Source organism: Sus scrofa, chromosome 15 (assembly GCF_054392235.1).
Source record: "Sus scrofa isolate SSC_HxYL_T2T_F1_AM1 chromosome 15, Sscrofa_HxYL_maternal_Yorkshire_Landrace_v2.0, whole genome shotgun sequence".
NCBI lineage: Eukaryota > Metazoa > Chordata > Mammalia > Artiodactyla > Suidae > Sus > Sus scrofa.
In genome coordinates, this window is record NC_139397.1 from 53,184,282 (window position 1) to 53,328,460 (window position 144,179).

At 36.9% G+C, this 144,179-nt stretch overlaps 1 protein-coding gene and 2 long non-coding RNA genes across 3 annotated transcripts; 1 reads left to right on the top strand and 2 right to left on the bottom strand.

The window, feature by feature from the left end:
• The first annotated feature begins 398 nt into the window (after positions 1–398).
• Positions 399–3,039, top strand: LOC146395852 (uncharacterized). The gene is made up of 3 exons (XR_014829786.1): positions 399–605; positions 1,403–1,727; positions 2,993–3,039. It is a non-coding gene; the product is annotated as an uncharacterized LOC146395852 (long non-coding RNA).
• A 14,371-nt stretch (positions 3,040–17,410) lies between these two features.
• Positions 17,411–21,589, bottom strand: LOC102162142 (uncharacterized). Its single transcript, NR_201382.1, is given in 3 exon segments — positions 17,411–17,778; positions 21,062–21,332; positions 21,493–21,589. It is a non-coding gene; the product is annotated as an uncharacterized LOC102162142 (long non-coding RNA).
• A 3,450-nt stretch (positions 21,590–25,039) lies between these two features.
• Positions 25,040–118,993, bottom strand: VEGFC (vascular endothelial growth factor C). Its single transcript, NM_001445462.1, is given in 7 exon segments — positions 25,040–25,540; positions 29,001–29,334; positions 29,646–29,752; positions 42,977–43,128; positions 53,029–53,219; positions 54,946–55,159; positions 118,467–118,993. Coding segments are annotated over 7 exon segments (1,257 nt in total). The 5' UTR covers positions 118,611–118,993; the 3' UTR covers positions 25,040–25,425.
• Positions 118,994–144,179: the final 25,186 nt, after the last annotated feature.

Below are 144,179 nucleotides of genomic sequence, written 5' to 3' on the forward strand. Positions count from 1 at the left end.
CAAGCAAGGCATGTTTTTCTAAGCATTAAAAAAAAAAGTATTAGTAAAAAATAAAAATAAAAATAAATAAATAAATAAACCCAGAAACATCTGTTTTCCTTCAAATCTCTGTGACTTTCCATGTCCATTCCTCAGTTATTACCAACAACTGATTGTAAAGTGGGTGATTTTTCTAGGATGCTCTGTACAGAAAAACAGGAATAAATAAACTTGGGAAGATGATATGTCTGAACTCATAAGATATGCACTTTGAATTGGCAAGCAGGTCTCAGTTCTTAAACCAAACCATGACCTGGGTTAACATGCTATTTGAATTTGGTTCATTCTTAACTCATTTCAGCAAGCTGTCTCCATGCATTTGAGGTAAGAAATTTTGACCAAGGTGGGAATAACACTGAAGGTGGATTATGGCCTGTGCATTTGTGCAGGACTTGAGGCCTGCTCTGCAGTAGGAAATGACTATTCTTGAATCTTCCAGATCCTGCCATTAACTTATTTAACGATCTTGGAGGAGCTACTTAAATTATTCTCAGATGTCATCAGCAAAATGGGAGTAAGCATATTTGTCTACATCCTTGGAATTTTCTGAACCATGACAAATACAGGTATTAGTAACTTACTTTAATACATAATAGATGTTATTACTTTTATAAATTAATAGAGAGAAAGATATGATTAATACCAGATTCTACTCTCCAAAAAATAGGATTGTTCTATTAATAGAACATTTCCATGGTGTGTTGGCATTACACTTGAAATCAAATGTACCAGATGTTTACTTTTTCTTTTACACATATCAAATTCTCCCACTAAATATCATTGGTGTTAATTGGTGTTGGCCCAACTCCATAAATATTAGTATACTCAAAATTAATTTTAAATATTCACCTGATGATTTATTGCTCTGCCTTCATCTGAGTATAACATGAAGCAAAAGACTGACACATAATGGATGCTTATAAAAGGATACTAATAAAAATGCTTAATACCTGACGTGATGGCGGTAGACAGTGTGTTCACAGCTCACCTGTAATTTTAGAGAAGGGCAGGCAGAGCTTGGAGATTTCATTTGGGTGCTCTCTATGTAGGATAAGCTCTTTTTTACACTTAGCTCACATAATTCTCACAAAACCCTATGGAATGTATATTATTTCCTTCTTTTTCCCCCAAATGTCATGTGATAAATGGATATGTCTGTCATTACAGTGTTGGTCAGAGGCAGAAGTGGGGCTCAAAGTATGCTTTGTGATTTTGTGACCCCATCGTTAGGCCACAGTGGCTAAGAGTTGAAATTGGCCATCGATATAGGGAGGGATGAAAGTAAATTAGTGCATTTTTTTTTTCCCTTTAAAACACTATTTCCTTTGATGTTGGGACGACTAATCAGTTCAGCTTAAAATAGGGAGAAGATGAAGATGGGCCTGACCTCATCACATGAGCCTTTTAAGACCTTGCTTCAGCTGGTTGTGGACGAGAAATCACAGAGAATTTGAAGGATTCTGTGTGAGGGATGTTGACCGCTGCTGCGATGGAAGGTCCTCTAGGAGCAACTGAACTTTGCCAGCAACATGAATGGGCTTAGAAACAGATTCTCCCCAGACCCCTAAAGAAGTCCTTCCCTGCCAGCATCAAGCATCCAGCCTCACCAGACTCTGAGCAGAGGAGTCGGCCTCTCCCTGATCCCTGCCCACCCACCCCTAACCCCCCAGACTTCCAATCTTCGGAAGGTAAGTTAATAAACAGGGATTGTTTGAAGCTACTCAGGTTCTATAGTTTGTCTTGTGGTAATAGTGACCTAATGCATTGAGTGAATGGTCAAATTCCCATTGTTTGCACTTACTGACACCTACCAGTGTTCTCTTGACACAATTCTTTTTTTTAAATTGAAGTACCTATTGATTTACAATGTTGTGTTCATTTCTGCTATACAGCAGAGTGATTCAGTTATACATATATATATAGACTTTTTTTTCGTTTTACATTCTTTTCCATTACAGTTTGTCATAGAACATTGAATATAGTTCTCTGTGCCATACAATAGGACCTGGTTTATTCCCTCCACGTATAATAGCTTACATCTGCTATCCCCAACCTCCCACTCCATCCCTCTCCACCCCCACCTTGGCAACCACACCACTTTTTTTTTTCCTGGCCACACCCAAGGCAAATGGAAGTTCCTGGCCTGGGATCAAATCCACACCTCAGCTGCAACCTACACCATAGCTGCAGCAATGCCAGATCTTTAACCCACTGTGCCACAGTGGGAGTTCCCAACCACGCCTCTTGACACAGTTCTTAACCAAACCTGGTTGCCTCCTTGGATAATTACATCCATTTGTTACTATTTTTGAGGATAAGGAGACTTGTTCACCCAGACGTTTTGTTACCCTTTCTTTGAATTGGTTGACATGTGCCAAATCAGAATAATAAATTGATTCTGTCACCTTTTAAACCGTTGTTTATAAAGAGAATATAATTTCGTCTAAACCTAATATTTCTTATATGTATGAATAGTGAGCCATGTTTTCAACAAGAGATGCAAAGACCTACCTGGTAGTAGCATGCTGCCTGCAAAATGCATACGGTTTTCGTGAAGGAAACATTTATTGCAGAAAAAATCATCTTGTGTGCTGTTAAAAACTAAAAATGCTTTGAATCCACTAGAATATCTGGCAACTTTGCCATCGAGTCTTGTTTTCATTAAAATGGTTTGGGCTGAACCTCTTTTTGATAATTTAAAATTCCTTTCCACTCTCCCTACTCCCTGCCTCCACCCCCTTGTTTAAAACATCACTGGTATTTTGGCAAATCAGGCAGACTTAAAAACAAAGTGCTTGCTTAACATTTTCTCAGGCATCTAATAATCACAGAAACCCATACTGATGGGCATGCGTTCTCATGCTGCTACTGTGCATATATTTGATTTTTGCTTATTACTCATGAGCTGTGTATATTGCATGGAGCACTAAGTGATCTCATCATCCATTTCCAGAACCTTTATATTCTGTGAGAAGTGCAACTTCTGACATTTTTCAAGGTATGTAAACAAAATCAGTTGTAGTATTACTGTTGGTTTACTTCTTCAACATTTCTTTAGTCCCTTCGTCCTTTACTTTTGTACTCTTTGATCTAGCCTTGTTTTGGTTTACTAGTGCTATGTAGCAAACTATCCATATTTATTACTGTAAAACCGCAACAATTATATTACATTCACTGATTCTACCAGTCAGGAATTCACATAGGGCACAGCAGGGATGGCTGTGACTGTCACATAATGTCTGGGGTTTCTGCTGAGGGAGTTTCAAATATCTGCAGCCTGGAATTATCTGGAGGGTTCATCACTCACACATCTAGCATCTGGCCTGGAGTGACTCAAAGGCTGGACTCAGCTGGGACTTTTGAGGAGAGCATCTCCCATGGCCCCTCCATGTTAGTTAGGAGACTCGCTCGGGACACAGGGAAGAGGTTCTGGGAGAGAACATCCTAGAGGTGGTGTATCTCAAATCACATGGACCATAAAAGCACCAGGGTGTTAATGACCCCACCTAAGGGTTGTGAGGCAGCATTGGCCCTGTACTCTGTTGACAAAAACAGTACCCATTCACCCAGATTGAAGGGGAGAATAGACTTCATTTCTTAATGGGAGAGTCACAAAGCGCATTTCAGAAAAGCATTTTGCGTGGGATATATCTGGTGGTCATCTTCAGGAAATACGGTATCCCAAATTCACCCTTTGGACATAGCAGCTGAAATCTCACAGCCTTAGTCACTCTCTCTTGAGGCCCCAAAAGTCTTATTCTAGTTTGGCTTCCATTTTGGGCTCAAAGTCCAGAATCTTGTCATCTAAATCAGGTGACATGTAAATAAGACACCTCGAATGCAATTCCTCAAGTGTGGTTTCTCTCAGTCTGATCTGAAAATGAAAGAGACAGGTTATCTGTCCCCCAAATAGCAAGTAAGAAATGGTCGAACGGATATAGGATAACCATAGTAGACTCCTGTATTCAAAAATAGAATCACTGTTCCATAGCAGTTCTGAAATCCAGCAGGACCATGCTACCAATTCATGATTAAGGCTCAAATTACAACCTGAGAGATGTTTTCTGTGGCTTTTTTATCCATCCTGGCCTCTTTGTTTTTACCCCTAAGACATTCTTCTTTTTCATAAGCTGTAGCCCATTATTTATAGCTAAGCAGATTTTTGTTTCTTTATTTTTGTTTTTATCCTCTATCTTGTCTGTAGAATTCAGGGATTCAAAGACTTTTCATTTTTCACTATCTCTGTTCCTTTTAATTTCAGTAAATACATTTCCTTAAAATCTTTGTGAATATGTTATATGTCATCTTATGAACCTAACCTTTTAGAAAAAATCTATATTCACAAATCTCTTAGAAATAAACCTACTTCTACACTGGGCCACTTGTGCAAATTTGTGGAATAACATTCTTAAGATTTTTAAAAATCTTAATTTTTTCCTTAACAGAAGTAGATCCTGAAGAGCTGTAGAAAGCTGAACATCTATCTTTCTGAGGTCTTCATGAGGCATTTCATAGTCATATATAAGCTTTCATCTTTACTCTGAGATAGTGTTTTCCTGCTAGCATTCTGGGTTTAATATTTGAACCAAATATCCTTTCTTATTTAAGATTTTTCTGTCTTGAATTGCTTTCCTAAGCCCTCTACAGTTGCTCTTAAAAACTGAATAGTTTGTTTTTTAGTTCATCTCTCTGCCCTTGTCGTCTACCATAACCAGCTAGGGAAGCCATGTGCACCCAGCTCCTCCTCCCCCAGAGCCTCCTTACCCAGCTTGTTGAATTCATTATTGCATTTCTGATTTTCCTCAGGAGGGAGGGTCTCCCTTCCACTCACTTTCAGTAACAATCTGTTCAGTCTCTTTCAGCCTTCACAGACTGTCTTTTTGAGGGCTACTGCTTTCCGATGACTACTCTAACAAATTACCACAAGCTGAGTGGTTGAAAACAATAGATCCATCCTCTCACGGTTCAAGAGAACCAGTCTAAAATTTACTGGGCAAAATCAAGGTGTTGGTAGAGCTGTTCCTTCTGGAAACTCCAGTGAAGAATCCATTCTTTGTCTCTTCCTTCTTCTATGACTTGTGGCTGCATCTTTCCAATCTCTGTCTCTTTTTTTCCCATGGTCTTCTCCTGTCCCTGTGTGTTAAACCTCCCTCTGCCTCTCTCTTCTAAGCCATTGTGATGGCATTTAAGGCCCACCTGGATAATCTGTAATCTCCCCATCACAAGATCTTTAATTTTATCATGTCTGCAAAGAACTTTAAATTAGGTAATAGTCACAGGTTCCAAGAATGAGGATATGTGAGTATTTTCTGGGGGGGGGGGGGATTTTTCAGCTTACCACAGGCTTTTAGACTTCCAGATCATACACAGTCTAAAAACAAATTTGTCCTGGTTAAATTTCGTTTTGGCAGCGCCATCATTTCATGACACCTAGTTCTATTTAACTTACTATTATTGCAGCATAAACAAAGCATCTGGGACTTTGTAAAAACCAATCCCAATCATTTTATTTTCCTCATAGATTCTGTGGTTCAGGAACTCAGGGTAAAGCAAGATGTCTTATCTCAGCTCTGTAAAATTGAGGGCCTCCACTGAGTTGACATGAAGGATAGCAATTTGGAATCATGTGGAGACTTCTTCACACACATGTGTGCACCTGGGCTGAGATTTGCTGGAGGCTGGGCTCAACAGGGAGAGTTGACAGAGAATACACATGGCTCCTCCATGATGCTCAGGTTGTCACTGTGAGAGCTTTGGAGATCCCAGGGCTCTGCTGTGCTTGGTGGATTGAACAGTCACAGCCCACGAAGACTCAAGGGGATGGGACCTTCATGCGGTGATTGCACAGAACATTGTAAAGCATGTGAAATGAGAATTATTACTGTGGCCATTGGTACAAAATGCATACAGGATGATACAAGAAATAGCACATAGTAAGTAAATAGTTTATATGATTAACTCAATTTTAAACTCATCATTCCTACTCCACAGCTGAGAAGAGACACACACAAACACAGGTGTCTGCCCTCCCAACATACACACCCAGGTAAAAACCTTGAATTACTGTCCAACAGTTCCTATGCATCTAAGAGCTGAGGAAAGACTTGGTACTGTCGTGTGTGAATGTGTGGGGACTGAGCATTCATAAGATGATTATTTGCAATAAAATTTGAAAAGCCACTGAGGAAGAAAAAAATATTTAAAAAATACCTCCGTCACATGCTCTTTTTTATTTTTGTTGTTTGTCTTATTGATTCTCTAAAAGTCAGACTGTTCAGAAGGCCTAAATGACTCCCCACAATGCCTAGAAGAACTTCCCCCACATGATTTGTTCCTTAGAGTCAGCTTTTACATGACTTTGACTCATAGTATTACCTCAGCTTCATGTTTTTGCACTCTGACATTTAAAGAGGGTTTGAATAGTGAATTATGCAGTTATTTCCCAGTGTGTGCCTGTTGGAAGTATGTGGAGAGTTGACAATGGAGACAAGAGGGGATTCACTCATGAATAGATGATAATTATTTACTTGGCAAGTTGTCTTTCATTGCAAATTTGAGGGAATACTCTTCTATGGAGTCAAATTAGAACCATTTTAACAAAGTCTACAACCATTCTGAAAATAGAGAATGGAAATTATGGCACTGGAATGTTGTATTAGTGGAATTGAGGAAAAGAATTGCAGGGTGGAAAATATGAAAAAAGGCAAGACCCAGAATTTCCAAAAACAAGGCCTAACTCTCTTTAAAGACTTAGATCAAATTCTTCATTTCAGAGGAAGCTGGCCTCAAACTTTCTCTGGTGTAGTTTTGGACTGTCAAGACCAGGGTGGATAATTTTTGGTTTTCTCATGACTTTTGACCTGTGGCAGCATGGGCAGACAGAGACTCCAGCACCTCCAAGATGATGTGTCAGTGTCACCCATGTTCTTTCCTGGGGAAATGACCCTCCCTTCCTTGACTCCTTTCTGCTACTGACTTTAATATGTAAGCATTTTTCAGCTTGGAAGTCTTCCAGTTATCTAAGCATTCAACTTGTCACCTTGTAAAGATATGGCGGTCACACTCAGAGTGAAATAGTTAAGAAAGAGATTTATGACCAGAGGTAAATTGGAAGCTTCCTATCATCACTCTCACCATCATCATCATCATCATCATCATTAGCAGCAGCAGCATCGCCATTGTTATCTTTGTCTGGTCCAGGATGGCAGCAGTTCTATAGCAGCCACGGGTCTAGCACCTTTATTTTAGCTGGTGATGCTTTCTCAGTGGGTCCCTTGATTGTATTCTTAATTTGTAGGCTCACGCTACCAACTTTGTGGTTTATTTTCTTGCACTGACATGTAGAGTATCCTGATCGCCCTAGTTTTGTTTGGTGCTTTGTGACCCTTGAAATGTTGTGTGCTTGGTGGTCACAACTCTGTAGAGCTTAAACTGAACATTGTTTTCTGTGATTTATAACAACATGGGGAGAAGATTAGATCTCTCACATAAATTATTTATGATTTGTAAGATTCCTGAACTGGGTTTTAAATTATTAGAGAAAAAAAAAGCCCCCCCCCACCCCTGCCTTTTAAGGGCCACACCCTTGGCATATGGAGGTTCCCAGGACAGGAGTTGAATTGGAGCTATAGCTGCCGGTCTACGCCAGAGCTACAGCAACTCCAGATCCGAGCCACGCCTGCGACCCACACCACAGCTTATGGCAATTAGCTTGATCCTTAACCCACTGGGCAAGGCCAGGGATTGAACCTGTGTCCTCATGGATGCTAGTAAGATTTGTTTCCACTAAGCCATGTTGAAAACTCCAAAAAAAAAAAAAAAAGCCCTTTTTGAGCAAAATACTTTTGCACTCAGAGCAGCTAAAATATGTATGTAAATGTATCAAGGAATCAATATTTCTGAGCTTTTAGAAATCACTTCTTATTTCTCTTCAGCTTTTGAATAAGAGTGTTCCAAAGGGTACTTGACGTGATGCCTGGACACACAACTCTAATCCTTAAAATATTTTATGCACTCCAACAATATTCTCTTTTATCACCATGAACAACTTTGATTTCCTTGGCCTCCACTTTGAAATTTTACAACCCTAGATGCAAGCGCAGTTGGTATCCATCTAATTGATGAAAAAAGTAAGACTCAGAAGGTGAAATAATCAGTCATTTTTGTCTGCAGAACATACGCTTTTAACTACTAGCATCTCTTACTCCAATCTCTAAATGGGTACAGTTATAACTAAAATGCTAAGAACTGGAAGTTTTTGTTTTTGTTTCTTTTTGTTTTTTGTTTTGCTTTTTAGGGCTGCACCTGCAGCATATGGATGTTCCCAGGCTAGGGTCGAATCAGAGCTACAGCTGCTGGCCTATACCACAGCCACAGCAACACAGGATCCGAGCCTCGTCTGTGACGTATACCACAGCTCACGGCAACGCCGGATTGTTAACCCACTGAGCGAGGCCAGGGATTGAACCCGCAACCCCATGGTGTCTAGTCAGATTCGTTTCCAATGTGCCACAACAGGAACTCCAAGAACTGGAAGTTTTAAAAAAAATTTGTAAAGCACCTAGTGTAATGCCTCTGATATAGTAGGTACCTCATCAAAAAATAGCCATAAAGATCTTTATTGATATGAAAAGTTCTCTGGATTGAGTATGTTTCCATAGCACTTAAAATGAAATAATTGATTGGCCCCTTACGTATTAGGTTTTGAAAAGCCAACACAATTCTGGTTTTAGTCTCTTTAAATCAGAGTTACATTCAGCAGGAATTAGGCTGTTAGCCTTTATGATGTGACTATGTGATGCCAATAGGCTAGAGCCTTTTACTGAGCAATATTTTACTTATTTTATAGCTTCCTATTTCCAAGATTGAAGATTCAGTGGTCAAATATATTTTTTCTGCTAAGATTTGGCTGTAAAATTGGTGACCTAAAATCATTCTTTTTTTTTGACTATTTCTAACTCCAAGATTTTTTGCCTCTACTGAGCTAAAAACATTGCAGTCTACATGAAATGGAGTGGAAAAAAGGCTTTGGCTCTTTGGGGGATCCTGGCAGAGAGACAGTGGGGGGTTTCTCACTTGGCTACTCAAGAGACTGGACAGGAGCTTCTCAGTTTGGGGACAGATACTGAAAAGCAGAGTGTGTTGAGAATGGCTTGGATTTCTGAGATCCATGGAGACCTGTGAGAAGGTCTGTCTCAGTCCCACATTACCAACCTGCCCCCACCAAAATCAAAACAGGAGCTGACTCTTCCTTGTCTTGAGTCCAGGGAGGTAGAATCCTTTCAGGTGTTTCTGCAAAAACAGACAACTTCTTACCCACCAGTAATGAGCCATAGGAATTAAAACAAGAACATTATTTCCTAATTAAAGAGCTCAGTAGATAAACTGCGAGAGAAGCTGATCACCTTTGAAGCTTAAATTATCGACTAGGTCTTCGACTTGAAGATCAAGGGTAAATACATCTCAAAACCCAGAATAAAAATATTAAAAAGTTGAAAAGTATGATGGAAGAGAAAACCTACTTGGGAGTACAGATTTATGAAGCCAGGTGAAGTTAACAGTCAACATTTAAAATGGATTTTGTTGATCATACCAAGAAAAATAAGACAAAAGGAAATAGTATAAACTAAGTAATAAAGTAAGATGGAAAGTAAAATCAATTATATAGGACATTAAATGGGAACAAATCAAACTCTTATATTAGAAGACAAAACCTATATGCTATTTTTAACAAATGACCTTAGAACAAGTGGGTCAAGAAATATTGAAAATAAAGAGTGGATACAGGTAATTGCAAACTAAATAAAAAGAGTGGAGATAGAAATACCAGAGAATGTAGTGCTTTAAGAAGAAAAATACTGGATAGAACAGAGGGATAGTGCATAAAACATTTCTATTCAAGTTTGACATAAAAGCACATCCCTCTAATGGCAAATATATATATTAGGGCTGCACCCAGAGCATATGGAAGTTCCCAGGCTAGGGGTCAAATCAGAGCTGTAGCTGTTGGCCTGCACCACAGCCACAGCAATGCAGGATCCAAGCCATGTCTGCAACCTACACCACAGCTTACGGCAACACCAGATTCTTAACCCACTGAGTTAGGCCAGGGATCGAACCCAAGTCCTCATGGATATTAGTTGGATTCGTTTCCACTGCACCATAATGGGAACTCCCCCCAAATATATTCTTTATATTTAAACAAGTAGTCGAAATCAGCATATGCTGACCATGTGTGCAAATAAGTGTTAGATGCTTCTGTTCATATTATGTTTGTTTGGGAAATGTTCTGATCCTGCGGGGTCTGATATCCTGGTGTCACTGGTAGCTGGCTCTGGGTATAATATTTCCAGTTTAAAAAACCATGAGTTTATGACCAACATTTCAGTGTATTTACTACAGTCAGTGATTAAAAAAATACACAAATACCCTGAGTTTCTCCATTCACCAATTGTTTGGCTGTTGAACAGCGCCTTAAACTAATTTGTTGCTCTAGTGACAAAGATCCTGTACATCAGTCAAGACATCTGCACCTCCCAAATAAGAATGGCATCCACCCTCTTTTCCAGTAGCTGAACTTTCTTCTACCTCTGCTGTGGCTTGAGCTGCAATTCAATTGTGACAAGTCCATTTCTAGCTGAATTAGACTGTGTTACACACAATAGTTCTATCAGGCACTGTACTGAAAACAGGAAACATTTCAATGAAACCCATTCCTTTAGTCTGAAGCAGCTGAGATTTTCTTTTTAGAAATTAGCTCAGAAGTTAACTTGTTGAATTTGCTTGGCTATGGAGAAAACATTGCAGAGAATATGAAATTACATGGAAATGCCTGGTTTAATACAGATAGAGCTACATGGCGCAGAAGCTCACAAGACTGATGGGTGGGGGCATTTAACACTATTTTGTTCTAGAAAAGCAGGCTTGGTCAACAGGCTGCACGTATGAAAGAACAAAGTCAGCTAGGAAAATGTGAGGGTTGACAACCTGGAAATAGCCTTGCCAGGCTTGATGGGACACACGAGTGAAAAGGTGCTGTCTGAAATATTGAAATTGCATTTCATTCACAATAAATTTAATGGGCAGAAAGAATAATCAGATTCCTTTGGTGATGAAGAAAAAAAGACTGCACTAGGAGTTCCTGTCGTGGCTCAGCAATGACGAACCTGACTAGTATCCATGAGGACACAGGTTTGATCCCTGGCCTTACTCAGTGGGTTAAGGATCCAGAGTCACCATGAGCTATGGTTGGGTTGCAAACTTGGATCCAGTGTGCTTTTGCTGTGACGGAATGTAGGCTGACAGCTTCACCTCCGATTCGACCCCTCACCTGGGAACTTCCATATGCCACAGACATGGCCCTGAAAGAAAGAAAAGAAAAGAAAGAAAGAAAGAGGACTGCTCTAATTAGTGTTAAAATGAAAAGATAAAATTAACCTTTGAATGTTTTAGTCTACTGCACAAACACAAAAAAATAAAATAATGATGAGAAATTTATTAAAATTTTTATCTAAAATCACGCTTGCAGCTTAAGACTACTTCAAACAATGGCTCCTCAGCAAATGGGCACATGCTGAGGGTCTCAGAAGTTTTCTCAAAAAGTTAAAGTAAAAAAAGAGGAAGACAATAGGGTAAGAAAGTTAAGCAGAATTTAAGATGATTTCTCCTATGGTTCATCCTTCCAAGTATGACTGTTGTTCATAACATTATGTGAAGAAATATGCATAGAGGGCTACTAGGAACAGTATTTTAAACTTACTAGGTTTCCTACAATTTCACTTCTGTTTGGAAAAGGTAAATGCGTTGTAACTAGAAAAACCATTTCATGGTTAAAAGAGGTCAGAGTTTACATTTCTGTTCCTTTATTATTTTTTATCCTGAGTAAAAATAGACATCACTTGGCTTTTAATCAGACACGTTATTTTGAAGTCTTCTAGGTTTGATAAGCTTAAAGCTGCCACTTAAGGTGAGGGTGTGTGGCTGCAGGAAATAGATGACTAGGGAATTAAAAGTTTCAGAGAAAGTAAGCATGTAAATCAAGAACAAGTAGATGGCCTTGAAAGCAACCAAGAATACGTAGAAAATAATACATACCAGATACGTAGAACAAGGACACACATATGCATGCACACACACACACACATAAATACATGTACACACACACACATACACATGGCGCACACACACATGCATCCAAACTCCACAGGAGGAAATAATTACTCAAAAATATTGGTGGGGTAATCGATTAAATAATTGGGACAAAAGTTAAATTAGGCCATACACTAAAAGAAGTTTCAGATGGTTTAAAAAGTTAAATTTTATAAATGCTGTCATTAAAGAGCCATCTATTTTTTTATAGTAAGTTTTTTTTTTTTTTTTTTTTTTTTTTTTTGAAGATGAAGCAATTTTCATTTTCTGTCCTAGATTCTCTGGCAAACTTATGTGTGTGTGTTTTCTCCTCTGGGTAGCTTTACTTCCTTCTACCAGATATTCTATTCAAGGAATTTTATATTCTAGTAACAGAGACTGTCCAGTGACATCATCACTGGGGTTCTGGTTCAAAGCACAGCGTCCAAATGTGCCTTCCAGAACAACCAAATGCCATTCTTGTAGAAAGGTGGGAAGAAAAGAGACTTATAATCAGTCTTGCCTGTCCCCTCTCTGAGGAGTACAGATTTAGTTCATATTCCAGCCTCATTCTTCTGATGCCTTGTAGATGTTCCTCTTTGATTAAGAATACCATTTTCTGGAGTTCCCGACGTGGCGCAGTGGTTAACGAATCCGACTAGGAACCATGAGGTTGCGGGTTCGGTCCCTGCCCTTGCTCAGTGGGTTAAGGATCTGGCGTTGCCGTGAGCTGTGGTGTTGGCTGCAGACGCGGCTCGGATCCCGAGTTGCTATGGCTCTGGCGTAGGCCAGTGGCTACAGCTCCGATTAGACCCCTAGCCTGGGAACCTCCATATGCCGCGGGAGCGGCCCAAGAAATAGCAAAAAAGACCAAAAAAAAAAAAAAAAAAAAAAAGAATACCATTTTCTCCATCCTTTTCATAATCCTGAAATATCTTCTGACTACTGCAAAGGGAAGGAGGCTTAACATAAATGAAATGAAAAGAGTGATAGGAACAGAAGTGGTTTGCCTCCATAAAATTTTTGTACAGAGAGACAACATAAACTTCATGACCAGGGTAATCACAAAAAAGAAAATAAAATATGTGAACAAGTAGAAAGATCAAAATTTAAATAGCACCTCTGTTTAAAAAGATCATACAGTTTGTAAGTAGAGCAAGTCAAAAATTGACAAAGTCTGAAGAGGATTATAACAGAGAAATGATTGGTTATTACATGAAAGTATACTCTCCTCACTATTGATGGAAAGAATTACAAGTTAAAATTATTTAAGATATCCTTTTAAGCTAAAAATTAGCAGAAATTCTTTTGAAGATAATATTGAGTTGTGATGGAAATTTATTAAAGCTCTCTCAAAATGGTAGTGAGAGTTCCTAAGGTAAAAATCTTTCCAGAAGGTAATACTAGGACTGTGTATCAAGATTATGTATCAAGACTACATACCAAGATTAATACCTTCAACACCTATGTTTTACCCATACAAAGTAGTCCAAGGAAATAAAACTATGACAATAATGAATAAAGAATTATAGATAATTATAATAGTAAGGATGAAAATTATAAGCTAATTAAATAAATGTTTAAATGTAGTAGAATCATTAAAAATTTTGTTTAGATATAATACATGCTCTCATGCAAATGTGAAACATTGTAAAAGAAAAAAATATATACACATTGTATCATAACGATTATGTTATGGTTTAGCCTGATAGTTTAGCAGGCCACTTTAATTTTCTTCTTTATAAACATTTCTAAAGTTTCTATTATAAATATGTATTTTTTCCTGAAATACGGCTTTTTAAAAGAGACAGGAGATTAAATAATAGCTTATAATAGATATTCTTAGATGGATTCTTTTTTTTTTTTTTCTTTCTTTCTTTTTAGGCCCACACTTGCAGCATATGGAAATTTCCATCCTAGGGGTCAAATTAGAGCTGCAGCTGCTGGCCTACACCACAGCCACAGCAATGCCAGATCTGAGCCACATCTGTGATGTATGTCACAGCTTTTAGCAGTGTCGGATCCTTAACCCACTGAGTGAGGCCAGGGATCAAACCTGCATCCTCACAGATACTAGTTAGGTTCTTAAGCCATTGAGCCACAATGGGAACTCCCCAGATGGATTATTATTTCATGTTATCTGTAGTCTTGCACAGATAAGACTTGCTCCTCAAAATTTAGAATCTGTGATTCTCTTTCTCCTTCTTCTCCTGATCCTTCCTTACCCATCTTCTATCTACCCGAAGCAATAAACTGATTCTAGAAGGAAAGATTTTGTGGGATTTGACTATTGGAATCAATCTTTCTCCAAAGGAGTAAAAAAAAATTCAGGGAAAATGAAATAGACTGTCACCTTATGATATGCCTAACCCAAATCATATACACACAATGAATTATATTGAATGAGTGTTTATTGAACTTAGGTTGCATGCAAAATCTTCTGTTAGGGCCTTTATATTGCTGTTGCTTGGATTCTGAACAGCAACACTGGTACTGATACAGATTATGGAATTGAGGCTTTGTGAGGTCAAGTTGTCTTACAGCTTTTGCAGAGAGTCAGGATTCAAACTGTGCTCTTTCTACTTAAACCAAATGAACTTCCATTAGAATGGTTGATTTGGGTCAATCAATTTTTTTTTTTTTTTTTGCACTTTATGTTGACAAAATGAGAAATGTAGAATGTGACTTGGGATTATTTAGACGTAGTTTCCATACATGTAAGTCTTTTTCCAAAATGATAAGATCACTTTGAATTTTGGGTAACCAGCCATCTTCAAACTTTGAAATATAGTCTGCAACGTTTGTGGCTGTCTAATCAAAATTTGTATGGATATGTGTTTTATTTCAAGACCATTTTAGTTCCCTAATTTGTGCAGAGTGAGTCCTTATAGAAAAGCTTTATGTGGTTGTTGTAAAATAAAAGTATCACCTGAAAGTTGAATCTTATTGATAACATTTCAGTTTTCTTAGGATTTGTAGCATGGAGGATGGCCTATATTTTTATTAATATTTTAGTAGAGTCCTGTTTTACTGTGAATTTGCCTATTAGTATTTTGAAATTATATAGGCACATACACTTTGGTCTCATCATTTTTATAGTTGTATATTAAATTTATTACCTCTCTTCCTCCAAGCTATCATAATTCTACACTTTAGCCTTTTTCAGTAAACTCTGTTTTGAACCACCTTGATTAAGGGGTCTGTTGTTCATCTCTTTCGAAGAGGTGCTGTGAATTTCAGTAGGTATCTATACATTTATTTTCTGTTGAGAGAAAGAGTAATAAATTAAATTCATATCTGCTAGAAGCAGATGAAAATTCCCAACAAGCTATTTCTAAGTTATGGTATTTTTTTAATCCAACAGCTGTTTAATAGTTATATCTAATCTTACAAGCAAGTTATATATTAAAGACAGTTTTCCTTCTTTGTTCATTTTAAAGCACAGGAACATGATGCATTTTTCAATGAAATTTTCCAGATCATATTCCCTTTAAAAATGCAGTAAGAACACACTTCATAGTTAATGTTTAAGTGCTGATTTAAATTGAATTTCTAAGGTTTATGCTTAAAGTGCATTTTATTAAAATAAACTCCTATCAAAATGATATGAGAAATTCTTAATCAAATAGACATTTAAATAGAAAGTTTATTTCCAATGTAATATCATTAATATTCAGAGGCTTTTAAAATTATTTCTTCTCATTTGTTTCCTTTTCTTTCTGTATTTTTTTTTACCAAAAAATCCCCACGTTTTTTTATTGTTAGAAATGCCCCTCATTCTCAGAACATTTATCTTGATCTTTCTTTTTTTCTTTCTTTCTTTTTTTTTTTTGTCTTTTTGCCATTTCTGGGGCCGCTCCCACGGCATATGGAGGTTCCCAGGCTAGGTGTCTAATCGGAGTTGTAGCTGCCAGCCTATGCCAGAGCCACAGCAACACGGGATCCAAGCTGCGTCTGCCACCTACACCACAGCTCATGGCAACGCCGGATCCTTAACCCACTGAGCAAGGCCAGGGATCAAACCCTCAACCTCATGGTTCCTACTCGGATTTGTTAACCACTGCGCCACGACGGGAACTCCTATCTTGATCTTTCAAAGCTAGCCTCTAGTAAACTCTTTTACATATTAAGGAACAAAGGATTGGATTGATATATTTAAAGCACAAAGTTTCATGACCTAATTTGACAAAATGTATGATTGAATTCCAAAATGTATTACAACATTGTTTTGTTATAATCACGAGTGGTGATACATTCAGATTCTAAAATTTTATACTTGGCTGAGTCCTGACAATTTCTCAAGTTTTTGCTCTTCGGAACTTTGTTGCAATTTGTAAATGAGGCTAAAATTCTGTATACTTTAATGCTGGGTGAAAAAAGGATTTGGCATTGGAAACTACTAAAAATTATAGAAATTACTTACTGAGGGCTTATTGTGGATTAAGTGCTCTTCTAAACACGAACGTCTTTGCCAATTTTGCAACCAGCTGCAACCAAGGAATGAAAGAATTTCTCTTTGAAATCAACAAAAGGGGCTCTGATTCTTGGTTACCCATAGAATCCCCATGCTGAATGCAATCACCAGCTTATGTTTTGCTTGAAAAAAATCATTTCTAGATTTGCCACAGTTATCTCCAGATTTCCTTCTGACAAATTAAGAATGTGTGGTGATGCATGAAAGCATCAGATAATGGGATCAACACAGGCTTATTACAATACAGGGTATTCTGATATATATACACACACACACACACACACCCCAGAGAATCAGGTATAACTTGAGTTCCTGAATTAGGTATTTTCTCTACATATGCTCTCACACCAGCACCCAACATGATGCAGGCATTCTGCCAAACTTTCTTTGGAGTCCAAATGTTTGATTTGCATTCAACTTTTTCTTACCAATTAAAATTTGCACAGGCTGCAGTGTTCTGAACTGTGTCCCTTCCAGATTCCTACATGGAAGCCCTAACCCCCAAGGTTACTGCATTAGGAAATAGGACTGTTAGGGAGGTAATTACAGTTACATGAGGCCATACGGCTGGGGCTTTGGTCTGAGAGAGCAGTTGTCCTTATGAGAAGAGGACAAGATACCAGAGATACCATTCCCTCCCAGATGTCCTGAAGAAAGACCACATAGGAACACAGTGAGGATGCATGGCGCTGTTACAAGTGATGAAGAGAGATTTCACCAGGAATCCACCTGGCCAACTCCTTGATCTTGGATGTCCAGCCTCCAGAAATGTGAGGAAATAAATTCTGTTGAGTATGCCATCCAGTCTGTGGTATTCTGTTACGGCAGCTGATCAGACTGAGATAGGGCAAAGCATTTTTAAAAATGAGCTGAGTTCATACCAACCTGCTGACAGAAATTATGCATGTTCAGATGAGGGAGGCTCCCCTTTGTTCACAGATTCAAAGTCCTTGGTGGGACACCTCTTCATAAGGGATGAGAAAATCAAGACTATGTATGTGGCCCAAGAATAATGCCTTGTGGCTGAAGGGGAGCAGTTGATTATCCATCCAACCTAGAGGGTGCTCCAGCTCAGCTCATGTTGAGTTATATTTGTGTTTTGGTCAAAGGCTGTTCAATGAGCTTAATTTTTTTAAAGCCTGAATTAGAGAAAGAAAAATATCACATTAGATCACTCATATGTGCAAGCTAATAAAATTGATACAACAGAACTTACAAAACAGAAACATTCTCAAAGATTTTGAAACCAAACTTAATGGTTTGCAAAGGGGAAACATGATGGGAGGGATAAACTAGGAGGTTGGGATTTATTTATACAAACTACTATATATAGAATAGACAGGTAACAAGGACCTACTGTATAGCATAGGGAAATTGACTCAATACTCTGTAATAACCTATATGGGAAAAGAATCAGAAAGGGAATGGGTATATGCATATGCATAACGGATTTACTTTGCTGTACACCTGAAACTAACACAACTTTGTAAGCTATTTTCCAGTGATTTTTTTTTTTTAATAAAACTGAACCTACCTAGGTTTTCTCATAAATTCTCTGTTGTAAGCATCATTTCAGCTAGGGCATTTTGCACAGGACTTAAGAACTCTTTCTCTCTCCTGATAAGAGCATACTGCCCTTGCAGCCACATGATGGTTCTTTGGTCGAGGAGTGGCATTTTAGTCCTATAGGCTTTTGGCCAAACTTAGCCACAGCTGCTTCTATGGAGGTGATGGCTTTGACAGAGAGCAAGAGCTTGTTAAAGTAATTTAGTAAGGTAAATGTCATATTTTAGAGCAGTTATAAAAAGAGAATTGGCAAAGGACTTTTATTAAAAATAAAATCTGGAGTTCCCATTGTGGCTCACAAGGTTAAGGACCCATTGTGGTCTCCATGAGGACGTGGATTCAATCAATGGCCTCACTTATTGAATTAAGAATCCAGTATTGCAGCAAGCTGTGGCATAGGCCTGCAGCTGCAGCTCTGATTCAAGCCCAAGGTCAGGAACTTCCATATGCTGGAGGTGCAGCCATAAAAAAAATTTAAAAATAAAAATAAAAGAACCCCTCCCAATATCTAGACATAAAACAGATAAAAGCAGGGCTGCTCTGTAGAATGAGGTCTGGGGGTCTGGTGTCCAACCTAGGAATTGGTAGAACACACATTGGTTGTCATTGTAAACAGTTGCTTGCCCTGTGTTTTCATGTGCACTCTGTTCCTCCATTGTCTGTCATGGGAGAAACCTTTAGCAGTTCTCCTTTGTGAAAAATGAGAGGTTGACTTTTAGAATTGCTAAAAACCCCTTTGAGGTGCAACTCAAATCCCAGGAATTATCTCAGATGCAAAGAGTGGATTGTTCAAGATAACCCTGCAACCTCCAGTATCTCTTCAGCCTTTTGAAGCATCAGGTTCCCCAGAGCAAGGAATGTGGGTACGCTCTAGTAGGATCCAGGGGAAGTCACACTCCTCTTTACTGCATCCTGCAAGCCCGTCATTGCTCCCCAGACATGCTACAGGGGAATCAGAGCCTGTCATTTCCTCACACACAGTGTAAACCTGTCACATTACTTGTCAGGAAAAAAATATCACAACAAAATTCTCACGTGACCTGACATTACATGCAAAAACATCTGCTTTAAATTTAGAGATGAAGAAATTCTTTGTTTCCTTGTGATCTTCTCAAAAGCAATTCCCAACAATAGATGGTGAGTGATGTGAATTCAGTGTCCAGGCCCACAAGTAGAGAGGGAAGTTATTTCATGTCAAATATCTTATAGTAATTGTTTTATTTCACTTTTACCAGTTTTCAAAGAACTGTCATGGTGTTCACACCATTTGCTTAGTAAAACTATATTCCAATTCAAGAACTACTCAGCAGGTAGTACAATTTTACCTTTGTCTTCTTGTTCACAAACTGCTGAGTTTTTCTGGTGCATTTTGAGAGTCTGCCACACTTCCATCCCCTTCCTAACAGGTCATTCTAAAGCTTCATTCTTGTCTTAATATTCTCTTGTGCCTGCTTTGCCTGTCTTATTTTCCTTTCTGACCCTTCCTCACCTTTTTCTTGTCCCTCCTTCCTGTTTTCATCTTTTCATCTCCTCCCTCCCTCCTTCTTTCTCCCTCCCTTCCTTTGTCCTCCTTCTTAGTAGCAAATTCTAGTCTGTGACCTGTTCACTTTGTGCTCAAGGAGAAACAGAAGCTTCAAAAACATCAAAATTAAGAGACACCATCTGACGATGGATCACCAGTCCTTCAGTCACAAGCCTGGAGTAGAACTGGAGGAAGGTGGGGATGTTGGATTTGACATAACCCACATCCTGCCTCCTTCCTGTGAAACCATATCACTGAGAAACAATTGCGAAAAACACTGTGGAGTAGAAACATCAGAAGATGGGAATAAGAAGAGAAATGATCAGGAGTTAAAGCTTATTGTTTAGGCTAAGTAAGACATGGGGAGCACAAAGTAGTGCCATAAAAAACAAAAAACTGCCATAGAGAGGAAATAAGAAATATAAATAATGTGACATATGATATGATACATTTTTTTACACATTAGGAAGAGTGCAGTGGAATCTTGATGGCAAGTGTTTCAATATATGACTCAAACCGAAGACAGTCTTTTTTTTTTTTTTTTTTTTTTTTTTTTTTGTCTTTTTGTTGTTGTTGTTGTTGTTGTTGTTGTTGCTATTTCTTGGGCCGCTCCCGCGGCATATGGAGGTTCCCAGGCTAGGGGTCGAATCGGAGCTGTAGCCACTGGCCTACGCCAGAGCCACAGCAACGCGGGATCCGAGCCGCGTCTGCAACCTACACCACAGCTCACGGCAACGCCGGATCCTTAACCCACTGAGCAAGGGCAGGGACGGAACCCGCAACCTCATGGTTCCTAGTCGGATTCATTAACCACTGCGCCACGACGGGAACTCCTTCCTTTTTTTTTTTTTTTGTCTTTTTGTTGTTATTGTTGTTGTCGAAGACAGTCTTTTTAAAATTAAAGTTTAATGACAAAGTCAGCTACATAGTTACATGGTGGAGGTATAATTATATTCTCAAAAAAGAATTTCTACTGAATTTAAATATAATAATTTAAATATAAGGAAATTAATTTTTAAAAAGATTATGTGCAACTGCTTTAAAATGATGAGAAAATTCCACATTAACAAAATACTACAAATATTGTTATAAAGTCACATAAGGTAGTATGTGTTGAATATAAATATTTTTCTTCTTTTAAAACTATAAATTTATTTGAAAAATTAAGTATTTCAGATTGAGAGAGTTTCAAATTCTTATCTAGAGAGTTATTACTGGATTTAAAAGAAGTTGTTAATGATGTCTTAAAATCATTTTTATCAACTCAAAACCATTATGGTTAAGTCTGTGGACAGACTATGGTTACTACTAGATGGTTTGACCTCTGTACTTACAAATGTGTAGATGCCAGATCCTGATGGTGCAGGCCCAGTTCCTAATCAAGTCCTGTCATCAGAACTGCAGATCGTGTTGGAAGTCAGTTTCTGCTGCAGCAGCTTTGCCAGGGTGAGATATAGTACATGCGCCTCTGACTGAGGTTTGGAAACAGTGCATGGGAAGTTGCAATTTTTGCTTGTCTGTGAAAGGTGCTTGGTTTTGTTTCTTTGACATATTTACTTTTCCAACAGTTGAAAGAAAATTTCCAACGTCTCCATGTGTGACCACCTTTGATATAAACAAATCAGAAAAAAATGATGTTTTGAGTTATCTAAATTAGAATTTAAGAATTAGAATTATAGTATAAGGGAGATCAATTTTTTCATTTATAATTCTTCCACGAAACATTTTTAAAAGATTAATATTTCCTCTTAACAGGGTCACTAACCTCAGGAATGGGGCATCCCTGAAGTTCTTAGAAATGCTCTTTTTAAATGTAGTTTAGTACAAACTTTGTAAACTTCAGAGATGGGCATCACACACAGTTTAATTCAGCTCCTTCCTTTCACAGTTTAGGAAATTGAGACTTAGAAGATTTTGGTGATTTGCTCAAGGACAAAGCAGAAAAGTCAGGATTAAATGCTTGGCTTATAGTTCCCAGTCCAGTGTGTCTTCTGTTACAAGATGATTTTATAAAGTGATGAGTTGTTGGCCTTGGAATGAAGATAAAAGATTTGCGGAACTTGGGTTTAAGCATTTTTTTCAAACCATTAAACCCCATTTACACTTCCACAAGTTAACAGATAGCTTCTTCCCACTTAAAAAAGAGCCAATATATTAAAAAATCAAACATGAACAGATAAACTAGTACTTACTTTACAACGTACGTGTCAAGGACTTCCTTAAACAATTGCTTTTTAGGATACCATCATTGGATTTATTCAGAACTTTCTACAGTTCATCTAGATAAAGAAACATCAGACATGTCAATGCACTGTCTGCTACTGCAGCAGAGGGAAATACTCTTTTTCCTCTGTATTCTCATTTTCAGTTCAATAGGTAAAGTCCCAAAAAAGCATCCTTTGGAAAACCTGCTAAAGGAAGGTCAAGTGTGGATGAAGTGGAGCCAAGGGACCCTTTGCCCCAGCACTTCCTGGGTGGGTGAATATAGGAATGCAACCAGGTAAGGAGGGGTATAAACTTTGGCATTGTGCCATAAGTGCTCTCAAGTGACCTCTCTCACCTGTGGGGTCTGCTTCTTTTCTCTTGCTCATTGAATAAAATTCCTTCAGAGCAGGTGCCCCCAGAGGAAGTCTAGATGATGCGCAGGCTAGTGAGTGATCCTTTTCCCTTCTCTTAACGAAGTACATTCAGGGTATGCCACTGATGGTCACCCCTCAGACTTCTGCTTTTAGTACTATAGGTGTGGAGGATAGAGTCTATTTTTAAATGTCTAATAATGGAATCTGTTTCACTCAAGCAGTTAGCATAAACCCCTTCCAAAGGCGGGGGGCGGGGGTGGAAATAAGATCTGGAAGCTCTTGTTAACTGCATACCAAAATATTTTGTTCTTTGAGTTTTAAACAAGAGTATACAGTATTCGATTTCTAGACATAAAATTCTGTTTATAAACTTTCCAAGATTTGGCTAGATGAAGTGTTGCTGCATAGCTTCCAGTGTTTCCTCATCTTTCTATCCTTTAGAATCGACTGGATGGATAACTGGAGTCTTGCAGAGTTTATGAACACACTCACTGTATATTTTAGCTTCATGCTGAATCCTATTTGCTAATATTTTAAATGACTGTTTAGCTTGGTCTCTGCTCCGTCTCATTAACTGGCACCACAAAACCTCAATTACTATAATGTAGTGGAGTGAGATTTTTATGGTCCACGTAAAATTGCTTACAAAAATCTCTGGCAAAGTATTGTCTTTGTTGATGTTATTCTTGCTTTTCACCAAAATTATTACATCTCCAGGGATAAATTAAATGTTATTTTTTCTGGCATGCTTCACGTTTTAAATTTCGGTCAAGTGATTTTTTTTTTTTTTTTTTTTGCTTACCCATATATTCTGAGGAACTAATTGTCAACACATAGTTTAAATTTGTTTAAAGCTGATAACTTACAATGGTCATTGTACCAGGTTCTAATACTCTCTATGTGGCCTCTCAGGGGGCTCATTTGTAACCTAGAATAGATTTTTTTTTAAATTAACTAAAAAAACTAATATGTTTAAAATGTATCAAGACTAAAATGATTGACCAGATTGACATAACAGATTACATAATGTTTGTCTTACATTCTTGGCTTAAATGTGATGAAAATTATTAAATTGAATCTCAGGTGAATTTCACAGAAGGTCACCATTTTTGCACAAGGAATCATGCCTCTCCATCAGGTGGAAAGATGTTATTATGATTCCATTTTTTCTGTTTGTAATGACTCTTGAATTTGTTCTCTCGAAATTTTGATAAAACTGTAGTTGCTGTCAAATTTACTTGTATTTTTCTTTTGTTTTTATTATTGTTGTTGTTTGCTAATTTTCAAGTTTGAAAATTATCTAGACCTTAGCTGGTAGGTAGACTGTACAATGTATATATTTTCTTCTGCCTAAAAGCATCAGAGTCATCTTTACTAAAATATAGACAGTCCCTAAATGTATAATGAGAGAATTTTAGATGATGACTTCTTTTTCCCAATACATAAGAAATCTGATTTTATGAACTAGATGTTAAAGTTGTGTGGAGCATGTAACTGGAATTCAGTAATTGTTGCATGTAACATTGTTTTAGAAGTCAGTATTGAAAACAGTCAGTGTTGGAGTTGCCACTGTGATACAGTGGGTTCAGAATCTGACTGCAGTGGCTCGGGTCCCTACAAAGGTTGTGTTCCTGGTTCAGAGTAGTGGGTTAAAGGGTCCAGCGTTGCAATAGCTGTGGTGGGATTCAATCCCTAGCCGAGGAACTTCCATATGTTGCAATTGTGGCCTTAAAAAAAAAAAAGGCAAAAAAGAAAATACTCAGTGTTTCAATATTTTTAGGTCATCAACCTCTTAATCAAATCTTTTTAAAAAATAAATTATTTTATAGTAGAGCATATAGATACTAATATTTTGTGTTGTACTGAGATAGTCTCCTATACCATTTTAAAATGTTTTTGTTAAATTTGCAAGTTTCAAGAGACTTATTTTTATATAACTCTAGATTTTTTTCCTCCTTTCAGGATGACTTATTCTTATGTATTTGCTAGTGGCCATGTATTTTCATTTGCTAGTAGCCATGTCCAACCAGCAAATAATCAATTCTCTGTCAACAAGCAAACCACTCTTGTGGTTATATTTATGTAGGTAAACTATTTGTTCCCAGAGAAAAACATGCGTTTTTTTAGTGTGCTGCCTTTTTAAAAAAATGAAACAAGCACTTTGTGTGACTGAAATGTCTCCTTTTTTAAACACAAATGAGCATTTAAATGTCATTTCCAGTTTATTTTGTATGTGTTGGATAGGAGCACTTCAGCTTACAAAAAGTATTTTAGCTGGTCAGAAGCAAATAAATATTTGGAAAAGATTCTTTTGGAGTAAGATATTGTAAAACCATTTTAATATATACTGAGAGGTCTTATTCCAGGCTAAGAATCTGGATGCTCCTAGAACACTGAGTAACTTTCAATCACTCGGACATGCCAAGTAGACTATCTTATAAGATGATATGTTGATTCTTTTAAGACGATATGTCAAATCTCTATTTATTCCCTTGCCTATAAATTCAAAAGCATCATGTGCTAAAATGTTTATACTCATTAAATATACTAAGTTTAACTAAAACGTAATAGCAACTGCTGTCTCCCTGAAACTTCCTTCTACAGGATCAAACTTTTCCATAGCAATCAAAATCTGACATCTGGTGAGAGAAAAAGAGAAAGGGCAGGTGGAAATGAGTATTTTCATAATATTAGGTTTTGCCTGTAGCCTAAGATGGTACTGGACTGAACATCTTATAATACAATTTTCATTTTATTTGAAACATGTTTTGCTTGATATAAAAATATTGATCACAGTGAGCTTTACCAATTGTTATTGCTATAAAAATGAATGCAGAAACAATATTTTTAGTGGAAATAAATTATATAGTCATTATTCTTTCTTTTTTAAATCACAAGAGAAAAACCTCGGCTGTTTGGTCATTGACAGGAAACCAGTCTTTTAAAGAGGTCTTTTGCAGATGAACTCCAGTCCATTTCTGTTAATGTTCCACGTGGTTCCGGAAACTGACTTCTGTCTTTGTTACCAGGGTCCCACAAAGTCTCTGTGCTCAGAGTTCTAATGTGGCAACACAGTTTCCCATAAGAGAAAAAATTATGAACTAGAAAAGAGTACAGTCTTAGTTCATATGTGGTCTTTTCCAATATGAAGGGACGCAGCGACATACTTCTTCACTAAATGAAAGTCCCTGTTCACAATGCTTCATTCGATTTGTACACGGTCGTCTGTAACAACTAGGGGAACAAAGAAGGACAGACTTCTGTTAAAGACCATGGTGATGAATTTGTTAGGCTACAAAAGCACTTTTTTTTTTTTTCTAAGCACTGTTTTTTCTAAGTTTTCAAGCTAGAACAAAGTTACTCATTTTATCATAAAACTGTTCTCCAGTTTATAAATTGCTACAGTTTGTGCCCGGAATTACAAAATTTAAGAGGAATGGAAAAACTTAAAAAAAAACAACAAAAGCCCAGTCTTGATTGCAGATATAACAAGTGGGAGAATGAGGTATTATTAGTACTAGTTCTTTTGAAGTGCTCTGTGCTTCCTGGATGAAAGGAACATAAAATAAATTTTGAAAGTGAATATTTAAGGTCTGCCAATTTCACGTGATCACATAGGCCCAGCAGTCTTCATAAGAATCTGGGACTCGTTTGGAACCCAGACTTCTGAGAGATGGAGCCCAGCCCTTCTGGCAGGACCAGGGTCTGCAGCGAGGGCCCCGCCCTCACTCTTGTCTTGGCGCCGATGGCAGCAGGCTGGCTGCACCATGGTGGCTCACACTCCCTTTCATACCTGGGCTCTATGTGAAAACAGTATGGTCAGGGGGCAGGGGCAGGGTCAGCAAGGGACAATATTCATTATGGGGTCCCTCTTCTACCCTAGATGTCCAGTTTCTAGTAATGGTGAAAGGCCAAACCACCAAAAAGCCAATACCATTGGCAGCCCAATTGCTACACTGAATGGGAGTCATGTCTGAGGGGCTTTTTGGAAGGTGAGTCTAAGTAACATGGGGCAATGGGGATGGAGGCACAGAGGAAAGTGCAAGGTAGCCTGGACATCAAAAATGCACGACAGGAAAACTACAAGTGTGATTCGGAACTATCATTCCTTTTGCTCCAGAAAAGAAAGCACATCTAGTTAAAGTATTACTTATTTTCATTTCTAATACAAATGCATTATTATAAGGCCACTGGTATTCCTTTACTAAAAAGATGCAATTCTCAATAATCAATGGAAGTTGCTGACTAAAGCAGTGAACCAACCACAGAATGTATACCCTGCCTGCCATACTTTTGGAATAAGTATGAAGAGAAAATGAGGAGTATATATATTTTCAAAATATTAAACTATGGTTTTTTTTTTTTTTTTTTTTTTTTTTGCTTTAGTAGATGTACAAAACCTGGAATTATATACACTTAGGAAAATGAACATGGGGAGAGATTCAGCAAATAGAAAGCTATTGGGAAACAATGTATGCTACAAGGAGAAATACAATGACAGGAATCTTTCCTACTAAGTTAATACAAGAATTCTGTAGAAAAATATAATAGCTGGTCAGTTTTATGTAAACAAAACTTGTCACTGTAAACTGGGTTCACTCAGATTTAATATACAAAATGTTTTAATGAGCTTTCATAAGATGTAGCATTCTTATTCTTCATTTCTGGATCCTTTTGATAATTAGAGTAGGATATGCAAGTAAAACTGGAATATAGTTATGTTCAAAATATTCTAAGGAGGAAACAAAATGATTCCTGTAAGGTCTTCTGGAATGATAAAGGGAAAAAATGTTATCAGTGAGATACCTAGATTCATGGGAGTCTGTATGCAGAAGCTTATATGTTAGTGTGGGCAGATCATCAGAAACATAAAGTAATCCCCAGAAAAGTCAATTTAATATAATTTTAGGCAAATTTTAGAAAAGAATGTAGAATAGTACTTGGAGTTAATTTCGGGTTGTAAGTGTGCTATGTTATGAAGTAAAAGGAAAATTCTGAGGATTAAAAGATCTAAGAAATTCTGTATACAAAAGACAACTACCCAAAACCATCTGTGTGTATTTGCTATACAGCTATTTGGCATTTGGATTAGTATTTAGTGTCTTATGAACTTGATTTGTATTTTGTATGTAATTGTGTTTTGTAATGCAAAGGGTATAAAACATCTGCATTATTGATAGCACCTTATTACTACCTGGTTGAGTAAATTTGAGCAAGTAGTTTAATTTCTCAGGTCATCAGGTTCTTTTTCTGTAGAATGAAGTTTGGATACTCTGTTTTTTAAACTGAAATACTCCTAATAAGCATTTACACCAGTATATTTATTTGCCTTCATTTATAACATTAAGTGAAATAGATGCTCTAGGAGATTAAAAAAAGAGAAATATAAAGCGAAATGTGAGCACAAACTCTTGAGAATCATAAAGGACAATTTACTGAAGATAAAAGTAATGATGAACATCCATGCAGATACTAAATTGTAAATAAATGAAAAGGTAAGTTTAAAGTCCTGTGAATAATCATGTGGTGAAAGGGTGTTACCACCATCTGCAAAGAGTGGGTGGAAGAAGAGAGCGTGATGGAGAACAAAGGCTGAGAAAACAAAAAGGACAACCAGGAAAGCACAATGTTGTTTCAACCAGAAAAGAAGGCACCTGAAGAGAAACTACACAACTACAGAAAGGACAAGTTACAGAAAGACCACATTGTCCATTGGATGAGGCAGTGAAGGGTCTCATGGACTCCTAGGGCATACACTGGTAACAGTAGGATGAATACATGAGAGATGAGAGGTGAAGACAGAGATAAACCTCAGATGCCTGGTCTTAGAGCCATTCAGAAGACAAGAACAGGGCTTGGTTGCTAAAGAATGCTCAATATTGCAGTTAGATGCCAATAAAATAGAAGAACTTCAGAGCTTTTGTAAAGTGAGGGAGAAGGACAGTAGAGTTGAGGACATTAAAGGAATGGAAGAGAGGGCATAATTGGTGGAGCCAGGCTAAAGGAAAGTGGGAGGAAACGGCCAAAGCACAGGGCTGGCTTATTCTCAGACCAGAGAGGAAGAAGTTCAGTGGTTAACACTGAAAGTGTTTGAGTTCAAGAGACTCCTATTTTTCTGGGGAAGAAAGGAGGAAAATCAGGTCTAGGAATGTCTTGAGTAACCTTTAACAACGTACTGATTTTTTCCTCTAATTTCATTAAATACTTAGCTTAACTATTTTCATTTCTAGATGTGATTCCACAGTCAATGGTACTATCCTATCTTTTGTAAATTGTGCACCTTTTCTGCGCTTGGAACAGCTGTCCAAAATTACATCTCACAGTATTATCATCATTTTTGGTGGGGACACATGTGCACTGCCTGGATGTATTTTGCAAATGCTCCACAGGCGACGATCCTGTGCATCTGTTCTCCAACTCGTGTTGAGAACTACTACCTTAGTCTCTGGGACAAGGACTTAGAGTGCGTTCTGACCTTAGATCTGGTCTTGGTTCCCAGGGCTCCCATCTTGCTTTTTTGGGAGCAATCACAGTCCCACAAAAGTTTAGCATTGGTTATAAAACATCAGAATTCATTTTTTAGAACTAATCTAGTCCCATTCTAACAATCAATGTTTTGATTGAGAAAATTGCTTTGGGTTGAGAAAACTAGTTCCAGTAAGAGAAATAAATACTCTTTCTGAAGATTTCTTACCTGCATGTTTGATGCTGAAACTTCTTTCCCTTTAAGAAGCATTTCTGTGGGTTTTCTGTACATTCACAGACACATTTTCCAGGGTTTAAGGGTTGATTTCTTGGGCAGGTTTTTTTACATACGCATTGGCATGTGTTTTCATCAAATTCTCGGTTGGCCCCACACGAGTTGGGGAAAAGTTTGTTTTTACAGACACACTGGCATGAGTTTCTGTCTAGCTCCTTGTGGGGTCCACAGCTGGAAGGTCGAAGCCCCCCTCTGCACACACACTGACAGGTCTCTTCATCCAGCTCCTTGTTGGGGCCACAGATGTCATGGAAGCCATCCGCAGAGTCTAGACAAACACAGTCAGAACATCTTTTTTATAACCTTACTTGGATCTAGGTGTGGTGTGAAACAACAAAAAGCATTTAAAAGCTTATTCCTTTTCATGTGGTTCATTAAAGGGTTGTGCACAAAGACAGGCAGGTTCCTTTAAAAAGAAGTTCAAAACAATTCCAGTATGAAGCAGAAAATGTCCTGTGTTGCAGTGACTTAGGTCAAAGCATGAGAATGAATATTGAACATGTGATTTTAATATTATGGTATTTGTTAATCAAAATAGAGACCCTTGGCATTTAGTCTTTAGAACACCATTGGGCTTACCATCTCCGGCATTAGAGGAAAAAATAAAATCTTGCTGAGCCAGGCACCTGCAGAAGTGATTATTCCATATGTAGTCTGTGGGGCAAGTCTTGTTTGCAGCCTGGCACCTGTGGGAGAGACAGGTTAAACAAAAGTATAACTGGTACATGGAAAGGATCATCTCTTTTCTTACTGATGTATTGCAAGATCAATGCGCGCTTGCCAAAAAAAAAAAAAAAAATTAAAGTGATTTAAGAATATATGAAATGAAATGCACATGTTCCCTCTCAAACTATCCCATCCACAGGTGCTGTCAAATTCAAGTTCCAGAGGTGCCCACTGTTAGTGGTATGGTCTCATATCGAAGATGTATACCGAAGATGCCAGACTTCCATCTTTTTAAGGCAAATACATTTACTTGCATATCACATATTGTTTTAGTTCATGCAAAACTGGGATAAAGCCTTTTATACTATTCTGAAATTTACTTTTTCCATTAAACAATTTATTTTGGACAACTTTACATGTCATTTCATAAAATTTGTTCCATTATTTTTACTGGTTTCACAGTAGTCCATAAAATGGATGTACTATTATTTATTTTAGTAATCTATTAGTAGGAGATTGGTAGCCACTGGGGTTTCTTCCATTTTTTGGCTTTTTCAGCCAATTCTATAGGAACAGCCTTTCCTGACTTAACGTCTGAAGCCCAGATGCCCATAACTATAAAGGGTCCATTAATAAGAAATGTCATATTCCTCAGAAAGGAATCAAAGACCATGTTTTTTTGCTGTTGTTCTAGTTTTTCCTTTCTTTCTTTCTTCCATCTTTCTTATTTATTTTACTACAAACTCTGAACACATGGGCTTCAGTCAGGTAGACCAAATGTCCCTTTGATGTACCAGCCATCCCACTGTTTGCTAACTGGGACCTCTTTGTTAGTGCTGTATGTCATGGGCCCTTTAATTTTCCAACTTCTCTGCTTTCTGGGATAAACAGAGGCCATAAGCTCATCCTCCCATTTTTTCCTCCTCACCTGCAATCACCCACCCCCTCAGGAAGCACTAATTCTCTGTGCTGGAAAATTTGCAAATAAATTATTGGTCTTAAACAAAAGACACCTGTACATATTTTAGGGGAAAAAAAATTTCACAGTGCTATTTCCAAATCCAATTGAATATTACTGGGCTTTTCAATTTAGCCCTTTGACTTGAAACTAATCTGTTCCATTAAAATCTTGGTTTCTAACCATTTCAATATTTATATTTGCTTAAATATAAGTACATTGAGATATTTGTTTTATCCTGCATATATGATATGCTTTTTAATGTTTTTGAAAATGGAAAACATTGTGTGATTATCTGAGTTAAAATTATGAGAGAAAGTACACTTAAAAAAGTTTCTTTGGATTCAGATCCCCAGCATGTGTCTTCTTAGGTTTTTATATCATCAGTGTGTCTTTTAGCAAATAAAAGATGTAAAGTATGTGTATGTATTTTTTTATCATTTTGTTACATAGAAGATAGCACCCCATGTACACTGTTCTAATCCTTTTTTTTCACTTAACAATATTCCCTGGAGAACATTATACCTTCTTAATAATTGTAGGTATTCCCGAGAGCAAGTCTCTATGCATTACATAGTTTTGTTTTTATTTTCTTGGAAAGTCATAAACATATTTGTTCTACATGAACTCTATAAACAGTCTTTATCCATTTGCCAAAACAATATCATTTTTGAATTTACATCCTATCCAAAATTTGAGTGCCCTTCCATCAGATAAGAAGCATTGTGTGTAATTATATCTTAGCAGTGCAATTAATCCTGGCTCAGGAATCACTCTTCTGTCAATGACAGTGAAACCGTTTTGGCTGTGTTGCCCCAATATGGACCTATATGTGGTTTAAATAGTACACCCCCATGTGGGCATCAGGTGGGCACAGTGTGGTGGAGTCGTAGTAGAAAAGCATCTTCCATTTTGCCAACACATGATTTATACTGCTGTTACTTAAGCCCATGTTTTTCTGGCTGTTAGTTGCAACCCATTAGTGGATCATGAACTGAATTATATGAGGTGGGAAATGCATTTTCTTTCTTTCTTTCTTTCTTTCTTTTTTTTTTTTTTTTTTGTCTTTTTGTCTTTTCTAGGGCTGCACCCGTGGCATATGGAGGTTTTCAGGCCAGGGGTCTAATCGGAGCTACAGCTGCTGGCCTACGCCAGAGCCACAGCAACGCCAGATCTGAGCTGCGTCTGTGATCTACACCACAGCTCATGGCAAGGCTGGATCCTTAACCCACTGAGCAAGACCAGGAATTCAACCTGAAACCTCATAGTTCCTAGTCAGATTTGTTTCCACTGAACCATGATGGGAACTCCCTTAATGATTTCTTTAAAAAGCATATTCTTTCTGTTCATTTCTGTGGAAATGAACCATACTCTTAATTGATTAATCTCACTGGAAGCAAGATTTAAATTAAATTAAAATTGTGCTGACCATGGGGCCCCTATAGGCCACACTTGTGTTCTTCAAATAGCTACCTTATGCTGAGTCTTGTTAAAAGCAGGAAGTAATCCAGTAACATTAGTCCAAAAGCATATATTATGAGCTCTCATACACTCCTCCCAAATATCTTTAGATCCTTCAATGGGACATCCAATAAGATGCTCTGTACTCCATTAGGAAAATAGCACGGGGAACTCTGATCACATTAACAATGTTGGAAAAACATCAAAACAAGGTTTTGATTTCCTAATGGCCAACTGCTGATATTGTCTGAACTTCACCCACTATGATCAACATCAATCAAACCTGTGATATATTACAGAGGAATACCAATCCAGATCATCTGTGCCTAAGATTGCTGTCAGCATAGCAGGTAGAGGGGAAAATACCCTCTTTCATTATCAAAGCCACAGAGCCCTGGGTAAACTATTTCAACAGTTTATTCCAAAAGTCTTCGAATTGTTGTGTTCATCCTGAGTTCATCATTTGTGGTCCTTGAATACAATTTACAATCTATACATGTTGATTTGCTTATATTTTTGCAAGAGTGGTTAATATCAAATGGAAAATGATAAAGTAAAAATGGATTTGATATTCAATGTTATTAAGCAGATTTTTCAGTATATGAATAGAAATCAGAATTACATTCATTTTTAAGATTCTAAAATAAAAAGAACATATTTAACAGAGATATATCTAAAAATACATATGTTTATCTTCCCTTGTATTGGTTTTTATTGATTTCATGCTAATTTGTGCTTATGTCTGTTGATGTTACTTTTTTTGCTTGTGACTGGGAGAACGGGATCAAATGGGGATTTTGTTAAAAAGAATACATGGTGATTGATGAAAATTCCATGGTTTTAATAATCTTTCTAGACAATACTTGAAAGATTAATAAAATAGTTGCATTAGTATAAAAAATGGGCTTATAAATATAATCTTGCAGCCTTTGTGTGAATATAAATGATTGTTTTAAAGCAGTAACCTGCCATATATAAAAGCTCAGCTACCACCTGAAACTGAGATATAGTTACACCAAGTCATCACCAATTGGCTTGCTGAGTACAGGACAGCTTGTTTTAGAGCTGGATGATCACTAGGACTGAGGCATAGCAACATACGATGCTCAAGTAAGTCTAGAAGCCTGTGTGCCTCTTCTTTTAAACTTGCCATTTTTGTGGATTTGCTTGGGTATACAAGGTTGAGAGAAGTTGATAGGTTGAAACAATGCAAATCTAGTACTTAGTATATTTATCAGCTTGTAAGTTTTATTTCTATATTTAATGTGAACTAACAGATTTATTTAGATCAGAGAAACAATAAAAAGTAACCAGGAATTCAGTAAAAAATGTCCTTCAGTAGCTACTGGTCTATCTCATCCTAGCAACATTTCATTAACAATAACAACAACAAGAGAATGTGTTGAGGGCGTTGGACTATTGATAGGACATCAAAATGACTGGATGATGGCAGTGTTTCAGGGAAAGGGAGGCAGAGTTGAAGGGATGGTGCACAGAAGAATTCTAGGGCACTGAAACATTCTTTAAGATAATATAATGGTGGATACCTGTCATTATACATTTGTCAAAATCCATACAATGTTTGACAAAAAGATATTAACATAAACTATGGATGCTAGTTAATAATGTCTCAATATTGGTTCATCAATGGTAACACAGGTACCACACCAATGCAGGATGTTAATAACAGAGTAATTGCAGAGGCAGGAAGAGTGATGGGAACTCTCTGTACTTTCTGCTTAGTTTTTCTGTAAACCTAAAATTGCTAAAAAGAAAGTCTATTAAAATTTTTCAAAAATGACTGATAGATTTGGTCTAATAACATGGACATTTATTAAAAATTAAGCTTCACAAATTATTTGATCTAATAGTCCCCCTTTATGGGTAACATCACAGACTAAACCTTAGTATAGAGGATGTACTGATGAAAACGTCTCCATCATGTACATTTTGCTGTAATTTCTACTAGTCAATCAGCAAGCCATAGGAGTGCTGTGCTATCCATTATTATCCTTAAGCAAAAATTAGAGAGGACCAAAAGCAGGCACACTCCAGAATATTTGGCTTCCTTTTTGAAAAAATATGCTTCAGGGTCTGAAATCTCATACTTGAGTTCCACTGGTAAATCAGTTCATACCATAGGTGCTCATTTGAAGGTGTTAGACATATTTACATAATTAGCTTTGTAGGAAAGAGGATGAATGGACATATGAATTAAGATTTCAAAAATAACTGCATATGAACCAAGGAATTTGAACTTGCAAAGAGACTATTTTCAGGGCAGAATAAAAATACACGTTTTTAAAATGTTGAAAAAAAAAGGTAGTTTCTGATCAAGTGGTGGCAAGACTATGTCCCAATTTAACTGGCAGATATGTTATCTCTATCTTTCTGCTCTGATACAGTTTACTAAATTTATCATGCTACTCTGCTTATCTCTATTTTAGTAAAGCAACAATGTGCAATCTTGAAATTAAAAAGAATGAAAAATTAAAATGGAATAAAGAAAAACTCATAGTCAAGCTCCTAAGCATTGGGACAGGGGAATCTATTATAGATTAACTGTCCAAAGATGCTCAAGTTTTAAATCAGAAGATACCATGAATACTCAAAGCACACATGGGAACACCTCATTCTCTTTTTCAAGCCCGTTCTTGCCATGAACAGGCAGGTACCCCCATCCTTCTGAATATGGTCCAGTAGATTCATCCTCGGCCTCCCTCTCTATGTCCCACATATACCACCCCCGGTTACAGGCCTTCTTGTATTTCAAATGTCTTTCCACCCCTCCACCCCTTCCACTACTGCCAGGGTTCTCACTCTTAGGATATCTCTCTTGGCTTCTTTCAGAAGCTTCCTCTCCACTTTTTCCAACTTCTGTTTGGCTTTTCTAATCCACCCACTACATGGCCACCAGGCTGTTCTTTATATCACAGAAAATGTAAACATCACTTCCGGCCACATCCCTGTTAGTGGCTTCTGAGCAGCTTGAAGAGAAAGATAAAAAGCCTACCCTGGGATGGTATGTGTGATCCTGATGATCCCTCTGGACTCCCAGAGGTTTTCTCCATCATACCCCTGCTCAGTCATGATCCAGCGGGACCTGCCCCACCTCACCATCCAGTCTTATGTTTACATGTTGGACTCACTTATGGGATTTCTTCTGGAGTAGCAGTCCTATCTATCCCTCTATCTCTTTAGGCTAGTACAACAGTAGTACCTGGATGGCACACAACAACTGATTGGTGAGTGACTGAATGAAGCAGAGTACAGTGTATTATATACTTATTACACTAGATATATTTGTGCTTGTACTCTGGTGCATACGTTGCTTCAGTTAAGAAACTGTGTTATCCATTTTTAAAAGAGCCTACATTTCCTAGCAAAGTGCTATGCACATAGGAGACACAACACAAATATCTCATGAATAAACATCAAGGGAAATAAAACTAGGGCATCAGTTCTTAGTCACAAATGGCTCCCTCCATAGAAAGAGAGTCTCCATTATTAAAGGGGCCATAGAAATTCATGGAGTTCAATCTGAAGGAAAATATAAGAGGAAATAATTGAAAAAAGAGAAACAATATGAATATTGATATCTAACCATTTCTATTAGAGAAAAATCTTTCCTACCTCTGGAATTTATGATGAATTTTGGTGCTGCTGATATTGAGATTTGAAAAGTTTTTTGTAAATACTAGAAGTGCTATATGGTATAGGGGAAAGCATGAGGTTAGGAGAAAGAAACACTTTTTATCTCTTTCTGGCACTTTTTAAGAAGCTGTTTAGCTTTGTACATGTTAATTAATATTTCTAAGACTCATTTTTTTCATTTGTAAAATATTAGTAAAAATAGTAGCCAATGTTTACTGAATGCCTATTCTGTGTCAGGCACTGTGCTAATGTTTAACACAGAATACTAATTATAAACATCACTACATCCTGGGAGTTAGATGTTGTCCTCCTCATCATCTTTATTATGCTATTATAATATTAGACTAATATGTAATATAGTATCATGTTATTGAAAGATTGTGAGGATTAGGTTATAAATGTTACACTGCATTATGCTACATATAATTTTTAAATTTATATTTTGTTTTCAAGATGAGGAAATATGTCATCAAATGTTTACAAAACTTAGGCAAAATTCAAAGAGCTGGTGAGCAGAGAACGGATTTTCACACTGGAAAGCCACCTGCAGTGAGCACACTCTGTGCTCTGTGGTGGCTGTCATCAGGCAGGCACCTGGCAGCACTAGTTCTGAGCATGAGACCCTGGGAGGCAGATACCTGGTGCACAGTAATATCTGGTAAAATTAAAATAATAACAATATACATATAACACATGTTGTCTCTTGATTGTGAATGCTCAGAGGTTAGAAGCAGTCAAGCTCATCTCTGTCCTGTCTCATAGTACCTAGAAACAGTCTATCCATTTTAGAGACGCGATAAGTTTTTATTTTATTTTACTTTACTATTTATTTTATTTTATTTATTTTATTATTTGCTTTATAGGGCTATGCTTGTGGCATATGGAAGTTCCTGGGCTAGAGGTCAAATTGGAGCTACAGCTGCTGGGCTACTCCACAGCCATAACAACGTGGGATCCAAGCAGCATCTGCAACCTAAACCACAGCTCATGGCAACACCAAACCCTTAATCCACCGAGCAAGGCCAAGGATCGAATGCACATCCTCATGGATACTAGTTGGGCTCATAACTCACTGAGCCACAACGGGAATTTCTCAATGAGTATTTTATGAATGACTCATTTTGTGAGCCACTCATTCTTTTAATTACTTAGTTATACTTGTTTGCAAACAACACAAATCAAATGGTCTGCTACTTCATAATAATGTAAATATAACACTGTGCATTTGGAAAAGACATGCTTTGTCCTCCTCCTGACAGGGAGGATGAGAGCAGGGATGGAGCAGAACCGGGATACTGTTGCATCAGATCCACATCTCCATCTCTATATAAGGCAGTGCTGGGAAGCCCTCCCCCTGAAAGGAATCATTATAATCTTCACTTAAAATGTCACCATAAAGATTTTAAGACATCTACCATTTTGAACCTGTACCAATGTCAAAATTATAGTTAATAAAAGGGTCTTTTCTTGACATTTCCAAAATCAGTTTTACTGAGGAGTAATTTGCATACAATAAAAAGCTCCTATTTCAAATTCATTGCCTTTTTACAGATTTATGCACTTGTGTAACTATTACCACCATCAACATTAAAGGTTCCCTCTGCTCCTTCCTAGTCAATCCCCACCACCTGCATGTTCAGGCAACTAGCAAACTGCTTTCTCTGAGTCTAGACTGTATTTGTCTTTTCCAGGGTTTCATGTAAATTGAACCATACAGTATGTATCCTTTTTAGCCTAGCTTCTTTCACTCAGCTTAATGTTTCTGAGATCCATGTCTGTCGTGTGTATCAATAGTTCATTCTTTTTAGACTGGTCAGTAATATTCCACTGAATGGATACACTGCAATTTGTTTATTCACCCACCTTTGATGGATATTGGGTTGTTCCCAGTTATTGGCTAATAAAGCTTCTATTTACATTTGTCTACAAGTTATTGTGTGGAAATATGTTTATATTTCTCTGGGATAAATAATTAGGAGAGGATGTTATCAATCATATTCTAAGTGTGTATTTAAGTTCGTAAGCATCTGCCAAAGTGTTTTTCAAAGGAGTTGCACCATTTTACAGTCTCATCTGCATATGAGTCCAATTACACCACATGCTCTCCAATACTTGTTTTTTTTTCTATCTTTTTAATTTTAGCCACAGTGGTGGCAGTTCCTCTTAACTCTTAACAAAGATAATGTTTTTAAAACATATTTATGTATTCATCATACATACATGATGACTATGGGCATCTTTAATTAAATTGTGGGTCAAAATTCATAATAGGTTGAGATAAATGTTTCAAAAAAAGAGAAACAATGGGGAAAAGTGTTTGAGGGCATCACACTAATAAGGCATGCATTCATAATGGGAATAATACCATTTGTAAGGGGGTAAAAACTGGGTATTGGGGAAGAATCATCTTAGATCTGACAATGGTTTCTGGCCCTCCAAAACCAACAAAATCCCACTCCTTTGTATCTAATTTCTACTGGGTTTTATTGGCCCTGGAAGATATCCAAAGTGTGTACAAGATAAGGCTATAAAAGACTATTCAATAAATGGCTGTGATGGGAGGAATTCTTCTTGACCAAGCACTTTATCTCAGAGTCATATGGTGAGAGGTGCCTCTGTGCGCCCATGGGCTGCCTTGTGGCTGCCACTTAGGCTTTTGTGTGTGACTTAAGCTTTAAGGATTAAAAACTAAGAGTTTAAATTTATTTTATTATTTCTATAAAAATGTTATTCAAAACATTAGCATATCAAATGCTGAAAAGAAAAAAATGTTGACATGTAAATGAGTAGTAGCTACATAGGTTAAATGTTGTTTTCTCATATGAAGCAGAAGTTTAAAAATATTAATGTCCCTAAAACTTTTAAAGAAATTATCTTTTAAGAATTATTTTAATTTTTCTGGAAAATTATTGTTTTGAATGCTTTAAAAATTATTATATATGTATTACACATTTATATCAATTGCTACTCTCCATATGCAATTTGATATATTACCATTTATATAAGTAAATAAATGTTTCTCAGCAGTTATAAAGTTATGTTCAATATTAACAGTTTTTACATTTTTATTTAACTTTTTGCAATAAAAATTTTATTTTCTCCTTTTTAATACCACATTGAATAAAAAAGTAAGCTTTCTACTTCCTTTAATGTATAAAGCTCAGACATACTTAAGGTACATAAAGAGATATAAATATGTCTGTGGTATTAAAATTTCATGGAGAAGGTTATTAGGAAGAATGTCTATAAAAGAATCCTTAGGGGGTAATAATGAAAAAAAAAGGTTGAACAGCACTACCATAAAGGAAATATGTTAAAAGTAATACTTTGTTTTATTTTTATAGTTATATATGACTATATAACTACATATAAAGTTATATAGTTATCTACTTTGAAATTACATATATAGTGTTACATACATATATAGATATTACATATACACATAGTCATGTGCATATTGGCTTGGAATATAAAATACATTTCCTATTGTACAAAATAAAACACACTAAAAAACACAGAGACAAGGAAATGAATCCAACATGAACCTTAATGATAACAATAAATCTGCCCTTTAGGAATTCCCACTGTGGTGCAGTGGGTTAAGAATCCAACTGTACCAACTTGGGTCACTTGGAGGCACAGGTTCAATCCTTCGCCTGACGCAGTGGGTTGAAGGATCTAGTGTTGCCACAGCTGTGGCATAGGTCACATCTATGATTTGGATTCAGTATCTAGCCTGGAAACTTCCATGTGCTGCAGGTATGGCCATAAAAATTTAAAAGGAAAAAAAAAATTGCCCTTTTAGCTGCTGGACCCTATGCTAAGCACTGAAAATGCACTCAGTTATTTACCTCAATACTCTGTACATCTTTACATTTTATAAATAAGCAAACTGATACATAAGCAAACCGAGACATGAAACACCCAATCTTAAAATGCTAATTAGCAGCAGACCTGAATTCAGATCTGGCTTACTCTAAGATCCAAGCTCTTTCTGCTCTAAACTTTTGTTTCATCTTGACTTGGAGGAGCCTATAGTAGCAGTAACATGAATAAGTAATTATGAAAACATGAGTAAAATATGCAAATGCTATAAGATCTATACAGATAAGTAAGTCTTTTTATTTAACAAGCATTTGCTCATCAGTGTAGTAGATCTGTTTAGTCTGGAGTGTGATTACCTGCTTTATCTATAAAAGAAGGCTAATGCTACTTCATAGATGATTTTTGTCAGGGCCAAATGAGACAATGTGTGTTAAGGGCTGCACATAGTCATGGTTCAATTGTTTTTATTTTTTTTATATTTTATTTATGAATTTTGCTTTTTAGAGCCACACTGCGGCATATGGAGGTTCCCATGCTGGGGGCTGACTCGGAGATGCAGATGTCAATCTACACCACAGCCACAGCATCGCCGGATCCTTAACCCACTGAGTGGGGTCAGGGATCAAACCCACATTCTCTTGGACACTAGTTGGGTTCTTACCACTGACCCACGATGGGAACTCCTCAATTGTTTTTAAGTGTTATTAGTTGGCCATTATAGAAGACATAAGCCTACCTGAAATACTCTCATAATCCAGTTTCACACGCAACTTTTACAGACCCCTAAAAAATCCATGCAAAGACAGAGTAAATGCCGGCACTGATTTGGGTATTCAAGAAGCAGAGGTGGCTGCGGTATTTGGACATGACAAATGCCGAAGAAAGACCTTTACCTGAACTCTGAGAAATGGATAGGGCTTTGGAAGGGCAGAAAAGAAAGGAAAATTATTTTAAGCCAGGGCAGAACAGAAACAAGACATAGAGCAGGAAATGAGCTTGGTGTTCAGGGAATCAGACTTTGTGAAACACAGCATTGGTGAAGAATGGGAAGCCAAACATGAAAGGAAGGCTGATACCAGAAGACAGAGGTGGAAAATTTAAGCCCAGTTCTTTGAGAAGTTGAAAGTCACTGACAGTTTCTGGTCTGATGAATGAAATGATGCCTCTTAAAGCTTACTTGTAACTTTACAGAGGAGTTGAAAGCATATTTGATACAAGAAAACTAGCCCTGAAATCACTGTGTTAAATGAGAAATAGATGCCAAGTGAAGTGGATCAGGATGGCAGCAATGGAAATGAAATGATCAGTTTAAGTTGGAGTGGGTGTATCCCGTCCCCCACAAAATAATCTATAGTGTCTGGGTATGATATAAGGAAAATAAATAATTAATGACAACTATGTGATTTCAAGGCCTACAAGAATATGAGAGGCTATGAATAATGTAGAGGTAAATAAAGGGACTTAACACATCTTGATTTTGTACCCATCTTGTCTAATATAATTATAAACACAACTATATAAAAGAGATTTAGATAAAATATTATAAATCAGCAATATGCTCAGATCCTGAGCTGCAATTTTGGAAGCCATCAGCCCAGAGATAATGACTGAAGTTCTTAGAATGGATGAGTTGCCAAGGGGGAGAGGTGAAGAGGTGAACAGAACTCCCAGGGCTGCAAAAATTAAATCCCACCTACTGTTTCAAGGGTTACTGTCTCCACTTGCATGAATTTATTCACAGATGTCTGTAAGATCTTTTCTTTTTGTCAGTCAAATGAGGCTAGCCTTAAGTTTTCCCTAAAGTATCCTTGGAAAGATAAAGCCTTCTATCAGTTACACTAAGTGAAGCAGCAGGGGAGTTCCCTGGTGACCTAATAGTTAAGGATCTGGCACTGTCACTACTGTAGCTCAAGTGTGATTCCTGGCCTGGGAACTTTTGCATGCCAAGTGTGTGCACCACCCCACTCCCTCCTCCGCCCAATAAAAAGTAAAGCAGCACAAAGAGATGCAACTGGGAAAACTGCTATTAGCACATCATGTTTATTGCCAAGACCCCTAAAATGCAAGGTTTCTGGAGTTCCCTTGTGACCTAGTGGGTTAAGAATCTGGCATCATTACGGCTGTGGCTCTGGTTACTTCTATGGAGTGGGTTTGATCCCTGGCCCAGGAACTTTCTGGCCAAAAAAAATTATTTTAATTAAATAAATAAGATACAAGGTTTCTAAAAAAATTTATAATATATATGTTGCCTCATCAATTTACTTATACTTTTGTTATAAATGTTGGAGTTATATAATGCTTATTTACATGCACATTCCACATGCACTGGCTATCCTAAAGAACAAAGAGTTGTATCCTCATTTGCTGACAGAAAGCAGAAAGTTCTTCACTCTCAGATGGCAATGCACAAGGATTCTTTTTTTTTTTTTTTTTTGCTTTTTATGGCCGCACCTGTGGCATAAGGAAGTTCCCAAGCTAAGGGGTTGAAATGAAAATGAAGCTGCAGTTGCTGAACTATGCCACAACCACAGTAACCCTGTATCCAAGCCCCATCTGCCATCTATGGCTACAGCTTGCAGCAAGGCAGGATCCTTAACCCAGTGAGTGAGGCCAGGGGTAGAACCCACATCCTCAGAGACATTATGTTGGGTCCTTAATCTGCTGAACCGCAACAGGAACTCCATGCACAATGATTCATTATTAACTATTCACAGAGTCAATACATGATGCTCTATCCAGACCCTTCTATAAGATCTAACAGAGCATATGCTATCATTTATCAAATTAAGAAACAGGCAGAGGAGTAAATCTGAATAATGAATGTTACTTTCAATGTTAATTTGAAGTAATATTAAGATAAAAATATTTCAATTATAATCAACATTTTAATATTTAATCCTTACTGAAATGAAATATGAATAGATATATAGAGAAAAACAAATTGAGATTGAAAACAGGCAACTGAATGCTAATAGATGCAAAATAATTTATTTATATTTACTTTTTGTTTTGTACCAAAAACCTTAGGCTCAAATATTTTCAGTTCTAACAACATCTATGAGTTTGCACACCTGGATTTCCTGACTGATGAATGTTGGTGGCATGTGTGCCATTCCATAGAAATACTTCTTTTATGTTGTAAGCTATTTTGTCTACAACATGGCTTTTCCTGCTTCAGTTTAATTGTATGTTCATGGTACACTTTTAAATATGTCTTATTTTTTCATTTGATGCAGAAGTACAGCAAATTTCACAAAAATTCTTTTAATCAATTGTGTTTACTTGGAAATAACTTTATATTAGCAGAAAATGAAGGAAAAAAACACCAGATTTAATTCATACTCACTGTGGTAGTGTTGCTGGCAGGGAACGTCTAATAATGGAATGGACTTGTCTGTAAACATCCAGCTTCGACATGCATCGGCAGGAAGTGTGATTGGCAAAGCTGATTGTTACTGGTTTGGGGCCTTGAGATAGAGGCACTGTAATTTCAAACAACTACAAAGAAGGGACAAAAAGAAGAAAAAATTACATAGATTCTATAAAGCATTTTTATGGTAAATGTTGGAGCCCAAAAAGAGTGAAATGAACTCTTTATGATTAGGTGGCACCACATATTATATGCAGGATGCTCAAGTTCCTATGATTACAATGGGAAAACTGTTTTGTGTCCAATCAGTATCCTTTATCAGAGTAATAAACAGTCCATATGTTTATGTCATGTCACTATTATAAGCATATTAGAATTTTGATAACCAACCAATGATTATAGAGCAGAGATGTGACAGACCGATGTGTTCAAGGAAAAAGGGGCTGTTTCAGAGTTCTAGATTATTCCAGGGGTTTAAAAGTTATCACAGATACAAAAATGTTTGTGATATAAGGGCAAAACTACTGGCCACACAACCTAGAAATGTTTGGTTAAATCCTATTTTATGTAAATGAATACACAGGCATAAAATACACAGATGTAAAACTGATTTTCATTCCAAATTAAATTTCAACTTGAAGTAATTTTGCATTTTTCTGAGATATGAATTTATTTTTAAAAGCATTATTTGGCAGATAAACATCGTTTCTGCTATTTTGACAAAGGCATTATGAAACTATTAGCTTAAGACAGGGCAGTGGAATAGTTTCAATATTTCATTTAAATAAAATATCATGCTGAATGTCTCATTCATGGAGAACTTCAGTTTTCCTCTTCTTTCCCCTTCTTTTTGTTTTTCCACAAAAACAATGTTTTAAGTTCAACATACAAATAAATTAGTGATTAAATAAAACAAAGAGGACTTAAATTCCAAGTTTTCTTAAAATCTAAATTATTGTTATTAATAATGGTAAAAGTGAAATCCTGTCCATTAAGTGCTTGACAAGATCAGTATAGTAATTTAATTTTAATTTAATTTATTCCAGTATTATAATTTTGACCAGTTTCTTCTCTTTTAAAAAGACGTTTGTTCATGTAGTTTGGATGAAGTCTTTTATTAGGTAAAATATCATAATGGCAGAAATCCTTTCCCTATGTGTAACTATTTTAAGAGATATAATTCTGAACTATCTATAAATACTACAATTTTTCTACTTCTTATGACACCTCTGGACCCTACATTAAGACTAGCATTAAAGAATAAATAAAGAGGTTCAGAAAATAAACAACTTTTTATGAATTGCTTATTTAATTTTTGCATTTACATAATTTATAAATTAAACTCTGTCATGGTGGAAATAATAGGAAGATGTACAGGTCTGGTCACAAAAGCCTAAAAATTTATGTTTAATTGGCAGTTCAATGTATGAACTTAGGGCTTAGGGGAGCCATTTAAATGCCATTGGCACACCCTCACACCGTGCACGAAAATAAACTCAAAATGGCTTAAAGACTTAAATATAAGACAAGACACCATCGAACTCCTGGAAGAGAACATAGGCAAAACATTCTCTGACATCAACCTTACAAATGTTTTCTCAGGTCAGTCTCCCAAAGCAACAGAAATAAGAGCAAAAACAAACCAATGGGACATAATCAAACTGACAAGCTTCACACAGCAAAGGAAAACAAAAAGACAACTTACAGGATGGGAGAAAATAGTGTCAAATGATGTGACTGACAAGGGCTTAATATAAATATAAGTTGTTTCTAAAATATACAAACAACTTACACAACTCAACAGCAAAAAATCCCATCAACCAATGGGAAAATGGGCAAAAGACCTGAATAGACGTTTCTCCAGGGAAGATATACAGATGGCCAATAAGCACATGAAAAAATGCTCAATATCCCTGATTATTAGAGAAATGCAAATCAAAACTACCACGAGATACCACCTCACATCAGTCAGAATGGCCATCATTAATAAGTCCACAAATAACAAATGCTGGAGGGAGTGTGGAGAAAAGGGAACCCTCCTGCACTGTTGGTGGGGATGCAAGCTGGTACAGCCACTATGGAGAACAGTATGGAGGTACCTTAGAAATCTATACATAGAACTACCATATGACCCAGCAACCCCACTCTTGGGCATATATCTAGACAAAACGCTCCTTAAAAAAGACACATGCACCCTCATGTTCACTGCAGCACTCTTCACAATAGCCAAGACATGGAAACAACCCAAATGTCCATCAACAGAAGACTGAATTAGGAAGATGTGGTATATATACACAATGGAATATTACTCAGCCACAAAAAAGAACAAAATAATGCCATTTGCAGCAACATGGATGGAACTAGAGACTCTCATATTGAATGAAGTAAGTCAGAAAGAGAAAGACAAATACCACATGATATCACTGATATCTGGAATCTAATATACGGCACAGATGAACCTTCCCACAGAAAAGAAACTCATGGACTTGGACAATAGACCTGTGGTTGCCTAGAGAGAGGGGGAGGGGGAGGGAGTGGGATGAATTGGGAGCTTGGGGTTAATAGATGCAAACTATTCCTTTTGGAATGGATTAGCAATGAGATCCTGTTGTGTAGCACTGGGAACTAAGTCTAGTCATTTATGATGGAGCATGATAATGGGAGAAAAAAAACACATACACGTATGTGTAACTGGGTCACTGTGCTGAATAGTAGAAGAAAAAATTGTATTGGGGAAATAACAATAAAAAAAAAAGAAAAAGGAAAAAAGTAAAGGCCATTGGTATTAAAGTTGGAAATGAAGTCTTGAGCATTGATAAGATTACTTGGTGAAATCATTCTCAATGAAGACATGTCTAACAACAGAAACGTGGGCAACAGTAACAGTTAAGGGGTGAAAAAGGCAAATGAACTAGTAAATATGTCTGGAAAGAAGTCTGACCTGGTGAGGAGACCCAGGAGAGGGTATTGTTAAGCTAAGGGAAGCTGAATAAAGAGAAGAGAGCTTCAGAAAGGTGTGTGTGGTCACAAGGTCCAATGTTGTCAAGTCCATAAGGACTGAGTGGAGAAAACTGGGGGCCAGAGTAGCCTAAGGGGTGGCCAGGCAGGGGCCAAAGGCTGAAAGAAGAGGCCTCACAGACTGGAAAGAAAGGGACCAGATGGCTGAGGCCACAGGGACAAAGCTGCTTACAGAACACTTGTAATCACTGCAGGATTTGGCATTATCTCAAGTGACATGAGGCAGAGCAGGGTCTGATGGTGAACGATAAGGCACTCCTTGAGATAACAGCTATGTTAGAAGAATTAATGATGTTTTCCCACTCCTAACCCTCAGCAGCATCCTTCCTTCTTTCAAAGATGGCTTCTGTTCCAGATTCCACCCTGGCATGGGTTCCACAGGGGAAAGAGATCATGGTGAAAGTTATGAAGATCATGGACAACTGTTGGCCATTCCTGGGTGGATAGCACCCACCATTGGGACCTGCCCCAAAGTACCAGGTGTGTATTCAGGAACTAGGCTTTGGAGAATATTTTAGTGAGATGGAGGTAAGTAAAATGCACCTTACTGGTAAAATAAGCTTGTCCGTATCTTTCAAAAGGTGGAAGGAATTTGTGTTGGTGAATACACTGATCATAAGGATAAAGGGACAGATAAAGAAGCACTAAAAAAAAAATCACTATTTAGAGAACTTCTTTTTTTTTTTCCTGAATAAACAAAACTATGGTGCAGGTTGATAGAAAAATTATTTATAGTTGAACTTATTAAAGGAAAATAAGATTTTAATTATTTATATTATAGAAATGTTTCCTGTTTGAGTCTAAGAAGGCAATTGGCCAGCTAAATTCAGTTAATTTGATCAAAAGGAGTAAATAGAAAATTGAAATAAAAACACTTCTCTTGAAACACATCTTCCACCTCCAAATTTTGACCTGAGTTTTTCAGGTAGCTTCCTTAATTCTCTACTTGACTCTGACAGTGTGGAAAAAATTTGAGGGTCCAGAGAAAAATACCTTTGACCAATATCAAAAGGAATGATTTTTGATAACTGAATTTTATTCATCTAAAACTTTAGAAAAATTAGGAACATCTACTGAGAGCGTGCCATATGTGTGGGCATTAAGACTTAACTGTACCTATAATAGGTTGTGTTGTAAATTAAAGGAGTTTCTCCTTTTCTATTTTATTTCCATACTAGTATAGATATTGATTGACTTTTTTTATCAATAGTATAGATATCAATTGACTTCGTTTTTAATTGAAAATGATTAAGTACAGATTCTACTCTTTTTTAATAATTAAATTCCATTTTCTTCTTTACGGACCAGTTTGTGAATTTTATAGTTATATTTAATCCCTATATTACTTTTTCTTCCTTCCTTCCTTCCTTTTTTTTTTTTTTTTTTTTTTTTTTTTTTGCCTTTTGTCTTTTTAGGGCTGCACCTGCGGCATATGGAGGTTCCCAGGCTAGGGGTCTAATTGGAGCTGTAGCCGCTGGCCTACACCACAGCCACAGCAACTTGGGATCTGAGCCGCATCTGTGACCTACATCACAGCTCAAGGCAACGCCGTACCCTTAACCACCTGAGCAAGGCCAGGATGGAACCCTCATCCTCATGGATACTAGTTGGGTTCCTTAACCACTGAGCCACAATGGGAATTCCTTAATCCTTACATTACTGAGAATGCCCACAGGGTTTTTCTCCTAATCAGGTAGTATGTGATCAGAAAACGCAAAATTTTTTGAACTTAAAAAAATTAATAATTAGAATTATATTATAAATTCACATCTGTCTCTTAATAAAGAAACTTTTCAAGTAACTGGCAACTTTTCTTTTCTACTAGAGACATAAGAAGAACAAAGATTTCAGTCCTAAAAACAGACAGACATTAACTAGAGTCCTGCCTCGCCAATTTGGAAACATTCTCTAACCCCTCTTAGCCTCTTCATCTATACAATAGGTATAGATAGGTATACAATAGGTATAGATGAAGTGATTGGTGATTTCAAGGCAGTATTGTTCAGATGATTCTTCTTCAAAATTGAATTGAATCTTTGTTAGAAGAATTGCAATTTTTTAATTTAAAATCTTTCCTTGTTTAGCTTTCAATAACTATTGAGAATCTATAAGATACCAAGTGCCTTGCTAGACTCTTAAGATAACAGTTATCAATCAATGATTCTTGTCCCTATGCAAGTCGTAGTTGTTAAGCAAAACTAACAATGAGGGTAAATTAGGAAAAAACTCTCCCTATATAATGATGCTAGGTTAGAATATGAAAGACAGCAAATAGTTTACCACAAATGGTGTTAGCAAGAACCTGTAGTTTAACCCCTTTAGGAAATCTGTGCTTGTTGTTATACAAAGACCTACCTGAACCAACCCAGTGACTATAATTTTCTCTCAAAAGAATCCAGGTCTATCCAAAAGTATTGGAAACAATGAATAAATTCTTTGTCTTTTAATACAATTAAAACCTTATACTACTGTCAGATTGTTCTGTGCTTTAATGTATACCTAACAGTACTATATATATATATATATATTTTTTTTTTTTTGTCTTTTTGCCCTTTCTTGGGCCGTTCCTGCGGCATATGCAGGTTCCCAGACTAGGGGTCGAATCGGAGCTGTAGCCACTGGCCTACACCAGAGCCACAGCAACGCGGGATCTGAGCCATGTCTGTAACCTACACCATAGCTCACGGCAACACCGGATCCTTAACCCACTGAGCAAGGCCAGGGATCAAACCTGCAACCTCATGGTTCCTAGTCGGATACGTTAACCACTGAGCCATGACAGGAACTCCTATATTTTAGATTTAAGCTCATAGAGTGCAAAATGTATGTGCTATGTTCAGCTTAGCTAATAATTCCATGTATATATATGTACCTAGTGAATACTAAGTGATTATGATAATTACAGCTTGATATTTTGAACATGATGATTTTCCTAAAATAGTTTTATGCCATAAAGTGAATTGTTCTTGAACAATAGATGACATTAGCTCTATACCAGTTAGGACCTAAATAATAATAGACTTCATTATGGAGACTATGCATATATAGTATCACTATATGCCTATTAAAAGAGTTGCTGGTTTTGGAGAAGATCAAAAGAACTTACATAAAGAAGGCATTTAAGCAAGGATGAAAATCAAAAAAAAATTTTTTTTGATTGTGTATTCTTAAAACTGTAATAAACAAGAGGAAATGACAAACTTTCCAAATGAGATGTTCCCATTTGCTATCTACTGGAATTCTTTAATAAGAATATTTAATAGTCCACTCCCACCAACAAGAATGGACTTCAAATAAAGACACATTTGAAACAATAGGTTGTTTACACCAGCATAGCAACAGTTGTAAAGCAACAATTCCTATTTCTACTTATCTTGCAGTCTATTCAAGAAAAAAGGTGTACACCTTCCCTATTGAGAAGATCCTGGATTACAGTTTAGTACTAAATTCTAAAGATTGTGTGGATACAAATATGACACTAAAAATGCCTTCCTTTACAACATTTTCTCTCTCAAAATATGAGTAGTTCCTCCCTAGAGCATAACATCTCACTGCCATATTTAATGTAAATATTCTAACCTGGATTCTGTTAATTAAGTGGAGACATAATCTCTAGCCTTCAGAGAGCATGATTAATAACTGTAAAATCAGATAGAAAAACTACACACAACATTTAAAGAAAAAAATCCCTAAAAATTGGAAAAGATAAAAATTGAGGCTTTATTTTTAACATTTCAACTGAGTATACTAACCACATGGCCAGCTATCAAATGTCTATGGAACTTAAATTGGGTCTGGGAAGAACATGAGACAGCTGGTCCTAACAGATTTACATCTGGTATTGAATTAATTTTACATGTTTTTATACATAAAATGTGCATACAGTACTACAATTAAAATAAAAACCCCAATTCAGGAGTTTCAGAAATACTGAATAAAATTGGTGGACATGATCAGCACTGTGATTTGGAAAAACGTGTAACTGGCGCTAATTTTCTTCTTAAGGCAAATGTTATTCTTAAAGAAACTCCTGACAACTGGTATTGATATAGAGCTTTTTTCCACATCTGGATAAAACTTGATTTCCAACAACTATGTTTGCCAAACATTACTTAGTTAAAGATTGAAAACAAATCGCATTCCACTTGTTAAATACATATGAATGTAATAAATTAATCCTTTAGACTGCTAGTGTTCTGTTTAATTAATGGAAGAACTGTCTCTGTTGACAGTGTAAAATAATACTTTTAAGTTTCATTCAAGAGTTGCACATTTTACTTAAGTTTAAGTGAATTTTGCAGTAAAAGACAATTTTAGGAAACACTTTAACTCAAATATAATTTGAAACACTTTTGATAATACATATGCTTATAGCATTTACTTATAAAATAGCACAAAAATAGAATAGCTATTTCTTTTTAAGATGGCAACAGAGGATTTTAAATAATGTGGTTCATGTACATTAGAATGAGAAAAGGACGTTTAGTACCCAGACTGAGCTGCTTTTTCCATCCACACAAATGAACACATACAGTTTCTTTGGTCTTAACCCCAAGATGTTCAAGGAAACCCCATGGATTCAGCAGTTCCTTTTTCATTCCTATCTTCAGTGAAATGATTTAACAATAATACCAACATTTAAATAACCTTTTATCCAAATGTTTAGCTTGAAAGCAGATGACTTTCTTCTGTTTCTACTTTTAGCCATCAAATAACTGACATTCTGCAAAATTCACTTTTGGCTTTTTGGTTGTATGTCTTAAACATACAACTTCTCATAAGAAAATCCGCTTAAAGCGTTTAGGAAAGAGGTCAAGAAGACATCCGATCTGTGTAACTTTTCAAAGTCACTCAGATATTAGTTGGGAAGGTCTTTGAAGCAGTTGTTATCGATTAGCTTGCTCTGGAATGCTTCGTGCATGTGGTTTTACTTTTCAGCTAATGGCTGGCTTCTTCACACACACTGATAACCTGCCCTTCATGGAGCCCCATAAAAACTTTTCTATGAAGTTTCAATAAAAAAACTTGGGTTTTATATTACTTAAGGTACACTGTCCTTATAGTTTACATGATTCTAATTGGTGACTTGTTGCCAAAAGATGTGTCTGGAATTCCTGTAACAAAGAGAAAGCTTTTTTTCTTCAGAAAATATCAGTAAGAATCTTTCTTTTATGTTTGACAGCAATCATCACATGTTCCCATTTATACTACATTGAAAATATAATAAAACTGTCACACTCAGGAAAGAATGTTTGTTACCTAAAGTGCAAGCTTTTACAAGCTGCTATTAGTACCTGCTGTTTACTGTGTGCCAACAACTGCACTGTTCTGCCTCATGGTCATAACCAAACACAAACTTTGCTGTCATAGGAATTTAGAGCCTGGAGAATGAAATAATCTGATAGACAGATTAGGTGAGGATGCAAAAGCCCAGGAAGGATGCTGTGATGGTGACAGTTATGTCTAGGTCCAAGGAGGAGTAGAAATGAGCTAGGTAAGTGGAGATGTGAGAATGAAATATAAGAAGATGTTTCTCGCCCAGGGTACAATATTAGAATGACTTAGAGGTAGGATATTTTGATATAATTTAAGAGGTAAAGGAGTTCAGGTACTTGCAGAAAATAATATTTGAGAGAAAGAGCAGTGATGATTGGGGCTACAGATTTAGATGGCAGCTGATCATGAAGGACTCAGAAAACCATGTAAAGGACTTAACCTAAAGAAGGCATCTAAAGAGGAGTGCTATTCAAAATATTTAACAACTTGGAGAGTCTGCATCCACTGATCAGAACAGATGTTAGCCTGAGCAATCCAATTAGAAAAGGCCATTTTATTGTACACTCGCTGTGCACTGGCTCAGTGTCAATATGAAATGTTACTCAAGGATTTTGAGCAGTGTTTGATTTATCATTTAGAAAAAACTCACTGCTGTAATGTGGTAAAGGCATTAGAGGGAAGTGAGAATGGAAGTCGGATCCCAGGTAGGCTGGTCCACCTGTAACGGTCCAGGTGATTGATGAATGTGGTCCAGATCAGAGTGTGGTCAGCAGAATAAAGACACTGATGGGTTCTAGAGATGTCTAAAGGTAGATTTAATAGGAATTATTGACTGGGCTTAGAGTGAAAGGATGAATAATTGGACTCACCAACTAGAAGAATGACATCATTTACTAAGAGAACACGGGAAAAAGAAAAAGATGTATTGACTTGTTTGTTTTTTTGTGAGGGCTGGGTGGGGGTTTGGGAGCAGGTCATCACTCCTGTGAGACACAGGCTGACTGTGACCTATCTGAGAGAAGCCAAGTCACAAGACCGAGCAGGTTGTATGGAAACCGGCTGAAGTCCGAGCTGGAGATAAAGATTTGGGAGTGACCACCGTGAAGAACAAAAGGAGAAGCTGAGGAAGGACAGTGTGTGGAGTCAGAGGAGGGTGTCCTGGGGCAGAACCCTGAAGATTAAGTTCCTCATTCCCAATTAACTTCAAATTTTTAATTCCCCAAATCTGCAAATCTTCAAAAAGATTGAAATGTTGAAACGAGAACTCCTTTATTAGACATTTAAAAATCACTACCTTGCAGATCAGAATTTATAAGAATTGTGACTATTACAAGTATCAAGTCTATGGAAATTGTCTACTTTAGATCACATGGAATCAGTTCTCACTGTATTTCATCTTCTCTCACCTCCAGAGAAGAGAATTTAGGATTCTCTTTTATAATACGCTTCACAGAATTTAGGATTCCTTTTATAATACGTTTGTGATGTTCGTATTATACACATATATATAATTTTCTCCACTTGCCTTTGATGCCACTATATAAATAGAGCTCATAAAGCATCAGTGACTTTCTTGGTGAGATTCTATCATCAAAACCACAAACTACTGAAAAATTAACTTCATTCCCCCCAGAAAATACAAGCAACTCTAAATTGAACTGAACTATTTTAAAGGGACCAGAGTAGAAGCCAGGGCCCCAGGGCTGAGGCTCCAGGTGTGGCTGCATACCTACCGTCTTGCTGAGGTAACTTGTGCTGGTGTTCATGCATTGTAGGCCCTCACTGTTGCAGCAGCCCCCACATCTGTAGACGGACACACATGGAGGTTTAAAGAAGGTGTTTGTTGCTGCTCCAAACTCCTTCCCCACATCTATACACACCTCCCGTGGCATGCATTGAGTCTTCCTCCACTCATTATCAATACCTGTCGAGTCATAGGGAAGGCCATAAGTTATACAGAAGCCACCAAGGTGAAAAACCCACAGCAGTTGGAAGTCACTCACATTTGATTTCAGAATTTAAGATTTAAGTATAATACACAATTTTAAAGAAAGAGTTGATGGGATCTTAAATTGCCCTGTGAATTGGAATATGACATAATATTTAACGGAGCAGCTAAAGATATTTTCTAATAAAAATAATTTCTACAACATAACAAGCTATATAAGGGTTATGCTTTCTTCATCTACAACAGAATTTCTGAAAAATTTATTGGCATATAGTTGCCCTACAATGTTGTGTTAGTTTCAGGTGTATAGCAAAGTGAATCAGTCACACATACACATATATCTACTCCTTTTTGGATTTTTTTCCCATATAGGTTATTATAGAATATTGACTAGATATCCCTGTGCTATATAGAAGGTCCTTGTTATCTATTTTGTATATAGTGGTGTGTACATGTTAATCCCAATCTAATTCATCCCTTCCCCCATCATTTCCCCTTTGGTAACAATAAGTTAGAATATTGATTCTAAAGCACTTATGTTTGGTTTTCTTCACTTAAGAAAATTTAATATATAGATGTTTACAAAATCTGCAGAGAGCATCATGCTCATTTTCTATCATATGTAGTATTTTTGAGGTCTCAAAGCAAATATAAAAACATGTTTAATTTTTCTTTTTAAACTGAGATATAATGAGAAGATGGCTTTGGTTTTGGATTCAATTCAAAACTTGTTTCCAGGCAGGCTATTTGGCACCCCTTGGGTAACTGGGTAATGTGGTGATAGTTACTTGAAATGCAAAGGTGTTTTCCAGCAACTGGGACATGTATCCCGAACTAAGTTTTTTTCAGGAAAGTCAAAATTTCCTATTCCTTTCATGTCCTTTCCTGGAATTATGTTTCCAATGAGTTGATGCTTTACCTATAGCTCTGTTGACTCTTTAAAGACTGAAGTACAAATGATGTACTTCTTAAACAGTCTAATTTATTTTTCTACCACTTCCCCTAAAATAAAGCTTTTTTTTTTTGGATAAAAGGTATAAACTACCAGTTACTCAATCATGAAATCATTTTGTTTGCTTTTGTTCTCAAAATAACTTGTTATTTCAAAGCTTAATAGCAGTTAGTATCTAAGAACTGCAAAGAGTTATTTTTAAAAAGTAGTCCACCAATGCATGCTATGCTATTTTGTGCAACATTATACTTTTTGGTGACTCTTTGAAACCTATCGGAAGTTTTACCAAAGTCCACCTCTCAAGCCAGTTTCCTATGAAGCAACAAATAAACAAGGAATAGTTGATAAGATGATTTTGGACGATTTAGAAATTGAGCATTTCTATATCCAAATCTAAAGAAAATCTGTGTGCAATTATTTTTTATGATACAGAGTGTTTAAGTAATTAAACTGGTATAGTGTGTACAATTTTTCTGTATGTTTTAAAATTTTTGCAACAGGATATCACTTCAATTAAAAAATTGAAAGCGTGTTGACAGGCATGCACTCCTTATCTTCTCAAGAAATCATCTTAAACCACTCATAGTGAAACCATAAAATTCTATACTTTGAAAATGTCATTTTCTGTTTTACCTTACTTTCAGCCCTTAAAGGTATTCAGTTGTATTACACAGGCTGAAATTAAAGGACCAGATTGGCAGTTTAAGAAGATGTAAGAAGCTTATTATATATTTTCTTTCTCACACTTACTTTTCAAGATCTCTGCATTATAATGTGCTGCAGCAAATTTGAGAGTCTCTTCTGTTCTTGTATTGGCACTGGCCTGTTCTTTGTTATGTTGCCAGCCTCCTTTCCTTAATTGACACTTGTACATTTTCCAGTATTCGGGGTAGAGTACAGTCATGAGTTCATCAACACTGGACACCGACCGCAACTGCTCCTCCAAATCTCTGCCTGCATAAGCCTGTCAAAGAAACACATAATGTCGATTATTTATCAGACTAAGGGATTTGGACACAGATGCACTAGAAAAGCTTTTGGCTTGTTATACACACACACACGCATATGTGTATGCTATACATACTAGATCTCTGTTAAAAATATTACCAATCTTCCTCAAATTACTTAACTTTTCCTGGTAAAATTACATTCATCTTTTAATTAGAATCAATATTGCAATTAAAATCAAATAACACAATTAAAATGTAAAATACATATTTGGTTTTTAGGACAGAAAATTTTGAGACATAATTTAAATATTTTTTTTTTCTTTTTCAGCCACCCCTGTGGCATATGTAAGTTACCAGGCTAGAGGATGGATCAGAGCTGCAGCTGCCTGCCTATGCGAGAGCCATGGCAACACCAGACCTGAGCCACATCTTCGAACTACATTGCAGATTGTGGCAATGCCAGATCCTTAACCCACTAAGTGAGGCTAGGGATCGAACCTGCATCCTCACAGACATTATGTTGGGTTCTTAACCTGCTGAGCCACAATGGGAACTCTGAGTCATAATTTTAAAAATAATTTCTGAAGTAGCTTGTTTTATTTATAGTTTTACAAAACTGGTGAATGCGTAAGTTTGAGCATTTACTCAAGCTTCTACTACCCTCCAATGTAAATAAAATTAAACTGAAATTCAAATGCTTTGCTTCCTTTTCAGTTATCGGCATCAATAAAATACAACTGAGTAGGTGTTTGAAACTTATTTTTATGGAAACTATTTTACAACAGTCACATTAAGAATGGAATTTCAACAACAGAATCACTGTAAGGCTTAAATTTTGGTGGAAGCTTCCAGTATTTCAAAAAATCTTGATAATCAAGATTGATTCTGTTATGAAAAAGACATGAAATAGTTCAGAGAATATGCATTCTGCTTATAAGCAGTTAACTGTCTATATTATATTACTGTATCCAGTTGAGAGAGCATTCTGAGTTATATTCAAGTAGTCACCATACCTAACAAAAAATACAATTATTTTTCTAAATTATACCTTGAAATTATGGGAAAACTGGACATTGTTTAACTTGATGTACGAAGTGTAATACATCATCAAATATTTATATAGCAATGATTATCCCAGCTTTAAGTCTAAATATGTAATTAAATACTTTGGACATTGGTTCTCAAAGTTTAGCCTATGGTAGGAATCGATTGGAAGAATGTTAAAAATGTAGGAACCTGCCCTCCTCATGTCCCCTCCCTGGATGATACCAGGAGTCTACATTCTAACAAGTTGTAGATTTCCCTTTCTAATTTTTGAAGTACAAAATTAATATATATTTGCTTTAAAAATCAAAATCCTATTTAATTGAAAGTCTTTTTACCACTGTTTTTAATAATCCAATTTATTTTGATGTAGGTAATTTTTATACCACCTTTAAAATTTTTTTATTTTATTTTTTTAGTTTTTTTTATTACTCAATGAATTTATCATATTTATAGTTGTACAATGATCTATTTTTTATGGCCACCCCTCCCTCCTGTGCCAGTGATGGAATCTAAGCCACCGCTGCGACCTACACCATAGCTGCAGCAATGCTAGATACTTACCCCACTGTGCCACACCAGGAACTCCTGCGCTACATTTTGAGGAACATAATCTAATGTAGTTTTCTTACATCATTACAGATTCTCTTAGGCGATAGATTATGAAATGTGTTCCTTCTCATTAGATAATAAAATTCATAGCCATGAAATTCAGCATGTCCCTTTTCCTCTTTTATTGTGTGAATTGAGCATATCACTTCATTCTTTAGATCTATGTTATAAAATAGTGATATTGGAGTTCCCATCATGGCTCAGTAGTAACAAACCCAACTAGTATCCATGAGGATGTGGGTTTGATCCCAGGCCTTGCTCAGTGGGTTAAGGATCTGGGGTTGCTGTGAGCTGTGGTATAGGTCACAGTTGTGGCTTGGATCCTGCATTGCTGTGTCTGTGGTGTAGGCCAGCAGCTATAGCTCCAATTTGACCCCTAGCCTGGGAACTTCCATATGCCGCAGGTGCAGCGCACCCCCCCACCCCCCACAAAAAAAAAAGGCAGAAAAAAACATTGGTATTAATCCAGGACTTCTGGGAGATATAACTGATATAGCAAGTGTAGTTCTACTGAATAGATGGAGAGTAGGGTGGAGAGGAGATATTAGCTTAAATGAAATCGACAAAATACTTTCACACAGTTTCCCAAATAAATGTGCATGAAATATTTGTCTCAGGGAAATCTCTCACGTGACACAAAATTCAAGAATTAAAAATATTTCCAAATCTAATAGGATTACTACTGAAGATAAAGGTGATAAAAGTACATGGGTGTATCTGTGGTCCTTGCTACCTGGAGGAAAATGTCATAAATGGGGCCATGCTGGCCCCTGCTTATGTGACTGGCACTTGAATATATGTAGCAAAGTACGACTATAATTGGTGGGTCCCTGGAATTCTTTTCCTCAAGACTCTTCCAGAATCAAAGTCAGTTTGTGACCTAAACGAATCACAGGAATCTCACACAAAACAGGCAGGAATGTTTTCTCTACCACAAGCAGCTGCAATACAACATACCAGTGGTACATGACACAATGAAAGGTACACACCAAACTGCTAAGAAAAAAGAGAGTGGTGAAGAGAGACTTTCAATTAAATATTATTTGAAGTTTCAAGGCAAATCACTCTGGTAATTTAAAATTTTAATAATGGAAAATAACTCTAGCAATAATTATATCTATAAGAGAAAATATTAAGTTACCCAACAGAGGAATAGGAGAAAAACTTAAGCATATAATTCATAATAGAGAAAATACAATATAAAAAATGAAAAAATACTAGAAAATAAAAGTTATACTCTTAGTCTGAAAAAGGGACATTGTAAAGGTGAACATAAAAATAAAACATAAACTATCTTTATGGTAGAAAACACTATAAAAATAAAAGACAGTCAATAAAGTAGGAAAAGTCTTGGCAATATACATGACAGATGGAAAAGGACTAATATTCTTAAAATATTGCATAAACACATTAATGAGAAAATAAGCAGATACTTCAACCAAAAAATGGGCAAAAGACTTGAACTGCATATTCACAAGGAATAAATACAATTACTATGTATTTGGTGATAGCAAAAGTGAAGGAAACTATCATCTCTTTCAGTTCTGATGAGAATATAAATTTGTACAGCTAATCAAGGAAAATGTGCTATTTCAAGTTGAAGGGCCTTAAAAACAAGCTCCATTTTGGACAGCTAATTCACTTTGGAATTAAATGTCCTATTCAACAGGAGTGATAATATCGTTACGTCAAAAATACATGTAAATTCATCATGAGACTGTCTATGATAGTAAATATAAAAAAACAAGCCATACAGATAATAATGAGGAATTGACTAAATAATATATAGTACGAACAGAAATTAGCACAGAAAGTAGTATCACTATAAAACGATGATACCAAAATATAATTTAGACATGAAAAAAGGTTCATAGTATAGTCTATGAAAAAGGAGAGGAACACAGTTTATACACAGTATAGCCACACACACAATGTTCGTACATGTAGTAGAATCTTTTCACAAAACAATATTTATATCTAGACAGATTATATATATATGTATACATAGTCTCAAGAGTAAAACATATGCAGCAAAAAAGTTATATCTTATCCATATTTCAAGATTAAGGTAATTATTATGTTCTTTATACATTTCCATATTTAAAATCCCCCCCCCTTTTTTCTTTTTAGGGCCACAATTGTGGCATATGGGAGTTTCTAGGCTAGGGGTTGAATTGGAGCTGCAGCTGAAGGCCTATGCCATAGCCGCAGCAACATGGGATCTGAGCTGCATCTGTGACCTACTCCCACAGCTGGATCTTTAACCTACTGAGTGAGGCCAGGGATTGAACCATCATCCTCATGGATACTAGTTAGGTTCTTAGACCTCTAAGCCACAATAGGAACTCCTATATTTTAAATTTTAAATAATGAACATATATTAAAATTTTATTATCAGAATAAAAATTTAAAAGTAATCATTGCTAGGCATACTGGGAGGCTATAACATTAACTCCCATCTCAGCCTTCTATTTACTCTTATTTCTACATAGAACATGACTTTGATGTATTATTTGATTTAAAACAACCTTGGCAAACACAGAAGCTATCACAGACAAAATGGTATAAAAAGAACTTGATATTGAGGGACTGATTTACTTATTCCCATTAGATTTTAAATATCAGATTTGTGTGGAAGAAAAACAAGCTGTAGTATCAAAAGTATTTTCATCTTGGGTACAGACCTTATTTTAATTAACATTAGATTTCATTTATTTGAACCCCATTTTTCTCTGTAAAATGGCAATAACGTTATCTTTTTCATGAGTTTTTGTGAAGATTTAAATAGTTGATGTGTAAGTATATTATCTATCTTGTAGTCAGGGGTGGGAATACTTGTCATTTTAACATCTTTGGGAAGCAAAAGCACAGTACAGAGACTGCTTATTAAGTAAACTGAATCTTGAACCATAACTCTGAGTACTGTAGCACTTCAGCGGCAGAATTTCTTTTGATCTGTCCTCTGCATTTTTGTCCTGTATGAGCAGCAACCTTGCAATTGAGCTTTGTCAGTACTATCGCACTGTTTTGTGAATCCCTGGAGGACCACAATCTTGAGGATAGATATTATCAAGCTAACAATGGCACATTCACATATATAATCTATTCTGAAAATGCTGAAGAGTTCCAGGTAACTGAGACTGAGTTCTCAACCAGAGACACACCAAAATGTTTAGGGCAGAAGTTGTATCCAAATGAATATCAGGTTCTTTTCAATGCTTTCTGAAGTCTTTATGTTCACCAATGTTTTCCAGAATATTGAGGTCATTTGCTTGAATGTTAATATATTCCTTTTATTTTCCAAAGGGATTTGGTGTGTCTTAAAACAGAAATTATCTTAACATGGATATTCAATTGTTATATTTAAAAAAGCCTACAATAATCTAAAAATGAATCTCATTTTGAATTCTATCTTGGAGGGCTCATTTAGGAGGTTCCAGTACATAACTTCAGCATGCATGAATTTGCAAACAGTCACCTATGTGACATTCAGTGATTCTGAGATGCTATGGGAGTCAAAGCAGAGTGTGCAATGTTGAAGGCAGTGAGCTACAATCAGGCATAAACCCCTTCCCTGGATGATTCATACACCTAAAACACATCCCCTTCTTACTCTACCAGAAGAATGAAGCCAGATCTCTGAGTCTAGAAGTTGCATGGTGAGAAAGAGCTTTGGAATTTCACCTGCGTTCTGTAATTCTCTTTGGTTTTGTGGAATCATAACATGAAATGAACACTTGATGTGACCTTGAGAGTAGCTCTTGACCAACTACATTTTATACACATAGCTTGAAAAACAAGTTTTCCTCTTGTTCCTCTGCGTGAATAAGGGCTGTTCAGATGTAGGGACAAAGCACAAGTGCACATGAGCTGTCCTTCCACCTGAGAACTTTGATAACCCGGAGAGTCCATGAGAGGTGGGAAGCCATGCATTCATCTAGGATTAATGTTGGCAATGGTGCTGGAATGCCAACGAGTAGAATTTAGTTTCTAAAAAACCTATCAATTCAATGTCAACACCACTTCAAACAACAATCTTAAGTTAGTCACCATGTTGCATATAGGTGTGGCACTCGTTTAAAAATTTTTTGAAGTTGAAAATTCCTAGGGAAATGCACATAATTAAATTGCAGAAAATTTCCTTTCACCTAAAAGCACTTATCTTACAGCATAAGTCTCAACTAGGGATGATTTCTCCCTCTTCCAGAGTCATTTGTCAAAGTCTGCCGATGTTTTTGGTTTCAGAGCTGTGAGGGTGATGCCACTGGTACCAGTTAGCAAAGGCCAAGAACACTGCTAAATGTTCTATAATGGACAGGACAGTCACCACCCCCACAGAAAGGAATTATCCAGGCAAACATGTCAAGTGCCCTGCTGTTGGGAAACCCTGCAACTTAGTTAGAGGGGACTGTCATTTATTAGCCTCTTAAAACACATCAGAAGATGGAACATTTGCATGAATTTCACTTGGTAAAATCCCTAGAGACATCAAAAGGAGTGAATAAATAGGCCCAAAATACTACCAGCAGATGGATTTGGTAATTGTTACAATTTTAGGAAGATTGATATATTAGCCAAGATACCATTATTTTTCTTTTTACACAGTAATTTCTCAACCACTTTCCTTTGTTTCACAACAATAAGAAAATATAGCAGTTTAGACATAGTGTTCCTAGGTAAATCATAAATTCAAAATGCTTCATAATTATTTTCCTTTGCTTATGATTTTTTTCTGCTGAAGATTCAACTAATTTCAAAACAAGTTTTACATACTTTTTTCCAAAAACGCTTATTCAGAAAGCTACCTCGAAATTTAAAAAATGTAATGGGTTATATGATATCACTTCTACGTGGAATCTAAAAAATGATACAAAGAAGCTTATTTACAAAACAGAAACAGAGTCATAGAAATATAACACAAATCTACGGCTACCAAAGGGCAAAGGTGGAGGGAAGGGATGGGACTGGCACATGTACACTATTGTATGTGGAATGGATGGTCAACAGGGACCTGATGTACTGCACAGGGAACACTACCCAATATTCTGTGATAACCTATATGGGAAAAAAGAATCTAAAAAAGAATGGCTATGTGTACATGTATAACTGAATTACTTTGTTTTACAGCAGAAATTAATACAACATTGTAAATCAACTGTACTACAATGAAATTTTTAAAAAATGAAAAAATGTAATGGGTTATTATCATTTCTTTTTTTGTTTGTTTTTCTAGGGCGCACCCGCTGCATATGGAGGTTCCCAGGCTAGATGTTGAATTGAGCCGCAACTGCTGGCCTATACCACAGCCACAGCAATGCCAGATCTGAGCTGTGTCTGTGATCTACACAGCAGCTCGGGGCAACGCCAGATCCTTAACCTACTGAGAGAGGCCAGTGATCAAACCCATGTCCTCCGGGATACTAGTCGGGTTTGTTACTGCTGAACCACAACAGGAACTCCGTATTATAATATTTCTTTTAAGCAAATTTATTTTTTCTTCTTTGGTATTTTAAGACCAATTTATGTTAATGCTATTTAATATTACTATGAAAGTAATATTAATAATACTTTAAAAATAATAAATAATAATCACACAGAAAAGTGAACAGAGCACAAGGACACAGTTTGATGGATTTTTCTAAAATTGAATCAATCCTTGTAATCATACCCAGATTAAGATACAGAGCTCGAAACTTTTTTTGTTCTCCTTCCCAGTTAAAACTCTCCACCAAATCTTACCATTTTGTTACATTCCTACATTTCTGTTTTTTACCAACTTAATTGGTTTTTCATCTTTTTCAAATTTTACATAAGACATCTTACAGCATATACTATTTTGTGTTGGGTCCCTTTCTCAGTATCATGTGTGGGACATTCATCTTTATTGTGTGAAGCGGTTGACGTCACTGCTGTCAAATATTCCATTGTATGACCTTCTGCAATGTATCCGGTATATTCTCTATCTGTTTTTTGATGGGCAGAATATGTATTTGGAGGGGCAGATAATTAGAAACAGAGTTGACGGTCCATACCATTTTCCTAAGTAGTCATTCCAATTTACAACGTACACTCCCGAGAGATCAATAGACCAGCCCCCTGGCTCCCAATCTTTGCCAACAACTAGTAGCGTCAGGTTTTAAATTTCAGCCATTCTCACAGGTAGAGGATAATATCTTGCTGTGGTTTTGACAGGCAGTCCCTGGATGACTGACACTATTGAATACTCTTCCATGATATCCGGACTCTGAATTACCCTCTTTCAATAAGTGCCACTAAAAAGCTTTTTATTTATTTCTGTTGGCTCTTTTATTTGCTGTTGATTCTTAAGGTTTCTTAATGCACTCCGGATATAGTACTTTGTCAAGTATGTGTACAGTAAATGTCTTCTTCCACTAGGAAAGCTGTAATTTTACTCTCTCAGTGGTATTTTTTAATGAATAAAAATTCTCATATGAATGATGTCTGAATTTTTCTTTATGGTCAGTTAAAAAAAAATCTTACCACAAAGTCATGAAAGTATTATGTTACCTTCTGGAATCTTTATTATTTTACTTTTCATACTTGGACCTAGAATTAACTTAGAATTGATTTTTTAGTACAGTGTGAGGTAGAAGTCAAGATTCTCTTTTTTTTTCCATATCTAATTGATCCAGCATCTTTTGATGAAAAACCTGTATTTTTGCCATAGCACTGCCCTAATTCCTTCGCTGTGGATTATATATGGCTCTTTATGTTGGGCGAGCTTTGGGACTTTTGTTCTATTGGTCTTTTTATCCATCCCTATGCCAATACCACAGTACAACATTTTTATAATTCATCTTGATACTGAGTGTATTATTTGGCTTATACCAAAATGTCCCTAATTTCAGTATCATTGACATACAAAAACTACTTGCAACTTCACTTTTTCCTTTTTGTGAGTAATTTCAATTACGATTTTTTGCAATAAACGAGGTATTTGACGGCATTAAATAATATAAATCAAATACATAGTTGAATATCTTGTTATATTAGGCACTCAAGGACAGCTATGATTTAGTAATAGTAATGGTAAGAGCAGTTAACATGGGGGCAATAAATATATCAAGAGATATTCATTAAACTATATAAAAGGTTCAATATCCAAAGCATACTTTCATATTGTTATTCACTTAAATAAATAGTGAAGGATGGAAAATTTTATTATTTTGTGACTTTTATTGAATGACTACTATGTGCCAAATACTGTTCCAGGCATGCTATTTTTTTTTTTTTTTCTTCTTTTTCTAGGGCCGCACCTGCAGCATATGGAGGTTCCCAGACTAGGGGTCCAATTGGAGCTGTAGCTGCCGGCCCATGCCAGAACCACAGCAACGTGGGGTCCGAGTCACGTCTGCGACCTACACCACAGCTGATGGCAACGGCAGATCCTTAACCCACTGAGCAAGGCCAGGGATCGAACCCTCAACCTCGTTGGCTCCTAGTCAGATTTGTTAACCACTGAGCCATGACGGGAACTCTTTGGCAGGCTATTTATAATCAAGGTTTCTCCTTCCATTGAGTTTACATGCTAGAAACTATATATATATATATACATATAGTTTTTGAGAGCTGAGAATGTTAATTATAAGATCCTCAAATTTGTTTTTTTCAAATAATTTGCTAATTTCAAGGCATACCTGTTTTATATATTGCAATTAATTCCAGAGCATTTCATGTTGCTTATGTGCTTCTGTGTCTAAAAGATTCCAGATTATTTACCAAAGTGTCAGGGAAGGGAATTTGTTGCTATGAAAGAATGTTGAGTAAAACAAAGTTGAATTATTTAACTAGAAGTACTGTGTCTGAAAACACAAAAATTCCATTTTGCATTTTTAACTTTTGAGCTGTTAAATTTCTCTTTATAATTAAAACTTATTTAAGGATTCTTTTCAAAATCGCAAAAGCATAAACGCTACACATGTTTTTAAAAAAATAAATAAACTCTTTATTCATTTATTCAATTACTTATTTTCTTTAGTACTGATTCTGGCCCTGGAAGGGGTGTGCAGGTGTGTGTTTATGTGTGTATGACAGATGGCTGGTGCATGCAAAGGCAATACATTCATTAAATAAGCAAGCTAGGAAAATGATGCAAGTTTACTGCTGTATCTAATTCCACATTAAGAATTTGCAGTGTTCCTGAGGGTAGTCTCTCTTAGCTTTGGGTAAACCACAGACACTTCCTTATCAAGCCAGGTCCCAAACTACTTACTTAGGAAAAGCTTTGCTCAACTCTGATGAAGTTCTACAGAATAGCCTTCCTTAGCATTTTAACAAGTGTCACAGTAACAGTTTCTTTAACATTGCTCACCACTGGTTCATTTGTTCCATGCCGATTCACTCCCATGCCCACTTATTTCGATCCTTCATTCCTGCAATCTGTGGACAAACCTGCCTCTACTTCATTAAAAAAAAAAAAGATGTTAAATAGCAGGTCATTTAAAAACAAAACCACCACCACCAACGAAAAAGCACTTCTCCCTCATCTCCAAAGCTAGTAATGCTACAGGTGCTTGGTCCTTCCAGTTTTAGCAACATTCCTCTTGTTCAGCCTCTCTCTCTGTTTGTCTACCATATCTGTCTTCTCTTTCTTCCTTTCTTCTCTCTTCCTCTCCTCTCCCTCTCTCCTGTCTCCTCTCTCTTTCTCTCTCCCCTCTCTTTCTCTTTCCCCCTCTCTTTCATTTCCCTTCTCTCTCTCCTGTAGTGTTCTTATTAGCATAGGAAACAGTGGTTCTCCCAAATTAAAAAAAAAAAAAAAAAAAAAAAAGTCACACAAAGCCATCAACAAGCTGAAGAAAACCCTTCCTAAGTCCACAGCCCTAACAAGCTACTGCCATTTTCCTGCTCTCCTTCAGAGCCTCCATTCTTGAAAGCGCTGTCTAGATCAGCACTCTTCCTCATGTCCCAGTCACTTGTCAAGGCTCCCACAGTGAGTCCACCAGGACTGGGGACTGGGTCCACACAACTTCCTGGAATGCTTCTGTGCCCCATCACACTTCACCTCTGTCCTGTGGCTCACCCTGCTCTCACTGCATCAAAACTGTGCTCTTTACTATCTCTCGTTCCTCAGTAGCTGTTATTACCAGTAACCTTTGCTGACTTCTCTTATATATAATCCCAAACGTTTTGAGTTCTCAGGGCTTCTTATACTCCTCTATATTCTTCTTATACTCCTTTCTGAGCATCCTCATCCACTCCCAACCCTGAAAAAAATGATCTAGGTCTGCGGACTCGAATGTGTGCATCCACATCAAACTCTTCCCCAAAGGTATCTGCCATTACATTTCATGAAGTGTCCCTCTTAACATCTAAAACGGAACTGATGGATTTCCTCTCCAATTCCTCCTCGGTTTTTGCCAGGTCATTAAAACTTACCAACCTATTGCTTATTCAAGAGTCTGGGAATTCACACTTACTATCTCTCTTATATTACTACTCTGAAATATAATCTATCAGCAAGTGCTAATAATCTCCCCTCTAAAATACAGTAATTTTTCTCCATGTCCACTCTTGACCTCCTAGGTTAAGCTGCCAATAGCTCTTGTCTGATTTACTGCATTACCTTCATTACTGATCTCTTCAGCTGCTCTATTTTCCCCTTCAACTGACTCTCCACTCACAAATCAGAAGAATCCTTTATAAACACTCATTGATTCAACCAGGCTCCTCACCTGAGTTTCAGTGGCTTAGACTTCAAATAAAATCTAACTCCCCACTCTAAGGTCCTGATGACCTGACTTCCCATTAACTCTCCATCTCATCTCATACCATTCCCGCCCTCACTGAGAGAACTTTGCTATCTCCCAAAGGCCAAGCTTTATTCAAGTTTAAAACCTTAGAAAATCTGTTCCATTCCTAGATTACACGTCCTGGCACTATACATGGCCAGAGCATTCTATTCACTGAAGCTTCAACTAAAGTGTAACATAATCAAAACTTAATCACTGCAGCGTTCCATCAGGGGCAATTAAAGAACTGGATCCACATGAACTATGTTAGCACCTTTTTTGTTTCCTTCATGTGATTTCAGACATTGTAAACACTAGCTTATTGACTCTCATTTACTCCCCTCAATGCTTGTTTTATTGCCTACTGTATACTCCCCTTTGTAGTATATCTGGCATATGGTATTTGGTCAAAGAATCAATGAAAGAGCAGGATTGGTTACAAGCAGTTTCCTGTCATTTTTCATGTCATGGAAGAACTCTATAAATTTGCTTTCCTAAAACCAAAAAGAAACATTAGCAAAATATTTAAAGATAATTTAACTCAAATCTTATTAAATTGCCCCCAAAATAATTATTTGGTATTAATGTGGTTATTTTATTAAGGTGACTAAAGGTTCATTTAGGAAATTGTTCCCTGTTTAGTCTGAATCAAGAAATAAGAAAGGCGAAACAATTTTATTTTTAAAAACAATATTGAAAAAACTGTACAATATATTTATTTTAAATATTTCAACATGTTATTTAAACCCTTTGACAAGGTTAAGTCAAGAGTAGATAGTAAACATAGGAAATCCACATCCCTGTAATCTGAATATTTTCCTCTATTTTCACACTTAAAAGTCAAATATGGATAGCCAGATTTTAGGAGAAGTTTTAAAATCCTATCTTCTAAAAACAGGAACACAACAAGAAAGACAGAAAGAAGGAAGGACAAAAAGAAAGAGTGAAAGGAAAGTCTGATCCAAATCGGCCTCATAAAAAGTAATAAGTATTTATTCATGCAAAGATTAACTAATGAAAATTGGATTAATGAAGACCCCACTCATGCTATATTTTAAATGGAAATTTTTAAAGCACTTAATTGCATTTTCCTCCTTTAGGTAATTCAAGGTGAATTAAATAAAGCACACAGCTTCAGAAATGCACTCTGAAAGTCAGTAGTTTGGGACAGGAAAGAGAATTATGTTGCAACTAAAACATTACACCTTTGGCTCCTTTCCCCTCATATCATAAAAGTTATCAAATACATCACAGAGGTTAATAGGACTGCCATTGATTTACTGCCTTTCCCTCAGACTCAGCAATCTAATGTCCAGGGTGTTGGAGCATTGTCTTCCTTTCACTCCTTTTGTATCTTAGTACACAGAGCCTTACCAGATTGGCCTCGACCTCTTATTAGCTCAAGAAAAACTAATAGTAGTTCACAACTATCCCTGTTACATCAGAATGGAAATCCTACCATACTAAAAAAAAAAGGTGAAAAGGACATAGGGATCCAAGTGATTTCAAAAGACCCAAAGCAAAAAGGCACCAAATGAAAAAGTAAAATTGACAACTACCAAGTTCACAGAAAATTCAGGGGTAAGGACCATGAGTTCAGTATCAGTGAGAATTAAATATTTAACTGATATAGCCTTCCCCTTGTGATGATAAAACATCACTGACATAACATTCATAATGTGTCAGTTCTTCTATCAGTTGATGAGCAAAAGCAGTCATAGGTCATGACAAATGTACCGTGAAGTGATATAAAAACTTGTATCTAGCTGGCTTTACATTTTCCCCTATAGAATGGATGCTTCTACATGCATTTTTCAGTTTGTTGATAATATATGTTGGCATCAGAACTAAAACCAAGTTAGTCATGAATGAAAACTTGATCTTTTGACTTCTATTTAAATTTGGCAGATTCAAAGCAGGTGTATAGCTCTGCTCCCTCTGAAAATTTTACTAAATAGGGGTAATGTATTATAACCAATTAAATAAAAAGAACAGGAGCAGAGAGAATGGCAGGTGAAAGATACTGATGCACTTTTAAGATAAGAAGTAAAAATGTTATCAGAGGAGACACAGCTGAAAACCATGTGCCTATAGCTGGGAATGGCTAGAAGAAGCAGGTCTTTATATGACTCAGATCAAATATATTTACTCACAGGTACTTTGCAAAATGGAGATGAAGAAACATAAAAATGGCAGGATTGGTTGAGGTCAACTTTAAGATCAAATTTGGCCCTCAAATATTCCTTTACCACTGCCATCCAATCAAGCAACTAAATCTTTGAAACCCTAGCCTGATCCTAGAAGCTCATTCTATGGAGGAACTGAAAGAGAGGCTCAAATACAGGGTCACTTGGTACAGCAAAGAGCAGGACAAGACTTATCAAAAAGAAGAGAGGATTAAGAAAAAGCCTACACAGAAAACAGTACATTTTCAAGTTCCTTGCCCTGCTTGGTCCCATGCTGGCTAGCAGCTCTTCCACCATTACTACCCATCCCCACCCCCTGCCAACCCTCCCCTCCCCATTGGAGAGTCTTTGTGGACACAAGGAAAAGAGATATAGCTGCTTACAGAGATGTTTTCCCCAGTGGGGGGAAAAAAATAGACCTCTATCCACTCACTCTATAGTAAATTCTATCAGTTGACTTTATCCACAACTCAGAGAGGGAGCTTTTATTAACATTTTTTAAGTGACTTTGCCCGAAATATAAATAGTAACAGCAACAAAAGTTAAGAAATTTGAGGGAAATTGCCAATGTAAAAAAAAAGAAATAAAACAAATGGGATCTAACAAACACAGAAAATATAGAAAATAGATGATCACTTACAGAGAAACCCTAGCATATTTTCAGATATTATTAGAGAAGACATTACATTTATGAGATGTGAACATCAGAAGAAGTAATACCAATATTACCAATATTACACAAACACTCCGAAAAAATTAGGTAAAACAAACAAAAAAAGCAACTTATTTGATGAGGCTATTACTACTGATACCAAAGTGAGATAAACATGTATAGGCAAAACAATTTCTTGGAGGCATATTTTTCTTAGACACATAGAGGCAAAATATTTTTTAACCAAACAGAAAAATAAATTCAACAACACATAAGAAAAGAAGTCTATATCATGAAAAGGCAGGATTTAGCTCAGAAATATAAGATTGGTTTAACACCTGAAAATTGGTTAATGTAATACATTAATTATATTAATAGTATAAAAACGTATATGTCACATTAACATTTCGATAAAAGCACATAAACAGCATCTGGCAAATCCAACATTCACCCCTGATAATATTGATTAAAAACTCTCAGTAAAATCAAGATAGAATGGAATTTCCTCAACCTAATAAAGGGCATCTATGAAAAACCACAATGAATATTGTACTTGACAAAAGATGGAATGCTTCCTTCATTTTGATACAGAACAAAGCAAGGAAATCCACTTGCGCTACTTTTTTTTGCTTTCTTTTTTTTTTTTTTCTCTTTTTAGGGCCACACTTGTGGCACATGGAAGTTCCCAGGTTAGGGGTCAAATCCAAGCTGCAGCCACCAGCCTACACCACAGCAACACCACCACCAGGTCGGAGCTGCGTCTGTGACCTATGCCTACACCACAGCTCATGGCAACAACGGATCCTTAACCCACTGAGTGAGGCCAGGGATCAAACCTTCATCCTCATGGATACTACTCGGATTCATTTCTACTGAGCCAGCCACAATGGGAACTCCCACTTGCACTACTTTAATCCAAAGTGGAGGTAGAGGAGTTTCCGGTGTGGTTCAGAGGAAACAAATCTGACTAGCATCCATGAGGACACAGGTTTGATCCCTGGCCTCACTCAGTGGCTTAAGGATCTGATGTTGCCTTGAGCTGTGGTGTAGGTCACAGACTCAGCTTGTATCTGGCGTTGCTGGGGTGTAGGCCTGAGGCTGCAGCTCCAGTTTGCCCCTTAGCCTGGGAACCTCAATATGCCATGGGTGCGGCCTTAAAAAGAAAAACAAAACAAAACCAAACAAAAACCAAACAAAATGGAGGTAGAGGTAGTTCAATAACATGTTAATTAAATACATAATTCTATATGTGATGCTAAGGAATTTACCACAATTTTTTTTATTAGAATTAAAATGAGTTTAGCAAGGTCAGAGAATGTAAGACCAATATGAAAAATCAATTGCATTTCTATATACCAGCAATAAACCATCACAAAATTTCATTCATAGCAGCACCCAAAGAGATAAATGGTTGAAAAAATATTTAATAAAATAAGTATGAGACCTGTATACTGAAAATTATAAAACTTTGTTAGGGGACTTTGGCAAAAATCTAAATAAATGAACAGACCTATCATATTCATAGACTGAAACACTCAATATTATTAAGTTGACAATTCTCCCTATACTGATCTATAAATTTAATGCAGTCTCAGCAGAATTTCTAGTAGAAATTTCAAGCTGATCTTGAAACATCTGCAAAGAATCTAGACTAGCTAATTAAATTTCGAAAAGATCAAAGTTGGAAGACATTATCAGGTCTCAAACTTTTTCTAAGCTACAGTAAACAGGATAGTGTGACATTGGCTTAAGAAGAGAGTGATAGATAAGAATAGAGAATCCACAAAGAAACAAAAAACACCTACACTGATGGTCAAAACATTTTTGACCAAAGTGCCAAGGCAAATAAATGGGGAAAGGATAGTCTATCAAATAAATGGTGCTAGGACATGCCAGAGCAAAAACAAAACAAAACAACCAAAACTAAAAGAATAAAAACAACAAAAAACCCCCCTAAAGCCCTACTGAGAATCTTATTTCTCACCCTACCCATAAATTAACACAAGATATATCCATACCTAAAGGTAAGAGTTAAAACTATACAACTTTTAGAACAAAATGTAAATACGTCTTTGTGACCTTAGATTAGGCCCAAATTTCTTTAGTATGGCATCAAAAGCACATTAAAAAAAAATGGGCTAGCCTTCATGAAAATTGAAACTTTTGTTCTTCAAAAATCAAAGACAACCCAAAAATAGAGATAAAATGCTTGCAAATCATATATCTAATGAAAGGCTTGATTCCAGAATATATGAAGTCTTCCAAATAAGTAAGAAAAACAACCCAAGCTAAGAGAGGCAAAAGATTTGAATAGATTTTTCACCAAAAAGGATATTCAAAAGCCTAATAGGCACATGAGAAGATGCTCAACATCATTAGTTATCAAGGGTAATTTATGCAAATTAAAACACAATGAGTTACTGCTATAGGCACACATAGAGTAAGTGCTATCCAAAAGAATAATAATATCAAATACTGATGAGCATCTGGAGAAATTTCAACCATCATACACTCCTGCTTATATGAATGTACAATATATACTGTTTTGGAAGCTAGTCTGACAAATTTCTTAAAAAATTAAACATATCATATGACCCAGTAATTCCACTGCTCATGAAACATCCACCAAAGACTTGTATGTGACTGCTCAGTGACTTTATTCATAATAGCCCAAAGCTGGAAAAAATTTTTTAAAAATCCATCAAATGGCTAAAAGGATAAGCAAAATGGAATACTATTCAGCAGTTAAAAGGAATAAAACACAACATGGATGAAACTCACAATATTATGCTAGCGAAAAAAAAACAGACACAAAAGACTATGAGTACATGATGTTACTTATAAGCAATTTCCAGAAAATAAGCACAGATGGGTGGTTGCCTGAGTCTAGGAGTGGGAGCAGGGATTTACTAAGTGAACACAAGGAAATTTTGGGGTTAGAAAAGTTACTATAAAACTGGATCATGGTGATTGCTGTGTGTCTATAAATCATTACATCCTTACAGTGAGTAAAATTTATGGTTTGTAAATTATACTTCAATAAAGCTGTTAAAAAATTTGCATTCTTCAAGAAAACAAGGGAATAAACCAAGAAAGAGAAAGACAATCCAAAAAATAAACAGGCACCATGAAGAAACCATGAAACTAAAAGGTCTGTTTAAAGGGAAAAAAAATCTTAACACTACTGAATTTTTCAGCAATAAAAAAATTTCAAACATAGCCACTTTGCTGTGCAGCAGAAATATTTTAACTAAAAAATTTAAAACCTTCAAATATATAATTAGGATTTTTTTTAGAAATAAATTTTTTTGGTATACACTGGACTTCATGAGATTCCTCTTTTCTTCCATTTCAAATAGTATGATTTTATCTTCTGCACTGAAAGCAAATTGTATTTTCTTGAGAAAAAATGGTAATCTGGTGGTCAAATTTGGGCTTTGTTTCTAGTTACTAGCTAAGCAACTTTGGAAGAGCCACAAAAACTCTCTGGGTTTGCTTTCCTATTAATAAGGTACTGATTTTAATATTTGTATACAAAGATTGTTCTACTGTTTTATTTTTATGGACACTTCCATGTGCAATAAATAAAAGACTGAATAAGAAAGGCAAATATACATCAAGTTTAGAAGAAAACTACACAGCAGCCTGTTACATTATTATTTGCAATTTTAGCAAATATTTTATAATTCAAAGCTTTTAATAGTTATTGTATTTAATAAGTGAGTTATACAAGCACTCAATAAATAGTAGGAACTATCACATTCTTATGAGAGCCACATTTAGACTGGGAGGAGAAAAAATACACAATAATTTCTAAAACAATGTTTATTGTTCATATTTTTAAAATGAAAACAAGTGCTTTTATAAAACCAAATGTGAAGTCATCATTGACTAATTGTGGAAACTGAGTGAAAGGAATTCGTAAACTATAAGAAACTGGTAAAAAAACTGCAAAAGGGAGTTCCCGTTGTGGTGCAGTGGTTAATGAATCCGACTAGGAACCATGAGGTTGCGGGTTCGGTCCCTGCCCTTGCTCAGTGGGTTAACAATCCGGCATTGCCATAAGCTGTGGTGTAGGTTGCAGACGCGGCTCGGATCCCGCGTTGCGGTGGCTCTGGCGTAGGCCGGTGGCTACAGCTCCGATTAGACCCCTAGCCTGGGAACCTCCACATGCCGCGGAAGCGGCCCAAACAAATAGCAAAACAAAACAAAACAAAACAAAACAAAAAACTTCAAAAGTAGGAGAACCCCAAAGGAGCATAAAAGTATTATAAAAAGAAAATGTTTAAAATGAATATAATGTTTGTGTGTATGTATATGAGTAAATACATATTCATTATAAATCACGTACTCATATGCAAAGTTAAGGATTTCATTTATAAAATGGCTATGGAGAAATGTTTACCCAACTTCTATGTATGTGATCTTGTAATAATGATTTTAAGAAAATATTAAAAACAATGATCAGTTTACGACTGCATAAAAGCAGAAATTTAATGAACATAATCTGAGAACTGTCAATTTTGTCCTTTTTCTTTAAATGACTGGCAGGACGATTTCCAATTTTGCTAAAGATGTCATGTGTATCCATTGAGGCCATCCCCTGCTTGGAACGTTTCCAGTGGATTCATTTATAATGGAATCTTGCTGTTTACTTTTCAATTTATGGGGAATTTTTTTTTTTGCAATATACAATTCTCTCTTCTCTCGGTTATTCTTCCTACCTCACTTACTAACTCTAAATGTATTCAAATACCTTTCAAATCCCCAAGTTCTATTAACATTTCTCAAAACCTAATCCTCAAGGTCCAAATGAAAATCTTTTATACTTTATTTTTCTGAAGATATTTTTCAAACATCCTTCCTGTTTATCCATCACTTTCATCCACACTTTCAGATTCAAATAAAAGACTGCTTTGCAATCTTGTTCCTTCACCTTGGTAAGATTGGTGATTGTGTGTATTTTTATTTTAATATTTAAATTATTTTAATAATACTTTAACAGTATTTTAAAAAAACTGTTACTTAGAATGGTGCAAATCTGTTCACCCTTTGGATGGCAAGCGAAAGAATTCTGATTCATAGGTCTTTGACCTGGTTCTATTCTTTACACGTTACAATGCAGAAAAAAAAAAAAAAAGAAAGAAACGACATATTAGTAGGTATATACCACTACTAACTTTTCTTTTTTTCAGCACTAGAGGCTTTGGACAGAGGCTCTTAGAGGAAATCTTTCCAGGAAACTAAATTCTTATCTTTGCCTATTTTGGTGGATAGGAATTCAATGGAGCAAAGGATTGTGAAACACTTAAGAGCTTACAAATGCAGGCTTCTGAAAGCTGACACTGAGTAGAATACCATGAGGTTTTTCTCTTGCAGGACCTAACACTGACCTATGAGTGCTCATTGGGCCAAGTAACATCACAACTACTGGTGGGTACTTGACATTTGGATCATTTCAAAAATTACTATTTGAAAGGGCTATAAAATTGTTTCAGTGAGGTAAGTAAAATTCTCAAAATCTTTTGAAATCTATCATATATAAACTTGTACATTTAAATAGCATCTGTAATATCTAAAATATCAAAGGCTTTGGAAGTTAATCTGCCTTAATTCAGATAGATATACCTGTCCATTCAAAACTGATTTATCTCCATTGCTTCCTCCTAGAAAAAAGACAACATCACCATCTTGCAGTATCACCTCCTCCACAGAGATTTAGGCCTTAATTTTTGTAAGCAGAGAATTCTGCATGGGATCCATGTCTGAAAATTATTTCTTAAATGAGAAGAATAAAAGTATTGGAATGATTTGCACCTATATCACTGATATGAAATTAAAGAGCTGTATGGCCAGCTTTGAATTTCACTATTAAAGTTCATCCAGGGAGTTCCCGTCGTGGTGCAGTGGTTAACGAATCCGACTAGGAACCATGAGGCTGCGGGTTCGGTCCCTGCCCTTGCTCAGTGGGTTAACGGTCCCGCGTTGCCGTGAGCTGTGGTGTAGATTGCAGACGTGGCTCGGATCCCGCATTGCTGTGGCTCTGGCGTAGGCTGGTGGCTACAGCTCCGATTCAACCCCTAGCCTGGGAACCTCCATATGCCGCGGGAGCGGCCCAAGAAATAGCAAAAAAAAAAAAAAAAAATAAAATAAAATAAAGTTCACCCATATTTCAAGGAAGCTTTTCATAATAAGGTGACTATATTTCATTTAATTATTCTATGGTTAGATTTTGTGATGTTTTCTTTTGAGTCGAACTTTAAATAACTATTAGTCTGTCTACGTACTCAACACAGAACCTTGAAGCCTAGATTTTAGATCTAGCTTCAGAGGTAGGAACTTAGTTTGCATACATGCCTTTTAGTCTCTTTGTGCCTCAATTCACTCAATCATACAGAGGATAAAATAAATACATCTGACTCATGACTTCTTGTGCTGAGCAACAGAAATGACATGTATACAGAACACAATATAATTGTCAATATACATAGTAAACACTGTAAGTGTGAGACTCTTTTCTGAGTCTCTGAGAGAAGTTTGCATTTTAAAGTTAAATTCATACACATATAAAGAATGAGACTCTATCTTACATATAAATATTAGTTCCAATGAGAATATCTCTTGTGATTACTTTTTATTGGCCAGGACCGTGGCATATGGAAGTTCCTAGCCAGGGATCGAACCTGCACCACAGCAGCAATCTGAGCTGCTGCAGTGACAATGTCAGATCCTTATCCTGCTGAGCCACCAGGAAACTCTTTGTGTTTTTGTTTTTGTGGGTTTTTTTTTTTTTTCTTTTTAACGCTGCACCCATAGCATATAGAAGTTCCCAGGCTAGAAGTTGAATCAGAGCTGTAGCTGCAGGCCTACGCTACAGCCACAGCAACATGGCACCCAAGCCACATTTGCAACCTACAACACAGCAACACCAGATCCTTAACCCACTGAGCAAGGCCAGGGATCAAATGCATCATGGACACTAGTCAAATTCATTACATCTGAGCTAAAATGGGAACTCCTTGTGATTTTTAAAATGTTTCTTCTTTTATAAAATTATTAAATATTTCATACTTGCTTCAATGTTTTTTATATTCCTAAATAGAATACTGTTCACTAAATTAAAAACAATTCTCAGCTAAACACATAGAGATAGAAGAAAACTACAGACAAAATATTTATCACAGTGAAGCACTTATTTATCATAGAGAGGCTAACTCATTTTATTTTTAAGGGTGCTTTTTAAAATAATGATTCTTCTAGTTCACAAATTATAATTGTTTTTTACAAACTATTCTTAAAATATCTAATGTATCAGTGTACAAATTTTACATGGTTATATAAAACATGCAATTATTTGCACATCTGAGTGATAGTATTAATTAAAAGACCACCAACTTTGTCGTATTAAACAATAAACATCCAAAAATAAAATGTAAACCGACACTGAAAAAGAAATGTAAATGACCATAAAATTTTATTAAAGGGGAGGTAATTGTTACAAAAGAAGTTTGAAAATATTCTGTAATTTTTAATTTAACATAAAATATTACATTTGAGATTTTTTTAGGTCAATAAGATATAGCCTTGTCCAGAATTTATTCAATTTTCTCTGGAAAATCACATGAATTCTTCATAACTTATTTTATCATATTTTATTCCTTAGTGACTATTTAAAAATAAACCATCCCTTTATATGTAATTATATTAGCAAGTTTAGCTTCAAATACACTTCTGTACCTTTACAAGCTGGAGACACAGAAAGCAGATAGTGAGTAGAATGTTGTGCAGACTTGGAGAGATCTTGTTCCACATTCTGCACTGAATGAATAAACATTTAGGGTTTTGAGGATGTTAAAAAAAAATTGAATTCAAGTCTCTCTAATGTCCACTTGATAGATGTTAGGCAAAAGGCAGAAATATACCACAGCTAGAAATCTTGAGAAGAAGGCTTTAAAATATTTTAAGAAATAAAATAGAACAAGGTAAGTAATTGGTTGAAAGGTTTGAATCTGGATGGCAGGCTAATGTGAGGTTATATTTTGTAGTTGTGGCAACTTATGATGGACAAGTACCCTAGCACAGATTTTGCACAAAGTCTGCTCTGGGCCGAAGTGTCTCTGTATGGAGCTGAAATCAAACTTTCAAGAGTTTAAAGTCACTTTGTGGATCATCCTAGTAAAACAAATCAGACATGGGAGTTTTTATAAATATCAGATGTAAGTTACATGGTGACTTGGTAGTGTCTACACTGATTTATGACACTAATCATTTGTTTACAGCTTGATGATGGCAAGGCTTGTGCTTAAACAAATGAACCCCAAAGGCCTTTAATCTTGCCCAAGAAAATGTATGTAAGTCCCAGGCGAGGATCAGAGTTTCTCTGCTTATAAGTTGTTGGGGGATTTTGTCTTCAGAGGCTGTGAAAAGGGAAAACAAGCCCCAATCATCGGTTTGAAATTGTTTTCAGAACACAAATGAAAAAATTATCTCATCATTTTATAATTATACAGACACTCTGATCAAAATTAGCCTTCCATAATAACTGAAATATTCACACTGCTTACCAGACTTGGCTCCAAATGATTTGGCTGTTACTATATTTGGCATCATTTAGATTATTTACTGTATGTCTTTTTTCTTTCATTTTTTGGCCAGGCCTGAGGCATAGGGAAGTTCCCCAGCCAGAGGGATCAAATCCATACCACAAGATATCCTTAACAATTGAGCCACCAGAAAACTCCATAATTTTGATTATTCAAAAGAAAAAAAAAAAAAAACCTGCTATAGCTCATGGAGACATTTTCAAAAGTTAATATTCCAAAGACGTCTGAAGAAGCAAAAGAAAACGTTTGTCCCAAATCAGGTAATTAGTTTCCTTTGTACCTTAAACAGTTATTTATATATAGTAGGACCTCTATTAATAATTATTGCTTTACTTGATAATATACTCAATGATCAAGGATTGAACCACATGTCCTCAACACATGTTTGCTGTATAACATTATTAATCCATTAAATAATGATGCCAGTGAGAATACCCTCAATTTGAGAGATAACCCCCCAGCAAAAGCTAATAAAGATTTAGATTTACATCCTTAATTTATCAATGTTACTATCCAATATCTACTTTAAGTAGGATCTTTTTTTAATATACCACATAGAAAAGTCTAAGTGCTTATTTAATTAAATTAATTAATTAATGTTATGGTTGCATCTGCAGCATATGGAAATTCCCAGGCTAGGGGTCGAATCAGAGCTGTAGGTCTACACCATAGCCAAGTCACTGTGGGATCCAAGCAGCATCTGCAACACACCATAGCTTGCAGCAATGCTGGATATTTAACCCACTGAGCGAGGCCAGGGATAGAACCCACATCCCCATGGACACTATGTTAGGTTCTTAACCCACTGAGTCACAACCAGAACTCCTAAGTACTCATTCTAAAACAAAAGATCCATTTGATGTACTGTCTATATAAAATAATCTTATAGTAAATTGTAAAGTTATAGAACACAGAGAGGGTTGTGTTCCTTTGACTTAAATCCTAACAGTATAGCATGAGAATATTCTTAACATAAGAAACAGAAAGAAAAATGCTTATGATAATTCCAGCTGATTTAATTGTTGGAGTAATGACTTTAGTTTATGTAAATCATGCTAGTGCCCAGGGCTGTACCAGCTGGACAATCAATGTTGATGAAGATCTCACTGGGACACTCCATAGGCACATTAAAATGTGAGAAATCCAGGCCAGCATCTACTTGGGGGCTTGATTTATCTGGCATGGTTGTCTTTAGTATCACGGCAATTGGGAAACTGCCAAATTGCTACTGAATTATGCTGTGCATGTGATGCTTTAGACCTCCAGTTCTTAATTTTACACTAGTAAGAATGTGCAGTGTTCCATATATCCCAAAACACATTATGCTGTGGAGAATAAAAAAGATAAAGTGTAACCTTTACTGAAAACCCATTTAATGTATTTTATTTATTTATTTTTACATTTAAAAAAGTTTTCTTGATGTATAGTTGATTTACAATGTTGTGATAATTTCTGCTGTACAATAAAGTGATTCAGCTATACATGTATATAATACTAAGTGCAGTTAGATAGTGAAAGACAAACATCATATAATATCACTTGTTATGCCAAATCTAAAAAAGGATAGAAATTAACTTCTTTGCAGAACAGAAACAGATTTAGAAAATCTTGCGGTTAAAAAATGGGATGTGGAGGGCGGGGAGGGATGTATTAGGGGTTTGGGATTGGCATATGCACACTGAGGTATATAGAATGATTGACCGACAGGGACCTGCTATATGATGTGTATTTTAAATTGAAGTGTTTGGTGCAACTGTTACCTATCATACTGTTCATTAGGAAAAAAAAAATTTCTGGACTGTACCTAAGATCTACATAATGAAAAGGAAAAGTGAACTAGAGTGATCATTATGCTTCTTCTTGGCATGTATCCATATGTAGGAAGAAATACTATAAATGCTGTAGCATTAAATGAATTATCTAAGTGTTTCCTCTTTTTTCTTCTGCTCTTTCTCCATTATCTTTATTTGCATGGTTTAAGGGAAGACCATGAGTTTGAGATCAGAGAGACCTTGGTTCAAAATCCTAGTTTTTCTACTTACTTTTTTGAGTTATCTCCAAATCATTATTAATAATCATTCGAAGTCTCAGTTTTATTATGTTTAAATGTGCTTCATAATAAGTATCTTCAGGATTGTTCTGAAGATTAAATGTTCAACACATTCCATAATTGTGTATCACCCTCCTCATTCATTTCGTTGGCTCTAAATTATTGAGCAGTTTCTAAAAACAACTCATCTTAATTCTACTCAAATTCTTTCATGGTTGGTGGTCTAAGTTTTGCCTCTAATGATGTGAAGGGTTAAACATTACGTTTATCCCAATGAATTCTTATTTGTCAAGAACAGGACCAGGTGCTAGAAATGGCAGGTGGACAATGTCTCCTAATTTGAGAGAGCGATGATGCTGACATCAAAGCAATCGAGGTCAGTTAACCTCAGAAGAGGCCTCGTCTGGGTGTCGGATCAAGGGAAAACGGAGAATCAGATACTGAAGGGCACCTGGATTCAACAAAGGACTGGAAGCCCAGGGGAATGAGAAAAGTAAATCAGATGAAGGAAGGCAAACATGGAAACTGGCCATGAGTCCTGGGCACCCAGGCTGAGCACTGCTGCCAATTCTCACTCTATCCATCCCCTCCTTCTTGTCCCTGGGAGGCCCACCTGCATTCAAACAACTGAAGACAGAGCAAACAGTAAGAGCTTGGATCTATTTTCATGCTGAAAAAATAACAATGCTGAAAATATTTGAAATAAGAAAATCTTCTAATAAAGTATGTATGTCATATTAACATGCCTTGCTTCCTAAAAAATTAAAATAATATCCAATAAAAATTGCACAATAGAATCATAAAACAAGGATAAATGCTGAAAGCCCTTAGGATGACAAAAGAGTAGAAACAGGATGTATCATGCACAATTATTTGGCCATCATATATTCAATATAATATATAAATAATATATATGTATAAAATATATAGAATACATACTACAATGATACAATATTCAAATTACATACTATATATTAAAGTTTATGTGTATATAAATACCATGTTTCAGGGTTGAGAATACCTGGTAAGACCTTTCTAGTATCATGGATTTTTTTTTTAATTTATCTTTCTACAGTTTTATTCTTATGAATGACCAATGTGTATAGGCATTTGTACGTTATTCAGTGATTTAAAAATATTTAAACATTTAAAATGTGATGTCCTGCCAAAGTTGTACTAAGGCCCTCTTGAGTCTGTCCTGGGTGGACCACAGATGGAGCACTGTGCTCAAATGTAGACACCTCGGAGTTGCCATTGTAGCTCAGCAGTTAAGAACTGACATAGTATCTGTGAGGATGCAGGCTCAACCCCTAGCCTCGGTCAGTGGGTTAAAGATCAAGTGTTGCTATGGCTGTGGTATAGGCTGGCAACTTCAGCTACAATTCGACCCCTAGCCCGGGAACTTCCATATGCTACAGGTGCAGCCATAAAAATAAAATAAAAAAAAAAACGTAGGCACCTCATTTTAAGACAGAAGAGAATGACCCAGATGAGGACAGCAGTGACAGTAAGAATACTGAAAATCAGGCCTTATAAGTGTTGTTAAGAGTGCTAGAGATATGGAGCATGGGAAATACATATCCAAAGGAAGATATATCTTTTATGCAAATAGCTATTGTGTTGACATGTAGAAGACTTTCTATTTCCTATTACTCAGGGGACAGAGCTAGAACCAGTGTACAAAGGCAATTTTTTGGTTCAGTCTAAGAAATAATTTTGTAAAATCTAGAGCTTTCCAAAAACATTATAAGTAGTGAGGCCAACAACATAAGAAGAGAGGTAACTTGTGAGGGATGATATGGAAGAAACCCGGCCAGAGATGGTGTAGAAAATACTAACAGCAGAAGAGGACACCACAGAGCAGTTTCTATTTATTAGTAACTAGTTTTGCTTTGCTTTTTTGTTGTTGTTGTTGTTTTTTTTTTTAACCCACCATTTATATAAACAGACAAGCAAAAATAAGGTCCCTCCCCCATGAAGTCTCCGCTACCTTTCTGCTCTGTGCCTTGAGAAAATGAACCCACCCACACTCCTCCAGTAACTTTACCCTCTGGGAATTCCAAGCTTATACAGAAAATATGGAGGAGGATGACCTTTGGAACTGAACCACCTGAATGTAAATAAGTCAGAGAAAAATACGGAGTTCTACTGCTGAAACCCAGAAGCAGCTAGGAACCTTTCACAGTCTTGACTATGCAGTTTTTACTGGGTCCTCTGTAGTATAACAGTAACATGTTTTTTAAGGAAAAAAAAATCCTTTTACCTAAACTTAAGTTAGCAGTTAGTAAAATTCAGTTGCTGAATAACATACATCTGAAAATCTCTCACTCCTCATTATTATTCTTATATTTTATTGACTTGTTTTCTCTCTTGGTACTTATATTTAGGAAAGTAGTACAAGACAGAGTATATGTGTTAAAACTGAAGGCTATATAGACTTTGGGTGAAAGAGGCTGTGATATCCAATATGAGTAAGTCAACCAAGAGGGTGACAATATCAAAATTCACAACAGCACACCAAAAATATTAAACCACTATTGAAATTCCAAGCAATGCTCCAAAACATCAAAGGTCACCAGGCATCAATTACTCAAACAAAGCCACTAAAGTAAGGCAGATGCCAGATGTTGATAAAACTTGTTTGCTTAATTTATTACCCAGATGCAGAAATTTACTTACTGCTTGAGTGCTTAGCTTCCAAGGAGACATGCACTTTAAGAATATGTAGATAGGGAGATAAACAGCACCATTTCACTGAGCCTCATGCTGCCTGGCACTGCATGCTCAAGAAGGGACATGCTTCTGCTTCATGGTTCCCATTTCATAAATCAAAGCTTTGACATCATGAAATGTATCATGGGATTGGATCCTCTAATATCATGTGTGAAATTTAACAGCATGGTTATCTATGCTTTGAAAGTGGAAGCACAGGGAAATGAGACACACTTTTAAAAAACTAATCAAAATGGATGAACTTAAAGTTATGAACTGAATATAATCTTCCTTACTAGGGTGCTGCATTGAAATTGACTGATTTACACACAAATGATTACGTAAATCTTATTTTGAGTAATTTATAACAGTAAAAATAAGAGAAAAATTAGATAAAAGCAAATTCATTGTTTTTTTGCTTTGGGTTTATTTGTTTGTTTGTTTGTTTGTTTTATCTGCACTTGCACTACCTGGAGGTTCTAGGCCAGGGATGGAATCTGCGCCATAGCAGCAATTCAAGTTGCTGTAATGACAATGCTGGATTCTTAACCTGTTGTGTCACAAGGGAAGTCCGAATCCACCATTTTAAAAAAGAAATATCACAATCAGGCTTCATTCAAAAACTATTTAAAAAATGTGATAGCAAACTCTGGGTCAGAAGCAAGGATTGGACATAAGTACACCATGCAAATAACAATCAAATTCTGTTTCATTAAGCAGTTTATAAGGGAAGTAGATGAACTGAGTCAGGGAGGGAAAATCTGGCTTAGATCAAACAATATTTACTTTGCCTAGATATATCTTCAGTTTAGCCTAATTTTTTTAAACATTAAAAAAACTTTTCTTTAGATATACAGATGGCCAGCAAACACATGAAAAAATGCTCAACATCGCTGTGATTATAAAAGAAATGCAAATCAAAACTACCATGAGATACCACCTCACACCAGTCAGAATGGACATCATTAATAAATCCACAAATAACAAGTGCTGGAGGGGTTGTGGAGAAAAGGGAACCCTCCTGCACTGTTGGTGGGAATGTAAACTGGTACAGCCACTATGGAGAACAGTTTGGAGATACCTTAGAAATCTATACATAGAACTTCCATATGACTCAGCAACCCCACTCTTGGGTATATATCCGGACAAAACTCTACTTAAAAGAGACACATGCACCCGCATGTTCATTGCAGCACTATTCACAATAGCCAGGACATGGAAACAACCCAAATGTCCACTGACAGATGATTGGATTAGGAAGAGGTGGTATATGTACACAATGGAATGCTATTCTTCCAAAAAAACGAATGACATAATGCCATTTGCAGCAACATGGATGGAGCTAGAGACTCTCATCCTGAGTGAAATGAGCCAGAAAGACAAAGACAAATACCATATGATATCACTTATAACTGGAATCTAATATCCAGCACAAATGAACATCTCCTCAGAAAAGAAAATCATGGACTTGGAGAAAAGACTTGTGGCTGCCTGATGGGAGGGGGAGGGAGTGGGCGGGTTCGGGAGCTTAGGCTTATCAGACACAACTTAGAATAGATTTACAAGGAGATCCTGCTGAGTAGCATTGAGAACTATGTCTAGATACTCATGTTGCAACAGAACAAAGGGTGGGGAAAAAAAATGTAATTGTAATGTATACATGTAAGGATAACTTGATCCTCTTGCTGTACAGTGGGAAAATAAAACAAACAAACAAACAAACAAAAACTTTTCTTTGGGATTGGCAAAGTCTCTTTATGCATGTATTGAGGTATTTAATACAGGAACAAAAAATCCTGGAAATTTTAAACTACATTAACAGTACACTAGATTAGTTTTGCATAAATCCCAAATGAGTCACATTATCATGTGATAACATATGTAAAATTTAAGAGATAAATTTCTGTTTTAAAAACAACACTTAGATAACTGTTGAAGTGATGAATAATCACCTTATAATACAATAACAAAGCAAATCAACACTGTAGATAAAACATGATTCTGGAATAAACAAAGACCTGAATCCGAATTCCAGCTTTACAAGGTTAGATGCTATAAATTTTACCATACTTTGGACTGTAAACGAACTCCACTATGTCTCAGTTTCCTTAACTATAAAATTGAGAACAGTAATATCCATATATTTAGGTGGTTTGTGGACTAAATATAGAAAAGCAAGTAGTAAAGTCTCTGGATATTTAGGTACTAGATAAATAGCATTAATACAGATTGGAAAAAATAAAGAAAAAAGAGAGGGAGAAAAAGAGAATAATTAGGCGAACTGATTTCACATTTCACGTGATGATTTTCTGCTTAAGTTTTCTCATCTATAAAATATGACAAACAAGAAAAAGCCCAATTTAACTTGTGTTCTTTAAAGTGTGATATAAAATTACTGTTAAATATAATAATATTCCTTTAAAATTTCCAGTAAATTGTGTTAAAAGTTTTGAACTGTCTCTTTGTTCAAAGTGGAGGCTTCCACATAATTAATAGAGGAGGTCTTAGACATTTTAATGCTAAACAAGTAGAAAATGTCAGACAGACTGTCTAGAATCCTGTAAGTTCCAGGAAAAGACAGGGCACAGTTTATGTGGAATACAAAAGCCTGAGGAGTCAGCCCTCTCCTAAAGGTGACCGTGATGCTTTTACACTGCTCACACTGGTCTTCTAAGGCCACCTGATTTTCCATAATCCAGGTGTAATAGAGACAAGATCTTCTGCCTCTAAAGATAACAATGGTGCTGCCAGCAAAAGACTATCTTCCCCTTTGCTCTGATACTTTAGGACAGTGAGCCTAAAGGCATTTAGATACAAAGGGATAAAATGCAGAGAGAATCATTCTTCCTACTCACTATTAAAATGGAAATTTCTTCTAAGTCTTTAGGCAGTTCAATAGTCTTGTAAAGAGAAGACATCCTCTAATAAAAGTTTCTCTTTTAAGATGTTAATCTGGGGAGTTCCTGTCCTGACTCAGTGGTTAAGGAATCCAACTAGGAACCTTGAGGTTGCAGGTACGATCCCTGGCCTTGCTCTGCCGGTTAAGGATCCGGCATTGCCATGAGCTGTGGTGTAGGTCGCAGATGCGGCTTGGATCCCGAGTTGCTGTGGCTGTGGTGGCTACAGCTCCAATTAGACCCCTAGCTTGGGAACCTCCATAGGCCGCGGGTGCGGCCCTAAAAAGACAAAAGACAAAAAAAAAAACCCATGTTAATCTGTACATTTTATGTAATCAAAGAGTGCTTCCCATACATAAGTAAGAAACATGACTTTCTCACAGAACTGGAACTCGGCTAATTTAAAAAGAGAGGAGGTGTACTGAAAGAGCTAAGACATCCAGTTCCATCAGCTCTGCCACTTACTAGCTAGACTGAGGACTAAGAAGTCTCACTTTTCTCATTTGTAAAATGAGAACAGCAATATCTGTGTTCCAATGTTACTTTAAGGACCAGAACTACAGTGCAAGGCATACAGTGTGTTCAATGAATGGGTTATGCTACAACTTATTGATGAAGGGCAGGAACTCAACACATAGAAATAAGTCCCAAACAGCTCAATGGTATTGACTGCAATGAACTCAAATCCATATGAAGGAGGAATTTTGACATATTCTGGCCTTCCCTGCCTCTTTGTTCTGCCTCCAGCCTGATCCTGCTAAAATACTAAGTAACAGGGTGCAGCTGTGGCATGCTTAGGGGTTGTTTGATGGTGGTGCTGTCTAAAAATCAAACAAGTTGTTTATTATTGTTTTGTTTGGGGCTTATTTTTGGTAGAGGTGGGAAATGGCAGGGAATGTCAAAGAGGGATGCATAGTGTACAGGATAAAAAAACCTGAGCATCAGTGCTTTATGTCTAGGGCTTAAGAAGATAGAAGCCAGCAACCACACCTTCTGGAATTTATTAGTGTGTGGATTTCTCACCCCTGCATCCCTGTCTGTCTGGAGCATTGCTACCCAGCTGCTCAGAGGGCACCTCTTTTGGTCACTGGCAGCAAGGATGACCCTTTCATCAAAGATGGTTTGTTCTTTTCTGTGCCCCCAAAGAACCTCTGCTAACATTATGACAGAGGCAAAGTGAGACTCAGAAAGTTTTAGAAAAGCTAGAATCAGAACACAGTCTTATAACCCCTCCAAAGAAGATATAGAGTTCAATATCTGATAGACCATTGAAATGTTTTTATTCCAACGTAAATGAACTATTTTAAAGTGAAAGGACAGAAGAAATACAAGTAAAAACATATGACAGAAAAATGAGATTTTTCACTTTCAGTAAATAGCCAGTCTTTTAACAAAGAATGTAAATATAACATATACTTGTCATTTTGACTCAGAAACACTAAGAAATCTGTAAATTGACTAGAATTATGTGGCTTAATGTATATCTTTTGCATTTGTGATTTCTGAGATTAACTCTTTGGCACTACCATTTACTAGCAAAGACAATTAAGGCTGGGTGTACTATTTCATGGTCTAGAACATACTTCATGTCACTTATCTAAACAGATTCTTGCAACAAACTCCTAAGAGAAGCAAGAATATTATTACTGATACTACATTCCAGATGATGAACTTAAAGTTAAGAGAAATTAAACATTAACTGGGATCAAATAGAGAATAATCAGGCAGAATTTCAAACATTTTTGCTTCCTCAAATTCCATATCCTTTCCAATGTTCAAAACACAGCATTTGTCACCACATAGATATTTGGAAATTGATATGATTTTAAAAATTCTGGCCAACATTTTCTTCATTTGATTAGGTAGCATATGATTTTCCTACTGCTGCTGGAATAAATTACCATGATGTAGGTGCATGTCCTCCACTGATTTCCAGAGTTCCCCAGTGGGATTAAACTCCAAATACTCACAGTGGTGGCCTCTTTGACAATGGACCATTTATTGGGTCATCTCTCAACCTGTCTCTTCTTACCATTATCTCATCAGTGTACCTGGGGTCACCTCCCAAATAAAGCCCTTGCCTCCAATCCCCATCTCAAAGTTACTTCTAGGGAAACCAAATTAAGACAGAGAGAACATGATCCCATTTATACACACATATTCATAGGCATATCACTATGAATAGCCAGCCCACAAGTTCATAGCTCTGTGATGAACATGTGACTACATAAATGAATGCAGTCTGATATTTTACATTGATAATTAATTCACTGAACAGATACATTCTGTATCCAGTAAATTTATCCATGATTCATTGTATAAATAAATGTTCCTGTGCCAAATATTATTTTGTAGATACATACTTTGGTATTATAATTTAAAAGAACAATAATATAACAATAGAATAGAGGTCAGATTATAGGTAAATTGTATCTGACAGAGATGAGTTTAAATTCTGTCACTGAATCCACTTGATAAGCCTTGGAAAGGGTCTTGGTACTCAAATCTTTTTTTTTTTTTTTTGGTCTTTTGTCTTTTTAGGGCCACACCTGGGGCATATGGAGGTTCCCAGGCTAAGGGTCTAATCAGAGCTACAGCTGCCGGCCTTCACCACAGCCAGATCCCAGCTGATCTGAGCTGCATCTGCAACCTAAACCACAGCTCATGGCAATGCTGAATCCTTAACCCATTGAGCAAGGCCAGGGATTGAACCCACAACCTCATGGTTCCTAGTTGGACTTGTTTCCACTGCACCATGACAGGAACTCCAAATCTTTTACATTTAATCTATTATGTGACAATAACAGAATTACACTGATCATTTTAGAGGAAGAGAAGACTTGACTTGCTGATAGATTGTTGGAGGTTTAGACAATGAGGTAAAATGAAAAATCCAGGATGTTTCCTAGATTCATTACATAAATCATACATAAAGCACTTCACTCGATGCCCAGGACATATTAAGCAACCAGTACATAGTAGTTAGATGATAATACTTGGTGAACAGACAAGAGAATTTAAATGAAGATAGGTAAAATGAGGAATAAGTGGGCAATATATGCTAGTAAGCAGTGCAACTAACATGTGGATAGAAAAATGGATTTTTCACTAACAATGCATTTTTTCCCTGAGCACTATTTATAACCCATGCCTACATAACTAGTGAAGGTCAAGGGGTGTAAAGAGACATTCATATGATGCCAATCTTGAAGGTAACATATTAAATGCAACATGAATGGAATAGGCAATAATGGCCACAAAGGAATTCAGAGGACAGGATCACTGGATCTGTGATACCAACTCAGAATATCATATAGAAATGACATTATTATGCATTTAAAAGTCACATCATGCCATGTGCATGGTATTCAACTGTAATGGACAGTTTGATCTATTAACAACTATTTTAAATAGACAATAATAGAAAGCAAGACTCATACTGCTAATATAAGAACATTAGTGAAATCCAGACAATTAAATTCCAATGTAAATTCTAAAGTATGAATTATCAAGACAAAAGAACTCTTGAAAGAGTATCAAGCAGTCAAAAAACTTCTCTTTTACATTTCATGCTCTGTATTAACATTTCTTAGGATTATTTATGATTTTGGGTTTGATTTTTAATTCTCTCCTCTAGTCCAACATACTTTCTATTAGCTTTCTTCCTTATTTTCATCAAGTTCTAATTCTTTTTCAAACATTTCATTGGCATCTAATTAGCCCTATGATTAAAGTGTAACACTGCTCTTAAGTCTACTTAAAAATTACCTAGTTATAGATTTAGTATCTTTTTAGGAAATATTATTTCATTATATTGAATATATTGCCTTTTCCTTAATTTCCATAAAAGTGAAAGCATAATTTCACTGGATATTTTCTGTATGTCATAGATCTGAAATTATGTATTCTATGGCACTATCACATGGCCATTCCTACAAGAGACCCCACTGCCTTTCATGTATGAGTCTTGCTGGCATTTTCTGTGTGCCATCCCAACCTTGTAAGCTCATCCCACTGCCATCAAAACCTAATAATGACAGAATCAAGGTCTTCAAATTCATTGTTACTGAATTAACATTTTAAATTCACTAGAAAACTTTCCTATTGAAATGACTTGGAGACTTCTGAAATGCTAAGAAACTCCCTCTAAAAGGACAATTGCCAATGTTCTGAAAATTATCTATCTTCCTACAAGAGAAAAACGAGAAAAGTCATAACTGAACAGCAAAATTTCACTAAGTAAGAAAAAGCTAAAATAATATTTCATGAAAGTAAAACCTTGGTAACTACGCTGCTTATTGAAATTTAGAATTATCAGGATAAGAAAGATTTCTTACACCTGGCATTTTGGAGGTTGAGCCAATTCATTTAGGAGAGTGGGGAAATAAAAGATACTTGTGGAAAAAAAAAATCTAACCATTAGGATGTTTTGCACATTATTTGAAAATGAGTGAAGTATATTGAAACAGTTCATACATATAAATACCTGGCTTTTGGCTTTGTTTATTTTCACTTTACAATAACATATGTAAATGGTGACTTGAGTGCATATTTCCAACACCATTCCTCCAAGATTTTCACTGAATGTAATTATAGAGATAAAGAGTTTTATTTTATTTTTATTTATTTATTTATTTTTTAAAATTTTCCCACTGTAGAGAAAGAGTTTTAATTGCATAAAACAAGGGAGAGAAGATGAAAGAATTCAAACTCTTATAGCTGTACTTTTGGATCTAAAATGTTCTATTTATAAGAAACTCATATATCCTCTAACACAACCCACCTCAACTTCTACTACCGGTAATTTCATTTATAAAGGCAGAGATCAGAGAAAAATGAGCAGTTGTAAAAGTATAAAACAGCTTCAAAAATTCACTTTGAAAATTAGATTAAATGACTTTATAAAACTACACAGTGTAGATTATTTCAAAATATTACACTGTATCCACACAAAAGGGCCCCAAACACCTCATAAATGAGGAAAGTTGAAATTGAGATAAGCATCAAATTACTTAATTCAAAATTGCTAAGGAGGCACTCTGTGAAAAAATTCAGTGATGTATAAAATAATTCTGCAAATTCTTTCAAATTCAGAGAAAAATGATAAAATTATAAAAATAAGAAAAAAATAGAAATATCAAAATCAATTCCAGGATAATCAATACATACAAGTGGAATTACATAGAAAATAAGAGGAGCTAAAGAAGCAGCATAATTTGAGGAACTAACATAAAAGATAATGATGTCATTAACAGTAGCTCCAAGTTCATGAAAGCTACAGGGTAGAATGTTTACTTACTACCAGTCTGAGCTCCAGTCACAATTTATGAGAACTGAAAAGTATATAAACACATCCAAATGGAATATTTAAACTCTAAGGATAAGAAGAGTTTTCCACAATATATAAACAAATAAAAATAAATTAAAAAATCCCCCCTAAAATCTGGAAATAGAATAATTACACAAGTAAAAGTCTATCCTTAGATTTATCTTCTATAACATAAATGCCAAAGAGCAATTAAAGAACGTTTATAGAGTTGTTGAAGTTGTTGGGGAGGTGAGATGGGGGATATTGCGTGCTATGAATTCTACTGGATATCATTTTTTTCATTAATGTGCGAATAAAGGAAAAATGGAATATCTTCACATTATAAGGGTTAAAAATTTTAATCCACATATTCCTATAATTTTCTTAACATTTGTCTCAGATATCATTTAGCTGACTCAGAACTGAATCAAAATAATGGACATTGTAAAATAATTACTAGTGAAATTGGTAATCATTTCACAGAGAACTGAGTTTAAGTACATATCAATGAGGTTGTAAATATATGTATAGCAAGGCTATAAAATGCACTGACATGTAAATTACATGTGACTGTAAATTACATGTGGTCATATGTAGTGTAAATTACATGTATATGAAATACATGTGCAATGTGGTTGTAAAACTTTAATTTTTCATGAAGAAGAGATGAAATGTAAAATATAATAAATAGTATAGTTAAAATATGTCTTGATTCTCCAATTAAATCACCAAAACTGGACATGCTTTTTGGAGATAAGCGACGCAGCAAATGTTTTATATTTTGTTTGCCAGTGATATAAATTTTACTACTGGGGTTGTGAGAATAAACTAAATTAAGATATTTCTTGGGAGTTCCCGTCGTGGCGCAGTGGTTAACGAATCCGACTAGGAACCATGAGGTTGCGGGTTCGGTCCCTGCCCTTGCTCAGTGGGTTAACGATCCGGCGTTGCCGTGAGCTGTGGTGTAGGTTGCAGACGCGGCTCGGATCCCGCGTTGCTGTGGCTCTGGCGTAGGCCGGTGGCTACAGCTCCGATTCGACCCCTAGCCTGGGAACCTCCATATGCTGTGGGAGAGGCCCAAGAAATAGCAACAACAACAACAACAAAAAGACAAAAGACAAAAAAAAAAAAAAAAAAAAGATATTTCTTAAAAGGAATTTCACTGAAAAAGACATACCTTTCAAATAAGTAGGGAAAGATATGGAAATAAGTATATTTACAGAGAAAAATGAAAATAACAGTAAGGAGGACACAATTAAGACTACCTAAAATGTCTTCAGATGTTTTTAGATTCTACTGTCTATGCATTTTAAATAAGCATTTTAAGGCACCACACTAAAAGAGTGTGGGAGTAACAGGTAAGAAGGAAATGTAACAAGAATTCCATGTGAGTTTTCTAGGTAGCAAATATATAGTTATTGTAGATGCTCCCTAAAAACAAACAACCCCTCAAATTGTCACAGATTTACAAAGATGATAGGATTTGTAATGCTGAAGATGTTATCAATTCAAATAATGAATTATTGTGATTGTGTGTGTGTGTGTGTGTGTGTGTGTGTGTACTGTCTCTGACTTTGCCCATCAGCTTCTTCATGCACATTACATACAGTCCATGTAACACTGGAAAAATAAACATGTACTTGGCATTTATGTTACTTATATCTTATGGGACACAAAAATAAGACATAGAGAAGTGTTTGCAGGCTCCTCATAGGCAGATGGAGAGATCAAAGGAGAGAGAGAAGGAGGACATGGAGTATAAAATGAGATGACAGAGAGTACCAGAATTCAGTTCGAATTGGACAAAGTCATTGCCTGGAAAGAAAATCTAGTCAGAGGCAGAGAAAGTTGAGAAAGTGATAGGGAGTAGACCCAGCTGTTTCTGACCCGTTTAAAAAATTTATTTAGAAGAAAGTTTTCACTATGACCAAGCAATTTCCCATGCCGTTGGGCCAGCCAAGCTCAGAGAAGAAGTAAATTTTTTTTTCTCTTTCACCCTGTATCCATGATTAAAGATGCTCATGGCTGTGCAATATGCAGCTGCCCACTAGAGTTGATGTCGGAGGCATGGGAAAGACACTGAGATAGCTAGACATCCAAATGAAAAAAAACCCTGATTCACAGTCTCGTCCTTATACAAATATCAAGCCTAGGTTCATTATAAATCTAAACATGAAAGGTAAAACAATAAAGCTTCTAAAAGACTGTCTTCATAACACTGAATAGACAAAGATTTCTTAAACAGGATAGGGAAGGCATTAACCATAACGGAAAAGAAGCAAAATCAATCTATATTAAAATTTAGAAGCTCTAGTCATTTAAAAAAAAAAAAAGAAAAACAAAAAAAGGCCAGCAGAATATGGAAGAAGATACTTGCAATGTATATATCTTATAGAAGTCTGGTATACAAATCATATAGAGGTCAATTTAAAAAAGATAAAAATTAATTATAAAAAGATATATAGCCAAAAAGAAAAATGAACAAAATGCCCAAATAGGCATTTAGCAAAAGAAGATATTCCAACAGGCAAAAACCTTATAAGAAGATGTCCAACATCTTTAGTCATACGGTAAAGGCAATGTAAATCCTTTTACAATGTAAGGCCATATATAACGACCAGCATGGCTAAAATGAAAAAGACTGACAAAATCAAGTGTTTGACTAGGACGTGAACAAAAAAATGCATTGGGATATATATTCCCCTCACTCCCTCCCTGCCTCACCATAGATATGAATGTGTACGTTCCACAGTTTCAGATCCTATTTGGCAGCCCCTCTGCCACGGCACCCAGCAATTTCCAGGACTGATGACACCATTCCTTTTACCTTGTTCCTGCAGATGTAGGACTTCCCACCCTTATGGCTCTGGGTGCTCCATGAACACCTGCAGCTCTCTAAAACAGACCAGTCATTAAATTCTCTTCAACTAAAACATTTTCAGGATCCTGACTGCTATTCCTTTGTGGAGATTTTGGCTTTTAGTTTGTATAAAACAGGGAGCTATTAATAACAAAGGGATATAATGTGACTTATAGTCCAAAGGGATTATTTTGTCTGCTCTGTTGAGAACACTCCTTGAAGGGATTAAGGACAGTGGACAGACTATGGTGTGATCCAGGTAAGACTATGGTGGATCAGATAAGAGAGGTGGCAGTACACATGCTGAGAAATGGTTAGATTCTCCATATACTAGAAGCTTAGCCAGGAGGACTGGATTCCCTGGTGAATTTGGATATGGGATAGGAAAAAAGAAAGCCAAGAATGACTCTATGAATTCTGACTCGACCAACATAAAGAAATTTATTACTATAGACTAGTCAGGGCAGGCTGTGTACAGAGCAAATCTGACTGGGGTGAAGGAGGTCAGAAGTTCAATTGCTGAATATGTTAAATTCTAAATGCTTTTTTAGCCCTGTAAGTGTAAGTTCAAACAGGAAGTTGAAAGGAGAGCGGTTATATTCTAAAGTTCACAAGAGAGATCTGGAGTCAAGACACAAATTGGGAGATATTTACAACACAGGTCTGGGTTACGTCACCAAGAGAGTGAGTGGATATCAGAAAGAATAAAGGACACGGGGTGGTGGTGGAGCCCTGGGCACTTCAGCATTGAAAATTCTGGAAGAAGAACAGCTGGCAGTGGAGGACAAGAAAGAGAACCAGTGAGGCAAAGAAAACCAATGGAGACAGCAAATCCGGAAAAGGAAAGATCAACTATTTCAAATTTACCAAGTCAAATAATAGGACGTTTTGCATATATTCTTAATTTCCTGTGTAGTCTGATGTTTTGACATCTGCAAATTTAAAAACCTTTCTGGCTGGGAAAAGACAGCCGCTGTGAGGCTGGCCAATTCTCAGAACTGCTCATCTGGGAATGCGCCTTTGACCTACAAACTAACCCACCAGAGCTTGGCCTCCTCTTCTGGCCCCCTTTATTCTAGGAGGTAAAGTTCCTCTGCCTTAACTATCCCAGGGCCAGTTACTGGGCAACTAGAGACCACCTCTCTAGTTTAGAACCACGAAAATTACCCAACTCCCCAGTTCCCAACTGTTCAAGGTGTCCTGCCTTGTCTTTTCCTGGGAAACTCCAATAAAGGCTCTAGTCTCAGCTTTCCCCTTGTTCCTTCTTTCTGCCTCCTTACCAAAGCTTCCTGAGACCCCACATAGCATGTGATGAGGGTGACCCCTTCCTATACATCTGATAGACTCTGTTTTCTTGTGCCTCTCTTGTGATTCCTCTTGTGACCACACCTGGCCAACTACTGCATAAAAGGACAGAGAACAAGGAGTTCTGATCACTCTACACAGGCTTTGGCAATGGGGAGGTCACTGCTACCTTGAAAAGAGCAATGTGTTATTTATATTTAATTAATACGTATTGATTGATTAACAAATTGATATTGAGATGAACTTTCTTCCTTCTGTGGGCCTTGAATCTCAAAACCTCAATTAAGGACTCTGAGGTCAAGAATGAGCATCACACTGATGGATTTAATGATTTTGACAGGCCCTGGTTAGGGAACTAATGCTTTCTCGGTAGCTAACATGAGGCAGTATTTCACATGAGTTTACCATGCCCTACGGTATACACTATTTCTCCCAGTTTAGAGTTGAGAAACTGATTCAGAAGTGTTAAGATCATATACCTCCTAAGGAGCACGGTTAAATTCAAATCCAGTTCTGACCCCAATGTCCATGCTGTTTCAACCATCTTGTGCCCTCTAAAAATAAAATAAAAGAAGGCATACTTAAATTATCTGGGAATCAAATCTGGGCTCCAGTACTCCCTTAAAACATTATTTCATGGTAACCTATGCTAAAGGAAATCAAAACATATGCATACCATGCTTGAGAAGAAATGTTTATTTATTAGAAAGAGGTTTTCAGGCAACTTAAAAAAAATATCTGATAGTTACATATGATTTTAAAAACAACAATTCAGAAAAACAGAATTCAACTAGAAAAAGAATGTATATATGTATGGGTGACTGGGTCACCTTGCTGTACAGCAGAAAATTGGCAGAATATTGTAAACCAGCTACAATGGAAAAAATAAAAATTATTATAAAAAAAGGAATTCAACTAGGTTAAATATTCAAATTTCCAATTGTAGTTGGATTTTATTCCTCTTTTCCCATTAAACTGAAATTATTCAGAAAAGTTAAATGAACAAAAGCCAAGTTAAATTCTCTCCCAGGCTACCTAATGACTTCAAGCAGTATTATTGCTTAAAATTAATAGGCTCTATTAAAAAAAATCTTCATATTAGTAAAAAAAAAAAAATCTTCTAAACACACTTATATTTGACTACCCATAAAGTCTTTTTTCAGACTTGAAAAGTCATTTCCAATGCAAAAGGGTAAATCCTAACCTTACTACCACTGTTATTACGGAAACAGTTTAAGATATTAGTCACTAGAATGATCTTCTAAATATATTAAGCAGGTTTATTTGGCTACCTATGAAGTCTCTTTTCAGAACTGACATGTTATTTCCAGTGACCTGAATAGGGTATTTCCCCGAGGAAGCAGAATGGAAAAAAAGTCTCAATGCAGACTTTCCAAATAGAGAATAAAAACCGTATCTAATATCTTCAATTTTGAAATTACCTATTTCAGTTAAAGTGTTCTCTGGACCACGGCCCCGGAAAAATAACTGCTATTTTAGCAACAGATGCTATGTTGAGGTGGTTTAAAGGGATCAGGATACAGAGTTCAATAAAACCTATGAGAATTTCACTGCAGCTGGTGCATATGAAGGTCTGGTTTTTCTGTTTGATAAGCCTGGCCTCTACTATCCAAGGTAACCTCCTGAATGGACTTTTGAGGGACCTAAGAGAATATCCGTTTCTTCTTTCCCTCTGCCCTAATACAACACGCTCTCATCTTTCATTCAAATGAAAGTGCAAATAACCAATAAACATGCAAAATGTACTTCTCTAAAGGAAATTCACTTACCAAAAAAAAAAAAAAGAAAGAAAAAACAAAAACCAACCAAACAAAAATCAGTGCTTGGAATCAAATAAATAAACTCTAATGTGGACTACTTTGAAACATCAGCATGTATGACAATTGCCCCTAGGGCAGATTAAGAAGAAGAATTCAAAACATTAACAATAAATAAGCTAGTTGCAGGGGGAAAAGTTTAAAATAATATAAACTGGTCCAATCTCATTAGTGTATCAGATGATCTACGGAAATTAAACAAGGTAAACACTTGGACTTTTCAAGCACTCTTATAATAGCTGTTTTCATCTCTGTTTGAAATGTCTTTCCATGTCCAATGTCCATTATGTTTGATACACGGTTTGCTTACTAAAAAAAAAAAAATGTGCTTAACACATAGAGGATTACAAATTTGAATAATAAAATCAATAGGGAAACATATTAAAGATTATAAGAAAATAGAGAAATGAGCCCAAGGTTTCCATTAGCATCAGAAATGCATGAAGTATGTGTTTATGAGCTTAGGTTTCCTGTTTTCCTTTCTCAGTGAGTAAATGTCTAAGAGAAGAGGTGCAGGAAGAAACACTAGAGAACACATGTGATGATTCTTGTATCTGGTAGTTATACCAGAGGTAACCCGTTTTTCCTTTCTGAGGACAACACAGCTGAGTCTGTACCTGAAGTTTCATTGGCAGTGTGAAAAAACTTGAATCATCTGTTTCCCTCTTATGCTTACTTTTTGCCATTATCACATGGAGTGTGATGTGAGAATCAACACTGGAAGCTCAAGATGATGGCATTCTCTCTTATCAGGTAGCCTGTGATTTGACAGGAACTATTACCTACTTTCCATATAGACACTGGACATCCCACCAACAGCAAACTTGTCTCACAAACCAATGGAGGAAAGAATGAGCATGTCTGCCGAAGAAAGCCCTACTGACTGCATTTAAGCATTAAGCAAGGGAGATGAATCCATGAGAAAAAAGTCAAGTAAAATTAGAAAATTTCACTTCCAACCTCACAGAAAAAATAGTGTAAAAGGAAAACCAATGCCTATATATATATATATATATATATATATATACACACACACATATATATATATATTTTGTCTCTTCTAGGGCCGCACCCATGGCATATGGAGGTTCCCAGGCTAGGGGTCTAATTGGAGCTGTAGCCGCTGGCCTATGTCTCAGCCACAGCAACGTGAGATCTGAGCCGCGTCTGTGACCTACACCACAGCTCACGGCAACGCCAGATCCCCAACCCACTGAGCAAGGCCAGGGATTGAACCCACCACCTCACGGTTCCTAGTCGGATTCGTTTCTGCTGTGCCATGACAGGAACTCCTAATGCCGATATATTAAAGAAAAATTTTAAATTAAAATAATGTTACATTTGCTTAATTTAGTATTATTTAATTTGTCTCACTCTGAAATCAACATTAATTTAGATATTTTTAAAAGGGCACTTGCTTTTTCCAATTTTTCCCTTCTGTTACTGCACCTACTTTTGACACAACAAAATTAGAAAGTTTAAATTCTCATGTTCTATAAATGCTTCCTGTAAGAATAGCTCTCCAAACTAAATTTTAAAATCTTTTGCATCAAAAGATCTCATGTAATAACATTCATATTACCTAAAAATCAATACTTCAATAGCATTAACCTTTCAGAAGAGTATACAAGGAAGGCACCAAATTTGCAAGCATGAGAAAAACAAGGGAAATATGGGGGAAAAAGAAATCAAAATTAGAAATCATATTGATACAATGTTACAAACAAAACACTGCTACTCAAAATCCATTCTCCTTTTCTTTCTTATAAAGGGATTTCCAATCTTGTTGGAAGTTGCCTATTCTTGATTTCGCAGCTTCTCCTGTAGCTATAGACAGCCAAAGGGCAGTTTTGGCCAATAAGAGAAAGTGCAAATCTTCTAGAGATTTCAAAAAAGCTTTTGCTTTCATGTTAAGGCACCAGAATTCTGACTCCCAATTCTTCCTTCCTTGAAATCATACACAAGGCTGGAGAGGAATCAGCCTTGATGCAACTTCAGGAGAGAAAATGTAGCAGAGCCTGGGATATGGATAGCATAACAGAGCTTCACACTGCACCAGTCTTAACTACCCACTGGTGTGAAAAACAAACTCAAATTTGCTTAAGCCACTGCAGTTACATTCTTGTTACAGACAGCCAAATCCCATTTTAAATACTACTCTCAAGGTAGTTGGTGGGATCACCAGAGGCTGAAATAAAATTCTTTTGCACTGGGGCCACAGATATAAAACACAAAAAAAATTCCTCCATAGCATCAAAGAACAGAAGTATAAGACCAGCCTTGGGGAAAGAAGACAAAAGAGAGAATAAAGAGCAAATTTTTAAAAATTGCAAAGACACATAGCAGAGGTGGTAAATAATGGTGGCAGGAAGAGCAATGGGAATATGCAATAATTCTTTTTTTAATTATAGCTCTGTCATTAAGATGAAGTTATGTATAACATATTTTAATCAGTGCAATAAATTTGAGTTATACTTAAAAATGCTAACTTTCAGGAGTCCAGAAAATTCACTTATGAAGACAACCTCATTTCCTTAGAATATTGAACAAATGGCAAGTGCCTTTAAAAATAAAATTGGTAATACATATTTCATATGGTTGACTTAAGACTTGCCATTACTTGCAATTCTTGAATAATTTGTTATAGAACTACATAATATATCATTAGCATATAATGTTAATAGACTGAAACTGCACGTAAAATAAAAATTCTAGTTGATATTTTGAATTATCACACTCAGCAATAATTGTGAAGATTACCTCTAAGAGTCTTAGATTTTAAATATGATAGAAATTAGTATGTCACTAATAACTTCAGAAGACAAAATCAAAGAATTTTTATTTTAGAAAACTGCATGTGACTGAACAACTGTATTTCACTATACCCAATGGTCTTCATATGCATAGTTTGTGGAACACTTATTTTTGCGGCAAAAAAAAAAATTATCTTTGCATATATAAAATGACTACATATGTTAAAACAGAAGAATAGGAAACTGAAAATTTAAATATCGAAGAATTCTAATATGAAAAAAATATGACCAATTCTAGAAATCAAAATGATCTCCTTATGTAAACGCATTAAGCAAAAAACACTTCATGGTCCAGATTATGTCTTGAAGGAATACATGAAAACACATGCTTTACTTAATGTTGCTTCCTGCACATGACTTATCTTGATTCGTATTCTCTAGATTGCCAGGTAAGTGTATCCTTGAAAGCAACTGGTCCAGCCTCAGACCCAAATCACGACTGACCAGGTTTTAATGACTAGTATGGCCAAAACGCTTGAGCATAGGGAGTGAACTGCGGGAATACTGCTCACTCATAGTCAATCTACCAGATGAGCAATCATGTGGCAGAAGGGAATTTAAGACATTTACCCTGGGGTAGAGGAAAGTAAATCCACAGGTCCAAGGGGAAGCCAGCAACCCTCAGAGAGAAGGCTTGCCAGGCATAAAACCCTGAATCATTCCACATTACTACAGCTCCAAAATCTTTCAGCTGAGAAAAAATATCTATCTAACTGAAAGAAAAGTGTTTATAAATAAGCTATTATTATATTTTTGAAAAAACTTAAACTGAGGTTATATATCCTTTATTATTTGATGGTGATTTTTTTCCCAAAAAGTTAACCTGAAACTCTTCATTAGTATTAAAGAAGTTGCATGGATTTAAAATTTGTGTTGGAAAGAGTATTTCTTAAGAACCGACAATCTATGTTAGCCAGTCACATATTTTGAATCACCTCACCACATTCCACTGAATTTTATGATGGCAGTCAAAAGAGTTCATGTGGCATCTGTAAGCACTTGTTGATAGATGAGAAGATAGTCGTGTACACTATGCATTGTATTTCCAGCTGTTTTAAATTTAAATTAGCATTCTTTGCTATTTTCCCATCTTGACGCTATGATGACAAAATTCAGGCTTGTAAAAGCCTAGACTCAAACACAATTTTTAAATAGTCCAGGTATTTAATTATTCATTAATCTGAATGAAGACATGAAAATACTTTCTTGTTTGCACATTTTTTTCCAGCAGTTCTGAGATTTCTCAGCCAACTTTCTCTCTAAATCCTATGAGAATCCTCTCTCCCTGTTCACCCTAGTTACCATTTTCCAAACCATTTGAGTTGGCCAAGGGTCATTCCCAAGGCATTAACACGTTTAACAATGAGGAGGAACAAAAGGTAGGACCTTCCTAATAGAACATTTATTTATTCGGAATGTGGTTACTGAACAAAATACAAACATAGCATTTTAAAAAAATCTATCAGCAAGGCAGAGAATGTTAACTATAAAGATTCAATTGGAGTTCCCATCGTGGCTCAGTGGTTAACGAATCCGACTAGGAACCATGAGGTTGCGGGTTCAATCCCTGGCCTTGCTCAGTGGGTTAAGGATCCGGCATTGCCGTGAGCAGTGGTGTAGGTTGCAGACGTGGCTCGGATCCCTCGTTGCTGTGGCTCTGGTGTAGGCCGGCAGCTACAGCTCCAATTAGACCCCTAGCGTGGGAACCTCCATATGCCACAGAAGCGGCCCTAGAAATGGTAAACAGACAGACACACACACACACACACACACACACACAAAGATCCAATTATTTTGGCTCTAAACTCAACAGATTGAGGACATAGTACAAATTTATAAAGTCTCTCTATAGTCACAGGCTCATGTTAATAATTATAAAAAATTTAGACCATATAAGTCTAAAAGTGTTCTTCTGATAAGCATAATTTTTTAATTATAAGGGATTTTCTGATTTTTAGGGGAGAAAATAAAACAGGAAGAAAGGCAGTGCTTGATCAAAAAACACCAATATTTCCATAAATCCCTAATAGATTTTGTCTTTTGGATGTCACTGACCAGAAGTGCCCTACGGCAATGACAGCTGCAAAGAAATCTAGGAAATAAACTTTTTAAAACTGGATACAGGAGACCTCGACCACAGTTTGGTCCCAACTACATTTAAAATTTCCAATTAATCCTTTGAATTACACAAAGAAAAGGAATATGAACCAGTAGAACCGAGGCCTAAACGACAAAGTCTGAAAGGAGAAAAGCAGTACTTCTGCACCCTGTGATATTTCATAGATGTTGCCAAGGCCACCCACTGACCTATCTTCCAAGAGCTTCAGCAAAAGGGAAAGGGAACATGTAAAGACAGAGAAGAGTCATCTCTGCCTGATCTTGACCCTCACTGGACCAAACCCTAGTAAAGGGCTGTCTTTTATCAAGTAAAATATGACGCTATGCCCCAATCGTCATCATCATCATCATTACTGTTATTTATGGTTTCATTATATTTTATTTGGTTTTGTCTTTTTTGTTCTGTATCAAAATGAAGAAGTTGGATTTAAGTTATAAAAGATTAACAAAGTATTACTATTTATAGTTATTAGATTATGTACCTTTAATTAATGTTTTCAATTATGAATAACCCAGTTAGTGTTGTTCATTTCATTAAAAATATTTCATACTTTGATCCTTATTATTTGGCATTACTGGACAGGAGATGTATTAAATTTACTGAATTTTAAAAACCACTGCATGAGCATCATAATAGCTTTTTCAAGTAGCTGTCACTTTTTGTTTAAGTTCTTGCCTATATTTATGTCCCATTAAAAAAGTCACTCTTATATTGACATAAAAGTTTTAATGATGTAAAAAGTTTACATCTTGGAATTTTATAGAATTGTTTTTCTCAGATTTTATTCAATACTTTAAACACTGGCACACAGAAGGGAATAACTTCTTGGTGAACAAATTAATAAACCTTAGAAAGTGACAGATACAGTTATAAAAGCTACTCTTGGTATGCCTGAGGTATCTATTTCATAGCTGGAATATGCCTAGAAATTTAATTCTTTATCTCATTCTGCTTGAAGTTATAATCAAGGTCTAAATAATTCTTTAGATCTAAGAACTCGATGTCTTTTCTGTTTATAGTTCAAAATCAAACCGATTTTTATTTTACCCACAATTATAATCAGCAAAATATTGAATTTTAATCAGAATGGGAGCAAAATGACAATTGGGGAACAGAAGATACTAATAATTCACAATCTGATGGTCAAATTGTGGCCAACTTTTCTCATGGTACATGCATTTGCTAGTGAGCTGTAATGACTAAACCATGCTGGAAATCTTAAAGCATTTCTGTTGCTATTTGCTCACAATCATAATTGGAGATAAGAAAGACAATGCCAAAAGTAAAGAAAAAACATAAGAAAAAATAATTTAAAAAGCAAATAAAAGGACCCTCTTCTACAAAAGGATGTTATTAGAGAGAAAATTGTTATTTTTAAGATGCCCTAAATAAAAAAGGAAAAGTATTCTTCCCCCAACAATCAGAGCCTGCAATCCCAAATTATTTAGCACTACACCTATTAAAATCAAATGTTGATTAAATAGAGATCACCTAATTAAACCATTTTGATTAAATCATCTAGCCTTGAGAACAAGTTATTTTGGTGGACAACTAAAGACTTATAAAGACTATTGCAAACCCGTTCGTCTCTTAATTACCAGTCTCATCGAGTAGAAGTTAAGTTTTGACAACTAAACATAACCCAGATGTATTTTAACTATGCTTCAAACTCCCTGCTGCAAAACATTTGCTCTGAGGCAAAACACCCTCTGCTCTACATGCATAAGAACTTACCTTTTCAATGTCCTGAGTGTCTCATTTTCAAATATTCTTTCTCCTTAAATATCCTAAATATATCCCCAAAACTCTGATTTCAAATTGTAGCCAAGGGAATGAATTGGTCTGACAAACGTTATAAATTTTACATGGTCCCAAAGACTGACTTCCTTTCCTACCACTAAAACCAAAAAACAAATAAAACAAAAACAAAAAAAATCTAATGAGAATTTTGAAAAAATTTTGATTCTTCACACTAAATGCATTATGATATATATATAGAGAGAAGATAGATATAGCACACTTCTATATTTATGAATGCAATATATGCAGTAAGTTTTTCAAGCCATCAACCAGCTAATATTACACTAAAATTGAACCCACCATAATATAAAAACATCATTTATGCATCAAAACAGTGGGAAGAAGTATTGAGGTGAAATGACGACAGAGCCTGTGGAATCTGATTTTCAAAAGAATTTAAGTTCAAATTTAAATTTACTCTAAGAAATTCCAGAAATGCATATCAGGTAAGATACTTTGCTTGGGAAGGAAATATTAATTCCTAAATCAGGAGTCTTTTTAACCTTCAAGGGAGACCATGATCCTGGAATTACTGTATATTTTTCCTATAGCACATAGGACAGACCAGCTCATATCAGTGGGAAAGCAAAGCACCTACATAGTTTTTAAAAAAATGGCTTTAATGAACAAAAGTGATAGTAGTTTAGGCTTAGCCAACTAGAAACTGTTCTGAAAAAGAATGAACCTAAATATGGACACATTGCAATATTCCAATGAACTACTGGTAAAATCATGCAGCATTGGGTCCCAACGAAACTCATAGTAACACATACTGAAAGCCATGTTTATGATGTCTTGGTGATAGTTTATCGAAAATTGAAAAGCTTTAAACATATATATTTTTAACTGAAGCTCTTAAAGTTCAGATTGATGGAAACTGACTGGTTGGCATTTTACAGAACTAGCTATTAAAACTGTTATAACCCACTCACTAAACTAGTATTTAATATCCATGTGTCACACGCAGTGCATATGCCACAGCTTATAGTTCATCTGAATATCACAGATTTAATTTTAGCATGTATCTTAGTTGATAAATTACCATTCCAATTTTGAATAGGAAGTCAAATTAATATTAATCTAAGTCAGACCTGGAAGTGGGAAACACAGGTCCAGCTCTAAGAGAAGTGAAACTAATAGCTAATATGTGAGGCAAAACAGGCACGTGTGCTCCCCTCCCTCCTCCCACTGTAGACACAGGGCCGAGGTGCAATAAAACTAAAATCTACATTAAGGGCAAACCTTTAATTTAAAAAATTGGCATACAAAGGCAGAATCTGAATCACAGGTGTTTTCTGCTAGAGGAAGCTTGAGGTCCTCAGTGTGACTATGTTCCCAGTCTAAGACTGAAAAAGAGCCTGCAATGTCAGGTAAGCATGACGCAAAAAGGTAACACTGATTATACACATTTTTATCCTTAACTCACTAAGTTATGTGTCATGGTATCCTAGATGACAGTGAATACAGTTCACCCTTAGGTATCAGGGGGGATTTGTTCCAGGACCCCTTCAAATACTGAAATCCATGGATGCTCAAGTCCCTTATTCTATAAATAGTGTAGAACAGTCAGCCCTCCCATATCCAATCAACTGGCTGGGTTGAATCTGCAAATGTAGAACTCATGGATAATATGGGAGGTGGTGTGCTATGCACATGTGGCCTTGACACAAGGGTGAGTTTCCCTAAAGTAAAACAGAATAAGTCTCCAAGAGAGCAGGCTTCAATATTTAGGAGGAAAAGAAAATCATTTGCACTAAAATTTATGACATCATTATTTGCTTAATCTGTGTGTCTAAAGCAGCTTCAAATTACCAACTTTAAGTATAATGATCATGACTCATGAATAATTTTGGCCTTGATAAAATTCTAATTTGGCATGGATGGACAACAAAATTAGAAGAGTTAGGATTCAAACAGAACAAACAATGAATCACTATTATACCAAAACTAAAGCTTTGAATCTGAGACATAAGAATTTGTTTGTTTTTTAGGGAAATCATAAATGTCATGACCCATAAGCAAACATGAGTCTAAACAAGTGTTCCATTTTTCAAAACATAAACTTGGAAGAAGGCTTTCAAAAGGATAAAGTAACTAAATACACACAGCAGACACAAACAAAAAAGAAGGAATTAAAAATATTCCAAGTAGGCAATGCTATTGTAGTAAAGTAAACCATAGTGGTTTAATACAGCTTCACGTCTGGCATTTAATATTAACTATTTCCAAGGAACTTTGAGTGAGAGGAAATAACAATCTCTTTTACAGATTATAGGAATTTAATCATAAAATTCATTGCAGCTGTGTGGTCACCCCAATTAAAAGAAAATCAAGACTTGGAGTTGCCGCTGCAGCTCAGCGGTAATGAACCCAACTAGTATCCATGAGGACACAGGTTTAATCCCTGGCCTCGCTCAGTGGGTTAAGGATCCAGTGTTGCCGTGAGCTGTGGTGTAGGTCATAGACTCGGCTTGGATCCTGCATTGCTGTGGCTATGGCATAGGCCTGCACCTGCAGCTCTGATTCAACCCCTAGCCTAAAAAAAAAAAAAAAAAAAAAAAAAGGGCCATTTTCTTTAAGATTTAATTCTATTTAATTTGCCAAAAGTATCCATTCTTTGTTTGAACTTGGGGGGTTGATAATGGGGTGAAGAGAAAGATTCCATTTAAGTGTAAACAAAGAAAAGAAAAAAAAATGTACTATTTTCTTAAGGAAAGGTTATAGGGCCAGTACCAACACATCTTTTAAAATAAGGTAATTACCTCCGCCATTTCAGAAAAAGGTATTAAACCTTTAAATACCAGGTGCCTGCGGAGGTGATAAGCAGTCACCTCCACACTCTCAGCCAGTTCCCAAAAGGGAGTAAGCCTTGCTTGTCTCCAAATAGCATCGGAGAATCTTCCCAAACAACTACAATATCAAAAGAGTACTCTTTTTTTTTTTTTTTTTTGGAAACTTTTCATCCGTTTCAAGTATTCAAGCAAGTTGAAGCAAAAATATTATTTATTTATGAATATGTTCTCTACATACAAAAGAATATTAAATAAGCAATATTACTTTAACTGTTTCTCACCCCCCCAAAAAATAAGTGTAGCATTTTTATTAGAAAAAACAACAGGAATAAAAAATTACTGTGAAGAAAATTAATTAAAATTTAAAGCTGAATACTATAACTAGAGAAATACAACAGTACTGAAATATAAAACATCATTTTATATAATTATATACAGTTGTAATCCCAAAATAAAAATACAAAAATCAATTTAAAAAAGATTATACCAGTCTCTGCATATGGATTTGTATGGATAATATACATGAATATGTGTAGATTTATATAATGTATTATCTAATTCTTTATTCATTTCCATATTGGCTGAGTGTCAATTTAGGGTTCCATTCTTCCTTCCAAATTCAGTCAGAAAAAAATAATCTGTTTAGAAATATGGTATCTGATCAGAAGTTCCTAACACACTCCAACTAACATCTAAGTTGGAATTCTAAGGAAGAGAATACTTTCAAGATGTTATTTTGTAAAAACATGTTCTTAGCTCATGGAGAGCTGGGCACTACGTCCACCACTTATTTTGAATGTCCTCCTCCCATCTTCTCACACACTTCCAATGGCACTCCCATCACCATCAAGTGTTCAGCACCAAGAAATTCTGTGTTTACTGATTGTCTGGCAAACTGGCAGCCAGAACCATCAAACAAAATCAACTCTTATGAGCAAGTCAGGGAACTCAAGCAGCCCAGACTTACCCTATAAGAAGGAAAGTATTTGCTCTAAGATTCATCTCAGTGATAACACAGATGGGATACTTTACTGGATGTCATTCCGGAAAAGCACCCCAAAGGAGCAGGGCAATCATACTTCCTGGACAAAGTTACACAAGTTTAACTCATACATATAAACTTCTATTACACTTTAATTATAGTTTATTTGGTGAAAGTATATTTTTCATCTTTTAGATATGCTGATTTCACTATAAATTTGGAACATACATTTCTCTCTCCCTATGCTGACTAATAACATAAAGACTTGAGATGTCTACAAATTAAAGTAGCAACAACAGTCCTTTTCTTTAATGGAGAATTAAACCTGAGAGTATTTAAGCTCTGAAAGTATTCTGGATGAATTCATGTGAAATGATGTGCCATCATAATATCCTGTGTACCAAAGTCTTTTTTACCCAGTGACTTAGGTATGGAGCACTTTAGGGCATGAGCATCACCCTCTGTTCCTTGACTTTGTGGCCTATGGCCAGAGCTGTCACCCTCAAGGACAGACACAAATCCAGGCACACAGGAGAGGCGGAAGTGTATTATAAGCAGATGTACAATACACAGCTTCCCTACATGGAATGATTAAACGCCTTGGATTTTTCCCAACTGTCTCAAAATCAAACATCAATATTACACCCTATTCCCATACTGCAGAGATCAGGACAATTGCCAGTATGCTTATAATTTAAAAACATGTGATGTATTAAGTGGGAAGGTGCTGAAGAATCACTCTGAAGAACATCAGTTACTTCACATGTCTAGGATACAGCACTTACGGCTATGGTATTTTTCTGATGATAACTATCTATTTAACAAAAAAAAAATGTACAGAATGCTTACTATATGCCAGTCATAGTTCTAAGAGAGATTTCATATATGTGTGTATATATACATATATATAAATAAATATATGTACACATATAGGTACATATATTCATATATATATGAATTAAAGTATAAACAAATATACATATATATTTGTTTCCAGATCCCACCACTTATCAAGCATGTGATATTACTGCATAAGCGGTGGAGAAAATGATAACTTGGGGACCAAGTTTTAAGGTGAAATAAATTACAAAATAAATGACTAATTAAAATCTTTACAAGTATAGAAATGACAAACCACGTCTGTCTGATATACTCCAAAATATTCAGCTTCTCCCCACTTGTCCAAACGAGTACAATGTTGAAATTGACCTTGTTGCAAAGTCTGACTTTTAAACTCTGAAATGTTGTTATTTACACAAGGCTGCACATCTAAATATTTCTTATTTCATTACATCCATTTTATAATAGTTTTCTTTTGAGTTTGATTTTTCCACCACATTAAAAAAACCCACTAAAACAGGGAGTTTCTGTTGTAGTGCAGCGGAAATGAATCCAAACTGGTATCCGTGAGGATGTTGGTTCCATCCTTGGCCTCTCAGTGGGTCAAGGATCTGGCATTGAGCTGCGGTATCACAGACGTGGCTTGGATACTACTGCATTGCTGTGGCTGTGGTGTAGGCCCACAGCTATAGCTCCAATTCAATCCCTAGCCTGGGAAATTCTGTATGACGCAGATGTTGCCCTAAAAAGCAAATAAAATAAAATAGCAACTACAAAGTAACTATATGATTTACTTGATAAATTTCCGCCCGATTTCTGGTCTTACCTTTAGTAGGAATACTTGCAAGCAGATCTGAAATGAAGAAATTGCTAAGACACTTTAGGATTATCTCACTCTCTTAAAAAAAAAAAAATACCAGCTGACTTAGAAGTAAGAGTATAAACCATGGATAAGCTAATCTCATATATTACAATTTTTATAGTCTTTCCATAGGTTGTCTAATAATATTTAGCTAGTCAAGAAAGAACACATAAGCCAATGATGGCAATTAGAAGAACCATTAAGAAGTAAGTGTACAAGAGATCCTGTTGTGGTTCAGCGGTAATGAACCCGACTAGTATCCATGAGGATGTGGGTTCGATCAGGATCAGTTTGTTAAGGATCTGGCCTTGTGGTAAGCTGTGGTATAGGCCGCAGATATGCCTCGGATCCCAGTTGCTCTTGCTGTGGCGAAGCCGGCAGCTACAGCTCTGATTCAACCACTAGCCTAAGAACTTCCAAATGCCACAGATGCAGCCCTAGAAAGACCAAAAAAAAAAAAAAAAAACAAAAAAAAAAAAAAGAGAGAGAGAGAGAGAGAGGAAAAAAAAGGTGAATGTGTGTGTTTGTACACGTGTGTATCTAAGCATGACCACCAGTTTACACTGCTTGCTGTGTTTGGAATTTAAGCTGTAAGAGCAAAGATGACCATTATTAACATATTTTATAAATGTTTCTGGTGTTACAGTGATGGGTGCTTACATTACTTAAGTGGTCATCACTATCATCATCAGAAGTCCGGAGCATATAAGGAGTTCAAATAACACACATGGGTGGCCACCAGAATGAGAAGAGCAGTCACTGCCAGATACCTCAAAGAAGCCTGCTATTGAAAATGGCATCTGGGAAATTGTTGACCAGCTTCTAGTCCACTTTTCTAGCCACTTCTGCACAGGGATGCCAGATTAAGCTTCTTAAAATATCACTTTCAACATATCATTGAAGAATCTTCAGTGGCCCCCATTGCTTTCAACCCACTTTCAACCATGGGTCCTGCTCTTTGGTTTCTTAACACTTTCTACAATGTTCCCTTCATTTCCCTTAAAGCTCTGAACCCTTCAGCCAGTTGTTTGGGCAACTGGGTCTGCTCCCAGTTGCCGAAAAACCCCTTAACCACCTCACTGACAACATTATCTGCCTCTATACTTGGCTCCCACACTTCAATATCTGGAATATCTTCCATCCCTTCCTTCGTAACAGCCCCATCCAACCCCATTCTGACTCAGCCTCATCCCAACTTTCCCATGCTGGCCCATCCAACCCCCAGAAAGCTCATCAACAACTTCTGGTGAAGCAGGAGACTCTTACAAAATCTCTTATACTGTCTGCATTTATAGTTTAACTCATTTCCAGTTTTGTTTTTGTTTATTTATTTGTTTTTTGCTTTTTAGGGCCACACCCGAGGCATATAGAAGTTCCCAGGCTAGGGGTCGAACTGGAGCTGCAGCTGCTCACCTATGTCACAGCCACAGCAACTTGGGATCTGAGTTGTGTCTGAGACCTATTCCACAGCTCACAGCAATGCAAAATTTCCAACCCACTGAGTGAGAACAGGGATTGAAACCATAACCTCACAGATATCTAGTTGGATTCGTTTCCCACTGTGCCACAATGGGAACTCCCCATTTCTGGTATTTTTAATGAGTAAAGTAAGTGTCTTGTTTCTCAAAAGTGATGATACACTTGTTACAGACAGGAATCACTCTACGTTTTTTGTACCACTCACTACATTTGCAATTTCCTGCTTAGAACTGAAGCTACTGCTAGAGAGAATTAATTAAAATGCTCCTGAACTGAAGTAGACTTAAACATGAGAATGTGGAGTAAAGAGTACATTAACCTGGTTCTAATGGGTAAAGTGGAGGTTGGGGTGTCCACAGGAACTCCTTCTTAAGTCCTTCAATTTCCCTTCCAGGCTGTCTCTGCAGCAAGGAAGCCGTTTGGAAAAGAACAGCTCTTCAATCCAGTCCATTACCATAAGCCCCTGGGACTGCATGAACTTCAGATCCCAGAATTTTTCCAGAAACCCACTACATATACATACATTTTAATTCTCTTCCCCGGACCCCCACAGCAGGGTCCTTGGTCACATCTCATAAATAAATACATTACTATTTCTTCAATGGAGTTTAGATACAATCAAACTTAGAGGATAAGTAAAGACTATAAAGAGCTTTGTGTCAGATCAGATCAAAGGCATAGCACCAAATAATTTATGAAAACAAGCTCTGGGTTTTCAGAACTGCAAAAAAGGAATCATCATGGATCCCTTCCAACATCTGAAAGCTACTAGGGCACCAACAGTACCAGAAAAAGTAGAAGAGTACACCAGCAAAGGCATTTTAAGGCACCTATCTGGTTCTGTGATGGGTGTCCAATAAAGCAAGTTAAATAGCCACAATTCCTTCTTCTTTCCCATGGTTAAACTACAAAGTCTGAACAAAAGCAAATTGTTTGAGGATAGGAACCACCTGAATAATCTGCATGAGTAAATCTCAGAAGAAACAATTACATAGACAAATCTAAAATATTTACAGTAAATTTTAGAATTACACTATAAATCAAATGAACTATTTTCTCTCACTGTTTCAAGTTTTCTGCTACATCTGTTTTTTCTAATGTGAAAAATCAACATTACCTTGATTTCCAATGTACAGATCTGAAATGACAAATAAATGTTCTGCAACAAAAGTAGACCTGCATGGTGTTTAGAGAATGTGTATCCACCAGATATAAGGTGTTCTGGGACAGGGGGTATGATGCATGCTTAGAGGCTGGAGGAGGTATAATGCTTCTGCAACCAAAGCCTGTTTTTTCCAAATTCAAGGATTCCTGAAAGGTCACTTGACATAGGTAAGACCACAATCTTTCACCTAAGTCACATTAGTGCAACTTAGAAAACCTGTTTACTTATGGTCAGGAATTCTTGTTAAGCCTCTAATATGCAGCCATTCTTGCAAAAGTGCTATGGATTAGGCCATTTATGATCCATTTTAATCAGGGGGCACCTTGTAGTAAAACCTGGAAGAAAGTCCAAGTTCCTTTCAGATTGTTCCAAGTGGGGTATTGAGGCCCAAATAAATGTGACCAAGGGCCCTGGCTGCAGAGCAATTCTTCTCTCTGTCTCCCTGCACACCACTGCAACTCACAGAGGGAAGGAAGTGTGAACTGTGGGTCTTTAGCAAACCCTGAAGGCTCAAACCCATTACTTCGCTCTTCTAAAATAATATGCTGCAAAAGTTGTTCTTTGAATTGTTATAAAGCTCTATTCTGGCTCCTGGTTAAGATCTTAGATTCATCATCTTTAATGAAATATAATGACATTCATCTCATTGGACACAGTGAAAAACAAAAAGAAATTAATGTATAGGTACTCAGGACATTGTAGGTATAACCTAACTGCACGTTATGTAAACACCTACTCTCAGCATAGGGAAGTATAGTAGCCAGAAGGTGATCTGAACCTGTGAGATCCCTATGTTGCCAAAGATGACAGCAGTGGTGGGGGCACAGCAAAGTCTCATTCCTCTCACACTAGTCCCTGTGTCCTAAAACAACCCAGTTGTTAATTTAGTGTAATTCTAAAATTTACTGTAAATATTTTAGATTTGTCTATGTAATTGTTTCTTCTGAAATTTACTCATGCAAATTATTCAGGTGGTTTCTATCCTCAAACAACTTGCTTTTGTTCGGACTTTGTAGTTTAACCATGGGAAAGCGAGCAAAGCAGAACCCAAGGCAGCACCCATGCAGATGACAAGGAGGCCAAGACCTCCCTCTAAGGAGTCCCTGACCTGGGGAGCCCGGAAGAAATCTTCCAGATCCACCACCCTCCACCCTTTTCAGATCAACTTAGAAGGACAAGGAAAACTGCTTCCTTGCAAAGAGTTGTGATGATTATTCACTGGCTAGTGAACAAATGGCTGCTAGCAGGTGTTCACAACTCCAAAGAAAGAATGCAAAGAAGTGGAAACCAAAATGAAAGATGAATTGTGCTTTTCCTGTCCAAAGCCATACATACACTCCCAGCATCCTTCAGAGGAAGACAGGAGGTTGACTAAACACTTAGTCATATAATTTAAGGAACACTATAAACATAAGGGCTGTGGACTTGCCATTAAAGAATCAGCTACCTAGAAAAACGGGACAAGAATCTAAAGCTTCAGTTGCACCATCTTCTGCCCTTGTCCTAGGGAGTAAAACTCTGTGCCTCTAACAGAAATTGATGCAGAGTGAGGTGAAGAGAGCAAGAAGGTTCCAAGGCTTCCACTTTCACAAACACTTCATGTGTCCCCAGTACTGAACTTCCTTTCCAATGCCTGATGGTTGGTTACTGACAAAAAGTATGGGAATTTGGAGTGCATCAGAGAAGTTGCTTCATGATATGTCTCTGATGTACACCAAGCACAGAGCAGGCTGCAAGTAAATGATCAAAAATTACAGCTACATCGATGGCCTGTTTTACCTGAATAAATTTACCTTCTCATTTATAATTCAGGGTGATAAGGTATGCATACTGCTAATTTTCCTAAAAGGATTGAAATAATACCTGTCAAGAACTCAAATAGTTCTAAGTCCGGTGGATACCAGACAAATATTTCCCTTTAATGGGATATAAATTTGTTAAGCTTATTTTACTTCTCTAAGAGTCTTAACTCTAATAAAATCTTTTTCTTTTTCCTTCCTTTTTTTTTTTTTTTTGTCTTTTTAGGGCCACATCCTTGGCATATGGAGGTTCCCAGGCTAGGGGTCGAATCGGAGCTGTAGCTGCTGGCCAACACCACAGCCACAGCAACTCAGGATCTGTGCTGTGTCTGTGACCAACATCACAGCTCACGGCAACATGGGATCCTTAACCCGAGGTCAGGGATTGAAACTGCCTCCTCATGGATGCTAGTCAGATTCCTTTCCTGTGAGCCACAATGGGAACTCCCAAAATCTTAAGAGACTTATGGAATAATGCCTTCAGCATCCAGCATCCATCAATGAAAACCAGTCTCTACCCTTCTCTGGGGGATTCCCTTCTAATCCCAGAAGTAGGACCAATGTTTTCCTATAACACCGATGCCAAGGTTAATTTCTCCCACTCCCTTATACCTCTCATTTTAATCAATCACCAGATCCATGAGTTCTTCCTCTGCAACATCTTTTTCTTCTAGTCCCACTGCTCTTGCTTTGTTCTATTTTCCACTTCCCTTTTCTTTTTCAACTACATCAGGCCCCCAGCAAAAGTCCTTCTGACCACTAATCGATCCCATAAATGATTCCAACAGCCTTCTTACTACCTCTTGTTTTTCAGGTACTTAAATCAGGACTCTCAGATCAAGACTCACAGCATGACACCAAATTCCTTAAACTGGTCCAGGCCATAAACATTGTGGCCCTGTCTGCCTCTAAAACTTACTCTTATTTAAAAGTCTACCTTGTTCCTCTAAAGAATCCCTCCGGAGTCAGTTTTACTTGCTCTCTCATCTTCTCACTCCATCCAAGACATGTAAGGGATGCCTGTATTTGATGTGGTTATCTGCTGGAAATTCCCACCTGAGTTACAGCTCAAGCTCTGCCTTAGGTCAAGGCACCCAGATCAACTATGCTGCATGGATGACTCTCTTGCCCAAACTTGGGGACACAGGCAATGCCTTGGTACTCTTCACCTAATCACTCATAGTACTTTTGTGTTTCTGCCTTTATTTTTTTCTACCTGAGTTGCAAGCTCCTTGAGGAGAAGAAAACTGGTTTGTGTCTTATAAAATGCTCCATGCTTAACAGATTACCCTGCAAACTCAACACTTATAAAATGAATATAATAAACCAATGAAATTAGTCATAATTATATACCATAGATCAATGAGTCTAAGACTGTCATTGTGCATGAGAATGTCTTAGGATGCTAGTCCAAAATGTATATTCCTAGACCTAAGTCCAGAGACTTGGTTGGTCTCAGGTAAGGGAAAAAAAATTAAAGACCTGTGGGGACTTTAGATGCAGTTAGCACAAAAATGGTATTTTGAGAAATATCACCACTGATTAATTTGAAACAGTAAATAAAAAAAACAGATACAAAGGTATGCATAATTATAAATATGGGAAAAGAAAATATGGCATGTTACAAAATAGCTATTAGGAAATTTTTTGTGATAATCTCCATGAACCTTATATTTACTATGTTAAATAAAAGTAGCTATTCTCATTAAAGTAACAAATGCTAATACTAAGCTAATCACTTTCTAACATTTCAACTATAAATGTAGGGATATTTATGTAAAACAGAAAACAAATTATTTTTGGCTATGCAAATATTCACTTCTAGATTATTCTCTTAATCGATACAAGACCATAAAATCTTTAAGCTTTCTTTTGTTGAGTTCAATCTTTATTAACAAAGGCATCTGCAATATGAGATAGCTCTCCTTGAATTTATTACTCTAAAACTACATACATCTATACATCTAAGTATTGATATTCCCAGTTCAACTCACTTTTTGGAATAAAAGTATACTTCATGATATGAAGTAACTCTTCCTTTGGTTTCTGAATCATAAACCAACTTTAAAAAAAAAAACAATTTCAACTCTAACCAACCAAAGTAAAATCTACCTATTCTCTTGTTGGCAAATGGCTGTAGTTAGTAACTAGCTCTTTTTCTACATTTTTGCAGTTTTCTTTAGTTTAATGATAATTTGAACTATTTCCTCTTCTCATCATGTCTAGTTAATTTTAATTATATACTTAGGCAATACTTTGCTTGCCTTACTTTTCTCATGTTGACTTGCTTGCTCAAGCATCCTTGAGAAAAACACTTTAGGAGGTTTTAGTAGGTCATACAACCAGGGATAATTAAAAAGGCAGTTACAGGTGAAGGAACAAGGAGATCTTGTTTCCATCTGTGATTTTACCTTCAATTTTTAGTATAGCTTTGGGGGTGGGGTGAAGAATGGGATGGCTAACCTTAGTTCACAGCTTGTGAGCGGTTTTCTACTTTTAATATTAAAAATACTTTATAAATGTAAATTACCAAAAAAAAAAAAAAACTCTGCATTTATTGGGGATTATGTACATCTAGCATCTTCTCTTAACCTTCTGAAATCTCTTCTTGGGAGTTATGTGGATCACAGAAAATTAACAATCAGCTCCTGTTCAGGGCTTACACTTGCTTAGTCCACTAGGGAGAGACATGGAGTCTTTGGACCATGTCTCTTGGTACTTTCACAGCAAGGACACAGCAGTTTTGTGGAAGGCATTAATGACACATGCCCTCTCAAGCTTCCTCTCAACCACTGGAGAACACTTCGGTGCACTGCCTTGTGGTCTGTGGAACAAGTCTTCAAACGATGTTCATCACATGGAAAAAGAGTTCTTACCGCATATAGAAAACTGACCCATATTCACCATACAGAACATATAAAAGATGGTCAAAAATGAAAAGCTAACCAAAAAATGCTTAAACACTTTGATAGCAGAGGGAAAATTTGATTTCATCACCAATGAAGACAATTTGGAAAATTAAAAATAAATTATCTTTCAACCACACACCTACACAATACACACATGCTTACATAAACACAAGCACATGCATACACAGGGGCCCAACCATTCAGGATCCTTCTGGAAGTGAGTGACTTTCTCACAGGCTCTTGGCTTATCAGTATAGGCTTCTCATTTCACCTCCTATTTCACACTTTCTTACTGTAAACCAAAATAAGTTATAACAGGCAACAGAGAAGAATTGCCTTACTAAGTCATACTTTAAATAAAGAGACTCTGCAGAAATAAAAAGTGAAAAGATATCATGAAATCCAAGAATTTCAAATTATACAAGAAGCATTAATGGGTGCAAAGATACATTTTTTTTGTGGCATCTGAGGATAGGAAAACATTCTCATGACAACAGTTATACCGATGTAAATATTTATGTTGAAAATTATTGTACAGTTCACGTAAGCACTCTTTTCTGCACTTGAATGTTTATGTTTTTACTCAGTGGTTTTTTCCCCTTGACCCCATTGAATGACAAATTCCAATTCCAATACTTAAAATGTTTTCCTGGAGGTCCCGTGGTGGCTCAGTGGTTAACAAATCCAACTAGGAACCATGAGGTTGCAGGTTCGATCCCTGGCCTTGCTCAGTGGGTTAAGGATCTGGCTTTGCCGTGAGCTGTGGTGCAGACAAGGCTTGGATCCCGGGTTGGTGTGGCTCTAGCACAGGCCTGCAGCTGCATCTCCGATTCAGCCCCTAGCCTGGGAACCTCCATATGCCGCAGGAGCGGCCCAAGAAATGGCAAAAAGACAAAAAAAAAAAAAAAGTTTTCTTTAAATTTAAATACAAAAGTATTTTGATTTTTAAAAATCAGTCTCCTCAATCTTAAAGTGTATTTCAAAATAAACCTGGGAAGGCAATTTAATTTCTACATATTTAGTACAGGCTGATCAATAAAGTCAACTTAAGGTTGGCAGTTACACACTACTGGCCCTTCACTTGCCATTAAAGTGCTATAATCTAGTTCCAGCCAAGAGTACTGTAAGTGTGTGAACTGAGACTTCCCATCTTATGTGGAATATAAAACCTCTTCAGGAGTTCAAGAACTCTAGTAAGCCTACTCTCCAACCTTAGGTCACATCAGTCAACATATACTCTTAGGTCAATATATACTCTTTCAGAAGAGCAAACTTTTTTTTTTAGGCAGAGTCAAACATCTCATTTAAAATCAAGCAAAAATCCAACTTCCTTTTAAGTATTTACGACCAAGTTTCAGAAGTGCTTAGTTTATGAAGTTGAAAAGCCATGCCCGACTGTGATCCTGCTGCATCTCAAGTTTGACCAACTTTTCACGGGAAGTCCGATGCCCTCCAGCCCGGTTACTGGATTCCTCTGCACTGTTTCTAAAGTTGTGCACAGCTCTCAATGCTCCACACATGGACACCACTCCGGGAAACAAGCCTCGGATGACTGGTCCTTCAAGCCCCTGGGCTGTCCGGATCCACTCCTCTGCTGGGAAAAGAAAGAGCTCTCCCCAAGGATGAAACCCGGCTCCCAGCCGCGCTGGGCACACAGGCGGGGGGCTGCCCCCAAGTGGGTTAGACGATCGCTGTCACCAGCCACCTCTCTGGGCCCTCCACTCGCATAACTTACTTTCCTATAGAGTTAACAACTTTCTATGGAAAACGGAGAAGAAAAGTTTTCTCCCAGAGAACTTACACTCAGCTCATTTTGGATCCAATGCATACAAGGTGAAACACGATCCCACCCTCTGCACAGGTTCTAGGTGCTCTCAGCACCCCGAGCCCCGCAGCCCCCCTTGGCCCCCGCGGTCTGACCCGCAGCGCGCGGGCGCGCACCCACCTTGGCCTCGCCTGTGTCCGGCTCCGCGTCGGAGAAGCCGAGTCCCGACTCGAAGGCGGCGGCGGCAGGCGCCCGCCGAGGACCCAAGAGCAGCGCAGCGGCGAGCAGCAAACACGCCAGAGAGCAGAAGCCCAGCAAGTGCATGGTGGACCCACGGCGAGCGCGCCCGGCCCGGCTGCGCTCGCCGCTCGGCCCTGTCCCCGAGGACTGCCCGGGGACCCCGCGGCGAGCCGGGGCGGCGGGAGCGGGTCCGGGCTCGGCGCTGCCGACGCTGCGCGCCGCTCTCCCGGCCGGTGCCCAGAGGCGGCGGGGTCAGGGGAGAGCCTCACAGGAAACCGGACATCCGAGCGCCCCGCGTCGGCGGCCCGCGAGGTGAGGCGAGGGCTCGGGCGGACGGCGCCTTGCTCGGCGTCCCTGCGAGCGCTCCGGGGCGAGAGCGGGCCAAGCCGAGACGCCCCGCGCGCTTCGGGCTCTGCAGCGACCCCGGGCCCCCCGCCCTCCCCTTCCCCGCAGCGGGGCGAGCCGGGCGGCCGGGGTGGCGGGAGCGGCGGCGGCGCCGGGGCGGGAGAAGGGCGGCGGGGCGCCGGGCGGCAAGGCGGGGAGCTTGGGGCGCGGGGCTGCGCGGCGGCGGCGGGCGCAGGGGCAGGGCATGGCTGACGCGCCCTCTGCCTGCGCTTATGTGAGAGAAAGCGGCCGAGGGAGGGAGCGTGCAGAGCCCGGCCGCCCTCCCCTCGCACTCGCCTCGGAAGCTGTCTCCCCGGAGCATCCCGCGGCCCCGCCACCCGGCGCCCCTCCTCCCGCCCCCCGGGAGCGCGGCCTGGGGCGCGGCCTAGGCTCAGGCTCTGAGGCGCCGGCCACGCAGCGCACAGGGGGAGCGGGAGAAAGTAGGTGCGCTGGGAGGACCTAGCTGCCCCTTTGTCCCGGGCAGCCCCGGCACCCGTCTGACGCTGGGCCGCCTGGCTCCTGGCGTCCGGCTCCAGGTGTGGAAGGAGCCCGCACTTGCAGAAGGTGCGAAAGTCAGCACCAGGCGAGACCCCCGCCAGGACCTGGGAATCAGCAGCTGCCCCCTCTTTCCCCGCGACGGGCAACTGGGGGTGAGGGGGAGCAAGAGTGAAGTGCAGGCCGTGGGGTGAATGCCCAGGGTCCCTAAGGAATCCAGATCCTGTAGCAGGGGGGAAGAAGGGCCAGGCTCTCCAGGAGAAGCTTCTGCAAGAAGTTGAAAAAGGGAGTGAGAGAGAGACCCATGTGTTAAGCACATGGTAAGAAGTGACATCTGTGGAAAGAGAGCATCTCTGCGCTGGAACACCACCAGGGGCTGGTTGCCCTGCTGGCCCACTTTTTCCCAGGCAAGGTGGCCTGAATGCAGGCGACCCAGCTCCAGGCTTTTAGCAGCTCACAGAACAGAACATGAAAAGTCCCGCGTTGACTCCCTAGTTACTTTAGATACACTGATCATAAAATCTTAGGTTGGAGAAGACAATGTCCTATCGATTCACATGTACGAGTTCTGAAACTCCCCTCACCCACGACTTACTCAGAGCCTCAGATGCCACCAAGGACAGGGAGCCCACTGTTCTGGGTGTCTGCCCATTTCCTTTCTGATGGTCAACTTGGCTGACAAGTGATTCCTTCTATCTGTCCATGGCTTTGACTTCTGGATTTTCCACCACGAATCTGGTCTAACTTTCTTATGTGAGTTCTTCAAATACTGTGAAAAGATCTGGCATGATGTTCTCCCTATGCTTTCCTCCCAGCTAAATAGCCCCCCACCTTTTTTGAAAGACGGCTACAAGTTCCCTCATCGACCATACTCTGATTTTCCATCTTCTTCAGATAGTATACTCCTCAGAACATGACTCACTACTTAAAGTGTCCCAAGAAGCATGCAAAAAGGGTCTTTCTTGTCCAAATATCATACATTGGTTGATGCAGCCTTGGATGGAGTTTATTTTCTGGCAGCCAAATCAGTGTTGACTCACACACACTACACTTCAATTAAATTACTCAAGATTTGTTCATGTGTACTGCTGTTTAGTCACGTCCCTTGTTACCCTGCATTTGTGAGATTGGTTCACTGTGCCTGAGATTTGAGCTGTGTTTTGTTTTTGTTTTTAATCTTCATTAGCTGCTGTCCTCTCAGAGTTAGTCCATCCACACAGCTTATTGAGATGTTTGGGGGTGCTGTGCTCTCTTTGCTCTCCCTATCTTCCTGCTGTATGCCCATTTGATTAATTTTCCATATTTGTCTTCAGATACTGATCAAGCCTAGAAGAGGAAGAACTAAGAACTGACTAGGGTAGGATTTAAGTAGATGCTGAGCATCCTTTTAAGCATTCCCTATGGCAGTGATTCTTAACTTCGATTGCACTTGGAACACCAAAAGGAGGTTTCTAAAACACATGTGCCTGAGTGTACCATAAGAGACTCCGCGTAATTGGTCTGGGGTAAAATGTGAGCATACGGTTCTAACAGGCAACCAAGTTGAGAATCCCAGGCATTTTCCACACTCCTGGGCCTAGCATAGGGTGGAGACTGCAGAATCAACAGAATCAGAATGTATCATCAGATACATGTATATCAATCAGAATGAATATTAATTTGCTTTATTTGAGATACATCACTAAAGACATACAGGCTCTGATTTTTTTTCCTCTCGAAAAATGTTATTTTCCTGCACAGTTGTTAGTTTAATGGAAATGCTGGAAAAAAAGTATATTTGAATAAAAAAAAAATCAATGATATCCGAAGCAGTCCTGCATTAGTTGTTTCAAGGCTTTTTTGATTTGTTTTTGTTTGTTTGTTTTGCTTGCTTGCTTACCCCTTAGAAAATGCATTCTACCACCAGCACATTTTGAAGCTTAAGAAGGTCCTTTTTCCTGATTTGTGAATCTGTCACTAACTTCATTCAGGTTCTGTTTTTTACCACAGAGCTTCTGAAACAGTGATTTTTCAAAATGTGTTCCTCAGTGGGGGGAAATCAAGGAATAGGAGTTAGGGAGCAGGGCTCCTGTTGTCTTTCCCCCAGACCTCAGCCAGAGTGACACATCTTATTTGCTTTACATATTGGGTGTCTGTTTTATTTGAAGATAGTGTTTGAAGGCGCATAATGATAATAGTACATTCACTCTGTGCTCTCCAGTGTGCATTCTGACCTTCTTTAGTTCATTTATTTCTGACTTCAGTTATCCTTCCTTCTTGCTTCTTTAATTTTACTTTGTTGCTCTATTTCATACTTCTTTAGTTGAATGCATAGATTGTCTTTTCTTTCTATTTTGTGATGAAAATGTTTAAAAAAATAAACATTTCCATCTAAATTCTGCTCTACCTGTGTATTTGCCACTTTTGCCCTATTTTCCTTTCTTTATCAAACAGTTGTAAATTTATCTTAATTTCCTTATGATTTTTTTTTCTTTTTGGTTTACAGACAATAAAATTTTGTTATTAATTTTTAATTTTATTATATCTAGTTGTACTATTAATTATGTTGATTTTATGAATGCATTGAGGCTTTCTTTTGTGACTGGTTGATTACAGGAACTAATTTCCTGTATACTCTCTTTTTGTTGGATATTAAGCGAGATTACTAATTATAGTATTCAAATCTTATTTGCAAGTGACTTGTTAAATCTCCAGTTGTAATTATAGACTTTATTTTCTGTTTCTAATGGTAATTCTTTCAGTTATTTCTATTTAATTTGATGCTATATTGCTAATCTGAGATATTCATGATGACTGTACCTTTTGATCTAATTTTTCCTTTCACTAGTGTTTAATGTCTATTTTTGTAACCTCTGATGATTTTACTTGAAATTCTGCTTTCTCTAATATTAAAATATCAGTCTTTGAGAATTGAGACCATATGATCATGACTTAGATAAGATGATAGACCACTTATGTCATGTGATTTAGTTGTTCCTCCTAGGAAACTTTAGCCTGGGACAAATAAGATTGCAAACTGATAATTAAGTCCACTGCTTGCTTCAGAACTGCCCACAAAGCTATATATTAAAGACGGTAATCTCAGTTTGGCAAACAGTCTGCTTATCAATAACAGTTTCCTTATCAAGACCCCTCACTTCACAGTGTCAACCAATACTAAACTACTACATCATGAACTTTGCCTAGTCTCTCTCAGCTCTCCATTTGTGCAGACCCACTTTAACCTACTTGGGTCCAGACTCCAGAGTCCTACAATTATCCTAGTTCTGACTTAACTCTGAGACACTGCTTAGACTCTATCAAGATAGTATTCTCCTTGACTGCAATAAGTTCTACTAAATATAACTTTCGTTTTCTTAAATGTTTTCTTCCTGATATTTAGAGGAGTTCAACAACCTGGGAACCCTACTAAGATCCTCCTGATATGTCCCTTGCTGCTGAAGCTTTACACTGTCAATTCAGAAACAGGAAAACACTGAGGCCTACAAGTGATGGGGTAAGTGTCAAGTCAGATCTCAGGTCCAATTTCTCTTCATCAGGCTACTGAATGCTGAGTGTATTTTCTCCCGTAAGATCTTCTTTCAGGAATGCTTTGCTTTTTTGATTGGATTTGAAAACAGTGTATCCGCAGTGGAAAACTGCCTTGCTACTAGCAACATTGCTTATTGTCACTGCTCTTTTCATTATTTTCTGTTGGTAGTTTTTAGCAGGAAGCTCATGTCCAAACTTTCCAAGACCTTAAGATTTGTCAGGTTTGCCATAGGTTGCCTAGCAGTTAGAGTCCAGCATGTACGGTGAACAAACCACTGATTGAACTGACCATTGCCAGACTGTCATGTGTCTGTCTCAGGCTAAACCCAAGTCCCTGTCTCCTGCAGGCCAGATTTCTGCGCTGTACATATATGTAATAGATGTAACTCTTTTTAAAATGGTGTAATTTTACCAACAGTGGTTTAAAATTCCAGTGGTGGGAGTTCCTGTTTTTGCTCAGCGGTAGCAAACCTGACTAGTTCATGAGGAGGAAGATTCAATCCATGGTCCCTCTCAGTGGTTAAGGATCTGCTGTCGTCATGAGCTGTGGTGTAGGTTAAAGACATGGCTCGGATCCCAAGTTGCTGTGGCTGTGGTGTATGCTGGCGACTGCAGCTCCGATTTGACCCTTAGCCTGGAGACTTCCATATGCTGCAGGTATGGCCCTAAAAAGCAAAATATTATTATTATTATTATTATTCTGGTGGCCATCTGGGGAAATGTTTCATAAGAGTAGAATTGTTCATTTGAGAAGTTCCTTAGAGTGGAAATGAAGCAGATCTCCAAACATTCAGTGAGCTGTATTTTTTTTTTTTTATTGCTTCAAGAGAGCTTGCAAGGGGGATTCAGATTCCACAGTTGCCTCTCTAACTATTCTGTGGAAGAGACAAATGAAAAGTATAAGACATCACCTCTCTTTTAGATTTGCCCAAATCACAACTTGAATTTAAAAGCTTTTTTCTTACTATCTGTCTTCCATACTTTGACCCTCTCTTTGCCCCAACAATACTTCTGAGTAACTTCCCTTCCCTCTGGCCAGCCAGAAACTCTAAAAGCTGAATTGGCTCTGAAAGTTAACCAGATTGGAATAGCCCCTTTGGTGGAATTTAAACTCTGATCATGGTCTGACCTGAGAGTGATTTTCAAAGACTTTCTAAAGCCCAGCAGGGTTGGCAGAAATTTAGAGGGCAATTTGCAATAATTCTAGGACCACGTGATCCTGGGCTCCCAGAGCTACATCAGTTCATTTACATGTTATTAGGAACTACATGTGCAATAAAATTGAATGGAAAAGGCACTGTGAATACCTTGAGTCTGACTTAAGAAATCCCAAATTCTGTAATAAAACCAGAGGAATTTAGAGGAACTATAGATATTAGACAACATTTTTGGAGACCACAGTCCAAAATAAAAAAGATGAACATATTGGACACTTTAAGGATAGGCTCTTTAACACATTTAGCAAATGTTCAGGTGTACATCTTGGACATGATATGACTACAGCTCTTGCCTCACTTTTTCTGAATGGTGTTAAGTCACAGATATGGGATTTAATACACAAACGAAGGCTAGAATGGAAAACAGTCCCATTGCAAGACCTCCAACTCCTTGAGGAAAAAAGAAAGTGGGAATCAATGAAAGCTACTCTAATTTACTATCAAGCACTCAATTTCCATACACCCTTCAAATTCCAAAGACTCATACTGAGGAATATTCTTTGTGACACAGCCTGATTTGGAGGATGAAAAGAATTATGAAGAAACATCATGTGGGGTCATCTTTGTCACCTTCAGAGTGATTGTTTGGTATCACCAGGAGGCTTCAGTTGGAACCTTGCAAGCATTTTATCCCAAATTACCCAACCCAAGGGGAGCAAATTGATTACTATACTTTATCAGTGTTTTTGGAATAATTGTATTAAGTTTGGTGAGGCTGTCTCTTGTTGTATGCCTTGCCTGTACCAGATTAACCCCGTAAGTCTGTAAAGATGGGACTTGGAGGAGAACTCAAGTCTAAGGACACCTTTGAACACATACAAATGGGTTTGACAATTATACTTTGCCATGGCGTTTGGATATCCTACACACCAAGTGCTCATTTGTAAGATGGAACCAAAATTTTGTTTGCTGGAAAGGCATGGTTGTGATGGTAGCAAAAAAGTTGCCTGACTTTATGTTTCCAATCTGGAAAATCTAACTTGTTTTTCCACTAATAGATGCACTCACTGTACTGGAATAATTACTATAGAACTTTGCAAATCCTTGCTCTTTACTCAGAAACTGTATTGTCTCTATCACTTCCAATCCTCAGGAAAGCAGAGAAAGTCAGTGGTATTTCTGAACTTAAATGAGCGTTCATTGACTCTTGCAATAAAAACATGTCCCAGGGAGTTCCTGTGTGGCTCTACTGGTTAAGGACCTGACAGAGACTTCATGAGGATGTGGGTGTAATCCCTGGCCTCACTCAGAGGGTTAATGATCTAGCATTGCTGTGATCTGTGGTATAGGATGCAGCTTGGATCCTACATTGTTGGGCTGTGGTATTGGCCTGCAGCTGCAGCTCCGATTCATCCCCTAGCCCTGGCACTTCCATGTGCCACAAATGTGACTATAAGAAGAAAAAACAAACAAAACCCACAAAAATCATGTTCCAGATCTCCCTTTAAGGCTGCATATTCTTCCGCCAATTTGGGGCTCTACCTTGCTTTGAGCTGATGTGGCAAAACACTGTCAGGGGATTCCTGCACTATAACCAATCTTATCACCAACAGTTACGAGTTGCATTTCCTCCATCTTCTCAGAGGTGGCCTCTTTATGACCTAAGAAACAGAGACTCTGTCATATGGAAAAGACACTTAAAGGGGGAAAAAAAAAAGGTCTAGGACTCGCAATGGAAACTCTTGGGTAATTTTTACCACTGACAAAGCAGTTAAACTTGAAAAACTAAAAACCTAGGTTTTTCATGTGTCCTAGCTGAAAAAGACATGCAGTTTAACCCACTGACAATAGAACTGACATTCCTTTAGGAGATTTAAAATTAGGGATTCTTAAGAATTTTTTAGAGGCAAATGGTCTTTGGATGGAAAGAGCTTCTGCCACAGAGCGCTTTGGGTCAAGACGGCAATTGCAGGGCATGACCAGCTTCCATCCAAGACATATAGAACTAGATTTAGATGACTCTGGCCATGCTTGAATCTGCACAGTCTTTTCTTTTTAAGCTACCTTTCCTTAGCTATTTTGTTACTTGATTGCAGCCTTCTGGCTAGTTAACCAACCATTATTATTTCTTAACAAGTGAAAAGTCAAGGCCTCTAACTTTGATATCCTTCTCTTTCTCTTTAATCATTCCTTGATGTGACTCACATGCTAGGAGAAATGTGTGCATGATTTGTCTGAGAAACAAACTATAAAGCTCTATGTTTTGTACACATTTCCTTGTGAGGGCCAACCAGCTAGTGCCAGTCCTTTTAAAGGAAGTATTTGGTTTTATCCACAACTGGACTCAACCAGGAATTGACTTTTTTTTTTTTTTTCTGTGGGAGAGAACACAAAAGGACAGGTGACCAAAATTAAAAACTCCTTAAAAATAGAGGTTTCTACCTCCACTGAAACAATACTCAAGGACCTTTTCTCAGAGATAACGTCTGTAAACAAGCTTTCATCAAGGAAAGACTCAGAAAGGTAACAAGGAACAGATGGTTTGTATTTAAGACCTGTCTCACATTTATCTTACAGAAGGCTTACTATGGAGGTAACTCTTGACTGCCTATCAGATCTACTTTGGTGAACCTCTCTTCTCCATGTAGGATTGATGTGAATAATTTATTAGTATATAAAGAACTTAAAATAATACTTGGTGTTTAATATTCTCTCAATAAATTTTGGATAGAGCATGAATAATAATTAGTATAATGTAATTATACTAATTATTATCAATTATACCCATTATTATAGTTGGGTGTTATTAATCTGATACATTAATTTTTTTCTATTCATTATATTTTTTCTGTTTTTTTTTTTACCATTGTGTTAAATGATTATTCAAAAGGATATAAAATTCTAACGTGGACTATCTTAAACACATTAAAAATGTTATTCTCTGGTATTGCTCCATCAAATATTGTGACCAAGAAATCTGAGAACCATAATCATTTATAGCTGTGCCATGCCTCCTACTGTGCCTGTCTATATTTTTAAAGGTTTCATGTATTCTAATGTATTTAGTACTTCCAACGATCTTGAAATTATTATGATCTATAATATATAAATGAGGAAACTGAGCTATGGAGAAGTTAGATATTTTATTTAATGTTTGAGCTACAGTTAGTGTTTGCTGGACTCTGGATTCAAAGCATTCTGTCTACAGCCTGCAGAACAAGCCCTGTCCCCTACTGCCTCCTAAAGAGTCTAAATGTGATGCATTTCCTGGTTAGATGATCTGCCATGTCTCCTTAGGAACATTCAGAATGCTTGCTTTGTTTTTTATGTTAGTAAGTTTTACTGTAATATGTCCATAGTGATTTATTTATCACCTCTTGGGTATACTTTGGGAATCTATCTATCTGAGTTCATGTTTGTTTATTTGCGTCCATGTGTGATATTTCTGTGAAATTATGGGTCATATGTCTTCAGATGACTTTGCAAACCATTTCCCCTTATATTTTTCTAGAACTTATGTACAGATATTGACATTTTACCTTTATTTTCATAAGTGTTAACTTTTCTTGTATTGATTCCATTTATTCATCCTTTCCTAATGCATTCAGAATTTTTCATATGATTATGAAATTCCCATTGATTGTATCACTGATTCTCCTCTTTCTTTCTTTCTATATATACATATAAAATTTTCCTGCCCTAATTAATACACATGTTTTATAATTCACTCTTTCTGACTCCTGTGATTTTTAAAGGATTGAGATTTCACACCTCACCAACCGTAATTATGCATACAACCCTCACACTGTAGAAAGAATGTTGGAAAATAGGGAAAATCTTGATGGCCTTTTAAAAGTATATAATTTACAAAAATGAGTGATATAATCATTACAATTAACAAATGACTCGTGACTCCTCTCATACCTGGTTACAATTGGTGGCCATACTACCGTTTTAAAATATCTATGTGCTTATAGAATTGGTTCCAAACCACTTCCTATGGGATGAAGTTTCTTTCACAGTGTTATCACAGCCCCATTTTTCTAGCTTAATTTTCCACTACTTTCCTTTTACATTTCCTATTTGCCAACTTCTTGAAGAATTTTTATTTTCCAGTCACACCAGATAAACTATCTCGTGTCAGGGAATTTTTCATGCTCTTCCAATAGAAGGAACAATTCTTCGCAGGCTTGATATCCATTGAAATACTTTTTTTTTTTCCTTTTAGGGCCACACATGAGGCATTTGGAGGTTCCCAGCCTAGGAGTTGCATCGGAGCTGCAGCTGCCAGATGCCATAGCTACATCAATACTAGATCCTTAACCCACCAGGCGAGGCCAGGTATCAAACCTGCATCCTCATAGATACTAGTTGGGTTCTTAACCTGATGAGCCACAGCAGGAAGTCCCATGGAAATACTTTTTTTAAGGACATGGTAAACTGTTCCTTTCTAATGCATCAGAGTGAATTCTTTTCTCCTTTGTGCCATCAGAGCATTCTTTTGTAATTCTTCCTTTTTGATGTGTATTTCATGATCTACATGTATGTTTATCTCCTTGTACATGTACTTCTTAAGAGTATTTTCTTATTAATTAGCATAGTGCCTGGATTATAAACTTTTAGTAAATGCTGGAACAATAGGTGAGTCTCTTGTTTCTCTGGTTAACCAAATCATAGTTGTGTATTCTTTTCATGATCATTCTCTTTCTTTTTCCTTCTCCTCTTCCTTCCCATCCTCTCTCTCCACCTCCTTCTCTAAATCACAATCTGGTAAAAATTATATTTTCCCTGCCTCAGCCCTTGTGTTTAACTGTAACCAGCTTGAACATAGGGACTGGATCGCACTCATCATTGTCTTTCTTGTAGCATTAGCACAATAGTTTGTTGAATGTCATTAAAAGTGAGCAAAGAATTTGAAACAAAAGGTTATTTATCTGTCTCTTCATTGATTGATTGATTCATTGATTATTTCAACGGCTTTTTGAGATATAAGTGACCTACAGTAAACTGCACATATATACACTATGAAATTTGATACATTTTGACATATATACACCCCATGAAATAATCACTGTATCCAAGACTGTGAACATATCCATCACCCTCAAAGGTTCCTGCATGTCCTCACTTCTGCTCCCTCATCTTCAGGCAACCATTGATCTGTTTTCTATCAGGTAGGTAGTGTGTATTTTCTAGATTTGCATGTAAATAAAACTGTAGAGTAGGTACTCTTTTGGGTCTGACCTCTTTTTTTTCAGCATGAATATTTTGAGATTCATCCATGTTATTGAGTATATGTAAGTTCATTCCTTTCTGATACTAAATAGTATTCCATCCTGTAGACAGTGGTACCATACTTTGGTTATCCATTCACCCATTGCTGAACACTTGTATTCCGATTTTCAGCTATTGCAAACAAAGTTTATATGAACATTCATATACAGATCTTTATATGAAAATAGGACAGAAGTTTTCATGAAACATCATATGGTTTTTCTTTTCTTTTCATTTCTTTTTTTTTTTTTGTATTTTTGCCATTTCTTGGGCCGCTCCTGTGGCATATGGAGGTTCCCAGGCTAGGGGTCTAATTGGAACTGTAGCCACTGGCCTATGCCAGAGCCACAGCAATATGAGATCCGAGCCATGTCTGCAACCTACACCACAGCTCATGGCATGACCCACTGAGCAAGGCCAGTGACTGAACCCACAACCTCATGGTTCCTAGTCAGATTTGTTAACCACTGAGCCACAACAGGAATTCCTGGTTATTCATTTTTAGCTGCTTAATAAGGTGACGTACATTGATTGGCTTTTGAATGTTAAACTAACCTTCTGTTGCTGGAATAACCCTAAGAATTTGCATAGAACTGGTATTCTTTCTTAAACATATGATAGAATTCATGATTGAGGATGGAATTAAGATGGCAGAATAGGAGGACTGGAGCTCATCTTCTCTCCTAAAAACAACAAAATTCACAACTAAAGGCTGAGCAATCTTCAAACAAATGGATCAGAAACCTTAAGGGGGTTGTCCTACTCCAAAAGACAAAGAGGAGGCCACATCAAGAGGTAGAAGGGGTGATTGCGTGAGATAAGCAACCCACACCTCCTGGGTGGGAAGCCCCACAGACTGGAAACTAACTGGTTCACAGAGACTCACCTACAGGAGTGAGAGTTCTGAGCCCCATATCAAACTTCCACATGTGGGGATCTGGCACTGGGAGAAAGAGCCCCTGGAGCATCTGGCATTGAAGGCCAGTGGGGCTTGTGCCCAGGAGCTCCACAGGACTGGGGGAAATGGAGACCCCGTTCTTAAAAGGCACACACAGACTTTCATGTGCACTGGATCCCAGGGCAAAGCAAAGTCTCCATAGGAATCTGGGTCAAACCTGAATGCAGTTCTTGGAGGACATCCTGGGAAAACAGGGGTGAATGTGGCTTGTTGTGAGGGAAGGTCATTGGAAGCAAAGCTCTCGGGAATATTCATCAGTGTGCCTTTCTCTGGAGGTGGCCATTTGGGGAAAATCTGGCTCCACCCATCAGCACTGAGAAGCCCCAGGGCAAACAACAATCCAGGTGGGATCACAGCCCCGCCCCTCAGTAAACAGGCTACCTAAAGACCTCTCAGGTACACAGCTGCCTCTAATTCCATCCAGAGACTAAGCCCCACCCACCAGAGGGATTAGAATCAGCTCCACCTACCAGTGGGAAGGCATCAGCCCCTCTCATCAGGAAGTCTACAGCAAGCCCCCACTTCAGCCACAAGGGGGGCAGCCACCAAAATTAAGAGAGGCTACAACTCTATTATCTGTAAAAAGTTCACCACACTAAAAACCTATAAAAATGAAAAGACAGAGAACTACAACTCAGATGAGGGAGGAAGGAAAAAAACCCAGAAAATCAGCTAAGTGATGAGGAGATTCTCAGCCTCCAGGAAAAAGACTTTAGATTGTTGATGCTGAAGATGATACAAGACATTGGAAATAAAGTGGAGGCAAATGTGGATAACTTACAGGAAACACTGACCAAAGAGATACAAGATATAAAACTTAAACAAGAAGAGATGCAAAATACAATAACTGAAATAAAAAATTCACTAGAAGCAGCTAATAGCAGAATATAGGAGGCAGAAGAATGAATAAGCGAGGTGGAGAACAGACTAGTGGAAATTACGGATGCAGAACAGAAAAGAGAAAAAAGATTGAAAACAAACGAATAGGGTCTCAGAGAACTCTGGGACAATGTCAAAACACTCCAACATCCGTATTATAGGGGTGCCAGAAGGAGAAGAGAGAGAGAAGGGGACAGAAAAAATATTCCAAGAGATAACAGCTGAAAACTTCCCTAACATAGGAAAGGAACCACTCACTCAAATCCAGGAAGCTCAACGAGTACCATAAAAAATAAACCCAAGGAGGAATACACCAAGACACATATTAATCAAACTGACCAAATTAAAGACCAAAGAGAAAATCTTGAAAGCAGCTAGGGAAAAGAAGCAAATAACATACAAAGGACCCCCCAATAAGGTTATCGGCAGATTTTTCAACAGAAAATCTGCAGGCCAGAAGGGAGTGGCATGATATACTTAACGTGATGAAAGGAAAAAACCTCCAACCAAGATTACTCTATCCAGCAAGGCCCTTGTTCATATTTGAAGGAGAAAGCAAAACCTTCACAGATAAGCAAAAGCTAAGAGAATTCAGCAACACTAAACCAGCCTTACAATAAATACTAAAGGAGTTTCTCTAGGCAGAAAAGAAAAGACAGCAACAGGAAACAAAAATACCACAAATGGCAAGGCTCACCAGTAGAGGTATATATACAGTTAAGATATGAAATCATCCATGCACAATTATGCCACCAAAAGCAGAAACCATGAGAAGAGGTGGGTACAAATGCAGGACACTGGAGATGAATTTGCAATTAAGATAACAACAACTTAAAACAATCTCATATACATATAGACTCACATCAAAAATTCAGAATAACTGCAAACCAAAAATCTGCAATGGATACACAAACAAAGAAAAATCAACTCAAATACAACACTAAAGTTAGTCATCAAACCAGAAGAGGAGAGAACAAGAGATGAAGGGAAGAAAAAAGAGCAACAAAAACAAATCCAAAGCAATTAATAAAATGGCAATAAGAACATATATATCAATAATTACCTTAAATGTTAATGGACTAAACACCCCAACCAAAAGACATAGACTGCCTGAATGGATACAAAAATAAGATCCATCTACATGCTGTCTTCAAGAGATCCACTTCACTTCTAGGGACACATACAAATTGAAAGTGAGAGGGTGGAAGAAAATATTTCATGCAAACGGGGATCAAAAGAAAGCTGGAGTAGCAATACTCATATCAGACAAAATAGACTTTAAAATGATGAATATTTTAAGGGACAAAGAAGGTCACTACATAATGATCAAAGGATCAACCCAAGAAGAAGATATAACAATTTTAAATATCTACGCACCCAACATAGGTTCACCACAATCTATAAGGCAACTGCTAACAACCTTAAAAGGACAAATTGATAATAACACAATAATAGTGGGGGACTTTAACACCCCACTGACAGCAATGGACAGATCATCCAGACAGAAAATCAATGAGGAAACACAGGCTCTGAATGAAGCATTAAACCAGATGGACTTCATAGATATTTATAGGACATTCCATCCAAAAGCAACAGAATACTCATTCTCCTCAAGTGCACATGGAACATTCTCTAAGATTGATCACATCCTGGGCTGCAAATCCAACCTCGGTAACTTTAAGAAAATTGAAATCATATCAAGCATCTTTTCTGACCACAACAACAAGAAAAAAAATAATTGGAAATCAACAACAAGAAAAAAAAAACTGCAAAAAACACAAACACGTGGAGACTAAACAACATGCTACTAAACAACCAATGGAGCACTGAAGAAATCAAAGAGGAAATTTAAAAATACCTAGAAGCAAATGACAACAAAGATATGGCACTCCAAAACCTATGGGATGCAGCAGAAGCTGTTCTAAGAAGAAAATTTATAGCAATGGAAGCCCACCTCAGGAAACAAGCAAAAGCTTAAATAAACAGCCTAACTTTACATCTAAAGCAGCTCGAGAGAGAAGAACAGACAAGACCTAAAGTTAGTAGAAGGAAAAAAATCATAAAGATCAGAGCAGAAATCAATGAAATAGAAACGCAGAAAACCATAGAAAAGATCAATGAAACAAAAAGCTGGTTTTTTGAAAAGATCAACAAAATTGATAAACTCTTAGCCAGACTTATCAAGAAAAAAAGAGGACTCAAATCAATAAAATTAGAAATAAAAAAGGAGACGTAACAATGGACACCACAGAAATACAAAGGATATAAGAGACTACTATATGCAACTATATGCCAATAAAATGGAAAACCTAGAAGAAATGGACATATTCTTAGGAAGGTATAATCATCCAAGACTAAACCGAGATGAAATAGAAAAGATGAATGGACCAGTAACAAGAACTGAAGTTGAAACTGTGATTAAAAAATTTCCGACAAACAAAAGTCCAGGACCAGATGGCTTCACAGGCAAATTCTATCAAATATTTAGAGAAGAGCTAAAACCTCTCCTTCTGAAACTATTTCAAAAAATTGCAGAGGAAGGGATACTCCCAAACTCATTCTATGAGACCACCACCACCCTGATACCAAAACCAGACAAAGATACCACAAAAAAAGAAAACTATAGGCCAATTTCTCTGATGAACATTGATGCAAAAATTCTCAACAAAATACTAGCAAACCGCATCCAACAATACATTAATAGGATTGTATATCATGATCAAGTAGGATTTATCCCAGAGATGCAAGAGTTCTTCAATATCCATAAATCCATCAGTGTGATACACCACATTGACAAACTGAAGAATAAAAACCATATGATCCTCTCAATAGATGCGGAAAAAGCCTTTGACAAAATCCAACACCCTTTTCTGATAAAAACCCTTCAGAAAGTGGGCATAACGGGAACCTACCTCAACATGATAAAGGCCACATATTATATGACAAACCCAGAGCTAACATCATTCTCAATGGTGAAAAGCCGAAAGAATTCCCGCAGAGATCAGGAGCAAGACAAGGATGTCCTCTCTCGCCACTACTCTTCAACATAGTTTTGGAAGTCCTAGCCACAACTATCTGAGAAGTAAAAGAAATAAAAGGACTCCAAATTGGAAAGGAAGAAGTAAAACTATCACTATTTGCAGATACCATGATACTATACCTAGAGAATCCTAAAGACTCCACCAGAATACTGTTAGAGCTCATCCACGAATTTGGCAAAGTCACAGGATACAAAATTAATACACAGAAGTTGATGACATTTCTATATACTAACAATGAAAGATTAGAAGGAGAAATTAGTGAAGCAATCCCATTTACCATCACATCCAAAAGAATGAAATATCTAGGAGTAAACCTACCTAAAGTGACAAAAGACCTGTACTCTGAAAATTATAAGACACTGGTGAAAGAAATCAAAGATGTCACAAATAGATGGAAAGATATACCATGCTCGTGGATTGGAAGAGTCAATATTATCAAAATGACTATACTACCTACCTAAGGCAATATACAGATTCAGTGCAATCCTTATCAAATTACCAAGGACATTTTTCACAGAACTCAAACAAAATATTTTAAAGTTTGTTTGGAAGCACAAAAGACCCAGAATAGCCAGAGACTTCCTGAAAAAGAACAATGGAGCTGGAGGAATCAGGCTCCCGGACTTCAGATCATACTACAAAGCAACAGTCATCAGAACTGTATGGTACTGGCACAAAGACAGAAATATAGATCAATGGAACAGGATAGAAGGCCCAGAATTAAACCCATGCACCTACAGCCAACTAATCTATGACAAAGGAGGCAAGAATATACAGTGGAGAAAGGACAGCTTGCTCAATAAGTGGTGCTGGGAAAACTGGACAGCCACATGGAAAAGAGTGAAATTGGAACACTCCCTAACACCGTACACAAAAATACATTCAAAATGGATTAAAGACCTAGATATAGGACCAGACACTATAAAACTCTTAGAGGAAACCATAGGCCAAACACTCTGACATAAACGACAGCAACATCCTGTCAGATCTACCTCTTAGAGTAATGACAGTAAAAACAAAAATAAACAATTGGGACCTAAAAAAAAAAAAAAAGAATTCATTATTGAAGCCATCTGGAGGTTAAGTGCCCTTTGTGCTAAGATTTTTAACTGTGAATTCAATTTCTTCAATACATTGAAGTCTATTGAGATTCTTGATTTCCTCTTAAATGTTTTGATAGTTTTTGCCTTTTAAGGATTTCTTTCATTTCATTTAAGTTGTCACACATTCATTGGCATAAAATTTTTCATATTACCTCTTCCATTTAAAATATGTATGGTCTGTCATGATGGGGCTCATTCCTGATATTAGGAGCTTGTTTCCTTCCTCTCTCTTTCCTGATTAGTCTGGCTAGAGGCTAATTGGTTTAATTGTCTTCTCAAAGAACCAACCTTTTATTTCATTTTTTTTTTCAATTTGTGTTTTCTATTCCATTGATACTCCTCTTTATTATCTTCTGTTTGGGGTGAGTTTAATGTATTTTCAAATTTCCTAAGGTAAAAGATGACATTGACTTGAGACCTTTTCTCTTTCATAATGTTTTAGTGCTTCAAATTTCTAAGTACTGCTTTAGCAGCATACCACCAATTTTGATATATTGTGCTTTCATATCCATGCAGTGAAAAATAAATTTGTAATTCGCCTTTTGATTTCTTCTTTGACACAGGTTATTTATGATTGTATTCTATAAGTTCCAAATATTTTCAGATTTTTCAGAGGTCTTTCTGTTACCTCTGGTTTATATTGTGAGCAGAGAACATAGGATGGCTTTGAATATTTTTAAATTTGTTAAGTCTTATTTGCTGGCTCAAAATGTGATCTACTTTGGTAAATGTTCTGTATGCATGTGAAAAGAGTGCATGCATATTCTTCTGTGGTCGGGTAGGATTTTCTGTAAATGTTCAATGTCTGTTCAGCCAAGTTGATTGACAGGGTTGTTCAGTTCTTTTGTATTCCTTCTGATTTTTGGTCTACATGTCCAATCAGTCATTGAGAGAAGGGCATTTGTATCTGCAGCTGGATTTATCCATTTCTCCTTTGCAGATGTATCAATTTTTGTTTCATATATCTTTAAGCTCTCTTATGTTTGTTGTATTTTATCCAAAAAAGACCCTTTTGATAATAAGGGGGGTTCTGATAATTATTGCACTCTAACAGTAGACATAAATCTCCATTGTCCGGAGAATACTGGTACATTCATAGTCAATCTACTTAAAAACTGACAGGGGTCTTTTTTTTTTTTTTTTTTTTTTTTTCCTGATGTACTATGAGTCTGTAGGTGAAAAGTATGAGGCTCCCCTTTTCCCAAGGTGAGAGCCACTCTGTCTTTCTGCTTTGCTGTCTGTCCCAAGATTTCTCTCTCAAGGTTGCCCTGTTGCTCGCAAGATAGGTACTAGAACCTCAGGCTTCATCCTCACAGCCCTTGATTGCTAATCCTCACTGGTCGTTCAGTGACTAAGTTCTGCATATTTGACTTACCCAAACTGGTGCATTGAATAAGAAATAGTCACAGTGTATAATTAGAAATCCCTACTTTTTTCACTTGTACCTGCTTAAACTTACACCTGCCAGTTGCATGAAAATTAAGGCAGGTTCAGTAAGTTTCTGATCATGTTTAGACAGTACAAAGACTTCCAATTCCTTCTAGACATAGAAACAGTCTGAATTTTGTAATTTATTGCTCTGTTTCATAATAATATCAGAAAAAGAATTCCTGTCTTTGTTTAAAATTGCAGCCTCCCTCCACTCTTGGTTCTATTGCAGTCTCATTACTCACAATATCAGGAAGGGGTGCTTAGAGTTGCTTTATGTTACTACTCCTCAGCCTGCTTCTTGCTAGCTGCAGTTTTTGATGCTTTGAAGTCAAGATAAGGGAAGGGAAAGGAAGGAGAGGAACGACTAGGGATGGAAGGAAGAAGATTACCCCTTGACTTACTGGCCTGACAGGTACCCTCAGTGTTCTCTGAACTTGGCAGATCTTCAGAAGTATCTCTCTTTGTCTAATGCAGTTCTTTTGAAACCCCTTGTGCCAATGGGGATGGTATACCTCCAATTTGCTTGAACTGCATTGATTCATTACCTTTCCAGCTGACGGCATGTGAATTAGTTCTCAGTCAGATCACATAATACCTTGTAAGAATTCATGATGATGTCATAACATTATTAGATATCTCTTGAATTAATACTCTTACTACAGTGCTGAAAATGGCATGGAAGAGTTTATGGGCAAGTGAGAGGATATAATAATGATAGTTCAGTTGAGAAAATACATTAAGCCTAACTAGGATTATGGCAAAAGAAATGGAAATGGCTGGATAGATTCAGGAAAGTCAAGATTTATAGAACTTTGTGTTTTATTGGACATAAGAATGAGCAACAAGAAAGCTAGGGCTAAATCTCAGGTTTTGGCTTTTAGCATTGAACTGATGATGGTACCATTCAGTACAATATGAAAGCTAAATAGCACCAGGTGTGCACAGGTGATTGTAGGCTTCATTTTGGATATGTGGAGTTTCAAACACCAATGATTCACCCACATGGAAATGTTGAATACTTAGTATACAAGACAAGATCCCAGAAGAGAAGCCTGGACTGAAAATATAAATTTGTGAGTCATTACCATATAATAATTAGAGCATCAGAGTAAAAGTGATCACCTCCAAATAAAGTATTATGTGAGAATAGAGAAGCCTGAGGCCAAGCCTTAGTGAACATTGTCATAAAAATTCAAGAAGAGGAGGCTGAGCCTTTAAAGAAGCACAAGGGGTGGCCTGTGAATTAGAAGGAAAGCTGGGAGAACAGATTGTCACAGAGGTCAAGAGAGGAGAGTTATTAAAATCAAGGTACCCACTGGCAGGGTCAAATCCTACCAAGAGAGTAAGGTGGTCTCTGAGGAGTACACATTGGAACATTCTGCTGACCTGATGGAACATTTTGGTGTCATGTTGGAAGCATAAGGAATATTTAAGTAGGTTGAGAAGACAAAGGGAAACAAGGAAACAGAGGCAGTGAGTATAGATAATGTTTTGGAGAATGTGTAGAGGAAGGAGAAGAGATGGTTCAGGGGTACTTAGAGTGGGAGCTGAGGTCCAATTTTGCTACATTCATCCTAATTAAATGTTATGGATGCCTAAGAGATTATGTTTTCAAAGAATATAGGATTTCATGGAGAAATGTTCAGGATAAAATAGACATAAAATAGGAACCGTCTCATACACACACTCATACACCACATGATCAGTGGTTTGTTGAATTTGAGGATGAGGAACCTCAGATACGAGGTGGGGGTGTGTGACTATAAAGTTGTAGGGCTGCTCTGAAGTCGGTGCCCTAATTCCCACACTGTTCAAGGATCAACAGTATAAGTACCTTAGAGATGATTTAAGGTATATGGGAAGATGTGTGTGGGTTATGGGCAAATATTAAGCTATTTTATATGAGGGTCTTGTGCATCCATGGATTTTGGTATTCATGAGCATTCTGGAACAGTCTCCCTTGGTAATTTTTTTTTTTTTTTTTCTTTTTAGGGCTGTACCCGTGGCATATGGAAGTTCCCAGGCTAGGGGTCTAATTCAAGCCGTAGCCATTGGCCTGCACCACAGCCACAGCAACACAGGATCCAAGCCACGTCTGCCACCTACATCACTGCTTATGGCAACACCAGATCCTTAACCCACTGAGCAAGGCCAGGGATCGAACCTGCATCCTTGTGAATACTGGTTGGGTTCCTTACTGCTGAGACATGACAGGAATTCCGACACCTGTAATTTTTTAGATCGTTTTTCTATAATCCAATTCAAATATCTTATTGCCCATAATTATTGATGGAAATTCCTTCTTTCTTTCCATCCTTCCATTCTGCCCCCCCCTCCTACCTTCCCTTTTCCCTGCTTTCTTCTATAACTCATTGTCTCTTATCTGTCTCTGTATGGCCATCCATCTGCATGGACATTCATCTATCATCTATTTTTTTCTCCCTTTTTTTCCTGCAGAATTTATATCAGTTCACAATATTTAAACAGTATATAAATTAAAATCAACAAGAAAAGTAGCTTAGAAAAATACAATGAAGGGAGTTTCCATCGTGGCTCGTTGGGTTAAGAACTCAGTGGGTTAGTATCCATGAGAATACAGGTTTGATCCCTGACCTCACTCAGTAGGTTAAGGATCTTGTGTTGCTGTGAGCTATGGTATAGGTCCCAGATGCGGTTCGGTGTTGCTGTGGCTGTGGCATAGGCTGGCAAGTGAAGCTCCAATTTGACCCCTAGCTCAAGAACTCCCATATGCTGCAGATGTGGCCCTAAAAAGAAAAAAGAAAAAGAAAAAAGGAAAATACAGTGAAGAATGACTAAGGAAGACAATAAAAAGAATGTGAAATAAATGTTGGTACAGCTGAGTGAATTACTTGATCAGTGATCATTATTTGTAGTCAGTCAAATGGCTATTTTTATTTAAATACAACTTTAAGTTTATGACAGAATATATTTAGCCATCTGGTTTTTTCACGGTTATTTTTGAGGTTTTGGCTTTAAAGACAACAACAAGAACATTTATAGGAATTTCATTATAACAAAATGGCATGCACATAAATATATAGTTGTTTTAGAGTTGGAATGATTTCATCCATAGTTATGTTTTAGGATACAGATAAGCTGCAAAAGAAATAACAGGAAATGCCTCTTTTCTGAAAGAACACTGTAAAACACTATAGATAACATCACTTGCTATTTGTGTTGAATAGGTCCTTTAGAGTTGACGGCATACATGAATAATTATAGTTTACCTTATTTTTTTCTACAATAATCTATTGTTTAGTAAAATAACATTTATTTTGAGAGAAATTCATGTAACATGGTCATGGTAAAAATGATCATATCTAAGAAGGCATTAATAATTCTGAATGCCTATAAAACATTTTAAACAGAAGTTGAACTGGCAAATAATTCCCTTAAAATTATTGCTTTGCAGAAAAATATGGCATGAATTTCATAATTTCAGATTACTTTTTTAGCTTGTGCCTTCTCACTTCTTTTCCCTCAATAATCTGAGCTCCTAAATTCGTTTGGATAGAATGAAAGAGCAAGCAGTGGACAAAAGTACAGGTGGAAACTGCAAATGTCACGTTCATGTTTCCTGGGAAAATCTGTATTCAAATGCTTCTAGAATTAAGATATATAAATACTATGCCTCAAGACAACCTTCGTAAGCTTTTTCAAATCAGAATCCTTGAGAAGAATTATGTCTTATATTTGTCTAAACTGTTCATCAGCATTTCAAAATAAATTTCACTTTGAATTGCCCTGTAGAAGATATGAGCCCCAAGTAACATTCTTTTAAACAGAGTTTACTCAGCTTGCTCTTAATCACCAGGATAGCTCCCATTCAACTTCTTAATTTTGGCCTCTTGAATTTACTATTATTTATCTGATCCTTCTATATTTCTATTGGGCCTTTATTTTATTTTATTTTATTTCATTTTATTTTATTTTTTGCCTTTTTAGGGCCGTACCCATGATATATGGAGGTTCCCAGGCTAAGGGTTGAATCAGAGCTGTAGCTGCCGGCCTACACCACAGCCACAGCAAGGAGGGATCTGAGCCATGTCTGCAACCTACACCATCGCTTGTGCCCACACCGGATCCTTAACCCACTGAGCAAGGCCAGGGATTGAACCTGTGCCCTCTTGGATGCTAGTCAGATTCATTTCCGCTGACCCACGATGGGAACTCCCTATTTTTTGGCCTTATGGCTTTTATCATTTAAACGTTCACAAGTGAATTCAAAACTGCTCTATTTTCATATCAGCCAAAGCAATTTTTATTTCTAATAGTATGGCACCTATGGCATTATTTAATTTTAACTGTCTAATGGGACTTTTAAGTCTCTTTGGGGCAATAGATTTCAAAGTACCATCCCCATACCAACAGCAACATCTAAGAACTTGCAAATTCTCAGCCATGCTCTCGAAGCCTGCTAACTCAGAAACTCCAAAAGGGGGATGGCTTAGCAATCTTCAACAAGTCTTACAGGTGAATCTCATATACAGTAAAATTTGCAAACCACTGATTTAAAAATCCCAATACCCAAGTTGAACCCTAGACCAGTTACACCAGAGTCTCTGGGGATGAGGATTGAATATCAGTGTTTTTAAAAAAATATTCCATTGGCGTTTATGTGCAGCCATGATTAAGAACCACTACTCCGAGAATAATCCCTAAAATATGAGATACTGGGCTTCTGATCATAGGATATATCTGTGTTTCTGTTTGTTTCGTGTCCTTTGCACCCAGCAGATGTCAGGGAGATATCAAGGAAATGAACTAGCGTGTTCAGATAGTTGTATCAGTAAAGCTTAGAAGCAACAAATTCTCAGAACTTAAGTTGATTTTAATGATCGAATTTGGAACCCAATACCTGTCATGAGATCATTTTTACTTATCTCAATAACCAAATCAGTTCCCAAATTCTACCTCCTATCTTTGATTTCCTCTTCTCTCCAAACACACGAATTCTGTTCTAGCTTATCTTTTTACCTGTAGCTTTTACTCTATAAATTTCTTCATCCATACAAAAATTTGTATCTGCTTGTTTCTCAAAGAGCTTAAATCCCATCAATAGCTCCTTATCACCTATGAGATAAAATGCATGCATAGTTGTGCAGTTATCTTTCTAAATACTGCTCTCTGGCATGCCCTGTCTTCTAATGATATTAAATTACTTGGAATTCTTTGAATAAGCCTTGCCTTTGTTAATGTGTAGCACATTTTTAAGTTCTAATAAATGTTTCTTTAATGAATGAATGGAACTACCATTTAGTGTTTGTTAAAATGTAAACAGTGAGAGATTTTAGTTTCTAGTAACGGTGGAGTGCCTTAGTCAGGCTAAGCCAGCTGCAGATAGAAATTATAAAATCTGTATCATTCCTTACTCCCTCAAAACTTCTATTTGAAGGCACTGAGAGAGTTTCCAAAATCAGAGGGAAACTGGAGGAACATTTACTCTTAAAAGACAAAATGAAACAAATCTTCATTGTAAGAAATAGTAATAGAAGCTTGTTAAGCTAGAATGAAATTATACAGCAGATCAAACTTGGCTCTTTGGGAAGGAATGAAAATCACCAGAACTGTAAATATGTAGTTAAATATTTTTTAAAAAATTAAAAATGTGTAGGAGTTCCCGTTATGGCTCAGTGGTTGATGAATCTGACTAGCATCCATGAGGCTGCAGGTTTGATCCCTGGCCTTACTCACTGGGTTAAGGATCCAGCATTGCCGTGAGCTGTGGTGTAGGCTGCAAACATGGCTTGGATCCTGCGTTGCTGTGGCTGTGGTATAGGCCAGCAGCTACAACTCCGATTTGACCCCTAGCCTGGGAACCTCCACATGCCTTGGGTGTGGCCCTAAAAAGAAAAAAATAAAATAAAAAAATTAAAATTAAAAAAAATAAAATGAAAAAAATATTAAAAATCTGTAAATATACACTCTCATATTTATTTTCTTAATTCCTTTAGCAAAGCAATAATTGTGATATATCGAGGGATTTATAAAGTAAATCATTGTAGCATATGTAACAAGAAGAACAAAAAGGACATATGTAAATATAACTATACTATAGCAAGATTACTTTACCTTATGTGAAATAGTACAATATTAACACCAAGTAGATTGTGTGCATTTAAAGATGCATATTGTAAACTTTAGAGCAATTAGCAACTACTATCTTTTTTTTGGGGGGCGGTGTGCCTGTGGCATGTGAAAGTTTCCAGACCAGGGATTGAACCTGTGCCACAACAGTGACCCAAGCCACAGCATTGTAGAGCAACAACTTTAAAAAAATTTAAAGATGTGCCAAAATGATAATAGAAAAATCAAAATGAAATACTAAAAAATAATTGGATTATCCCAAAAGAAACCAGAAAATGAGGAGGGAAGGATTAAAAAACAGATAAGACCATAAAAGAATGGCAGACCTAAAACAAATCATAATAAAAATTACATTAAATGTAAATGACTAAACACTCCAGTTAAAAGGCAAAAATTTTCAGACTGATTAAAGACGCAAGACCCAATTGTGTTGTCTATAAGTGACACACTTTAATTACTAAGACACAAACAGTTTGAAAATTAGAATTTGAAAAAAATATGCCATGCAAACTCTATTAATAAGAAATCAGGAAAAGAGACTTCTAGACAACGAGTTCTACCAAAGGTAATGAGGGACATTGAAGTAGTAAAATTATCAGTGCCTCAAGGAAACATAAAAGTTATATGATTCTAAAAACAGAGAGTTCAAAATACGTGAAGGAAAAACTAAACAACTAACGGGGTGGAATAGAAATAGACCAATCCACAGTTACTGTTGGAGACTCCAATACCACCTTTTCAGGAGAACAAGGGGATAAAATAATCTGTAATTATATATAGGATGCGAATGACATCATTAATCATGTTGAGGTATATAAATATTTTTCCAAAATATATTTCCAACAACTGAGGAATACAGATTATTTTCAAGTGAGTATGGAACATTCATCAGGATAAATCATATGCTGAGTCCTAAAAAATTGTCCTGATACATGTCAATAAATTTTCAAAGATTGAAACCTAGGCTGTATTCTTTGATCATGATGGAATTAGACTAGAAATCACTAAAAATTGGTATCTTAAAAAATAAAAAATCCAGGCAAATTTGGCAATTTAAAAAATAGTACAGGGAGTTCCCTCTGTGGCATAGAAAGTTAATGATCTGGCACTTGAATCTGTGGCAACAAAGGTTTAATCTCTGGCCCAGCACAGCGGGTTAAAGAAGATCCAGCTTTGTCACAGCTATGGTGTAGGTTGCAGCTGTGGCTAGTATTTGATACCTGGCCTAGGAACTTCCATATGCTCCAGGTGTAGCTGAAAAAGAAAAAAATAATAAATTAAAAAAAAATTTC